This window comes from Bidens hawaiensis, unplaced genomic scaffold (assembly GCF_021521415.1).
Source record: "Bidens hawaiensis isolate Kalapana, Puna unplaced genomic scaffold, B.hawaiensis_p1.1 tig00030251_1, whole genome shotgun sequence".
Lineage (NCBI taxonomy): Eukaryota > Viridiplantae > Streptophyta > Magnoliopsida > Asterales > Asteraceae > Bidens > Bidens hawaiensis.
In genome coordinates this window covers 17,566-161,744 of record NW_027495042.1, presented here as the reverse complement: position 1 = coordinate 161,744, position 144,179 = coordinate 17,566, and the positions used below count along the sequence as shown (strand labels likewise).

General features: G+C 37.5%; 7 protein-coding genes and 3 pseudogenes across 9 annotated transcripts in view; 7 read left to right on the top strand and 3 right to left on the bottom strand.

Moving 5' to 3' along the window:
* Nucleotides 1-31,803: 31,803 nt before the first annotated feature.
* Nucleotides 31,804-32,832, top strand: LOC143580146 (uncharacterized). The gene has a single exon (XM_077063252.1). It carries the CDS (start codon nt 31,804-31,806, stop codon nt 32,830-32,832), a length of 1,029 nt encoding a protein of 342 aa, XP_076919367.1.
* Nucleotides 32,833-37,507: 4,675 nt separating this feature from the next.
* On the bottom strand, nt 37,508-38,515 carry LOC143580145 (uncharacterized). The gene has a single exon (XM_077063251.1). The coding sequence runs from the start codon at nt 38,513-38,515 to the stop codon at nt 37,508-37,510; it is 1,008 nt and encodes a 335-aa protein (XP_076919366.1).
* A 9,072-nt stretch (nt 38,516-47,587) lies between these two features.
* LOC143580144 (putative pectinesterase/pectinesterase inhibitor 6 pseudogene) lies at nt 47,588-48,736 on the top strand (annotated as a pseudogene).
* A 6,911-nt stretch (nt 48,737-55,647) lies between these two features.
* On the top strand, nt 55,648-75,203 carry LOC143580156 (uncharacterized). Its single transcript, XM_077063261.1, has 2 exons — nt 55,648-55,687; nt 73,849-75,203. Exon 2 carries the CDS (start codon nt 73,946-73,948, stop codon nt 74,966-74,968), a length of 1,023 nt encoding a protein of 340 aa, XP_076919376.1. The 5' UTR covers nt 55,648-55,687; nt 73,849-73,945; the 3' UTR covers nt 74,969-75,203.
* Nucleotides 55,816-56,843, top strand: LOC143580143 (uncharacterized). Its single transcript, XM_077063250.1, has 2 exons — nt 55,816-56,318; nt 56,405-56,843. Exons 1-2 carry the CDS (start codon nt 55,816-55,818, stop codon nt 56,841-56,843), a joined length of 942 nt encoding a protein of 313 aa, XP_076919365.1.
* A 4,714-nt stretch (nt 75,204-79,917) lies between the features above and the next one.
* Nucleotides 79,918-84,762, top strand: LOC143580155 (ras-related protein RABC1-like). The gene is made up of 6 exons (XM_077063260.1): nt 79,918-80,200; nt 83,071-83,139; nt 83,245-83,310; nt 83,397-83,518; nt 83,597-83,725; nt 84,616-84,762. Exons 1-6 carry the CDS (start codon nt 80,071-80,073, stop codon nt 84,718-84,720), a joined length of 621 nt encoding a protein of 206 aa, XP_076919375.1. The 5' UTR covers nt 79,918-80,070; the 3' UTR covers nt 84,721-84,762.
* Nucleotides 84,763-86,646: 1,884 nt separating this feature from the next.
* LOC143580142 (chaperone protein dnaJ 10-like) lies at nt 86,647-93,251 on the top strand (annotated as a pseudogene). The gene is made up of 10 exons (XR_013143596.1): nt 86,647-86,744; nt 87,269-87,328; nt 87,398-87,480; nt 88,554-88,707; nt 88,782-88,911; nt 89,409-89,567; nt 91,306-91,484; nt 91,574-91,654; nt 92,459-92,602; nt 93,159-93,251. The product of XR_013143596.1 is annotated as a chaperone protein dnaJ 10-like (transcript).
* A 2,409-nt stretch (nt 93,252-95,660) lies between these two features.
* LOC143580154 (2-oxoisovalerate dehydrogenase subunit alpha 1, mitochondrial-like) lies at nt 95,661-103,662 on the bottom strand. The gene is made up of 9 exons (XM_077063259.1): nt 103,354-103,662; nt 101,104-101,241; nt 100,130-100,312; nt 98,942-99,099; nt 98,375-98,474; nt 97,909-98,020; nt 97,684-97,823; nt 96,472-96,657; nt 95,661-95,902 (listed from the first exon to the last, which is right to left on the bottom strand). Exons 1-9 carry the CDS (start codon nt 103,660-103,662, stop codon nt 95,735-95,737), a joined length of 1,494 nt encoding a protein of 497 aa, XP_076919374.1. The 3' UTR covers nt 95,661-95,734.
* A 34,359-nt stretch (nt 103,663-138,021) lies between these two features.
* On the top strand, nt 138,022-140,708 carry LOC143580153 (protein SOMBRERO-like; annotated as a pseudogene). Its single transcript, XR_013143597.1, has 3 exons — nt 138,022-138,429; nt 139,302-139,595; nt 140,046-140,708. The product of XR_013143597.1 is annotated as a protein SOMBRERO-like (transcript).
* A 631-nt stretch (nt 140,709-141,339) lies between these two features.
* The window catches only part of LOC143580152 (DEAD-box ATP-dependent RNA helicase 36-like), a 5,273-nt gene continuing 2,433 nt past the window's right edge, over nt 141,340-144,179 (bottom strand). Inside the window, exons 3-7 of the mRNA XM_077063257.1 lie at nt 143,541-143,863; nt 142,530-142,733; nt 142,374-142,455; nt 141,662-141,760; nt 141,340-141,569 (exon numbers count right to left, since the gene is read on the bottom strand). Coding sequence (XP_076919372.1) covers nt 141,399-141,569; nt 141,662-141,760; nt 142,374-142,455; nt 142,530-142,733; nt 143,541-143,863 — 879 coding nt within the window. The 3' untranslated portion in view covers nt 141,340-141,398. The remainder of the gene's footprint in view (nt 141,570-141,661; nt 141,761-142,373; nt 142,456-142,529; nt 142,734-143,540; nt 143,864-144,179) is intronic.

Genomic DNA, 144,179 nt, shown 5'->3' with positions numbered 1-144,179 from the left:
TGTTTCGAACAAGATGTATAAAACTTGAAGTAGGAGGGTGTGCCTTAGAGACAACAATGAGTTTGTGGTCAAGATAAACTTTCCCATTTTATCATATGAACATTAAATGCAACAAGATTACAAAGACTCCTCCTATTTCAAGTAAATGTATTTATGAAAAATCACAAAGCATTGTTAATTGAATTCATAGATACCTCAAATTGGACAAGAGATGAAAACAACACGATCAAAGAAAAAGAAACTTTTTTTTTCGAAAGACCAACAAATACAACTATTATAAATAAAAGCAAAAGTCTAGTAAGAGACCAGACAAAAAGTACAGACATGACCAAACAGACAAACATCCAAAACCATAACATGTGCAGATCAGAAACTAAAACTCTTCCAATTTTCCCAACCCACATGACTTAATCTAGCTTTGCTCTTCACCCAGAGATAACCCAAAACTTGTATATCCTCCACCAATCTATCTAACTGGACTGGACTCCCTTCATGCACCAGCGCGTTACGGAAAGAAAAAGAAACTAAGTATAAATCCTTTTGTAGACCTTGTAAATTTAGAAACCACATATTCATTTTGAAATATATTTCAAAAAGTATTTAATCACACTACAATCTTTTATCCTTTAACACCTTTTTTAAAATGTACCATTACTTTATTTTATTATTAAAATATACATGGTTAACAAGTCAAACACAGAAAGTTTTACACAAATAAAAATAAAAGACATATGGTTAGTACAAACTTGAAAACCTATTTGCAAGGAAGGAAGCTTATTACCAAAAGTAGTAACACGTTTTGTGGTCCAAAAGCAAACAAAATCAAATATTCACCCAATATAGAAAAAGGAAATTAAAAGTTAAAACCATGCATATGACATGTTTTTAATAATGATATCACTACACAAATGCATTTAACCATATGATGGCAGTCCTTCACCCTCTAACCCAGTTTTATAGTGTATCATTATTATTTATTTAATTTGAAAAGGTTAACAAGGCAAACATACAAATTTTTACAATAGAAAAATATGAGTAAGTCGTCCAAGATTTAAAACTCTTGTAAGTTGTAATTATGTACATGCATATGTTAAGAGTTTTTTAGTGGATATAAATTGATACTAAAATGCAACGTTGAATTAATATTAACATATGAAAAAATTGTTGATGCCAACTAAAATTTATTAACAATATGTATTAATGGGATATTTATTACGATTATGTAAAGAAATTCATTTGTATTTCTTTCGTAACAAAGTTTGAATTTCAAAGTTGAAAAATAAATATTAGACAAAACAAGTTTAGATTTTACATGTTTAGAGTGCTAAAATGTTTGTGTGACATCTGCGTCATATTATGGGTTAAAATGTTTATCTGGCATTTCCTAATGAGCTATTTGTCGTGTACGTTAGATGCATGGCATACATTACTAAAAAATTTAAGTTAAATTTGTTTAAAAATACACCTTTAATTTTACTATTACTATTACTTGATGCATGCTTTTATATAAAGTCATTACTTTTACTATATAACGTTGTAGTTTTTAACAAGTTCATGATCAAAACATTTTGTTGTTTGTAATTTGCAACTAGGGCATCGCTTTATACCACTCATGTCACTTGACTAATTTAATATGATAAAGAAAAACGTTTAATGGTTACTACTTACTACTACTAAAGTTGCTTAATGTAAGTACAAGCCATGTTCACATGGAACCGATGGAAGAACAATACACATGACCAGTGACCATGGTTAGGTTAGGTTAGGTTAATGTAGTAAACCACTTTGATCATGTCTTTCCGGATATTGAACCTTTTATGTTTTATATTTTAATCATAGTAATTATCTTTAGATCATTTTGAAAGGAAAAAAATATACATAAGTTTTAACTTTTATATGGCATTGCATACATGGAATACGGTAATTATATATAATAAATTATACCAAAATAAATTATATATACCAAAATAAATTAGGTTGAATGTACACAAAGTTAGGCATGATCTTGGTTCGATTGGTTTACAACGCGAGCCATCTTGGATTGGTTCATATACAAGCCAATTCAAACACGAGCTAGCTCTAACTTTATCCAATATGGCTTGTAAATAGCCTTGCCAGTAATAACATAATAAGTACTATGAGTAGTTCTAGCGAACTCTTTACTTCCCCAAGTATGCATCATTAGTAGATCGAACGTTGAAATCGACTTCAATTCAGCCTATTTTTCTTTTTTTCACTATGTAGCCGATCATACATTTCATAAGGATGATGAAAGACTCGGTCCTAAAACTCTTGTACAAATTATCATTAGTAATAATACTTGTAAACATATCTATGTATTAGGATTGAAAATATTTTTCAAATAGTTGAGGATGATGAAGTACTATATACAGATTACTAAACGAATTTTTGCATACATTAATGCGTAACAAAAAACTATAAACAAACAAAATTACGGTAATATAAGTGTTAGAAATAAAACGTGTGACAAAAATGCACATTTCCAGAGAAAAACATGTAAAAACGTAGTTTGAGTTAAATGTTTAATTATATGCTTGGAGAAATTCCTTTAAAGCCATTTTTATGATCACATAACTCAGTTTCGTAACTCAAAAGTCAAGAAACTGGTATTTTGAAAGTTTATATGGTATGAGGTAATGGAATAGACGAATGAATTGAATGCATCATTATCATTTTATATTAATATGTTTGGTTATTATATGAGAATGAAATAAATAATTATTTTTTGTTGTTTGGGCAATAAGATAAAACTGGTAGTGAGTGGCGGTGATGGTAGTAGATGGAGGAAGTAGCTGCTGGTGGTGGGTAGCAGGAGGTAATGGTGGTGATCAGTATTGGCCAATATAGAAAAAGGAAATTAAAAGTTAAAACCGTGCATATGACATGTTTTAATAATGTGGTTGGATATGTTTTTCAAATAATATCACTACACAAATGCATTTAACCATATGATGACAGTCCTTCACCCTCTAACCAAGTTTTCTAGTGTATCATTATTATTTATTTTATTTGAAAAGGTTAACAAGGCAAACATACAAATTTTTACAATAGAAAAATATGAGTAAGTCGTCCAAGATTTAAAACTCTTGTAAGTTGTAATTATGTACATACATATGTTAAGAGTTTTTTAGTGGATATAAATTGATACTAAAATGCAACGTTGATAAATATTAACGTATGAAAAAGTTGTTGATGTAAACAATATGTATTAATGGGATATTTATTACGATTATGTAATTCATTGTTCACATTTATGTAAAGTGTGTTACATAGTTACATACGTATTGCAATTACCAAAAACGTTAATCCAAAAAAAGACTTCCGATAGCTAGTGGAATCCCACACAATACGTTTATTTAAAAGCATGATTAGAGTAAGTTCACATCAATAACTAGCTAGCCATTTGTTGTTTTATATATGTTCACATGGAAAAACATAATTTTACAACTACAAGACCAGTGACCATGGTTAAGTTAAGCTTAACTATATATTAAACCTAATTGATCATGTATTTCCCTCACACTCAAATATACTAACTCTTTTAAGTTTTAACTCATAATCATGTTCACAATGAAGCATATCAATATGATCTTCACATGGAAGAACATCATCACTCAAATCATCCTCACTCAGCTGTTGTCGGTTGCTATTGTGTTCATCGCACACACATCTTCACTCGAACATAGGTTTACTCGTCACACCGTTTATGAACTCATCATGTCCACAATCCCCTTCTGCTTTTTGAGCCTCCCCACATTATTAGACAACCCCAAAGCCACAATCCTGAAAATCGTTCGAAAGTTGTTTCAACGATTCATTGTCACTTTCTTTTGTGTGTATGTCCTAACCACATTTGCGGACAACCTATCGCTTGCCATTTTTGGACTCTCAAACACCATAGTGTTCACCATTTACGGTTCGTGGTGTATGGTTGTGTTCACGTACCTTTTGGTATCCTCCTACTTGATCTTTGCTTCGGTATACGCTTTGATTAAATCAAGGGATGATCCGGTGGAAAGAACAATGATTTTGAAGGTATCAAATGGGTTTTTAGGAAATACGTTGCTTATGTCCCCGTTGATCATGAAGGTTGGTGACGAATTGAGGCCCGTGTGGGGACTGATGACGAGAGGAACAATGTTGGTTGTGGTAATGCCCGTATTCGCCATAATTATGCTTGATAGGTTTCTTATGGTTAAAAGATCTAACATCTAAGTACGAGTCACTGCTTAATTAGGCTTAGAATTAAGTTGGTCAAGAGCAATATGTTTCTCAACTTAAATAGTATGAATTTGAGTATTTGACTCTAAAATTATTATGTAAAGTATTATTAATGTTATTATTACTTAGTTTTAGATGTTTTAATATAGTTTGAACTTTGAAGTGTTTTGCAGTAATGCAGTTTGTAAAAGCTATGACATTGTTCAAGCTAGTGGTCTTTTATATATAGTTATATACCAAACTCTTGATATAAAATTTCTTTGCTTTAGGTGATTTTGTCTTCTTTTTTTTCTTTTTTACATTGGTCTAGTAAATTTGATATTTAACTTATAGATAGTAATGTACTTGCTAATAGGTTTATAGTGTATAAATGATATTAAAAATGATAGCTAATATGTCAACTTTTTCAGAAAGAAGTTACTTCTAATCAAACAACTTGGATGATAAATCCAAATTAAAGAAATTGTTAACAACTTATATTCTTAATAAAAGTATATTAGTTCATTAGATATTTATTAGAGAAACGAATTTTGTATAATTGTGTGGTTTGTATATGTTGATGTATCAAAGTTAAATTTTAAAGATGAAAAAAATGAAAATGATAAAACCAAACAAACCATATTATGTTATACCACGGGTTTAGTGAGTTAACTCGCCCGTCCAACATTTGAGTCATGCATCATGATAACATAGACACACATGTTTTATTTCACATGAGAACACAAAGTATAAAGATATCTACTTAATTTGTATAAAATAGATAAATGCAATTGTACTTATGCAATAAATAATTACATGACATGTTCTAGCTAGTAAAACACATAAAGAAAACCAGGGGCGGATCTACATGTATGGGTCCGGGTTTACGGGAACCCACTGAGTTTCGTATTTTAGATAGAACGCCTTATATAAATATGAAAGTGAACCCATATATAAAATATGAGTGAACCAATTCACGGTCTAACCCTGGTCTTGTGGTAAACATCTTTTCCTTCTATTGTGAGAGCACAGGTTCGATCCCCTCTTACGGTAGTATTTTTCTTAAAATAAGAGATTGTCTAACATGGTTTATGTATGCATGTAAAACTCACTAAGCCACATTTTAGTACCTCAATGGCTCAATGTTCAAGAACGCCTAATTTGCTAGTAAAACTGTTAGAATTTTGAATTCGTTTTTTACTCACGGTAAAATATAACATATTATTAGCTAATACTTATTTTATCCTATATATGGTCAATAAATAAGGCATACAATCATACATGGTTTTAACTTAACGTAAACAATACCACTTTGTTTGTTAACATCGTCATATCATTTGATCCATTGATATAAATTTCAAAACAAAATAGAGAGAACTGATTAAGGAGAGTGCATTTTGATTATACGATTTTATTTTGGATTGAAACACTTTCGATTTTTATATACGACTGCTTATTTCGGATTGTGATCTAACAAATTTTTTCTCAAATAATTAACCACGTACACCGTGTTTGATAAAATGTTTAACTGAAAAACTACTTATTGGGCTTTTCGCTTATGTGTTATGTATCTCTTTGATATTGTCGTTGATTATTTTGATGTTTTCACTAGTATACACATGTAGTAGATGGTTATACTATTATGAGAATATGAGCCATCGAAACGGCCCGAACCATTGAAACGACCCGATCTGTACAATGAATCCATTGAAAAAAATTTCTGGATCCACCACTGAAGAAAACATTTGATTACCACCGAAGAAAACTTTTATTGCGTAATGTACAAACATACTACTTTCCACATGTACCACTTACTGAAAATAAAAACTTACTCATCCACCACATCAGAGGTTCTAGTGAAAATTGAATGAACTACTTAATTACACATGACCGTGGTTAGGGTAATTAGGTTAAGGTTAATATCTTAAAAGGCGTTTCAATCTTAAACATTAATCATGTCTCTCGTGGAATTGTATTATTTGGTGTTTGTTTCTCAACTTGCCATGGTGGATTGTGAACTTCGTCGAACTACAATGGATTTTTTTATAAGTTTATTGGTTTTTATGTACCCGGTTATCGTGTATGGTGGAAAATTAAAGAAAAATATGTCAACATTATAGTTTAAATGAATCAAACATGTTTTAATTATATATAAGCTTTGAATATTTCACGTAACGCCATTTTATGGTACTAGAACTCTATTTTGTAACTCAAAACCGAGCACTTTAAGCTTTAAAATTTTTATCTTTTTGTGATGATAGAATTCAATTGTATGGTTTGTGTCGAAGCACGAAATGAATCTTACCTGATCCATGACGATGTTTCCACGGATTTTCGAGATGAACGAACCACGTCTTGATCTTCTTCTGCGGCTGCGCCTATGACCTGCAATGTTGAGACCTGCAATGGTTTTCGGGGGTGTGGAGGTGACTGCTAAGATATCCTGAGGATTTCTTGTTTACAGACACAAAAAGTGGTGGTGGCTCTTATTGAGCATGACCCCTAATAAGGAGGTGGAGACCTCCTTATATAGAGAGTCTCATTGCCACCATCATGGTACCCTAATGGGCCTAGCCCAATTAAGGTTACCTCCACAAAACCCCCTCAGCCCAATAACATTGTATTAGTCCATGTAATAAAATGAGCCGAACATAATAGATTTAGGGTCGTAGAACCGGGTTTTAGTACCATACCCCTACAAGCCCCCCAAGTCCAGTGTTGCTCCTGGGCGCGCAAGCGTCTAGGTGGAACGCTGGACTTTATAAGGTGTGAGGCGGTTTTTGTAACACCCCGACCAAAGGCGGATTATACATCGGGGCGCCACATATTGTTTCATTACTCGTGACACTATTGGGTGTCAATATTTAATAAATACATTCATTCGCGCACGCGCAAAGCAAACACATAATATAAATCAACATAAATCAATATATTATAAATCAAAATATTCGAACAGCAATAACTTGTCTTGATACATTTTAATCTAGGTCAAAAATAAAGAAAACTTCCTACGTGTCCACAAGCTCCAAAACAGCTACTGCAAACCTGAACATGTGTTAAAATAAACGTCAAACACTTGCGTGTTGGTGAGAAATCAAGTTTAATACAATACATAGATAATCGTAAATCTGCGCGCAACATGTGTATGTCTGGTGTTTAACAAGGGTGCAATCAGATTGTGATCAAGCCTGAATAGATCATAGCTCATAGTTCATAGTTCAATCCGTGCTCCCAATTGAGCACAAAAACGAGAAAACATCTGTGCAAGTGTAAACAAAGAAAACCGTAAACGATAGGTCTCCCGTGTTCATCTAATGGATCCATGAAAACTGCGGAATAGGCCGAACAAAGCGGTTAATGATACACACATACAAATAAACAGCCAAGTAAACGTCCTCAACACATGGGATACTGCGCGACTAAAGCTCATAAACAAGTTTAAGACTCTAAGTTTGTATGAACACATGAACATCCCAAAACATTAAAAGCAAAAAGGGATTAGGTACGAGATTACTCACTTGATAAAGATGCGATGATAGATAACGCAAGAACCAACTTTAAACAAGCACAAGTTAACCTATAAACAAGATTATTGTTTTAATGATTTGTTTTAAGTCTTGATTATAAGTTAGCATAATTAATAAGTTATTATATATAATATATTACCGGAAAACAGGGCAGAGGAGAGGAGAAAACGGAGGCAAGAGAGGAGGGAGGCGGCTGAAGAACAACGGCAGAGAGCAAAAAGTAAGTGTAGTGTGTGAAGTGTTAAGAAAATAGTACTATATATAGGCAAACCCTAGGGGACACAAACCCTAGAAAAGATCTCCAAAAGTAAAAGAAAAGATATCAACAGTAAAAAGTTCTGAAAAGTAAAGATATCAAAAGATATGGTAGCAGGGAAAAAGAGAAAAAGGCTGACAGGATTCAGAAAAAGGCATGGGGGAGGACAGATAAAGTTACTGGTCAAGCATGGCAAAAGCAGATCTCAAAAGATTATGTCAGTCACTTTTTCTGCCAACCAATGGGGTTGGTGCGCATGCTGCGCCAAAAGTGGCTTTTCAGACATAAAGCAGATTAGGTCAACAGCACCAAAGATAAGACAACACAAAAGCAAACGGCTAGATTAAACAGAAGAAAACTCAAAGGGTTTAGCGCGAGAAGGCTAAGGCGCGAAGGCAGACACAGAAGGTCAAGAGAGCGCGAGCGCGAAGGCAGACGGAACCAACCTTAACGCGTCGCGGAAAGAACTACCATTTCTAAGCGCGCCGCGGGAAGAGTCACATTTCTTAGCGCGCCGCGGGAGGAACTAAAATTCCTAGCGCGCCGCGGGAAGAACTATAATTCTTCGCGCGTCGAGGGATGAACTACGATTCTTAGCGCGCTGCGAGAAGAACTACAAATCCTTAGCGCGTCGCGGGAAGAACTTCCGTTCTTAGCGCGCTGCGAGAAGAATTACAATTCTTACGCGCTGCGAGAAGAGTTCATCTCGCGTATCGCTGAAACAGGTGGTCTACACGCAGGATTCCTTGTAAGGGGTCTGGCGCGTGGAGCTGCGCAGACAACCTTAGGCGGGAAGGAACAAAGGACAAGCAAAGAGTTAGAAGAAAAAGAGGGAAACAAGGCGTAAGGGCGGGACGGCGACAAGAGGGAAAAGAAGGCGGAAAGAGAGGAGAGGGACGGGACGGCGGAAAGAAAAAGAGAGAGAAAGAGGCGGGAAGGAAATATATATTATTATTATTAAAAATAAAATATAAGTATAAATAAATATTAAATCATAAAAGAAAGAGATCGGGTCAGAGAAACGGGTACCTGGGTCGGGTCGGATCGGGCAGATGTCACAGTCTCCCCTACTTTAAGAAATTTCGTCCCGAAATTTATCTCGAAGTAGGTTGCGCAGAGAACAGGTGCGGGTACTTGATCTTCATTTGATCTTCCCTTTCCCATGTAAACTCGGCTCCGCGCTTGGACTCCCAGCGAACTTTAACAATAGGGATACGACTGCACTTGGTTTGCTTAACCTCGCGATCCATAATCTCAACAGGCTTCTCAACGAAATGCATAGATTCATCAACTTGAACTTCATCAAGTGGAATGTGAAGGTTCTCTTCAGCTAAACACTTCTTGAGATTGGATACATGGAACGTTGGATGCACATTACTGAGCGCGGGCGGCAGGTCAAGTCTGTAGGCAACTTTTCCCACACGCGCGAGAATCTTGAATGGTCCAACATAACGAGGAGCAAGCTTACCTTTCTTCCCAAAGCGGACAACACCTTTCCAAGGCGACACTTTGATGAGAACAAGATCACCAACTTGAAATTCGAGAGGCTTTCGCCTACGATCTGCGTAACTCTTCTGTCGGCTTCTGGCAGTCAGCAGATGATCACGGATCTTGGCGATTTTATCGGTTGTCTCTTGAACAAGTTCGGGTCCTGTGATTTGAGCTTCTCCCACCTCGCTCCAACAAATCGGGGAGCGGCACTTACGACCGTAAAGTGCTTCAAATGGGGCCATACCGATACTGGAATGATAGCTGTTGTTATAAGAGAACTCGATCAAAGGCAGGTGTGAATCCCAATTACCTCCAAAATCAAGAACACTAGATCGGAGCATATCCTCAAGAGTTTGAATAGTTCGCTCAGACTGACCGTCAGTCTGGGGATGATATGCCGTACTCATGTCCAAGCGAGTTCCTAGCGCAGATTGGAGAGATTTCCAAAAGCGAGATATAAAACGGCCATCGCGATCGGATATGATGCTCAAAGGAGTACCATGGCGGCAGAAAATTTCCTTGACATAAAGCTGCGCGAGATGCTCAACACGGTAGTTTTCACGAATGGGCAGAAAGTGAGCAGACTTAGTCAATCGATCCACTATTACCCAAATGCTATCATGTTTGCTTGCTGTCAAAGGTAACTTGGTAATAAAGTCCATCGCTACACATTCCCATTTCCACGTAGGAATTTCTGGTTGTTCGAGCAAACCAGATGGGCGTTGGTGTTCAGCTTTTACTTTAGAACAAGTCAGGCATTTAGCTACGAACACAGCAATATCCTTTTTCATACCGGGCCACCAATAAGTTATGCGCAAATCCTTGTACATCTTATCAGCGCCAGGATGAATAGAATACCGAGATTTATGCGCTTCACTCAGGATATCAGCGCGAAGATTCTCATCAAAGGGAATCCAGATGCGATTGAGATAACAGAGAATTCCACTCAGATTGGGCACAAAATGCGTTTCCGCGCCACACGCTAACTCGGCGCGAAGGTTACCATTACTGATGGATGCGCGCTGCGCGTCGCGAATGCGTGATTCAAGATTGCTCTGAATCGGCGCAAAGTGAAGCTGCGTGCGCGGCAAGATACAGTTAAGCTGGCAGGGTTTTCGGCTGAGCGCATCGGCTACCACATTAGCCTTACCAGGATGATACCGGATCTCACAATCGTAATCGCTGATGAGTTCGTTCCATCGGCGTTGCCTCATGTTAAGTTCCTTTTGATCAAAGATATGCTGAAGGCTTTTATGGTCAGTGTAAAGGATACACTTAGTACCATAGAGGTAGTGTCTCCAGATCTTCAAGGCAAAAACAACTGCGCCTAGTTCGAGGTCGTGAGTTGTATAATTCTTTTCATGAACCTTAAGTTGCCTTGATGCGTAATCGATAACCTTGCCTCGTTGCATAAGAACACAACCGAGACCTTGGTTGGATGCATCGCAATACACGACAAAATCATCATTACCCACAGGTAGCGCAAGAACAGGAGCTTTACACAACAAACGCTTGAGCGTTAGAAAGGCTTCTTCTTGCTTCGAGCCCCAAATATATGGTTTACCTTTGTGCGTTAGAGCTGTTAAAGGCAAAGCGATCTTCGAGAAGTTCGAAATGAAGCGCCGGTAATAACCAGCTAAGCCCAGAAAGGAACGGATCTCCGAAGGAGAGGATGGCGTAATCCAGTTCTTGATTGCTTCAATTTTGGATGGGTCGACATGAATACCCATCTTGTTCACAACATGGCCAAGAAACTGTACTTCATCAGACCAGAATTCACACTTGGAAAGCTTAGCATAGAGTTGCTCAGCTCTAAGCTTTTGCAACACCAACCGAAGATGTTGCTCGTGCTCGGCCTTGGTCTTAGAATACACCAGAACATCATCGATAAACACAATCACGAATTTATCCAAGAAAGGCCTACACACCCGGTTCATTAGATCCATGAAAACGGCGGGTGCGTTGGTTAGACCGAAGGACATGACCAAGAATTCAAAATGGCCATAACGAGTTCGAAAAGCAGTCTTCGGAACATCTTCATCGCGGATGCGCAACTGGTGATAGCCAGAGCGGAGATCAATCTTCGAGAAACAAGAGGCACCTTGGAGTTGATCAAAGAGGTCGTCAATACGCGGTAAGGGATACCGGTTCTTAATGGTGAGTTTGTTCAACTCGCGGTAATCAATACACATGCGAAACGATCCATCTTTCTTCTTAACGAACAACACCGGAGCACCCCAGGGCGAAGAGCTAGGGCGGATGAATCCTTTAGCAGTCAACTCTTGAAGTTGGCTTGCCAATTCTTGCATCTCAGCGGGCGCAAGACGGTAAGGAGATTTGGCTACGGGGGAAGCACCAGGGACAAGATCAATACGGAACTCGACTTCACGAGCGGGAGGGATACCAGGAAGATCATCAGGAAAAACTTCAGGAAAATCACGCACAACAGGGATATCGCGAAGCTTCTTCTCTTCAGCAGGTTTAACCACATGGGCTAAGAATGCAACACACTTCTTCCGCATGAGTCTTTGGGCTTCGGCGCAAGACATAAGTTTAAGACCGCGGGAGGGTTTCTCGCCGTAAATATGAAGATCACCATTTTCTCGAGGTATGCGAATAAATTTCTTGGCGCAAATAACTTCGGCGCGATTCTTCGAGAGCCAGTCCATACCAATGATAACATCAAAGCTTCCAAGAGGCATGGGGATGAGGTCGATCAGAAAATCGTTTTCGTTAAGGTTAAGCGTACAATCTTTAATCACTGAGTTTATTAAAACAGTTTCACCATTAGCCAATTCAACTGAAAAATTTTCTTTTAAATCGTTGCGCGGTCGCGCAAGCTTCTGCTCGAAGGCGCGAGAGATAAAACTTCGATCGGCGCCAGTATCAAAAAGTATAGAAGCATAAAATCCGTTAAGCAAAAATGTACCATTAACTACGTCATTATTCGCTTGCGCTTGGTGCGCGGTTATATTAAAAGCTCGTCCACGCGTCACTTGGTTTGAAATCTGGTTCACCGGATTCGCTTGTGTGATTTGCACTTGTAGTCTCGGGCACGCGTTCCGGAAATGACTGGGATCACCGCAGTTAAAGCACGATCTGGGTCGTGGGTTAGGGTATGTTGGTTGTGGGTTCTGCGGGTAAACTGGTGGTATTGGCGCAATTGGGTTGGCGGAAGGGACTCTACAGTATTCGGCAGAGTGACCAACGCGGCCACATCGGTTACATTGTCGACACGGGGTTTGGGTTGGGTGGTGAAGTCTACAGGTTGGGCAAAAGGGTTGATTTCCTGTGTAAGATTTCTTAGGTGGCGGGGCAGGGAGTGCTGGATTGGTTAGGGCATAGTTGTGAACTACAGGAGGTGTTGGGTAGGCTGTCAGTGGGTTAGGCGCGTAAACTGGAGGTTGGTAGATGGGTTGCTGGACAATGGGCGGGTTGGTAAGCGCATAGGCCTTGCGCCTGCGCTTGAGGTTGTTACGGTTTGAGGGTTCAGGTTTGGTTTCTGTTGGTTCAGGGACAGTCTTGGTGAGTTTGGTCTTCTCAGTTCCCCGCAGGAACAGGGTTCCTGCTCTGACATGGTTGTCGCTGAGCACAGCGGCCAACTCAATGGCGTCAGAGAGGGTAACTGGGTTTCTGGCCCATACAGAATCTTGAATTTCCATGGGGAGACCCCCAAGGAATTTCTCGATTGCTCGGCGTGAAGGGGTAACAAGGTGAGGGACCAGCAGGCTTAGTTCATGGAAGCGCGTCGCGTACTCGCGCGCTTCACCGCTGTACTGCTTAAGATTCCAAAATTCCTCCTCCAGGCGCTTAACTTCGTTGGGAGGGCAGAATTCTCGCGTAAGAATTTCCTTGAATTCCTCCCATGTCATGCTAGAAGCAGCCTCTGCGCCACGCGCATGAGCTACTCCATTCCACCATGTAAGCGCTCTGGATTCCAGGACACTGGAAGCATACAGGGTTCGTCTGTCTGAGGGGCATTGGGTGTGGAGGAAAGTGTTTTCGATTTTCTCAAGCCACTGGAGCATCACGGTGGCTCCTTCAAGACCTGTGAACTTTGGAGGGTTACCCGCGTTAAAGGACTTAATGTTATAACTGGAGGTATTATTTTGGCTCAAAGCTTGGGCTATTGCGGCGGCCATTTCCTGGGAACGTTGCTGTCTACGCATGCGCGAGGCTTCTCTTCTCTGAAATCGGCGAGATAGCGGAGGCATTCTATAAAAATTTTAATTTTAGTTAATATCTTGGTTTTAGCGCAAAGTTTTAATCTTATAAAGCTTGGTTTCACGGAGTCAGTTACAGTCAACAGTTAAAGTAAAATAAATGATCCTAAATGCAGACTTAATAAAGGTAACAAATTCGAATCAAGAATCGACAATTCATGTATCACCATGACTTTCCGAATTCCCAATTTAAAATATACGGGCAAACGAGTATTGGAGATTGACGATTCATGTATCACCATGACTTTTCAATCTTCAATATAAAATATACAAGAAAATGAGTATTGGAGGTTGACAATTCATGTATCACCATGACTTTTCAAGTCTCCAACCTCAGAACATAATCGCAAATGGAAATTGAAAATCAACTATTCATGTATCACCATGACTTTTCGGATTTTCAAGTCCGACAAACGAATATGTAAGTAAAATCAATAAAAATCGAAATTCAGCAAAAATCGAAATATCGCGAAATAAAACATAAAATCATATACTGCGCAAGCGCGAGCATATTCATAAATAACGAGTAATTAACAATAAGCGCGCAAACATGAGATTTCTCTCATGCGCGAGAAGGGACTCTTAGGTATTCTAGGCCGTTACGTCTAACCACCTATCCTAAAGTCAACGAGCTCTGATACCAATCTGTAACACCCCGACCAAAGGCGGATTATACATCGGGGCGCCACATATTGTTTCATTACTCGTGACACTATTGGGTGTCAATATTTAATAAATACATTCATTCGCGCACGCGCAAAGCAAACACATAATATAAATCAACATAAATCAATATATTATAAATCAAAATATTCGAACAGCAATAACTTGTCTTGATACATTTTAATCTAGGTCAAAAATAAAGAAAACTTCCTACGTGTCCACAAGCTCCAAAACAGCTACTGCAAACCTGAACATGTGTTAAAATAAACGTCAAACACTTGCGTGTTGGTGAGAAATCAAGTTTAATACAATACATAGATAATCGTAAATCTGCGCGCAACATGTGTATGTCTGGTGTTTAACAAGGGTGCAATCAGATTGTGATCAAGCCTGAATAGATCATAGCTCATAGTTCATAGTTCAATCCGTGCTCCCAATTGAGCACAAAAACGAGAAAACATCTGTGCAAGTGTAAACAAAGAAAACCGTAAACGATAGGTCTCCCGTGTTCATCTAATGGATCCATGAAAACTGCGGAATAGGCCGAACAAAGCGGTTAATGATACACACATACAAATAAACAGCCAAGTAAACGTCCTCAACACATGGGATACTGCGCGACTAAAGCTCATAAACAAGTTTAAGACTCTAAGTTTGTATGAACACATGAACATCCCAAAACATTAAAAGCAAAAAGGGATTAGGTACGAGATTACTCACTTGATAAAGATGCGATGATAGATAACGCAAGAACCAACTTTAAACAAGCACAAGTTAACCTATAAACAAGATTATTGTTTTAATGATTTGTTTTAAGTCTTGATTATAAGTTAGCATAATTAATAAGTTATTATATATAATATATTACCGGAAAACAGGGCAGAGGAGAGGAGAAAACGGAGGCAAGAGAGGAGGGAGGCGGCTGAAGAACAACGGCAGAGAGCAAAAAGTAAGTGTAGTGTGTGAAGTGTTAAGAAAATAGTACTATATATAGGCAAACCCTAGGGGACACAAACCCTAGAAAAGATCTCCAAAAGTAAAAGAAAAGATATCAACAGTAAAAAGTTCTGAAAAGTAAAGATATCAAAAGATATGGTAGCAGGGAAAAAGAGAAAAAGGCTGACAGGATTCAGAAAAAGGCATGGGGGAGGACAGATAAAGTTACTGGTCAAGCATGGCAAAAGCAGATCTCAAAAGATTATGTCAGTCACTTTTTCTGCCAACCAATGGGGTTGGTGCGCATGCTGCGCCAAAAGTGGCTTTTCAGACATAAAGCAGATTAGGTCAACAGCACCAAAGATAAGACAACACAAAAGCAAACGGCTAGATTAAACAGAAGAAAACTCAAAGGGTTTAGCGCGAGAAGGCTAAGGCGCGAAGGCAGACACAGAAGGTCAAGAGAGCGCGAGCGCGAAGGCAGACGGAACCAACCTTAACGCGTCGCGGAAAGAACTACCATTTCTAAGCGCGCCGCGGGAAGAGTCACATTTCTTAGCGCGCCGCGGGAGGAACTAAAATTCCTAGCGCGCCGCGGGAAGAACTATAATTCTTCGCGCGTCGAGGGATGAACTACGATTCTTAGCGCGCTGCGAGAAGAACTACAAATCCTTAGCGCGTCGCGGGAAGAACTTCCGTTCTTAGCGCGCTGCGAGAAGAATTACAATTCTTACGCGCTGCGAGAAGAGTTCATCTCGCGTATCGCTGAAACAGGTGGTCTACACGCAGGATTCCTTGTAAGGGGTCTGGCGCGTGGAGCTGCGCAGACAACCTTAGGCGGGAAGGAACAAAGGACAAGCAAAGAGTTAGAAGAAAAAGAGGGAAACAAGGCGTAAGGGCGGGACGGCGACAAGAGGGAAAAGAAGGCGGAAAGAGAGAAGGAGAGGGACGGGACGGCGGAAAGAAAAAGAGAGAGAAAGAGGCGGGAAGGAAATATATATTATTATTATTAAAAATAAAATATAAGTATAAATAAATATTAAATCATAAAAGAAAGAGATCGGGTCAGAGAAACGGGTACCTGGGTCGGGTCGGATCGGGCAGATGTCACAGTTTTTCCCTTTCCTTTGGCCTTGTCTTTATTGTTTGAGTTTTGGGAGGTTTTCCCCATGATGGTGACAAGCTGTAAAAATAATGAAGCCTGCGCGTGAGGCGGCTTACGAGCTATAATAATAGAGCCTGCGCGAGTTGCGGCTTACGAGCTGTAATAATAATGAAGCTTGCGCGTGAGGCGACTTGCGAGCTATGAGAATAATAATGCCTGCGCGCGAGAGGCGACTTATGAGCTAAGAATAATAAAGCCTGCGCGCGAGAGGCGTCTTACGAGCTGAGAATGATATAGCCTGCGCGTGAGGCGCCTTACGAGCTATGAGAATAGTAAAGCCTGCACGCGAGAGGCGTCTTATGAGCTTTGAGAATAATAATTGAGCTGGCGCGTGAGGCGGCTTACGAGCTGTGAGTAATAAAGCTTGCGCGTGAGAGGCGTCTTATGAGATTTGAGAACAATAATTGAGCTGGCGCGTGAGGCGGCTTACGAGCTGTGAGTAATAAAGCTTGCGCGCGAGAGGCGTCTTATGAGCTTTGAGAATAATAATTGAGCTGGCGCGTGAGGCGGCTTACGAGCTGTGAGTAATAAAGCTTGCGCGCGAGAGGCGTCTTATGAGCTTTGAGAATAATAATTAAGCTGGCGCGTGAGGCGGCTTACGAGCTGTAAGAATAATAACAGCTTGCGCGCGAGGCGTCTTATGAGCTTTGAGAATAATAATTGAGCTAGCGCGTGAGGCGGCTTACGAGCTGTAAGAATAATAACAGCTTGCGCGAGGCGTCTTATGAGCTGTAATAATAATGAAGCTTGCGCGTGAGGCGACTTGCGAGCTAAGAATAATAAAGCCTGCGCGCGAGAGGCGTCTTACGAGCTGAGAATGATATAGCCTGCGCGTGAGGCGCCTTACGAGCTATGAGAATAGTAACAGCTTGCGCGCGAGGCGTCTTATGAGCTGCATGAATAATAAAAAGCTTGCGCGCGAGGCGTCTTACGAGCTATAAGAATAATAACAGCTTGCGCGCGAAGCGTCTTATGAGCTGTGTGAATAATAAAGCCTGCGCGTGAGGCGACTTACGGGCTGTAAGAATAATAACAGCTTGCGCGCGGGGCGTCTTATGAGCTGTGAATAATAAAGCCTGCGCGTGAGGCGACTTACGGGCTGTAAGAATAATAACAGCTTGCGCGCGGGGCGTCTTATGAGCTGTGAATAATAAAGCTTGCGCGTGAGGCGTCTTACGAGCTATAAGAATAATAACAGCTTGCGCGCGAGGCGTCTTATGAGCTGTGTGAATAATAAAGCTTGCGCGTGAGGCGTCTTACGAGCTATAATAATAGAGCTTGCGCGCGAGGCGTCTTACGAGCTAAAAGGATAGTAACAGCTTGCGCGCGAGGCGTCTTATGAGCTGTAATAATAGAGCTTGCGCGCGAGGCGTCTTACGAGCTAAAAGGATAGTAACAGCTTGCGCGCGAGGCGTCTTATGAGCTGTAATAATAGAGCTTGCGCGCGAGGCGTCTTACGAGCTAAAAGGATAGTAACAGCTTGCGCGCGAGGCGTCTTATGAGCTGTAATAATAGAGCTTGCGCGCGAGGCGTCTTACGAGCTACTTTATGTCCCGCGCCACGTGCAGATGTTGCGTGCGCGTGCACGTAGACTTCGGTTTTGTGTTATGCGCCACGCACAGATGTTGCATGCGCGTGCGTGTAGACTGTGACATGCGTGAGCATGTGATGCGTAAGCATGTGTAATATGCGTGAGCATATGTGATGCGTGAGCATATGGTATGAGGATTTCCAACCCTTAAGTTTGGCGCGTAGCCATATGGGATATTATGAGGATTCCCAACCTTGAAGTTTGGCGCGTAGCCATATGGGATATTATGAGGATTCCCATCCTTGGCGCGTAGCCATATGGGATATTATGAGGATTCCCATCCTTGGCGCGTAGCCATATGGGATATTATGAGGATTCCCAACCTTGGCGCGTAGCCATATGGGATATTATGAGGATTCCCAACCTTGAAGTTTGGCGCGTAGCCATATGGGATATTATGAGGATTCCCAACCTTGGCGCGTAGCCATATGGGATATTATGAGGATTCCCAACCTTGGCGCGTAGCCATATGGGATATTATGAGGATTCCCAACCTTGGCGCGTAACCATATGGGATATTATGAGGATTCCCAACCTTGAAGTTTGGCGCGTAGCCATATGGGATATTATGAGGATTCCCATCCTTGAAGCTTGGCGCCTAGCCATATGGGATATTAGGAGGATTCCCAACCTTGAAGTTTGGCGCGTAGCCATATGGGATATTATGAGGATTCCCATCCTTGAAGCTTGGCGCGTAGCCATATGGGATATTAGGAGGATTCCCAACCTTGAAGTTTGGCGCGTAGCCATATGGGATATTAGGATTCCCAACCTTGAAGTTTGGCGCGAGGCCTGATGCGCACATGCACGGCGATGGAGTGGTGACTCGTGTGTGCGCGTGCATGGCGGAGGTCTCTTGCGCAAAGCCCAGATGGTGGTTTCCGCGGCGGCACATGCACGGCTGCGGAGTGAGAATCCGCGGGCGCGCGTACATGGCGACGGAAGTCTGGCACTTTCTGGATCTGTAATTTTAGGGTCAGATCTGCAACTTTAGACCTAAAATCCAGGTCTGTATTCAAGACCTAGATCTGTAAATCGGATCTGGACAGATCTGAAGCCCGGAGCAGATTTAAAACCATCACAGATCCGGAGACCTGATCATTCGAATCAGGCCGTTTCTTTTTGCACAGATCTGGAAGCCTCTTTTAGATCTATGGATCTTTTTGAGCTTTAATAGAACAAGCCTTGAAGCCCTTTTCTGTAAAACTTCCAGATCTGGGTTTTTCCTGGGAGAGATCTGACAGCCGAGATGAAGATCGAAGGGTAGTTCGTTGCCGTCCCACGGATGGCGCCAATGTCGAAGCACGAAATGAATCTTACCTGATCCATGACGATGTTTCCACGGATTTTCGAGATGAACGAACCACGTCTTGATCTTCTTCTGCGGCTGCGCCTGTGACCTGCAATGTTGAGACCTGCAATGGTTTTCGGGGGTGTGGAGGTGACTGCTAAGATACCCTGAGGATTTCTTGTTTACAGACACAAAAAGTGGTGGTGGCTCTTATTGAGCATGACCCCTAATAAGGAGGTGGAGACCTCCTTATATAGAGAGTCTCATGGCCACCATCATGGTACCCTAATGGGCCTAGCCCAATTAGGGTTACCTCCACAAAACCCCCTCAGCCCAATAACATTGTCTTAGTCCATGTAATAAAATGAGCCGAACATAATAGATTTAGGGTCGTAGAACCGGGTTTTAGTACCATACCCCTACAGTTTGTTAACAGAACCAAAAGATAAACTGTAATTCGGTGAATTAGCTTAAAAAACTCTAAGGGCGTGTTCGTTACACAGAGTGGAATGAAATTGGAATTGAAATTTGCATAGGATTTGGAATTGCTAGGAACTGGATTTGAAATCTGAACATTCCAGTAGGAATTGGAATTGAAAGGAACTGAAATTCAATTCCATTTTTAATGTGTTCGTTTGACAAATAAATTCGAATCGTTTTTTTTAACGAGGATAACGGCATAAACATTTTAGTTTTTTAGAATTTTTGTTTTTTATTTATACTTTGCTTCATGATTCTTTTAATTTAGAAACATGATATGTGTTAACAACATATCTAGTATTTTCTTAATAGCGACTATTTAGTTATAACAGTTTCAAATAATGCGCTCGTTCAAATATATCTGCCCTAGTTTATTGTTTTACATCTAATTATCTAACTTTTATTTTTGTTACACCCAATTATTCATGACTATTTTATAACATTCACCTTTTAAAAAACATAATTTGTTTTGTAAAAGTAGAACGAAGAGTAGGAGTAGTTAAGCTAGACCTGAATTTAAAAAAAAAATTAATCAATAATATTTATTCTCGTCGCTAAATTCAAAATATTACAATAAAGTGACATGTAAATGAAACTTTGAATAACAAATTTGATCATACTAAAAACGAAACTAATTTGGGATTTATGAAATGAAAAAACTTGATGATAATAAGACTGTAATAAATGTAATACTATTAGTTATTTATGAAATGAAAAACTAATAAAATAAGAAGAAAAAAAAAAGAAAAGAAAAGAAGAAGAAGAAGAAGAAGAAGAAGCTTGTTACTAAATGAGCAATATGCATAGACTTTGTTAATTTCGAAATTTCATTTGTTCATATTTATGTAAAGTGTGTTTACACGTATTGCAATTAACAAAAACGTTAATAAAGCACTTTCAGTAGTGGCATTCCACTCAATACGTCTATCTAAGGTCTAAACGATTACATAGTGAAAAGCATGGTTAGAACAAGTTTACATCAATAGCTATCTATTTGTTATTTAAAGTATTATTCAACTTATTTGTCATTTTCTATTTATGTAAAAAGTTAAATTGAAAATATAGTAACTTTTAGGGAGTTGAGTTGAGTTGAGATGGTGCGGAACAAAATGCTGAGCTGGGATGAGTTAGAAGGTAGTATGAGGTGGTGAATGTTAATCGGAGTGGTTTGTGTCAGATGAGAGAAGAAACGAAGAAGTAAAAATAGAAGCAAGAAAGCTGAGCTTGATGAAGGGGTGACGTGGAAATTCCGGATGAGCGGGAACAATGTCCACCCTATTTGGTTGCGGCCTCAACTTGTTGCTTGTTGTATCGTCACGTATCCACACACCACCTTAAGATATAAGATATGTTGAAGTTGATAAATATATTAATTTGTATGGAATATAAATAATAAAAAGTTTAGCCATTGGCGGAGTTTTGTATAACGATAAAAGTATCACTTTAAAATTTTTTAATAAAATCCGGTTATTAGTTTTTCAAGTCATGAATTTAATAATATAAGGTCCGATATAAGAGTGTAAAAATTTAGTCGATCAAAAAAATTTAATAATATAAGGTGTACTTTGACATGTTCAAAAACGAGAACGACGATTTCTTAAAATCTATATGGTTAATAAAGTTAATCAAATGTTTAGTTATTTGGTCATAATGTTTAGTAGAAAAATTTTTTAACTTGATAACGATACACTATAATTTATATTATTGCTCTTTTAATCTAGAAATATTTTGGTATTTGTAACTTATTTGATTGTTCTTTTTATCTAGTTATATTTAAATAACTAAAAGACTATGGTTAGTCTTAGCTAAACGTTAGATAGATAGATTCGCATAATTCTCTTTTGTAATCTTTTCGTGGTTGTTGTTTGTTTTTAGCGTCTCACTAGCTATTTTAATAAAATTTGTCGTTTCAAGAAAAAAAAAGGTAAAAACTAGAAAGTCCATTTAGGTAAGGAAGCTTATTGGCAAAAGTAGCAACACATTTTATGGTTTTCATTGTCACTGTAATTTTTAGAGGTCCTAAAGCCAAGTATATTAGCTCTATATAGAAAAAGGTGAAACCAAGTGTATTGGTGTTGAATAATGTGGTTGGATACTTGTTTTAACAACTAAAATAATGTCTTACTCTTTCTTTGCATATTGATTATTTTATGATCATGAATTTTGTCAGTAATAACAATTTATCTAGTAGTTTAAAGTTTAAACATATGTACATGTGACAATAAGATCCGTTGTTTACCGGTTACTGAAGAGAAAACAAACCGTTGATGACATTTGGTGAGAAAACCGGATTTGTGTAAACTAATCATCATGGCAAATCACTAAAGGACACTTTAGGGAACGCTTACAAACAAGACATCGTTGATATTACCGAAAAAATCACTGATGACGTTTCATAGACGAATAAATGTTAAATAATCAGTGAAATAACCAACATACATGTCATTAACAAATCCAAAGATGTACCATCAACAGACAATAGGGTGTTAATGAATTTTATTAATAAGTAAAAGTCGGGTTTTTAGACGTGAATGTGGTGATAAATATTTGTAACAAACAAAATAGTTGTAAGTTATAACATAACAATGTTTTTTTTTTCTTTTTTTTAATTATAATAACTAAATCATATGTCATTACTACACAATAATTAATTTTTTGTTTTTTTTTTACTTTTATATGTAAAAAAATAACTAATTACTTAATACATGAGACATCTTAACAATCTAAAGACAAGTCCACTTTTCCAAGAATTAGTTATATATAGCCACAATCCAACTCCATCATCTTATTCAGTCTTTCACATTTACTTGCTTTTCAACCATGGACCAAACTATGGAAGATATGAGGTTCATGGGATTTGAAGGCATTTTCTCTCAATCCTTCAAAACAATCTTCACCCGAAAGAAGATCTTTGCGCAAATCACTCTCGCTCTAATCCTCCCTCTTGCACTCGTCTTCATCGCTCATATGGAAATCTCCAATCGATTCTTCACCAAAATTGAAACAAGCCCCTACCAATTGTTTATCGGCGCCTTCAATAACAACAAATCAAATAACACCACTCAAGTCACTGACCACGAGTGGCGCAACTACTTCCTCTTCAAAATAATCATGATCGCTATAGTCACCATCTTATCTGTTCTTTCCACCACCACCATCATCTACACCATTGCATGCATTTACACTGGCCGTGATGTCACGTTCAGTAAATGCATGCAAGTTGTAATTAAAGAATGGAAACGAATCACCATCACTCTCCTATTTATATTCCTAATATCATTCACCTACACAATATTTGCCTCCGTTGCAATTTTGTTATGTAACGTTATTCTTGACATCTACAAATTCCGGTTTTTGAGCGTATTCGTAATTTTTTAGTCATTTTCGCAATTTACATGTTCGGGTTCATGTTTTATAGCATCATTTTTCACCTTGCAATCGCGGTATCTATTCTAGAAACTTCTTGCGGGATAAATGCCATTTTCAAAGCGATATATCTAATGAGGGGGGAAAAGAAAACAACATTAATGATATCATTTGTGTTATATGAGTGTTTGGCATTTGTAGTGTATGTCATGTATATGCACTTGAGCATGTACAATGATTTCGAATTGGCGTTGGCGTGGCGGGTTGTGATCGCAATTATGTGTGGCGTTCTAGTGGTTATGATCTTTTTGGTTATTATGGTGACTCAAACGGTGCTCTATCTGGTCTGCAAGTCGTATCATCATGAAGCCATTGAAGTTATTCAATTTGAAGGACCTCAAAATCAACCGGTGTTTCAAGTTTAATGGTGATTTATCGTTTTTATATGTGATTAACAGTTAAATTATATCGCCCTATAAGAATGTAGCAGTTATACGGTATAATTAAATAAAAGTATGTTTGATGTGTTTTGCTAATTAATGAATTAATATTATGTTGATGCTATAAAGACATGTTCCTATGAAGTTGTAGATATAATTGTAAAATGAGTTATAATGAACAACACTATAAAACACAACATAGTGTAGTTTAGAATCATCTAAAAAGGTAAGGCAATTTGTTGGACAAGTACATTTCAAACACATCACATAACAACGTTTACATATGATTTAAAACGGTCACACACACTAGGTACCGTTATCATATACATATATTTAACAAAAAACATATTAAATAAGGTTTTACACACGTACATACGGTACAAGAGTCAAATTTATGCATGTAGTGTTTGGATCGATTCTAGATCTAAGGAAATTTGGATCACTAGAAAACTTGCTCCGAATTGTAATATATATATATATATTTGTTGGCGCAATACGCACTCTGCCATCGTATCACTGCATCTGGCCCCGATAATCAAAACTGTTGATACTAGTCTTTGTTTATTATAACAATAATCCTTCATGGATTTGATTTATTTTATTGTTGTAAATGTTTTTATCAAGATTAACTAATAGTTAGCATGATGCATGCATTGAAGTCTTATAATCATGATTGTAAAAATCTCGCATAGGCGCCAATTAATCATTAATACCCACTGACTAGTCATCAGTTAATCGGTATTTGGTCAAAATTCGTCAAAATTGAAGGGGATTCAAGGGTTTAAGTATTTGTCTCACTATACTCTTAAATCTCACACTTGAAAATGTTTATGGGAGTGTGAAGGTTTTCGATATTGTTGCACCTCAACTTAAGAATCTAACTATATGAGGCATCTGTATGCTAGACATTCTTCAATGTCGAATTTATGCACTTGAACTCGTATCCTTACTCTACAAAGATTACTTTTCTTTGCAACTTTCAACGGACGGTTTACAATTCTTTTGATAAGGCAGATATTTGCATTGTCAATCCAGGAAATGCTCGTCAAGTTCTAGGTTTGCTTCGAAAGCTTCACGATGTGAAGTTTCTTACGTTTAACTTGGAAATTGTTAAGGTAATTGGTAGTGTTTATATTTAGCATCTTACAATAATTTTTACTCGAAGAAATACTCTTTTATATGTAGCATCTTACAACAATGCTTATTTGCCATGCATCATACTTGGTGGTCTATGTTATAGAGAATATTTTGACAAGCAATTGCATTAAGTTTAGATATCATTATCATCCTTGTGTTCTGATTTCAGAACAATCCTATATGATATCAATTTAGTTATGCATTAAGTTTCGTAAAATATTGGTGCTTTTGCTTTAATGTCCTAAGCTGACTTCCAGTTTCTAATTTGACATAAATGGTGAGTATTATTATGGTTTTTAAACATATTTTCATATCATGGAAACACTGCAGGATAGAGCTATGAACAACACCAAGTTGGCACAATACGCTAAAGAATAGTTGCGCTCGAGCAGGAACTTATACAATTAGTAAACGTTCTATCGACATGTTTTAGTTATTGTTTGTTCCCACACTTATGACTTGAACTCTTATGTATATTATCTTTTTCTAAATATATTTTGTTGAATCTATCAAGCACTGTCTGCGTGTATATTAAGCATTTCTCATAGGTTTTTTATTTAAAACTGGTTATGTATTGAACATATATTGTAACTTTAATATAGTTGTAGAAAGCATATTGTTCTAGCCTTCTAGGGTAGCTTATTAAATGAGCTTGATTTAAAGTATGAGCTTGAATCGAGCTCAATTTAGCTTGGCTCGACTCAAAGTTTTAGTACACTCATCTTAAGTTAGCCTCGAGTCTTGTTATGTTTACAACCCTAAGGAGGGATCGAGGTAACTTTTTAAGTAATATGAAGTTCACTAATTCTTAGATCTATGTGATTTTATTAAAATATAATAAAGATTATAAAAATTGGTGTACTCTTCAAATTATTGTTAGTATTCACGTCCCCTCTCTCCATCATCCTCCTTTCTATTTTCAATTTTTTTATAAAAACTTCTAAAATGCGAGTCAAATGGATTGGAGAATTTGAATGATTTAAAACATGAATTAAAGAAAGAGTTCTTAGTTGATATTAAAAATAACATTGTAATAGTTGTACTATAGTGACGATTTGGTTATAAAGAACATTATATAATTATAACTTGAATTTATGTAAAGGTTTCTTCCACAATTAATTATCATACTACACATTACTAGAAAATATTAATAACACACAACACATGTAAAAAAAGGCGTATATGACACATCAAAACGCGTTAAAGAATACCCTGTCATAAAGCCATTCTGATAGTGGAATCTCATACGTTAACTTTTGTCTAAATAAGTTTATATTTATAGCCATTTGTTACTTTAGTGTTGTTTGCCTTTTTTTCCACATTTATATAAATAGAGTAAATTAATAACTCCGTTACATATGATTTAACATAAATAGTCATTGATTACAAAATTTATAACACTCATGATCTCTAATATGAATATGTGTCTAAAGTTTTTATTAAATACTTCAAATAAAGAGATGTGAAGGTGGTTTATTTGAGCTAAAGTAAGGATTATATATTGAGTAGATGGGTTAACGGGGCTCACAATTTTACTCGTGTCGATATTGCACGATGAGGCGATGATGACATGAGATCATTTCATCATTTGCTTGTGACTTGCCCCTTGTAAGAGAAGCTTGTAACCGGGTCAATTTATGGTGCAAAATATTGTTGAGTGCAATCAAGGGCCAACACACGAAATTTTAGCACACGCACAAGAACAAATGTGGGAGTCGCGATAGCGAAGGTGGTATAAACTATATATACTTGACAACCAGATGGTATATTTGGAAGGAAAAAATGAGAAGACATTCAACAATATATGTGATTTTTGTTGTCTTTCGTAATTTTGGTTCTAGCTTCTTGTTAGCTTTATATTATTGCCTGTAGTTCAAAGAAATCTTATACACCAAACTTTCGATCCCTAACTAAACTAACCAGGATATACCGTGCATAATCAGTGGCATGCTATAAACAATTTGTTAAATTAATTCAAGAATCAATCACACCAAATCATATAAAAATCATATGCATATAATTTACATTTGTTTTCGGGATGTATATTTGCAACCGGAATTTGGGCGGCGATAACTTCTTGGTGTGGTATACCAAACATCTTCGCATTTTCTGTTCGAGATATTGTAACCATGCATCAATTGGTGGGGCTGAAAGGAGTTAAGAAGATAGCATTTCAGGGGATCGTATCTCGTTGTGGAGTATTTGAAAAGCTAGAAATGATCGCATATTTTTGGATAAAAAGTTGAAGGTTACGGAAGTGGTGGCGGAGATAAAAATTCTAAGCTTCCTTTGGTTTAAATGTAGATATAAAAAGGGTTGTATAGATTGGAATTCGTGGTGTAAATTCGACGTGATGTTATAGGCTTTTGTTTGCCGCGGCTCTCTTTCTCTTTCTTGGAGTCAGAGTTGACGGACTGGTTGTTAATAAAAGTTTTCTTTCAAAAAAAATATATAATTTACATTTGTACAGATAGGTAAACACAATTATCATTTAACTAAGTAGGTTTATGATTACTTAACTCTATGTTCGACATAAATAAGTGATTAGTTATATATAGACACAACTTACATTAATCAACAAACTTTGGACACGAATAATACCAACGGTAGGTAAAATTACATCTTTAGAAAATCATCAATAATTCATCCTACTGTTAAAACAACCAAACACATAATTTAGTTAACTTATAAAAGTTGGTACAAATTAGAAAGTCCATTTGCTTAAGGAGTGAAACTTATTGCCAAAAGTAGTAACTCATTTAGTGGTTTCCACCTTCTCCATCAATTTGTTATTTGGCATCGTTTATATATAGAAAAAGTGTGGAATAAATAATGTGGTTGGATGTTTGTTTCAAAAACCAAATATAAATAAATAAATAAACAACTAAAAAAATTCAATTTCTAAACAACAAAATATGTAACAACTTTTTTTTAAATTAAACTAAAAAAAATTAAAACATACATTAAACATTTATGTATTTTATAGATGAAATCCATAGAGTTTGTATGAGATATAAGCATATTTTATATGAAACCAATTTTTAATATAGAATCATAAACATCCAAAGGCACTTATAATGATGTATACATATAGAGATGGCCAAAAAAACCGGTTGGGGAACCGGTTTACCGGTTTAAACCGGAAACCGGTTTTTACGAAAACCGGTTTTTTAAAAACCGGTTTGACCGGTTTACAAACCGCCGGTTCGTCTTTCGGTTACAAGTTCTAGATCCAAAACCGGTTAACGAACCGGTTAATGGAAAAACCGGTTTTTTTTATTAACCGGTTATGGAAAAACCGGTTAACCGGTTTATAAAAAAACCGGTTTTTGACCGTTGTGGAAAAACCGGTTAACCGGTTTCTCCATAACCGGTTAACCGGTTAAAAACCGGTTTTTGAACGTTGTATAACGGCTATATGCCCGTTTTTTTTGTTTTTGGACCGTTTTTTTTTTTTTACCATTTTACCCCCACAAACATCTATATATAGTTTAGGTTGGGTATTGGTTAGATCACACTCGATTATACAACTCCAAACGCTCTAAACGTTTATTTCATACGCGATTATTTTGTTATCTCACGCTCAATTATACCACATTACCACTCCATACGCTCTTATTTCGTAGTCATTTATTTCATACTCGAGTATACCACTCTTATTTCGTAGTCGATTATCATGGCCTCCTAAAGTGCTGCTTCATCCGTCAACATGGGTGCCTCGAACACGGGAGAAACGGTCGTTCGGGTCATCCCCACGAAACGAAACCATGATGTTTGGCAACATTTCGACCTATGCGAAATGTCTAACGGTAGCCAAAAAGCTCGATGCAAACATTGTTTGAAGTTTTATGGCAAAGATGCAAACTCCACTTTAAAAGCGCATGTACAAAGGCCCTTTTGCAAGGCCTTGAAGGACGAATCGGGAAGTAATTCGCAGCCGCAGATGACGAATCAAGGAGCGGTGTTTACGTACGACGTTGAAGCGGTACGTCAACAGTTTTCAAACTTTGTGATTCAACAAACACTTCCTTTCAACCACTTCGACAACCCTCAATTCACGGAGATGATGCAAAACTATGTTCAACCACGCTACCAACACGTAAGTCGTTCGACCCTTAGAAGAGATTGTCTTAAAGCATGGAAAAACGCTAAATCCGAACTAATTTCATACTTTTCAAACTTACAAACTGGTGTAAACTTAACAACGGATGTGTGGTCGGTACCTCATGGTTCGCCCGACTCATACATTTGTGTGACGGCTCATTGGGTTGACCCCGAGTCGTGGCAAATGATGAAACGAACCGTTGCGTTTCAGTTGTTTGATTACCCGCACACGGGTAGAAATATTTTTCAAATCTTGGATAAAGTCATTCGACAATACAAGATTGAACATAAAATCTTTTCAATTTCGTTTGATAACGCGTCCAACAATACGGCCGCGGTTGGCCATTTAAAATTAAAGTATAAACCTATTTGTGATGGAGCGTTTTTTCATAGCCGATGCATTGCACATATTATCAACTTGGCCGTGCAAGATGGGTTAAACGTGATCGAAACGCAAAGAAACAATTTTAAAAGAATGTTACGAGATGTTTTTAGCAACAATAAAACATTTTCAAGATACAAAAAATTTTGTGCAGAAGCTAATTGTCAATGGTTGGGGCCAAATTGGGATTGTCCAACAAGATGGAACTCGACTTGTAATATGTTTGAGAAAGCCATCCAACAAAAAGAATCATTAATTGCGTTTCATCAAATTTTGTCAAGTAGGGGTAAATGTGCACCGTACGATCCTAGAAACTGGTTATTGATTGAGATCGTTACGGAGGTCCTTCAAATTTTTAAATCTTGCACAACTAGTTTATCCGGGGTTTACTATCCAACAAGCCCCATTGCTTTACAAAAAATTGCTGTCATGTGCACAAAGTTGAGTGAACTTCATTGTAGGGGTGCACCTTATTTTGATATGGGTGTAAAAATGAAAGAAAAATTTAGAAAATATTTTCAAGAACTACCCGCTGTTTTAACATGTGCTGCTGCGTTAAACCCTTGCATCAATGTTGGTGGTGTTGAAGCTTTAATAGAAAAAATTTGTGATGAGCTAGGGTTAAACGACGATCAAAACCCCTATTATAGCCAAACTTTAAAGAATGCTTTCAACACCACCTTGTCAAACATGTATGATGTCTACCTTACAAAATACGGGTCGTCTTCCCAAATTCATGACTCGTTAAGAGCTGTTGCCCAATCCCAATCCCAAACCGACCTTGAAATGGGGATGTACTACATGATTTGGGAAGACGCTGGTAAACGTCAAAAGGTAAACACCCCAAGCCGTGAACTTGGAAGGTATGGTGGTACCAACTTTGTGAAACACATGACTACGGATGAATTTAGAAGTCTTGATTTGCTGGCTTGGTGGAGAGGTAAGGAGGATGAGTTTCCGATCCTCGCCGCCATGGCCAAAGATTTACTAACGGTCCAAGCTTCCACGGTAGCTTCGGAGTCTGCTTTTTCTGTTTCTGGCAGGGTTATATCGATTAGGAGGACTCGACTCACTGCACCAGCTATAGAGATGTCGATTTGCTACAAGGATTACTTGGACTCTTTAGATAGGGCACAACATCAACGCTCACTCGAGGGGGAAATGGAGTATGAAGCGGGCTTGTATGAAGACGAGGTCAATGAAGGACACACTCAACCAATGACCGATGAAGAAGCCGCGTACGACGATTACCTAAGAAATAGCTCGGGATCGGGTAGCGAAGAAAATTAGTTAAAGAAACAGCAAACATGGAGGCAAATCATGAGTAAGAAACAGCAAGTTGTTCATGTAATCGTGTCTAAGCATTCTTTTTCCTAATATGTGCTCTTATTTACTTGTTGATTTGGATTTTTCTAATTTAGTTAAAGAAACAGCAAACACGGAGGCAAATCATGAACAAACTGCGATTGGGAACAACAGGAGCATCTGCTAGTTCACGATTTAATGTTTGTATTTTTGAGTTAAATCATGAACAACAGTTCTTGGCAGAGATTTCTTCAGTGTTAATGATTTAATGTTTGTATTTTTGAGTTACGAATATGCGATAACGATTTAATGTTTGTATTTTTAATGTAAAAACTATAAATGAAAGTTATGTGTTTTTAATCTTTGGTTTGTTGAAAACACATTCACCAACACACACTCATACTCATCTTCCAAGCAAAGAACCCTAACAACGAAAGCAAAGAATGGCTTCGGTCAGTCCGTTTTGCCTTGTAGTTACCATTTTGCCTTGTAGTTACCGGTTTGTTTATACTGTGAAAAAATAATGGTCTTCATTAAGTACAAAATATAAAAAACAAATATTCGTATTTGAAACCGCGAAATTTAAAAAAAAAAAAAAAAAAAAAAAATTGGTTAATAAAAAAAACCGGTTAATAAAAAAACCGGTTTATTAACCGGTTCTAACCGGTTTCTAAACCGGTCCTAACCGGTTAGACCGGTTAGGGTTTTGACAGCAAAAAACCGGTTAATAACCGGTCCGGTTATTAACCGAACCGGTTTTTTTTCCGGGCCAAAAAAAACCGGTCCGGTTAATAACCGAACCGGTTTTTTTAAAAAAACCGGTTTGTGCACCTCTATATACATAGTGTAATAGATAAAGATAAACAGTTAACAACTATTTTATTTATTACATTGAGAACAATATTATAAACTATTTATATCACATTTAAAATATCAAATATGGTTTTCACAATTTTATTTTATTATTGGTGACCCTATAAGATCATTTAATGATAAAAATTAATCATTCAACACGCACCAATTAAAGTTGTTTATTAAATGTAAAAATAAATAAATAATTGATACATTTAATACATCTTAACCACACTATCAGTCCAAAATATTTATTTTCTTAAAGAAATGGTTAGAAGTCCACATTTCCAAGAATTGGTTATATATAGCTACACTTGAATTCAATCATATTCTTCACACTCACCCCCTATCAATTTCTTCAACAAATTCAGCCATGGATCAAACAATGGATGACATCAAGTTCATCGGGTTCGCAGGCGTGTTCTCTCGATCGTTCAAAACGATTTTCAATTCGAAGAAAATCTTCGCACAAATCACCCTAACCCTAATCCTCCCTCTCACACTCATCTTCATCGCGCACATGGAGATCTCATACCGATTCTTTTACAATATCGAAAGCAATCCGTACAAATTGTTAACCGGCTCCTTTGACGGTTACCACTTCGATTACACCACCACGACCACTGCTAACGTGTGGCGTGGATTTTTCATGTTCAAAATAATCACGCTCGTTATACTCACAACCTTTATTGTTTTATCCACCGCTTCAATAGTCTACACGGTCATGTGTGTGTACACGGGCCGTGATGTCACGTTTTTAATATTATTCAAAGTTGTACCTAAGGTATGGAAAAGACTCATTGTCACCCTCCTACTTATGTTATTAATATTACTTGCCTATAGTTTAATCGCTTCCGTTGTAATATTCGCGTGTAACGTTGTTTTTGGACTTCCAACTAGAAGTGTTAACATATTTACGCTAATATACATCGTGGTTTACGCATATGGATACATATATTTGAGTATCATTTGGCAGATCGCCGTCGTCACCTCCATTCTAGAAAGTTCACATGGAACAAGAGCAATGATAAAATCGACAGATCTGATTAACGGTAAAAGGAAAACCGCGATAATGGTGTCGTATGTTTTATACCAGTTTTTGGCAATTGTGTTGTTTGTGTACATGACATTTGTCATGTCCAACCAAGCTGATTTGACGTTGGTGTGGCAAGTGGTGATCGGGATAATATGTGGAAGTTTTCTATTGGCGTTCTTTTTGGTTATTATTGTGGCTCAAACGGTGTTGTATGTGGCCTGCAAATCGCATCATCGGGAAACGATTGAGGTGTTGAGTTTATCGACATATTTGAGTTCTTATTTGAGTGATTCGGGGCCGGTTTTAAGGATGGGGGAAGATATTCAGTTGGGAAGAACTCAAAATCGACTTGCCTCTCAAGTTTAATGGTAAATTATGAATTATGATTAGATTTAATATGTTTTGTTGGATGAACATATCTTTTATATATAAGTTTATGGATGGTTTGATGATATTTTAATAGAAAACAATGATACTAATTGTTGTGGTTACATTTAATTATATCATGATAGTTTAACATAAATTATATTATGTAATTGTTTTAACAACCAACGAATAAATCCCGGATATCCAGTTAAACCTAACGAAAGTAACTATTTTGTGTATTTGGTTTATGTTTAAGTGTCATTAGAATTTTTTATATTTTTTCAAAGTAAAAAACTTACAAATATCATTAACTTTGTTTATTTGTAAATATTTGGTCAACATATTAACTTAAATTATATAAATCCACTTTAAGATATGTAGTTGAGAATAAATAAATACGTGAATTAGAGTATATATTACTAGAGGTATAAATGCATAATCTTGTATGATATTACAATAAGTTAATAACTATTCTAAAAATATTACTTTTCATTTTCTATGCTGGTTATTTAGATATGTAAAAATGCAAAATTATAGAATAAGTTATAAGTGTGGGTCTTTGTTTATGATACCTGAGTTTGATGAGGAGAACTTTGTTGGAAAGTAAGTGGGACCAAGCAAATTCCTTTTGTATAAACTTTTTCTTTTTTTTAACGACCAACTAAGTAATGCCGGGTACTTTGTACGCGGCCCCCATTGGCTAAAGGTAGCCCGAGCAGGCCACTAGTCCGGACGGACGGAGCCCATAATGGTCCACCTATTAAGGGATTCACCGGATAAAACCCGACCCCCACGCCCGTCAAATGGCACGACAGCGAGGAGCCGGTAAAACCAGGTGAGATCAGGACTTGGAACCCTGGCAAACCAGAGTCATCCCTCATATCTCCCATATAAATTGGTGATAGTGAGGTTTGAACCCACTACCTCTCACTTGTAAAGTGAGTGCTCTACTATTGAGCCACAATCAAGTTATTCCTTTTGTATAAACTAGTGATAATTAATAATTCTTCATTTTTTAAAAATCACTTTTTTAATGATCAACAAAAAGGTATGTATTAATCACAAGATTATGAATAAAAATACATATAAAAGTCGGTTAACACATTGTGAATTTATGATTAATATTTACTTTTAATATTTTGTAATTTGTACAACTTTAAAAGTAATTGAAAATTATTTTTACTATATTTATCATATGTTTTTAAAATAAAACAATTAAAAACAATATGTTTTTGACGACTTTAAAGCTATTCGATTCATTGAACTTATTAACACTTTTACCTTTTTATTAAAGAGAATATCACAAAAGGAAGAAAGAAAATCAAAGTGCAAGGGTGATTAAAAGACCTTTTTATGCAGCACCGTTAGCTTTTTTTTTTTAATGACTTAAGCATAAACGCGTTTAATTTACATATATGTTGTCTTTGATAAGAGACGTAAAACACATTAAAATCTACTTTAGGAAATGGTTAAAACTTGAGAACATGTGAAGTAATGGAATGGTTAACTTTTAACCCATCAACATGTTTATGTATCGAAGACACCTCTATACTTTATCCGAGAATTTAAAAGCCAATTTTTCAATTTTAACACATTATCATTTCCACAAATCAACACCTTTTATATCCAAAACATTTATTATAATAAATTCTTTAGGTTATACAAGTATATACAACCCTTTTACAAGTTTATATGAGTATAAAAAAGTTTCTTACAATATTTTTAAATAACCTTTTACAAGTGAAGCCGAAAATAAACAATATCCTTTGTTTAAAAGTTTAGCCTGCTACAAAAATTGTTTAAAGGTCCGGTTCACATTTGATAGTCCAGCCCAGTAATGAGTCCTCTGAATTTAGAGGCTCTCTAAGTGACTATGCTAGACATGGCATAAAACCCGGTTTCGGACCTGACCTAACCGAACCCATAGGAACCGATTCTACATCTACCCAGCCAAAACCCAGACCCGAACCGGCCAAAAGCTGATAAACCCAACCAAGCCGGAACTAGTTTCAACCAGAGTCCGGTTAAAAAAACCCAGTTTGTGCATCTCTGGAGTACGACATAATTTGTATTTGTTATTCATAAATGGTACAAAGGTTTTTTCTTCTTTTTTTATGATAAATCTACGCTACTCATACTCTTATATTGCTTCGAGCAAATATCCCTTCATGCTCGGATTCGAACCCGGGACCTTCCATCTTTGATAGCTCAATTTTTTTTATCATGAAAATTCGACAATAAGATATATATAATATTTTAAGTCGTGTATCTTTGGTTACTGTTTAAAATAACAAACACGAGCAAACACATTTATTAACAAACCACACAAACATGATAATTTGTTCGATTATGTACGTGTGCTCATATTAGTTAGTTAGTTAGTTAGTTAACACTTAAACTTAAAACAAACGAAATTTATAGTGAATCAAACGTACTAAATTTTTTTTTAATCAGGTTGAAATGTTTAGCGACAAAATAGCTCCATTCAAAATAAAATCACTAGAAAACGAGACACATAATGTTGTGTAACCAAGGGAGAAGCTTGTATTGTGGTCTGGGTTGGCTCCGGTCACCCCCGTTATTTTCTCAGCAGTGTAAACAAATGTGTGGGCCTTGAACTTTAACAACCATCAGCCAATTAAACCATTAAGCTTTCAGTCCATAATTAAGTCAGGTCCAAGCAACAAGCAAAGGTGTTACAAACGAGCATAATAACTGTAACACATGTTGCAGTTAGGAATAAAAATACGTAACAACGATATTGCGAATTTGTGTATGTAACAAGCCGTGACCCACCGATATATTTTGGAATCAACTTTCAATAATACTTGTCTTATTATGTAAATATGAGACAAAAATACATCATACTAGATACTAAGTACCGTATGAACAGTAATACTGTAACACGTGTCGCAAACATGAGCTATGTCATAGCTCGTAACACGACATGAACCTTACACAACTAACGAGTTAAGGTCATACATGGGTAGATACGACTAACTCATTTAACTTGTAGTCAGGTTTAAATTAATCTCATCAGCTCATTTAAAATATCTCGGTTTCACGTTTACAACACCAACGCAATCGAAGCACAACTAAGAAATTCAAAATTGAATGTCAATTTTCTAAATAAAAAAAAATAAAAATTCAATTATGTATTATGAGTTAAGAGTTAATAAACGAATTTGGAATTTCAACACATTATTATTTACTCACATAAACAATTGTTTTAGGGCTATAATACAATATAAAGTTAAGTTTGAACGTGCACACACTTTTATAAAAATGATTGTCTAAACAAACATCTTTGGATAAACAGTTTATATAAAATACTCTTTTATTAAAAAGTATTATATATTTAAAGAAAAAGTTTCGCCGCCCACTTCCTTTTGTCGTTGATGCAAGATAATCATCAAAATGTGACACCTTAAGTCGTGAGTGGGTAAACACAATGATTTTAACTTTGAGTCTATGACTATTACTATGCAGTTTTAATTTATTTTTAGCTCAACTGATATTGAATGAGGAAATAAAGATTTAGGTCGGAGACAACAATGTTTCAAATTCGAATTTGATTCCAATCAGGTTTGATTACAGTGGTCTTTGACTACAGTGGTCTTTTGGCAACTGGTTTTCTAGAACAGAAGACGATGGACTTGGGCTATCCAACGATGTCTGCAATCATGGGCATATGGGGTTGTGTTTTTACCATTGGGTTACCTAGGGTAAACGAGCTTTATTCATTGGTCATAAAAAAAGGGAAATATTTATATTGTTTTTGGAAATATTAAATAACTAGTTAGTAGTTACTTCGATGAGGAAGTTACTATATAGAGTTGATCATCCATGCCCGAAGAGCATCTTAAAATGGAATAATTGGGTTCCGATGAAGATGAACGCTATTGTTTGGTGGGTCGTTCAGGACCGCCTTCCAACAAGCGATTATCTGATGAAAAGAAAGATCTTTTTTGGTCTGTGTATGTGTAGTAATTATTTTGTGATAGAGGACTCGGTGGACTATTTTTACATCTTGCTATGTCGCGACTGTGGTGTGGCAAAGATTTGAAAAGTGGTGTAGTATTCAACCTTTTCAGGTTAAATGAGTCCAAGACTTAACTGAGGCTGTAAAACAAATTCTAAACGTGGGCCATAGAAGAAAAATGGTCTACTTCATCGTTATGGTGGTAATTTGGTGCTTATGGAATGTTAGAAACGAATACATATTTCGTAAACAAGCTAGTAAAGATTGTTAAAGTGCCTGAAGACATACAGATTTTGAGTTTATTGTGAATTAAAAATAGGGTAGATGCATCAATCTAGATTAGGATAACTTAACATCTTTGGTTATGTGACTCGATTCCGGTTTTGTTCTTGGTGCTAGCCATTGCTACCGACTCAGTAGGAATGGTTTGGGCTTAGTTTTAATAAAAGTTGTTAAAAAAAAGTTAGTAGTTACACACTAACATACAAGTACAAAACACCATATACACAGAAATTAAAAGTCATTCCACTCAATATCGTAATTACAAAAATACTACAACATAAGCAAAAGAGTACAATCCATTTGTATTTTTTTTCCTTAACCAATAATAATAATGATCAATTTTATTAAAATAAAAAAAAGTAGTGTTTACATTGAAATATAAGTTGAATCGGCGACAATCCACTAATTGTTTCAAACTTGTTGAGCCAGAGGTTGAGGGCATCCGAGTTGAATCTCATCGCCCAATCTCGGAACCACCATCGTATCCCCAATATAAGCATCTAAAAACGTCGATAAACTTAGCTTATCAATGACTTCCCGATGATACGACTTGCAAACCAGATACAACACTGTTTGAGTCACAATAAGCACCAACAACAACATCAAAAGCAAAATTCCGCATAATATCCCGATCAACACCCTCCAAATCAACGCCCATTTAAAAACATCATGCCCGTATTCCACGAAAAGTAAATTCACAATAATAATACCTACCAAAACTCCGTACAACACGAATGAAATTCCCATCCCCACACTCTTCTTACCGCTCGCCAGAGCCTTACCTTTCTTCAAAGCTTTAAATCCATGAATCTTTTCCAGAACAGTAATAACACTAGCCAGTTGGCAAACAACCGTCAAGTAGAAAAACCCATATGCGTATAATATCGAGACAATAATCAAAAGCACTAAGCCAAAAATTTCATAATCGAATATAATAGGTTTTATAATGCCCATAACAATATTACCAATAACATCATAGATGAATTGAACGATGTATATGAATATAAACGTGACACAAAGTCTTTTCCATACTTCCGAAATGACTTTAATAACGTCACGAAAGCATACTTCACGATTGGTGTAGATGGAGGCGATGGTGAAAACAACTGCAGCAGTCGAGAGTGTAGAGAAGATGGTTAGGAATATAAAGTACGCAAATGTGAATAGCGCGTAGTAGAACCATTCCATAGTGGTTGCTCTATGTGAAACATTCGTGTCGAGTGGTAATAAGTTGTTTTGGAATCTCCAAAAGTGGTGATGTGAAAATTCCATGTGGATTATGAAGGTTATTGCGAGTGGTAGGATGAAAACCAGAGTGATGTGTGAGAAGATCTTTTTACGTGTGAATATCGTTTTGAATGATTGTTTAAATATGCCGAAGAATCCGACATGTTTCATGTCTTCTTCGGTTCGATCCATGGCTATTGATGGTGGATTGAGAGATTGTTTGAAGATGAAGTTGTAAGGTGTGACAAATTTTGATTATGTATAATGGGATTTTTGTAACTTTATATTGTGCTACATTAAAGATAGTTGGTCCTCAAATGTCCACTTACAAAGTTACAATTTTTTATTTATATAAACAGTTCAAAGACTGACTTTGTAAAAATGACAAATAATGGTTTTTTTTTAATTTAAAAAGAAAACCTCGTATCAAGTAGGATTTGGTATGGTTTTTTTTATGATAAAGAAACTTATGTAACTCTTGGTATGCAGAATTTATAAAAGGAATGAAATGATTTATTGTATTAAGGTTACGAAAGTCGCTAGATGGAACTTAGACGACCGACTAGAGAGTTGGGTGTATTCGGTGTACTCGCCACTCGGACATGGTAAATATAATGAAAAATAATTTTTTGGATATTTATACATGTCAAATATAATAAGTTTACAAACATTAATAACAAAATAGGTGAATATCAATACAAATAAGAGAACTGTATTTCTAAATAATAAATCATTCTAAAAATTGTTAATCATTAATTATAAATATGATATTTGTTCTTTAATATTATAGAAATACGAATTATGTTTTATTAATTCAAGCCAAAATTGGCCCAAGTTCGTCGACCACATGGAAGGTCTTGAATTCGGGCACCTCCATGCAAGCAATGTTGGAGGTCAAGACCGGCCATAGGGTAGTGCAAGTCAGACAATAGATACTGATCTTAACTATCTTAAAAATATATGGCCCAAAACTCTTTTTTATTCATAATTTATTTAAGTTATTGAGCCCAATTAAAACTTGAAAATTATACAAATAAAAATCAAATTACTTGTTAACACTTATGGACCTTTTTATTTCGGTTCAATCAATATATTTAAATCCTAAGAGATGCTCTAATTACTGAATATAGTAATGAGATGATAGTTAAGGATTCAGATATCATGAATTTTTATTACAATAAATAAACTATAATATAACTATACATCTTTTATAAAGTAACCTTTTAAAAGTGTTTTGATTGAATGTGATTCTCATCAATGCGTCTGACTATTTATCACAACTATGCATTTTTTTTTCAAAACACCGAAGGGTCGCACAATGGATTTTGCATCAAACAAATCATTATTTCGTCCAAAGAACGTAATAAGGTGACCTCGCCCACCCATTCTCACCCAAGAAGAAGCATTGGCTCAATCAAGACGAAATGCTCTAGGTAAGACTCAAACCACAGCCTCTTGTAAGAAAAGACGTAATTACCCTCAATAAATTACCCTCAATAAATTCATATAGGTAGATGTTTTGCCTACCAACTAGATATTTGTATCTCATGCCTTTTATAAAAAATTAAAAATAAATTTTCATTAGTATAACAACCACTTTAATAAAAAATAATAATCAAATATAAACAATAGGTCAATATCCAATTCAAATTCATTCCACTAAATAAATCTAGATAAACTTGGTAATAAAACAAAGCCCCAATTGCCCAACTCATAACACCAACTGAGTACAAGAACATATGCAAGAGGTACTACTCAACAAGCATATCATGATATCAATCAAACCTGTTGATCCTGATTTTGAGTTCTTCCCAGTTGAATCTCCTCACCAGATCTAGGATACACCACCGTCTCGGTCGCATAAGCCACTAAAAACGTCGATAACCCCATCTTATCAATCGCTTCCCGATGATACGACTTGCAAACCAGATACAACACCGTCTGAACCACAATAACCACCAATAACAACCCCAAAAATAAAACTCCGCGTAATATCCCCGTCAATACCCTCCAAATCAACGCCCAATGAAAAACATCATCCCCAAATTCCACAAACAATACAAACACAATAATCAAACCCACAAAAAGCGCGTACAACGCGAACGCAATTCCCATCCCCACACTTTTCTTTCCGCTCACCAGAGCTTTACCTTTTTTCAACGCGTCAAATCCTCTAACATCTTCTAACACAGTAAGAACACTCGCCAGTTGACAAATAACCGTCAGGTACAAAAGTGGAAATATTAATAATATCAGAATAATAATCATGACCACTAGACTGACGCTAGTAAAACCTAGTACAGCTCTGGCAGTAGCCATGAGGCTGAGGGGTGTGGGGGGCTCTAACGGGGGCGCGAGTGGGGGCTCCAGCCAATAATATTGTGACGTGTGGCAGAGAGAGAAACTGGATAAGGGGGGTGTTGGAGCCCCCGCTGGAGCCCCTGGCCCTGGCGTGGAGGGGCTCCAGCAGGGGCTCCAGCGGATTTTTTTTTATTTTTTTATAAATATATTCAAAAAACGTATTATTAAAAAAACTCATAAATTTTTTAAAAAAACACACATTTTTTTTTAAAATTCAAATTACAAAAAAAAAACATACTAAAAATTAAACAAACAATAATACTTAATAATAACACTAATCTAATACAAGATCATCGGGTCGCCTCGCCCACAAATGTTCAACCAACTCATGTCGAAGATCCCCGTGTATCTCACGGCTCTTGATATTTGCTATGTTATGAAGTCTTTGTTGATCACTGATTGTGGACGGTTGTGGCGGAATGTAACCTTGGTAGTTTTGGCAGATAGCTTTGCCCTCGTCTTCTAACGTCATGTTGTGTAGGATCAGACACGTGTAGATGACGTCCGTTATCCTCTCCCGAGTCCAATAACGTATCGGGTTCGCCAGAACATAATATTGTTTTTTTATAGCTCCAAAAGCTCTTTCAATATCTTTTCTAGCAGACTCTTGCTTCTTCGTAAAATACTTCCGTTTGTTGGCGATTGGATCTGTAAAAGCTTGAACTAACAAAGCCCATTCGTTGTAAATACCATCGACCAGATAGTACCCGTACTTGAAGAGTTCTCCATTTGCAACAAAAGATTGAGATGGTTCAACCCCGTCGATAAGGTCGTTGATCAAATTTGACTGATCGATAACATTAAGGTCGTTATTTGACCCAGCAACACCAAAAAAAGCATGCCAAAACCAAAGATCCTGTGACACCGCCGCCTCAAGTATAAGGGTCGGCCCTTCATGATCACCACGGTGGAACTGACCTCGCCAGGCCGTTGGACACATAGCCCATCCAACATGCGTACAATCGATGCTACCTAGCATCCCAGGAAAACCATGTTTTTCTGCGTGCACCTCATATATGCGTTGGATGTCATACATTGTAGGTTTACGCAGATATCTCCGAGCGTAAGTCGATATGACTCCTACGTATAATATATATTACAAAATGTAATAAATATTTAATAAAAAGTAAAATTAATGTTTTTTACCTTGGCAGAAAAAATGAAGGGATTCACGTGCAACCCTTTTCGACATCTGTAAATACTCATCCAAAGCGTCCGACGAGATGCCGTACGCTAATTGACGGATAGCAGCCGTGCATTTTTGAAGAGGGGTAAAACCAGGGAGACCCCTAGCATCCTCCCTTTGTTGAAAAAAGGGATACCGTGCCTCTAAATCACTTGCTATACGCATGAACAATTGTCTGCTCATTCGGAAACGAGTTCGAAAATCCGACTCCTCATATACCGGTTGAGGGCTAAAATAATGCCTAAACAAAGTATCGTTAGCACCCGATCGATCACGATCACGAGGTGGTGCTCTAACCCTCGGGAGTCGAGGTTGATGGGCTTGATTTTGCAAGAGATCGACCACGGTTGCGGTCAAAACTCCCCCTACATGAAGAAGCAAATCATCCTCTTCGGAGGAGTCGGAATCAGACGAGTACGACGACATTATTTTTTAAAAAAAAATTGGGAAGATGGGTTGATTTTGGGTTTTATTTTGAAGTTGTGGTGATTGATATGGGTGAAATGGGGTATTTTATAGATGAAATGGGGTATTATTTAGGTAAAAAATATTTTTTTTTTTAATTTCTCACTTCCCAACGGCTATTTTCTCACTTCCCAACGGCTATTTCTCTCTCTTCTCCCGCGACCAGGCTCACGCCTGCCTGGATTTCCGCGCTCGCGCCCCGCTCGCGCCCCGGTGGTGTGGGGTTAGCGCCCCGAGGCGCGAGCGGAGGGGCTCTCGCGCCCAGGTTAGCGCCCCACACCCCTCAGCCTAATAATACTAACCATCACATCAAACACAACTTGTGCTATATAAATGCATATAAAAGTGATCAAAACTCTCTTCCATACCTTTGGAATACATTTAGTCACGTCACGAAACGCTATGTCACGATTAATGTAAATAGAAGCGACACTGAAAACCACAACAATAGTGGAAAGGACAGAGAATATGGTAACAAAGATAAAGGACGCTAGTGAGAATAATAAATAGTACAACCATTCTAAAGCATTCGCTTCACGCGAGTCGTTGGTATCGTAAGGTAATGAATTGTTATGGATCCTCCAAAAATGGTGATACGAAATTTCGTAATGAATTATTAAAATTGTTGCGAGTGGCACGATAAAGGCTAGAGTGATTAATGAGAAGATCCTTGTGTACGAGAATATTGCTTTGAATGACTGGTTGAATATACCCAAAAACCCGACATGTTTCATGTCATCCTCGCTTCGATTCATGGTGGTTTTTGGTGGATTGAGAGATTTTGTGAAGATGAAGTTGTGTTGTTTTAAGGTGAGGATGTAAAGATGTGAATTGTGGATAGATGTATTGATGATATTTTGTGAATATGTTTATATGGACAACTTGTGTGATATTAATTTATTTATGACAATGGTCCTACTTTGCTTTTTTAATAATTGGCAAGATATTTCGTTGCAAGTTTCCATCTTGAAATAAATATTATTTTTTTATAAAAATATGCCTTAAAAGATAAGTAATGGTTTTCTAAAATTATACCATTAGATATATATGGGTGAGAAAAACCTGACTTTAACCAAAAACTGACGAAATCGAACTGTAATTAATTGAAAAATCATTACGGTTTGTTTGGGGACCCTTGGTTATCCAAAAGAAAACCGAACCATTCATATTTTCGTATATTTATAGCTTTTATACCTTTATTTTTATGTCTTTTTTACGTTTCTACCTTCATTTGATTTATTTCATGTATTTATACTTTTATTTTTTGTATTTTAAGCAAAAAGTTGGTTAGCTTAACATATTAAGTTCTAAAATTTTAACCCAAGTTAAGTTTTGGTTATTAACCGTGCCGAACCGAAGTTCGACGCACTAACCAAAATAACTTAACCAATTTCGTTAATGGATTTTTCAGAAAACAAAACTTGGTTTATCGGTTTCGTTTATGGATAAAAGCTGAACCAGACCGAACCGATGTTTGCTCATCTCTGACATTAGATATTTTTTTATCTATTTTTTTAAATCTTTATACATATATTTTTCTCTCAAATATATGGATTATGACTACAAACATATGGGAAGTGAGTCAACCTTATTTATTTATAGCAAACGAGCAATGATGGGTACCGAATACAAGTGGATGGATGGTCAAACAAGCCATGATCGGAGTATATCCCTAACATTTCTCTCATTATTATCTTTCTTATTTTATAATACCAACTTACCAAGTTAGATTTCGTGTACTAAAACTTTTTTAGAGAGAAAAATATTATATACTAGGTTAGGTACCCGTGTTCTACACGGGTTGAACAACTTAATAAATAAAGTTGAGTATTACATTAAATAAGTACAAAGTAAAATTGCAACTATAAAAAACAAACCTAAAAATAAATCATAAATATTTAAATATTTCTTTCGATACAACATTAGATGATACAGTAAAAATATTGTAACAACTAAAGTAAAATAGTATTATGAGAACATAGCTGGTACAATCAGAAAAAAAAAACAAACATGTTATCAGTCAAAGAAAGTGCAGTAAAAAAAGAGAATCGAAATGGTTTTGATCAGCAATATATAGATAGAAAGAAAGAGATTACAGTAGAGAGAAAAAGAAGTTGGGCCGGTTCAGTTAAAGATCCACGGGTTATCACAATGAACTCGAGTAAGTTTTTAGGGCAAAAATGATTTATATATCTGTAATTGTTTTTATATATAAAACAACGGTATAATTCATATAAGACAAGTTAAATAACGAAAAATGTTCAATTTATAAAAATGTTTAATAAACAAACCTAACTTTTTTTTTAATAAAAGTAGGTTTTATAATAGCAATTATAGAAATGAAAATAAATTAAAAAACATGTATGTTTAATGTATAATTAATATGAGAGATAGGGGGGAAGAAAAAGTAAGAACACACCAGAGAATGACAAGTGACAAGAGAAAACATTTACTTATTATATAGTATATAGGTTAACAAATAAAAAAATGAAATATAAGCAAAAATTAATATTAATGGGTTGGTAAGATGATAAAAATACATAATAAGAGGTTCGAGAGTTCAATCTTTATAAAGTGTAACATTTAACCGTTAATAACTATATATGATTGTATTAACTTGTTCAAGTCTAGCTATATGGTAGGAATTAGTATCCATTCACAGATTTAAATCCATTACTAACTATAAATGTAATATTTATAGAATCGAATACTATTTTATTTCAAGTTGTTTGACAAAAGAAAAACACGGTTTCAATCATTTATTGCTTTTTCACCTTAGACAATCTATGGTTTCATTGGCTATAGGGTAATCCAAGTGAAGCAATGACTTTAAGCCTCTATAATTTTTAAGGCCTCCAATTATATATAAATTAAATATACTTTTCTCTTGACATACACTTTAAATTTTCATTTTTAGTTTCTATTCTTGCTTACGATGAAATTCTAAGTGTACATGGAGATCGAAAAACATATTACTTGAGTAACATATTAATTTGTAATAAAATAATATTAAAATATTGATAAACAATGAGCTAGGTGAAATTGTATGGTTAAAATTCATAACCTACTTCATATTATTGTTGAAAACTAAATAATACGGAGTATGTCTAATAAAAGAACTAGAAAATAAAATATTTATTTGTTGATGGTTTATTAAAATATAATTTGTTTAGATGAACATTTAACCTTATTTTTTATTACACTTCAAAAATAACTTTAAATTTTTTTTTATAGAAAAGGCCTCATAAGTTTTTCTTTGTTTAGCCCCCGAAAAGGGTTGAGACGACCCTGGTTTCAACTTTCAATTTATTTATTTTCCTTTTTGATATTTTCAGTTCAACTGTATAACGTCGTAACTCGGTTTATGAGTAGTTTTTACAAGCTCGACTCTCTTAAAACTCTCTTTCCTAAGCTTGAACTAGGCATTGACTCGTTTATTATTTATATCATTAATTATAACATTAATATTTACCATAATACATATTGTATACTTATTTTATTATATTTTATACCTAATAATTATTATAAGAAAATTATATATTTAATATATTAAATAAAAATAATATAAATAATAAGCTAGTTTAGGCTTATGAACGGGCCCAGACTCAACAAAATCTGTTTCGGTTAATAATAAAAGCCGAACTAAACCGATTTTGCTCACCTCTAACATTAGATATTTTAAATCTTTATATTTATATTTTTCTTAAACCTATGGATATGTCTTCAAAGATATGGAAAGTGAGTCAACCTTGTTTATTTATAGCAAATTGGCAATGATGGGTAGCGAATACAAGTGGATGGATAGTCAAACAAGCCACGATCGGAGTATATGCCTAACATTTCTCTCGTTATTATCTTTCTTATTTTAAGTTAGATTTCGTGTACTAAAACTTTTATAGATAGAAAATATATTATATATTTTAATGATTAGAAATAATATGTTAAATTAATACACGGTGATATGATATTATGATGATCGTATTAACATGTTCAAGTCTAGCTATATGGTAGGAATTAGTATCCAATCACACATTTAAATCCATTACTAACCATAAATGTAACATTTATAGAGTTGAATATTGTTTTATTTTATGTTGTTTGAGAAAAGAAAAACACGGTTTCAATGTTTTTCTTTTTCACCATAGACAATCTATGGTTTCATTGACTCTAGGGTCATCCAAGTGAAGCAATGGCTTTACGCCTCCACATTTTGAAGATAATATTGTAAAAATCGTTAGTCGGTAGTCGGGCGGTGAGGTGGAAACTATCGATTTAATCGTGATTAATCGAGATTAATCGGGATTAATTGGATAAGACTTTAATGTATATATTTCAGTTTTATATATACATGCACACATTCTTATATGTAATTTTTAGTTTTATACATATACAAACATATTTTTGGCGAAAAGTAGCTGAAATCTCACCGGAAGCCATTGATTATGGCTGGATTTGACCGTTGACCGATTAATTAACCGACTAGCCAAAAAATAATCAATGAAGTGGAGATTAGCGATTAATCAGAGATTAATCCATGACTAGTCGGGATTTTATGCAACAATGTTTGAAGGCCTCCAATTGTTTCTAACACCTAAATTAAAAAGAAAAATAATTCATAGGGCAATAAATAAGCCTTCACCAAATAAGCAATTTACGTGTATTCCTTTTTCAAGTTCTCATATAAACTGAATAAACTGAATAGACTGATTCAATAAATATATTTACTTACTTCCAATAACATTTGATTGACTAATCAACATAATAAAAGCTACATTTACACGAGTCCATATAAATAGACACCAACCTCATAAGTTATAGTCAAACTACATGCTTTCAAAATGTCAAAAACATACCTTATACAATTTTATTGCATAACAATTCTCATATTTTCAACTTCCATTATTTGTTTTGAGGTCTCGCTTTGCGACCAAACCCCTTTCGCGGAGTTATGCAATCTTATAATTGGTCCTGAGTTTGAGTCTCCCGACTCTAGCATCAAGTTGTCAGCGAGTAAAACTCGAGAAGCCCTCAAACACTTGTTGGCTACATCATATAACGCATTTGATGTCCAAGGCAAGACAAGTTTAATGGATTGCCTAGAGCTTTATGATGATGTCATAAACCATCTAAATCTCGAAACAAGTTATATGAGTGCGCATGGTTTAAAACAATGGTTAAGTACAACTATAATTAACCATTACACATGCCTCAAAGGCTTCACATACTTCAACTTCTCAAAGTTATTTGAAGATATGCAAGTTGAACACAAACTTGTGGCTAGTAAGTTGGCTAGCCAGTTATTCACAATAAACCATGATGGATCGGTTCAAGTAACCGAAGAAGGTGATACAATACAACCAAATTTGGTGGTGGCTCAAGATGGCTCCGGTCATTTTAGTACAATCACCGAAGCCATCGAAGAAGCAGACAATCAAAGAAGTGTAACAGAAATACAATTAGGTGCAAATAGATTTATTATATACGTGAAAGCTGGTGTTTATAATGAAAACATCATAATCAACAAATCCCTTACCAACTTAATGCTCATTGGAGATGGCATTGATGCTACCGTTATAACAAGTGATAAAAATGTTCGTGACAACGTATTAACCAACGACACTGCAACCGTTCGTAAGTTTCCAATTGTTTAATTTTTCCATTGTCATTAATCATATTATTATTCGTTTATTTTGTGTTTTGTTACCTTATATGTAGAGGTTTGGGGGCAGGGCTTTGTTGGTGTCCGAATAACGTTCGAGAACACCGCGGGTCCCGATAAGCAACAAACCATCGCAGTTCTATCGGCCTCGGATCTCTCGAGTTTCTACCAATGTAGCTTCAAAGGGTACCAAGACACCTTATGTCTCTCCGAAAACATACAGTTTTTGCGTGAATGTGACATATACGAAACAGTTGATTTTATATTTGGTGACGCGACTGCAGTCCTCCAAGATTGCAACATTTATGTCCGAACACCAGTGCTCGGGCAAGAAAACACGATAACCGCTCAAGGAAGAGATAGTTCAACTTCCACAACCGGATTTGTTATACAAAATTCTAAAATCATCCGTGCACCGGACTTCAATCCAACTGGCGGGTTGGTGAAGACGTATCTAGGGCGCCCTTGGAGGGATTACTCGAAGGTGGTGTACCTAAAGTGTGATTTTGGTGACGTGATCGATCCCGAAGGGTGGTTGCCATTTATGGATAACACTGCATTTGATAAGTTGTATTATGCGGAATACATGAACGCGGGAGAGAGTGCTGATACAAATCGTAGGATAAAATGGCCCGGATATCATGTTTTGAGGACCGAAGAGGAAGCTACGCTGTTTTCGGTTGATACTTTCTTGTCAGGAGAGTCATGGCTTCCTGAAACTGGAGTGCCATTTATGCGTTAATGTTTTAAGTTTCAAAGATTAACAGATGTAGGGAAATAGTTAGGTTTTTAGTATTTGTTCTTAATGTGAAAGATTTGGAAAGTTGTTTTCAGTTTTTATGACGGCTAGCTGTTGAATCTTTATCATATGGAAAGACAAAACTTCATATTTTATGCCAAAAACCCTTTGGTTGAAAAGTGACATATTTATGCTTTTAGTTCATTTTTGATAGAAGATTATGCATCAAATGTTCAAAATAGTTTGATAAGAAAAAAAAAACATATATAGCACATGAAATGTGTGAAAAACTAAGATAAAGAAAATACAAAAAAAAGAACCTTGGGACATGGCAATGTATGTGATATTATGACACATGTTCGTGTAATATATAAAGTTAAGAAAGTTTAATACGTACATTGTTAAGAGATTTCTTTATGTGTTTGATTAGATATCTTTAACGGCGTAAATTATTAGTAAAATACTTAAATGAAAAGCATTAGGAAATACCATAACTGTAATAGAATTAAGAATAAGATTTAATTTTTATTATTTTTGTTATATTCACTTTATCAAGAGTTTTCACATGATTAGATTTAACAGAAAAAAAAAAATGGATGAGGCAAGCATTAAAGATAGGAAGAGTTACAAAACTTAAAAAACATATCATGATATGTCAAAAGATTCCGTAATTTACTCAAATCATAACATCTAGTTATATATAGTAAAATAAAAAGGGTTAAAACGGATTTTGTTTTAAGTTTACACCAAATGTGATGATTTTTTTATTATTATTATTATTTATTTTGGGGGGTGGGGGGACAAAATTCTTTTAAGGGAGGCATGAATGTTGGGGGAGTTAAACAGGTTGTGCTTGCGGGTTCAATTGACCCGAACTCGAATCTGAACTCGAATCTGAAAGAGATAGACATGTGAACCCGAACACGATACAAAATTTCATGTGTTGATCTAACCATGACCCGATTAGCCCAAAAGTTTCTTATTTTATAATTATAAAATCTTATGCAAATTTTGGCATAAAATACTCATCCAATTTATTTTGTTACATAAAAAAACTTAAAAAAAAACTAAAATTAAAAACAAATGGGTGAACCCACCCGTTTGGCTAAATGGGTTTGTGGGTTCGACCTAAAACTAGCTCGAGCATGTTTATGTCAAATCCAAGCCCACAAGTTTCATGTTAGGTTTGGGTCATGTTTTGTTAAACCCAAACCCGTGAATTTCGTGTTAGGTTTATTAGTTGTTTTTTTAGGGGCGGAAAAAGTTGACACACTCGAAACACAATCCAAATCCGGCATGAAACATACATGCTTTGGGTCGGTTCTGGTCGACCCGTTTTGAAAACAAGTTGGGTTCAGGTTGACATATTTATTTTTTTGTTTTATCCGTTTTCCCAATTTTTCATTAAATGCACTTGCAATGTACAATTGATTTTCAAAAATTTTAATATATATATATATTTAAAAAAAAATACGTATTACTCATTTATTTTACCAACTCTAATAATATCCTTTGTTTTAATGATAAATGAGATTAATGGAATTGTATTATCTAACGAGACCCACTTTTACCGAAGGATATTTTACCTCCCACTTAAAAATCCCATAATTGTTACTCCCCATGGGATTCCCAAATTCTGTATTCATTTTTAATGGAAATAGGAAACTAACCTGCTCCTTAGCTCCTTATGTTATATCATGTACTGGGACCATTATAAAGTTGAAGGAGTCGAATGCAGTGATAGAAAATCCTTAAAAGTCCCCAACCTTTTCCATAACTGTTCTTAACAAAACATTTATGCTCTTTACGATTTTCGCTTCTTGTATCACACCCAACTATCAACATTGCGTGATCAGGTTCAGGCTTGCCTTTTTTCACTTCTTTAGGTGGCGGCTTTCTAACATTCGCGGGTAGATGAAAAGGGCAGGGCCGGCTACGAGAAAGCAAAAAAAAAAATTTTGGGCCGAAGGCGATAATTTTTTTGGGTCTTTAAATAAAAAGAGTTTTTTTGTTGGATTTAAACAATTTGATTTTTATATGAGTTTACTTGGTTATAATTGGGTTGTGTAAAAATATATAAATATATGATTAAACATGTCTCAAATGAGAGTAAAACCCATAACCTTTGGGTTGGGAGTAATACCCTCTTGCCACTAGACCAGCTATTGGTTATGTAATTGAGTTTAAACACTAAATATACATATTGTTTTAATAAAAATACATATAATTTATAAAAAAAATTCAGGCTAGTGGGTGCCGGGCCTGTGGCTGTTGACTACCTGGCCACACCTTATGGCCGACCCTGGAAAAGGCATCCCACTTATAGCTATATTCTTTGCAATATCTTTATCTAAAAAAGTCTCTCATGTACCTGGTACATAGTATTAGGTATTTGGGTCCTTCAGGACCAAAATTCTCAAGTATAGCATCTCGAATTTCATCAATCTTCTCAAAATACTCCAAGTCTATAATATAGTGTTTGTCACGCTCTAGGTTTTCATGGCGGTTTTTATCCCACCCTCCCCTCTTTACTCTTGGAATGCGAAAGGAGTATTAATTTCGGCATCGATAAGCGGTTGTGGTGAGATTACGACATGAGGACCATCTGTGTTGTCGACCCTCATGGTGATCATGTCGGCTGTTGCAATAGCCATGCAACTCCCTTCACTCTTTAGGTTAGAAACTTTGTTGATGAAGTCTTCCTCGATTCGAAATTTTGTCATGATTTTTATCCTGTAACATAAGAAAACAATATAGTTTAGCAATTTTCACTTATATTAAAGAAAACGAAACATAAAGTTCCATTAGAGGAGAAATAATAGCTAAACGAATAGTTAGGAGATGCACATGTAAAAACTTATTATTTTAGGAGGTTTTCAATATATACAATACATTTGAAGGTTGAACAGCAAGCAAGCATCGATCAGTCTATGTGTGGTGGAGGGGCTACAAAATGAGCGATTTGCGCCCCTATCGCTCATTTATCGCCTCATGTTTACGCCCACTACGGCTAGTCTCATCAGTTGAAACAACAAAAGTAAGAAATCCATATTGATCGACAATGTGTTTAAGTTGTGCAGCAACAGTAAGTTCATAACGACTAGTGAAATGGAATCAGTTTAGCATCTGCAAAAATGTGTCGAAACACCAATCAGTCTCGTCTGATCCCGATTATCTTAGTTAGGCACACACTAATCAGTCTCGTAACAAACACAAATGTGTTGACAAGAAAGTTACGAAATACTGTTTTTGTAAAAAACCAAAGAATACTAAAGGCGGAATCAATAGTACTCAACTTATTGCTTAATGGACAGAAATGTAACACACACAAAAAGTAACTCAAAAGATTTCCACTAATATTATGAGAGATACAATGAAAATCAGTTAGGGTTTATAGGTGGAATGTATGAATTTGTAACAACTTTTCTGTACAAAGATATTCTTTTTAGGAAAGAGACAGCTGTCAAATCACAATATTCTCTCTATGTCCGTTGTCATAGGCGTGCCCTAAAGTTTTCTTAAATAGTACTCAACTTATTGCTTAACGGATAGAAATGTAACACACACAAAAAGTAACTCAAGATTTCCATTAATATTATGAGGGATACAATGAATATCAGTTAGAGTTTCTAGGTGGAATGTATGAATTTGTAACAACTTTTCCGTACAAAGATATTCTTTTTAGGAAAGAGACAGCTGTCAAATCACAATATTCTCTCTATGTCCGTTGTCATAGGCGTGCTCTAAAGTTTCCTTAAATATGCACACCTGACATCTTCTAGGAACCCTAATGATTATTACTTAACATATTCAAATGTATTACAAAATATTACAAGTGTAAACAGGTTTTCGAGTAAGCTTGAAAGCTTTTGTCCTTGTCAAGCAAACCTGGTAATCATTAAGTGTGCTTGAAACAATTCTCCGAGTAAGCTTTACTTACTTAGGATATTTTCCTTAGAAAATATCTTTCAAGCATACTTCAATCTTCATGATAATCTTCATGATTTTTATTCTCTTGAGATAAATTACTAGTTACACACCTCCCTAGCTATGGATGTATCAATCCAAACATGTTGCTAGTGCCGGCTTCGAGAAAGCAAAAAAATTTGGGCTAAAGGCGAATACTTTTTTGGACCTTAAGTGAAAGGAGTTTTTTTGTTAGGTTTAAATAATTTAATTTTTATATGGGTTTACTTGTTTATAATTGGATTGTGTAAAAACTTTTGTATAAAAATAGGATTAAACATGTTTCAAATGGGAGTATAACCCATAACCTTTGGGTTGGGAGTAGTACCATTTTGCCACTAAATGAAGCTAATGGTTATGCAATTGAGTTCAAACACTAAATATATATATTATTTTAATAAAAATACATATACTTTAAAAAAAATCGGGCTTAGCGAGGTGTCGGGCCTGTGGTCGTCGATTACCCGGTCACATCTTATGGCCGGCCCTGCATGTTGCATTTGCAAATCAATGAGTTTTAATTTCAATTAACGATTTCAGCTATATTTTAAAATAGTTTTGAATAGTTAATTACCTTTTCATAATCATTAGTTTAGTCGGTTGGAATGACAAGCTATCATTGTTTTAGAGAGATGGTCCGACCCAAACTGAAAAGTGAAACATCAAGTTAAGAAACGAAATTAAAATGAAACCATAGTTACGACCAATCAATAAATAAATACTTGTAAATGGTTATAAAATAATTACTAAAAATAATGTTATATGTCAATGAGCTAATGAGCTGGTGGTGAAGTGATAAGAGAGAAATTCGGTATTTCATATGACCCACGTTCGATTCTTGTCCTCATTATTTAGTTTCGGTTGCAACTGGTGATGATGGAAGACTAGGCGAGTAGGCGACGCTCACTAGTTGGATCATTGAACTGAACGAGCTTTATCTCACCATGTTATCGGTTAAATATATTAATTATTAGAAATAATATGTTAAATTAATATACGATGATATGATATTATGGTGAATCGTATTAACATGTTCAATTCTAGCTATATGGTAGGAATTAGTATCCAATCACACATTTAAATCCATTTCTAACCATAAATGTAACATTTATAGAGTTGAATACTGTTTTATTTTATGTTTGACAAAAGAAAAACACGGTTTCAATATTTTTTTTTCTTTTTCACCATAGACAATCTATGGTTTCATTGGCTCTAGGGTCATCCAAGTGAAGCAATGGCTTTAGGCCTCCACATTTTGAAAACAGTATTGTAAAAATCGTTAGTCGGTAGTCGGGCGGTGAGGTGGAAACTAGCGATTTATTCGGGATTAATCGAGATTAATCGGGATTAATTGGATAAGACTTTAATGTATATATTTTAGTTTTATACATACACAAACATATTTTCGGTGAAAAGTAGCTGAAATCTCGTCGGAAGCCATTGATTTTGGCCGGAATATCGCCGGAAACAACTGATTTTGGTCGGAATCTCGCCTGAAACCACCAATTATGGCTGGATTTGACCGTTGACCGATTAATTAACCGACTAGTCAAAAAATAATCAGTGAAGTGAGGATTATCAATTAATCAGAGATTAATCCATGACTAGTCGGGATTTTATGCAACAATGTTTGAAGGCCTCTAATTGTATCTATATTACATATACTTTTATCTTGATATACACTTTTATTTTTCATTTTTATTTTCTATTCTTGCTTAAGATGAAATTCTAATTGTACATGAAGATTGAAATATACATTGGTTGAGTAACATATTAATTTGTAACAAAGAAATATCAAAATATTGATAAACAATGAGCTAGATGAAATAGTATGGTTAAAAGTTATAACTTGCTTCATATTATTGTTAAAAACTAAATAGTATGTCTAATAAAAGAACTAGAAAATAAAATATTTATTTGTTGATGGTTTATTAAAATATAATTTATTTAGATGAACATTTAACCGTATTTTTATTACACTTTAAAAATAACTTAACTTTTCTTTATTAGAAAATGCCCCATAGGTTTCTCTTTGCTTTAGCTCCCCGAAAGGGTTGAGCCGGCCCAGGGTTTCAACTTTTAACTTGTTTATTTTCCTTTATGATATTTTCAGTCCAACTGTGTAACGTCGTCACTCGGTTCATGAGTAGTTTTCAAGCTCGACTCTCTTAAAACTCTCTTTCCTAAGCTCGAACTAGGTATTGACTCGCTTATTATCTACTGATATAAGTTAATTATAACATTTATATTTAGCATAATACATATCGTTTACTTATTTTATTATAATTTTGTAAATAATAACAATTATATAGAAACAGGATCAAATACATTTTATTCTTAACATGAAAATAGTGAGAACCAATTTGTTGTTATGACTAGGTTTATTTTTATAGGTGTTTGCTGTTATTTTTTGTTCGTATTTGCTAATTTTCGATTATGAGACGTTATAAGTATTTACTAGTTTATATTTTGTTGTTATTATTAGATTTTTTCTTTTGCTATTATAAATATTTGTTGGTATATGTTGTTATTATTTTGTTCTTGATTTTGATTCTTTTGTTGTAATTTTTAGGTTTTTTCTTACGTTCTCATTTTTTTATAAATTTGTATTATTTCCTACATTCTCATGTTAAGAATAAAATGTACATGAACCTTCCCCATAACAATATATATATATATATATATATATATATATATATATATATATATTTAATATGTTAGATTAAAATTAGATAAATAATAAGCTAGTTTAGGCTCGCGAATGGGCTCGGGCTCAACGAATGAAGCCTAGGCTCGGGCTCGACAATGAAGCTTAGACTCGGGCTTGTTTATTAAACAAACTGATTTTAAGCTCGAACAGGTTTAAGCCTGACTCAATTCAAGTTTTTTGCAAGTCAACTCGAGTAGCTAACGAACATTTGTCGGTTGGTTAATGATACTCTCAATATATATAAATTGAGAAAACAAAAGGAGACCACAAGATGTGTGGTGCTCTAATGCGTTGCACAAAATAAACCCCACTCTATTCAATTATTCAAACTATTCAATTATTCAAACATATACAATCCACACACCAAAAATTTCATCTTGATCAAACGAACATGTACCAAACCACCATGGATCTAACCGAACAAGACATGAAGCTTGTCGGATTTTTCGGGATCTTCAAACACTCATTCAAAACAATCTTTAAATCCACCAAAATCTTTGCTCAAATCGCTCTTACACTAATCCTCCCTCTCGCAATCATCTTCTTAGCTCACATTGAGATCACTAATCGATATTCGATCTTCTCAAGAATCGAAAATGACGAACAATCTTATTCAAGCTACTTGAACATAACCATCACCAATTGGCTCTACTACATTTTGTTCAAAATCGTCTATCTCACTCTCCTTGCTATCTTCTTTGTCCCCTCTACCGCAGCCACAGTCTTCACAATGGCCTCGGTTTACACTGACCGAGACGTTGTTTTCAAGAAAGTCATGACACTTGTCATCCCGAATATATGGAAAAAACTTTTCATCACTTTTGTAACCATATACTTCACTCTATTTATCTACAACGCAATACATGGCATCGTTTTGGCTATTTCTCAAAGTATATTGCCAAATATTCAGTATTCGGTAGTGTGGTTGTGTTCATCATCATGATTTTATTGATAATTCTGTTTTTATACTTGACGGTTGTTTGGCAATTGACTAGTGTTGTTACTGTTCTAGAAAAGATTCATGGATTTAAAGCTTTTAAGAAAGGTAAACTTCTAGCGAGCGGGAAGAAGATTGTAGGAATGGGAATTGTGTTCGTGTTGTACGGATGTTTGTATGGAATATTGACTGTGTACATAATTTGTGTTGAATATGGGGATGAATTATACGGGGATGATTCAGGATTACCGATGATATGGAGGGTGATGAACGGGATATTATGTGGAATTTTGGTTATGATGGTGTTCTTATTATTTATTGTGACCCAAACAGTGTTGAATCTGGTGTGCAAGTCATATCATCAGGAAACTATTGATAAGCTGAGTTTGTCGACGTTTTTGAGTGCTTATATAGGGGAGACGGTGGTGAATCCAAAGACCGACAATGAGATTCAGCTCGGAAGACCTCAACCGCAGCCTCTAGCTCAACAAGTGTAAAACTTTCTTTAAATTGATTTCTGCGTATGATAAGGGTTCTTTGGCCTCGTAATAGCTAGGGAACCGTTAAAAAGAAAATTATTCAGCATACGTTTGTGTACTTAAATAATTGGAAGTAGCCGATTGTAAGGCCCCATTACCGGTAGCCCTACTTTCGTGTTGGATTTACTCATAAACACAGTTCTAAATATCAGAGTTAATTAAAACATTTACGCGGAAAATAAAACTTTCATAAAACTTTACATAATTCATAACTTGTCTCAAAACATCCTTTGTCTTTCAACATTAAAGCATTAAATTAAAACATCATAAGTCTTCAGATGCCATATTCTTGTTCAGTGCCATGTGTCTCCTCAAGCGAGCTGCCTCATCCTACTCACCTGCGTGCATACTAAAAGTCAGCTACGCTGAGTGAGTTCTAGATAATCACATAATCATACCATTCACATAACATTATATTCTTTCATTCATACTTTTATACTTTCATACTTTCATACTTTCTTACATTCATACTTTCTTACTTTCTTACTTTCTTACTTTCTTACTTTCTTTTGTATTAACTTACTTTCATATCTTATGTTATAAAGAGCATTACGCCCTACATTCCTCGAGTATTATTAGGGCTCGGTACCCTCTTTCCTCGAGTATTATTAGGGCTCGGTACCCTCTTTCCTCGAGTATTATTAGGGCTCGGTACCCTTCTCCCTCGAGTATTATTAGGGCTCGGTACCCTCTTTCCTCGAGTATTATTAGGGCTCGGTACCCTTCTCCCTCGAGTATTATTAGGGCTCGGTACCCTCTTTCCTCGAGTATTATTAGGGCTCGGTACCCTTCTTCCTCGAATATTAGTAGGGTTCGGTTCCCTAGTTCTCGAATATTAGTAGGGTTCGATTCCCTCTTCGTTACCATACAACCATACATCATACCTCGAGTATTATTAGGGCTCGGTACCCTTTTCGTAACCATACAACCATACATTATCATTTCTTTCTTCTATTATCTCTATCATGTTCATACACATAAACATACATAACATACTTACCTTATACATAGCGTTACAACCTGACAGTACGTGCAATTTCCGAAGATCGTTCACGTACCATCAAGCAATCATTCATACATTTCACATTATCCACATAAGGCATACACTTATCTCTTAGGATAAGTGTATTAACAAACATATTGAGTATGCACACAGCCCCGAAAACGTAACACATAAATGGGGCTAGAAACTCACATGAATTCTGCTTCTTTCTTCTGATAGCTTGTAAATCCCTTCTTTAACTGAGCTCGGCTGACTGTACAAGTTACACGTATCAATACTCGCCTGATCTAATCTGGTGGCCTAGTATTAGCTTACTTTAACTTATCGCTTTATAATTTATTTTCTAATCAAACTTGGCTTTAGGCGAAGTTAAATCTCAGGCGAACTTAGCTTCAGGCGAAGTTAAACCTTAGGCGAACTTGGCTTCAGGCGAAGTTATCCTTAGGCGAACTTGGCTTCAGGCGAAGTTATCCTTAGGCGAACTTGGCTTCAGGCGAAGTTATCCTTAGGCGAACTTGGCTTCAGGCGAAGTTATCCTTAGGCGAACTTGGCCGTAGGCGAAGTTATCCTTAGGCGAAGTTACGCTTGAAGGCGAAGTTATGCTTGAAGGCGAAGTTCATCAGGCGAACTTAATCTTGCAGGCGAAGTTATCGCGCTGCAGATCTGTTTGCCCATAAATCCTTCGTTTCTTAGCCAAATAACTCGATTTTGGTACCCACGGAATCGTATGATCGGCGCCTACAAATCCCAACCATCAAATCGGCCTAAAATCGACGTTTTAGGGGTCCGATTTGGGCAGTTTGGGTTTCGGGTCCGGTTAACCCATCCAATCCTAACCATTTTCAGTAATATTAGCTTTGTTGGATTTGTTCTTACCTTACCAACTCAGATCTATCAACAAAATCTCGGGTCTCGGCTTCGAATCTTGATCGGTTAGAATGTGTGTGTGGAGTGTGCTTGGATAAAGATAGAATGAAGATATTTTGGGGTTTTGGGGGTATTTATATCCCTGAAATCCCATTCTCATTTAACCCGTCTCCATTAATCCAACACTAGCCCGACTCATACCAACTCCTACTCTATTATTTGTTTCCTGACAACCCGAGAAAACTTTCCCTCTATTAGTAAGTAATATAATTAATATCACTTTTAAATTTCGGGATGTTACAAGTCTTCCCTCCTTAAAGAGGTTTTCGTCCCCGAAACCTAACTTATTCCCTATAAAAGGAAAACTTCTTATATTTACACGCTTTATTGAATCGCCTTCGCTTTCTGAGTTATCCTTCTTACTTCCGACTTTGCAGTCATCGAATGGTGGTCATGTGTTTTAGCTATTTAAGGTAGCTTGTCCATGAGACCCTCGATGTACCACAACTCATCTCATACCTCCAAGGGCTTCGATTAGTACTTTCAACACTATTGTCTAAAACAACATTTCATCACAACATAATAATCATTCATAACCAAACTCAATATATTACACGTCACTGATAAACATAAGTTTTAGACCTTAACACAAAACAAGTCCTTAAGCAAAAGTAACTTAATAAAACCATTGCATGAGCAATTATTCCTTCATCAAGCGTTCCTCTCTGCAGTTTCCCCAAGTCTTCATCCTTTCGCACCTTCCGCCCCTGATTCCTTGCAATCCCTAGCCATGTGGTCAGCTTTTCCGCATTTGAAGCACTTTGGACGATCAGGGCATTCTCGAGAATAATGCCCACTCTTTCCACACCGATAGCACCTGTCTGTCCCAGTCTTACATTCTCCCTGGTGCACTCGCCCACATGTCTTACACGCATCCTTGTTCCCAGCCTTGGCCTTCCTCTCATCAGTTGTTGTCACCATCTCGCCAGACCGCTTAGCAGAGGTAGCCCATTTCTTCTCCTTCTTTTCTCCTTCATGTCCTCCCTTTGGCTTCTTGCAATCCCTTGCTAGGTGCCCACGTCCTCCACAGTTGTGACACCTATGGTAATCATCACATTCCCAAGAGGAATGTCCTGCTCTTCCACACCTGTAGCAAACACCTAATCCCTTTCTGCACTCTCCGGGGTGTCTCTTCCCACATTTTTCACAAGCAGTGAACCCCTCTTGCCTTGCCTTCTTTTTTCATGGATCCACCTCATTGGCTTCCTCTGGTTCTGGGGTTGGGTTCTTTTTCTTTGGTTCCATCTTCTCCCCTTCAACGGTTCGTTCACGGCTTCCAGCAGATCCTTCGGGATTCAGGTTCTTCACAGCAGCAACTACAGCTTGAACAATGGCTGCTTGAACTGCAGGGCTAAGTTGAACTTCTTCGTTGTTGTTCTGGTCTCCTCCAGCGGCGCTCCCTTCATCTTCGGTGTGGGAAACTTCTTCTACCGAGGGTTGCCGGACAAGACGAGGCCTGCCACGACGTCCAGTGCGACACCCAGTTCCCACAACTTCTCCAGCTCCAGCCATCAGTATTCTTAAAGAGACAACACAAACATCATCACTCAAGGAACTATTTAGTACAAGGATAGCAAGGCTTGTGACAACTGCCCAAATCCGACCCGACCCAGGTACCCGTTTTCGAATCCAATTCTTTTTATGATTTAAATTTTGATTATTAATCTTTGTAAATTTAACATTTAATAAATTATATATATATATTTTATATTACCTACTAATAATAATAATTTCCTTTCCGCCGTTCCGCCTCTTCTTCTCTTTTGTCGCCGTCCCGCCTCTTCTTCTCTCTTGTCGCCGTCCCGCCTCTTCTTCTCTCTTGTCGCCGTCCCGCCCCTCTGCTCAACCCTTAAGCCTTGAACCCATTTTTCTCTTAACTCTTTGCTTGTCCTTTGGTTCTTCCCGCCTAAGGATGTCTGCGCAGCTCCACGCGCCAGACTCCTTACAAGGAAGCCTGAGTTATGACCGGCTGTTCCTGCGTTACGCGAGACGAATTCTTCTCGCAGCGCGCTAAGAATTGTAGTTCTTCTCGCAGCGCGCTAAGAATTGTAGTTCTTCTCGCAGCGCGCTAAGAACGGTGGTTCTTCCCGCGACGCGCTAAGGATTTGTAGTTCTTCCCGCGACGCGCTAAGGATTTAAGTTCTTCCCGCGGCGCGCTAAGGTTTGTTCTGTCTGCCTTCGCCCTCGCACGTGCGCTCGAATCTTCTCGCGCTAGACCTTAAGTCTTTTCTTCTGTTTAGGTCAGCCTGTATGCTTTTGAAATATCTTATCTTTTGTATGAGCACTTTAGGTCAGTTCTGACATCTGTCCGAAAAGCCACTTTCGGCGCAGCATGCGCACCAATCCTATTGGTTGACAGAAAAAGTGACTGACATTATCTTTTGAAATCTTCTTTTGCATGCCTTGACCAGTGTTTTATCTGACCCCTCCCATGCTTTACCTGTAACCTGTCAGCTTTTCCCCATCCCCTGCAGCTGCCGGCATATCTTTCCATATCTTTTGCTTTTGGCTTCTTGTGCTTTTTAATATCTTTCGCTTGATTTGTTAAGATCTTTTCCTCTTTTTAAGGGTTTGTGTTCCCTAGGGTTTCCCTATATATAATACTATTTTCTTGTTATTTAACACTACACACACAAACACTCAAACTCTCCTCTGCTCTCTTCTCCTTGCCCTCTGCCGTTGTTCCTCAGCCGCCTCCTCTCTCTGCCTTCGTCTTTTCCCTTGTCCTGCCCAGATTTCTGGTAATATATAATATATAATAATTTGTTAAAGATACATATTACTATGCTAACATATATTCAAGGCATAAAACAAATCATTAAACCAATAACCTCTTATTTATAGGTTAACTTGTGCTTGTTTAAAAGTTGATTCTTGCATTATCTTTCCACACACCTTTTTCAGGTGAGTAATCTCGTACCTAATCCCTTTTTATTTTTAATGTTTTGGGATGTTCATGTGTTCGTACAAACTTGAGTCTTAAACTTGTTTATAAACTTTTGTCGCGCAAAACCCCATGTGTTATGGACGTAGACTTGGCTGTTTATTTGTATGTGTGGATCATTAACCGTCTTGTCGGCCTATTCCGCAGTTTTCATGGATCAATTAGATGAACACGGGAGAACTATCGTTTATGATTTCTCTTTTGTTTACACTTGCACAGTTTTCTTGTTTTTGTGCTCAATTGGGAGCACGGGTTGAACTATGAGCTATGATCTATTAGGCTTGATCACAATCTGATTACACCCTTGTTGAACACCAGTTATACACATGATGCGCGCAGATATTGTTATCTATTTATATGTATTAAACTTGATTTCTCACCGACACGCAAGTGTTGACGTTTTATTTTAACACATGTTCAGGTTTGCTGTAGCTGTTTCTGGAAGCTTGAGGACACATAGGATGTTTTCTTTTCTTTTGGACCTAGTTTAAAATGTAACAAGACAAGTTTATGTTATTTGAATATTTTGAGTTATGATATGATTAATTTTATGTTACTTCGTGAAATTGTGTTGCGCGTGCGCGGTAAATGTATTTAATAAATATTGACACCCAAATAGTGTCACGAGTAATGAAACAATACGTGGCGCCCCGATGTATAATCCGCCATCGGTCGGGGTGTTACAGATTGGTATCAGAGCTCCGTGACTTTAGGATAGGTGGTTAGACGTAACGACCTAGAATACCTAAGAGTCCCTTCTCGCGCAGGAGAAATATCTCATGTTTGCGCGCTAATTGTTATTTACTCGATATTTATAAAATATGCTGGCGCATACGCAGCACTTGATTTCATGTTTTATACGCGATCTTTCGATTTTTATTAAATTTCAATTTATTTCTTTACTTACATATTCGTTTGTTGTGGGGATTGAAAATCCGAGAAGTCATGGTGGTACATGAATAGTTGATTTTCAATTACCATTAACTTTATGTTTTAAATTGAAGATTTGAAAAGTCATGGTGATACATGAATGTTCAATCTCCAATATTCATTTACTCGATATTTTAAATTGAAGATTTGAAAAGTCATGGTGATACATGAATGGTCAACCTTCAATGCTCATTTACTCGATATTTTAAATTGAAGATTTGAAAAGTCATGGTGATACATGAATTGTCGATTTTCAATTCGAATTCATTACCTGTATTAAGTTTGCATTTAAATTCATATTTTATTTCAAAATTTGATAGCATTTAACTCCGCGAAACAAGCTTTACAATGTTATACTTTGCGCTAAAACGATTTCCCATACCAAGATATTAACAAAAACTAAAACTTTTATAGAATGCCTCCGCTATCTCGCCGTCATCAGAGGAGAGAAGCCTCGCGCAGACGTAGGCAGCAACGTTCCCAGGAAATGGCCGCCGCAATAGCCCAAGCCTTAAACCGAAATAATCCCAACCCCTCCGGATACAATATTAAATCCTTCAATGCGGGTAACCCTCCGAAATTCACAGGACTTGAAGAAGCCACCGTAATGCTCCAATGGCTCGAGAAAATTGAGAACACCTTTCTCCATACCCAATGCCCTCCAGACCGACGAACCTTATACGCCTCAAGTGTCCTAGAATCAAGGGCGCTTACTTGGTGGAACGGAGTAGCTCATGCGCGTGGCGCAGAGGCTGCTTCTAGCATGCTCTGGGAGGAATTCAAGGAACTTTTGACTAGAGAATTCTGCCCTCCCAACGAAGTAAAGCGCCTTGAGGAGGAATTTTGGAACTTGAAGCAGTACAGTGGCGAAGCGCGCGAGTACGCGACGCGCTTCCACGAACTTAGTTTGCTTGTCCCACACCTAGTTACCCCTTCCCGCCGAGCCATCGAGAAGTTTCTTGGGGGTCTCCCCATGGAAATTCAAGATTCTGTATGGGCCAGGAACCCAGTAACCCTCTCTGACGCCATCGAGTTGGCCGCTGTGCTCAGCGACAACCATGTCAGGGCAGGAACCCTGTTCCTGCGGGGAGCTGAGAAGACCAAACCCACCAAGACTGTCCCAGAACCAATAGAAACCAAGCCAGAACCCTCAAACCGTAACAACCTCAAGCGCAGGCGCAAAGCCTATGCGCTTATCAACCCGCCCATTGTCCAGCAACCCACCTACCAACCTCCAGTTTACGCGCCTAACCCACTGTCGACCTACCCAACACCTCCTGTAGTCCACAACTATGCCTTAACCAATCCAGCACTCCCTGCCCCGCCAACTAAGAAACCCTACACAGGAAACCAACCCTTTTGCCCAACCTGTAGACTTCACCACCCACCTCAAGTCCCGTGCCGACAATGTAACCGATGTGGCCGTACTGGTCACACAGCTGAGAACTGTAGAGTCCTTCCAGCCAACCCAATCGCGCAAACACCACCAACTTACCCGCTAAACCCACAACCAACATACGCTAATCCACGACCCAGGTTGTGCTATAACTGCGGTGACCCCAGTCATTTCCGGAACGCGTGCCCGAGACTGCAAGTACAAATTACGCAAGCTAATCCGGTTAACCAAATCTCAAACCAAGTGACGCGCGGCCGAGCTTTTAATATAACAGCGCACCAAGCGCAAGCGAATAATGACGTGGTTAATGGTACATTTTTACTTAACGGACAATATGCATCTATACTTTTTGATACTGGCGCCGATAGAAGTTTTATTTCTCGCGCATTTGAACAAAAACTTGCGCGACCGCGAGTAAACTTAAACGAAAACTTTTCAGTGGAATTGGCTAATGGTGAAACTATTTTAATAAACTCCGTGATCAAAGATTGCACGCTTAACCTTAACGAAAACGATTTTCTAATCGACCTCATTCCTATGCCGCTTGGAAGTTTTGATGTTATTATCGGTATGGACTGGCTCTCGCAAAATCGCGCCGAAGTTATTTGCGCCAAAAAGATGATTCGCATTCCTCGAGAAAATGGTGATCTGCATATCTACGGCGAGAAACCATCTAACGATCTTAAACTTATGTCATGCACTGAAGCCCGAAGACTTTTGCGGAAGAAATGTGTTGCATTCTTAGCCCATGTGGTCAAACCCGACGAAGGAAAGAAGAAACTTCGCGAAATCCCTATCGTGCGTGACTTCCCTGAAGTCTTTCCCGATGATCTTTCTGGTTTACCTCCTGCTCGGGAAGTCGAGTTTCGTATTGATCTGGTCCCTGGTGCTTCCCCCGTAGCCAAATCTCCTTATCGACTTGCACCCGCTGAAATGCAAGAATTAGCAAGTCAACTCCAAGAGTTGACCGCTAAAGGATTCATTCGCCCTAGCTCTTCGCCCTGGGGTGCTCCGGTGTTGTTCGTTAAAAAGAAAGATGGTACGTTTCGCATGTGTATTGATTACCGCGAGCTGAACAAGCTCACCATTAAGAACCGATATCCCTTACCGCATATTGACGACCTCTTTGATCAACTCCAAGGTGCCTTTTGTTTCTCCAAAATCGATCTCCGTTCTGGCTATCACCAGTTGCGTATCCGTGATGAGGATATTCCCAAGACTGCTTTTCGAACCCGCTACGGTCATTTTGAATTCTTGGTCATGTCCTTCGGTTTAACCAACGCACCCGCCGTCTTCATGGATCTAATGAACCGGGTGTGTAGGCCTTTCTTAGACCAATTTGTGATTGTGTTTATCGATGACGTTCTGGTTTATTCCAAAACCAAGGCCGAGCATGAGCAACATCTTCGGTTGGTGTTGCAAAAGCTTCGAACCGAGCAACTCTTTGCCAAACTCTCCAAGTGTGAATTCTGGTCGGATGAAGTACAGTTTCTTGGTCATGTTGTAAACAAGATGGGTATTCATGTCGACCCATCCAAGATTGAAGCAATCAAGAACTGGATTACGCCATCCACTCCTACCGAAATCCGTTCCTTTTTGGGCTTAGCTGGTTACTACCGGGGATTTATTTCGAACTTCTCAAAGATCGCCTTGCCCTTAACAGCATTAACGTGCAAAGGCAAACCGTATATTTGGGGCTCGAAGCAAGAAGAAGCCTTTCAAGCGCTCAAGCGATTGTTGTGCGAAGCTCTTGTTCTAACTTTACCAGAGGGTAATGATGATTTTGTCGTGTATTGTGATGCCTCCAACCAAGGTCTCGGTTGTGTACTTATGCAACGAGGCAAGGTTATCGCTTACGCGTCAAGGCAACTCAAAATTCATGAAAAGAATTATACGACTCACGACCTCGAACTTGGTGCAGTTGTATTTGCATTAAAAATCTGGAGACACTACCTCTATGGGACTAAGTGCATCATTTACACAGACCATAAAAGCCTCCAGCACATTTTTGATCAAAAGGAACTTAACATGAGACAACGCCGATGGAACGAACTCATCAGCGATTACGATTGTGAGATCCGATATCACCCTGGAAAGGCTAATGTGGTAGCCGATGCGCTCAGCCAGAAACCCAGCCAACTTAACTGTATCTTGCCGCGCCTGCAGCTTCGCTTCGCGCCGATCCGAAACGATCTTGAATCGCGCATTCACGACGCGCAGCGCGCATCGATCAGCGAAGGAAACCTACGCGCCGAGTTAGCGTGTGGTGCAGAAGCCCATCTAGTCCCTAACCTGAATGGAATTCTCTGTTATCTCAATCGCATCTGGATCCCCAATGATGAGAATCTTCGCTCTGTCATACTGAGTGAAGCGCACAAAACTCGTTATTCTGTTCATCCTGGCGCTGACAAAATGTACAAAGATTTGCGCCTTTCTTTTTGGTGGCCTGGTATGAAAAAGGATATTGTTGTGTTCGTATCTAAATGCCTAACTTGTTCTAAGGTAAAAGCTGAACATCAACGCCCATCTGGTTTGCTCGAACAACCTGAAATTCCTACGTGGAAATGGGAAAGTATAGCAATGGACTTTATCACCAAGTTACCCTTGACCGCAAGCAAACATGATAGCATTTGGGTAATAGTGGATCGATTGACCAAGTCTGCCCACTTTCTGCCCATTCGTGAAACCTACCGTGTCGAACAACTTGCGCATCTTTACGTCAAGGAAATTGTCTGCCGTCATGGTACTCCTTTGAGCATCATATCCGATCGCGATGGCCGTTTTATATCTCGCTTTTGGAAATCTCTCCAATCCGCGTTAGGAACTCGTTTGGACATGAGTACTGCATATCATCCTCAGACTGACGGACAGTCTGAGCGAACCATTCAAACCCTTGAGGATATGCTTCGATCTTGTGTTCTTGATTTTGGAGGTAATTGGGATTCACACCTACCTCTGATCGAGTTCTCTTATAATAACAGCTATCATTCCAGCATCGGTATGGCCCCATTTGAAGCACTTTACGGTCGAAAGTGCCGTTCACCGATTTGTTGGAACGAAGTGGGTGAAGTTCAAATCACAGGACCCGAACTAGTTCAAGAGACAACCGATAAAATCGCCAAGATCCGTGATCATCTGCTGACTGCCAGAAGCCGACAGAAGAGTTACGCAGATCGCAGGCGGAAGCCTCTCGAATTTCTAGTTGGTGATCTTGTTCTCCTCAAAGTGTCGCCCTGGAAGGGTGTTGTCCGCTTTGGGAAGAAAGGTAAGCTTGCGCCTCGTTATGTTGGTCCATTCAAGATTCTTGCGAGGGTGGGAAAAGTTGCCTACAAGCTTGATCTGCCGCCCGCGCTCAGCAATGTGCATCCAACTTTCCATGTATCCAATCTCAAGAAATGTTTAGCTGACGAGAACCTTCACATACCACTTGATGAAGTTCAAGTTGATGAGTCTATGCATTTCGTTGAGAAGCCTGTTGAGATCATGGATCGCGAGGTGAAGAAAACCAAGCGCAGTCGCATCCCTATTGTTAAAGTTCGTTGGCAGTCCAAGCGCGGAGCCGAGTTCACTTGGGAAAGGGAAGATCAAATAAAGATCAAGTACCCGCACCTTTTCTCTGCGCAACCTACTTCCAGATAAATTTCGGGACGAAATTTCTTAAAGTATGGGAGACTGTGACAACTGCCCAAATCCGACCCGACCCAGGTACCCGTTTTCGAATCCAATTTTTTTATGATTTAAATTTTGATTATTAATCTTTGTAAATTTAACATTTAATAAATTATATATATATATTTTATATTACCTACTAATAATAATAATTTCCTTTCCGCCGTTCCGCCTCTTCTTCTCCCTTGTCGCCGTCCCGCCTCTTCTTCTCTCTTGTCGCCGTCCCGCCTCTTCTTCTCTCTTGTCGCCGTCCCGCCCCTCTGCTCAACCCTTAAGCCTTGAACCCATTTTTCTCTTAACTCTTTGCTTGTCCTTTGGTTCTTCCCGCCTAAGGATGTCTGCGCAGCTCCACGCGCCAGACTCCTTACAAGGAAGCCTGAGTTATGACCGGCTGTTCCTGCGTTACGCGAGACGAATTCTTCTCGCAGCGCGCTAAGAATTGTAGTTCTTCTCGCAGCGCGCTAAGAATTGTAGTTCTTCTCGCAGCGCGCTAAGAACGGTGGTTCTTCCCGCGACGCGCTAAGGATTTGTAGTTCTTCCCGCGACGCGCTAAGGATTTAAGTTCTTCCCGCGGCGCGCTAAGGTTTGTTCTGTCTGCCTTCGCCCTCGCACGTGCGCTCGAATCTTCTCGCGCTAGACCTTAAGTCTTTTCTTCTGTTTAGGTCAGCCTGTATGCTTTTGAAATATCTTATCTTTTGTATGAGCACTTTAGGTCAGTTCTGACATCTGTCCGAAAAGCCACTTTCGGCGCAGCATGCGCACCAATCCTATTGGTTGACAGAAAAAGTGACTGACATTATCTTTTGAAATCTTCTTTTGCATGCCTTGACCAGTGTTTTATCTGACCCCTCCCATGCTTTACCTGTAACCTGTCAGCTTTTCCCCATCCCCTGCAGCTGCCGGCATATCTTTCCATATCTTTTGCTTTTGGCTTCTTGTGCTTTTTAATATCTTTCGCTTGATTTGTTAAGATCTTTTCCTCTTTTTAAGGGATTGTGTTCCCTAGGGTTTCCCTATATATAATACTATTTTCTTGTTATTTAACACTACACACACAAACACTCAAACTCTCCTCTGCTCTCTTCTCCTTGCCCTCTGCCGTTGTTCCTCAGCCGCCTCCTCTCTCTGCCTTCGTCTTTTCCCTTGTCCTGCCCAGATTTCCGGTAATATATAATATATAATAATTTGTTAAAGATACATATTACTATGCTAACATATATTCAAGGCATAAAACAAATCATTAAACCAATAACCTCTTATTTATAGGTTAACTTGTGCTTGTTTAAAAGTTGATTCTTGCATTATCTTTCCACACACCTTTTTCAGGTGAGTAATCTCGTACCTAATCCCTTTTTATTTTTAATGTTTTGGGATGTTCATGTGTTCGTACAAACTTGAGTCTTAAACTTGTTTATAAACTTTTGTCGCGCAAAACCCCATGTGTTATGGACGTAGACTTGGCTGTTTATTTGTATGTGTGGATCATTAACCGTCTTGTCGGCCTATTCCGCAGTTTTCATGGATCAATTAGATGAACACGGGAGAACTATCGTTTATGATTTCTCTTTTGTTTACACTTGCACAGTTTTCTTGTTTTTGTGCTCAATTGGGAGCACGGGTTGAACTATGAGCTATGATCTATTAGGCTTGATCACAATCTGATTACACCCTTGTTGAACACCAGTTATACACATGATGCGCGCAGATATTGTTATCTATTTATATGTATTAAACTTGATTTCTCACCGACACGCAAGTGTTGACGTTTTATTTTAACACATGTTCAGGTTTGCTGTAGCTGTTTCTGGAAGCTTGAGGACACATAGGATGTTTTCTTTTCTTTTGGACCTAGTTTAAAATGTAACAAGACAAGTTTATGTTATTTGAATATTTTGAGTTATGATATGATTAATTTTATGTTACTTCGTGAAATTGTGTTGCGCTGTGCGCGGTAAATGTATTTAATAAATATTGACACCCAAATAGTGTCACGAGTAATGAAACAATACGTGGCGCCCCGATGTATAATCCGCCATCGGTCGGGGTGTTACAAGGCTAACAGGTAATAACAGTGGCCAGCTGTGACTAGCTGATCACGTTGCTTTCCGTGTCCTATACACTTCCCTTTATGAGTCTATTTGTGCTGGTTCTACTTAAGCAGTTAGTCAAATCAAACAATCAATTATTCCTGTCCCTGTCGTTCACATATCTTTTCTTTCTCATTAACATATATCATCTAATCATACAATTTACCTTTACTGATCTTGCTTGAGCGACACATGGCATTCTTGGACTGGCATCTTCTTTCCTTTCTTATTTAAATCCCATACTCTGTTCGAGTCTAAGCATGTAGGATGCTTAAATCTCTCGAACTTATGCTCTGATACCAACTTGTAAGGCCCCATTACCGGTAGCCCTACTTTCGTGTTGGATTTACTCATAAACACAGTTCTAAATATCAGAGTTAATTAAAACATTTACGCGGAAAATAAAACTTTCATAAAACTTTACATAATTCATAACTTGTCTCAAAACATCCTTTGTCTTTCAACATTAAAGCATTAAATTAAAAAATCATAAGTCTTCAGATGCCAGATTCTTGTTCAGTGCCATGTGTCTCCTCAAGCGAGCTGCCTCATCCTACTCACCTGCGTGCATACTAAAAGTCAGCTACGCTGAGTGAGTTCTAGATAATCACATAATCATACCATTCACATAACATTATATTCTTTCATTCATACTTTTATACTTTCATACTTTCATACTTTCTTACATTCATACTTTCTTACTTTCTTACTTTCTTACTTTCTTTTGTATTAACTTACTTTCATATCTTATGTTATAAAGAGCATTACGCCCTACATTCCTCGAGTATTATTAGGGCTCGGTACCCTCTTTCCTCGAGTATTATTAGGGCTCGGTACCCTCTTTCCTCGAGTATTATTAGGGCTCGGTACCCTTCTCCCTCGAGTATTATTAGGGCTCGGTACCCTCTTTCCTCGAGTATTATTAGGGCTCGGCACCCTTCTTCCTCGAATATTAGTAGGGTTCGGTTCCCTAGTTCTCGAATATTAGTAGGGTTCGATTCCCTCTTCGTTACCATACAACCATACATCATACCTCGAGTATTATTAGGGCTCGGTACCCTTTTCGTAACCATACAACCATACATTATCATTTCTTTCTTCTATTATCTCTATCATGTTCATACACATAAACATACATAACATACTTACCTTATACATAGCGTTACAACCTGACAGTACGTGCAATATCCGAAGATCGTTCACGTACCATCAAGCAATCATTCATACATTTCACATTATCCACATAAGGCATACACTTATCTCTTAGGATAAGTGTATTAACAAACATATTGAGTATGCACACAGCCCCGAAAACGTAACACATAAATGGGGCTAGAAACTCACCTGAATTCTGCTTCTTTCTTCTGATAGCTTGTAAATCCCTTCTTTAACTGAGCTCGGCTGACTGTACAAGTTACACGTATCAATACTCGCCTGATCTAATCTGGTGGCCTAGTATTAGCTTACTTTAACTTATCACTTTATAATTTATTTTCTAATCAAACTTGGCTTTAGGCGAAGTTAAACCTCAGGCGAACTTAGCTTTAGGCGAAGTTAAATCTCAGGCGAACTTAGCTTCAGGCGAAGTTAAACCTTAGGCGAACTTGGCTTCAGGCGAAGTTATCCTTAGGCGAACTTGGCTTCAGGCGAAGTTATCCTTAGGCGAACTTGGCTTCAGGCGAAGTTATCCTTAGGCGAACTTGGCTTCAGGCGAAGTTATCCTTAGGCGAAGTTACGCTTGAAGGCGAAGTTACGCTTGAAGGCGAAGTTCATCAGGCGAACTTAATCTTGCAGGCGAAGTTATCGCGCTGCAGATCTGTTTGCCCATAAATCCTTCGTTTCTTAGTCAAATAACTCGATTTTGGTACCCACGGAATCGTATGATCGGCGCCTACAAATCCCAACCATCAAATCGGCCTAAAATCGACGTTTTAGGGGTCCGATTTGGGCAGTTTGGGTTTCGGGTCCGGTTAACCCATCCAATCCTAACCATTTTCAGTAATATTAGCTTTGTTGGATTTGTTCTTACCTTACCAACTCAGATCTATCAACAAAATCTCGGGTCTCGGCTTCGAATCTTGATCGGTTAGAATGTGTGTGTGGAGTGTGCTTGGATAAAGATAGAATGAAGATATTTTGGGGTTTTGGGGGTATTTATATCCCTGAAATCCCATTCTCATTTAACCCGTCTCCATTAATCCAACACTAGCCCGACTCATACCAACTCCTACTCTATTATTTGTTTCCTGACAACCCGAGAAAACTTTCCCTCTATTAGTAAGTAATATAATTAATATCACTTTTAAATTTCGGGATGTTACACCGATCGGGCTATGTTAAAGTCTACTTATTGTGTACTTCGTTTTTTCTGGTTACTTTGTTTTGTTGTGATGAATTTAAAGGGATATTGGTTTTTAATACTCCCAACTTTCCCTCATTGGTAGATAACACTCCCAACTTTCATCATATTTCTTATACCACTCCCCGTCTAAAGGAACACTAACCTTGTTAATGTTTTGGACTAAAAGTGTCATTCAAATTAATTGAGGGGGTAAACAAAAATCTTATTTTTAACACACATTTTCTGCAATATATATATATATATATATATATATATATATATATATATATATATATATATATATATAAACACACACTCTCTCTCCTCTCTCTCTCTCTCTCTTCTACACTCTGGCCATCGGAACCCACTAGGCCCGTCGGAACCCACCACGTCCACCTTCACTTTTGCCGGAAATCAAACCGCTGCCACCAGGTCTTATCGGAACCCACCACCTCCACCTTCACTTTTGCAGGAAATCAAGCCGCTGCCACCAGGCCCCATCGGAACTCTAAACCCAAACAAATCTGAGACGGGTTCTTGGATTGAGTTTACAGATCTGACAACACCGGTGATAGTTTCTAAAGGTGGATGCAGTGATAGTGGTGGAGGGTGATGCTGACAGTGGGGAACCATCGTCCGGCTACATCAATTTGGTCCGATTAAGATGTGGTTTGGTCCATCGCCTTTGATTTGATTATATTAAGGTGTGATTCATGTTCAACTGATGTGTTAATTTGAGGTGTATTTCGTTATAGATGATGAGGGTGATGGTTACAGTGATGGTGTTGATAATGGTGGAGAGTGTTAGCGGTGGTGGTTATGGTGGTCGTTGACGGTAAATTAAAAGTGGAGGTGGTGGGTTGTTGATGGTTGTGGTGAGATTGCAGAGTGTAGGAGAGAGAGAGAGTTTATATATATATATTGCAGAATGTGTGTTAAAAAACAAAATTTATGTTTTACCCCCTCAACTAATGTGAATGACATTTTTAGTCCAAAACATTAACGAGGTTAGTGTTCCTTTAGACGGGGAGTGGTATAAGAAAATATGGTGAAAGTTGGGAGTGTTAGGCGACAAATCAAAAGTTGGGAGTGTTATCTACCAATGAGGAAAAGTTAGGAGTATTAAAAACCAATATTCCGAATTTAAATGGTTTGTAATGTGTGTATGTATACCTTGTGTATTTAATATTGTACTTTATTTTGTTTTCCAAAACTAACCTTAATGAATTAACTTTTCTTAATAAAATTCATTTCGTGTTGATTAAGTTTTTTCTTTTTTATCTGAATCTATCATTGCAAAACATTTGATGAACAATCACTTATCTCGTTGTATAGTCGAATTTCATGGGGCAATTATGATGTACGAGTTAAAATATCTTTAGGACCAAGGTTTCACATGTTCAAAATATGATTGGTGACCAAAAACATCTATGTATTTAAAATTATTTTCTTTCCATGGCGTAATAATTTCTTTCAATGATTTTCTCATAAATAAAACTTTTAGAGTTGAATACGGTTTTCTTCCACGTGTTTTGACTAAAAAATCGGTTTCAGACATTTTTTTTCGTTGAAGATCGTCTTTTATCCACTTGTACTGAAATACGACCCGTGGAAGATATTATGAATATATATAATTGAGAAAACAAAAGGAGACCACAAAATAAAGATAGTCACCATGTGTGGTACTCTATACATAATGAAACCCCACTCTTTTGAAACATCTACAATCCACACATCAAAACCTTCATCTTCACCAAACAAACATGTACCAAACTACCATGGATCGAGCCGAACAAGATATGAAACTCGTAGGATTCTTCGGAATATTCAAACAATCATTCATAACAATATTCACATCTAGCAAAATCTTCACCAAAATCACCCTCACAACAATCCTCCCTCTCACAATCATCTTCTTAGCTCATATGATGATCTCCGATCGATTCTTCTTTAGAATCGAAAACAACTATGAGCAATATTCAAGCTACAAGAATATGACCATAACATATTTGCTTTACTACATACTATTCAAAGTTGTCTATCTCACTCTCCTTGCTGTCTTTTCTGTCCTCTCTACTACAGCCATAGTCTTCACAATGGCCTCTGTCTACACTGATCGGGACGTTGTTTTCCAGAAAGTCATGACACTCGTCGTCCCAAATGTATGGAAAAAACTTTTCATCACTTTTGTTATCATATACTTCACTCTATTCATCTACAACATAATACTCTTCGTCGTTGTCTTAGTTATTTCTGAAATTATATTTGCCATAAATTCGATATTCGGGGTGGTGGTTGCATTTATCATCATGATTTTATCAATAGTTTTGTTTTTATACTTGACGGTTGTTTGGCAACTGGCTAGTGTTGTTACTGTTCTAGAAAAGATTCATGGATTTAAAGCTTTAAAGAAGGGTAAACTTTTGGCTAGCGGGAAAAAGGTGGTTGGGATGGGAATTGCGTTCGTGTTGTACGGAATTTTGTATGGAATACTGACTGTGTACAAAGTTTACGTTGAATGGGATGATTCGGGATTAGCGATGATTTGGAGGGTGATGATCGGGATATTGTGTGGAATTTTGGTTATGATGGTGTTCTTGTTGTTTATTGTGACCCAAACGGTATTGTATTTGGTCTGCAAGTCATATCATCGGGAAGTTATTGACAAGTTAAGTTTGTCGACATTTTTGAGTGTTTATATGGGGGAGACGGTGGTGCATCCACAACCCTGTGAGGAGATTCAGCTCGGAAGACCTCAACCTCAGCCTCTAGCTCAACATGTGTAAAACTTTTTGTTAATTAAGACATTTGCATATAAAATGGTCTTTGTCCTCGTGATATCAAGGTGTTAGAAAAAACTGATAGAAAACAAAAAGAAACCTTTGCATACGTTATTGTACTATAATACTTAGAAGTAGGCAATCAGACAGCGTTAAAGTCTACTCATTATGTACTTTGTTTTTTTCAGTTACCTCGTTTTATAGTAATGTACTTAAGTGGCATGTAATGTGTATATAATTTGTACATTTAATGTTTTACTTTATTAGTCTATAACTAGTCTTATTTGTGGTTAAAAGATGTCACTTGTCTTGTTGTATAGTCGAATTTCGTGGAGCAAGTGAATTTATCACAAACATTTATTTTTGATTTGATTAACTTGTAAATGACTTACTCCGCAAATTTGATCTATTTATGTGATTGACATGCTTTAATAGAAATTTAAGTCTTTTTAAAATACATAGTTCCGGTGGTTAGGGTGGAGGGAATGCTCACGAAAGTGAGTAACTAGCAAGTCAAGGTAGTAATCGAACTTTCTTGGAAACACTGACCCATGGCCGCGGAATGTAGCAATCAGGAGCCGAAGTAGAAAGTGTGTCCCTAATCTGGAGTGAAATTAGCGAAGAACACGGGAGAGGAATCTAGGAAGAGATGGCTTGGGAGGGCGAGGATATCGTCTCTCTACTTCACTACCGGAGACATGACGAGTGTCTTGGTCGAGTGTGAGAGATGCATACTATTCAAACTTAATAGAATCAATTTGGCTGGGCAGACACAAACCGAAAATGCTTGGGCTGACTCTTAACTACATTACCACCATCCATAATTCATAATAAATCGTCTTTCAATTAAAAAAAAGCCAAACATTTAGGGTTGTATGCAAATCAAACGTCCGGCAAACTATTTGTGAACTGTTTGACAGAATATTCTTTATGTTCATCCGTTTAATAAATGAACAAACATGAACAAGGAAATTCGCTCTATTAACTAAATAATGAACATGAAAAGAGACAATGTTCATTCAATTGTGTTCATGAACGTTCGATAATGTGTTCATTTACATCTCCTCAGGTTCGTTAATGTTGTTGTTATCCGTTAAATATTTTTTTATCGAATTTTCCCTGCTAGTCTAGTCTTTTGGATTGTTTCTATATAAGTCGTCCGTTAAAAAACTATCAGACTAACACAAACTTGATAGCCGAACCGAACCGTTGACATTGACCATTGTTGGTATTGGTAAGCCAAATCAAATAAAACATTTTCCGTTTATATTTGTGTTAATTCGTAAACCGTTCACAAACAAGTTCATTTCCTTAATAAACTTACACGAAAAATAAATTTCGTTCGGTTAGGTGTTCATGAATCGTTCGCTTGTCTGATTAAAGTTTAACGAACAAACATGAACAAGACCTTGTATGGTTCGATTCGTTTACAACGCTACCACAATATCACAACAATAAATTGTATATAACGCTACCGCAGTATATACTAGTGTGATAAAGTTTCTTATTGAAGAAGAATACACGATTATTATTATTGTATGACCTATCAATATATCATATATCATAGTGAATCATATCATATTAAAAAAAATAATAATAAGTGTGAACACACACTACACATAAGTTTGATTCGACTATCATAAAACTTAAAAATCGTATATATTCAGCCATGAAAGAGAACCAAGTAATTGCCTCAACTTTTCCACTAGCTTTCACCTTCATTACTTTGGAAAACACATGTTCTCCTTTCTTTGACCAGTGACATGCACACATGCACTTTACTTTCCTTGTCTCAAGAAGTAAACTTCCCCCCCCCCCCCCACAAACCCACACACACACACACAACTCCCCCCACCCCCCCCCCCCCCAACCCAAAAAAATAATAATAATCATCTTCAACTACTTAGGTTATTTGTAGTAAAGGGGCTACAAAATGAGACGATTTGTGTCATGTAGCGCCTAGTCAGTAAATTGTAGGTTTGTGGTTTTAGAGTGTAATGGTGTTGTACCTCCCTCTCTCTCTCTCTCTCTCTATATATATATATATATATATATATATCACTCACAAACATATATAATACAAACACAAGCATGCGAGAACTAGCCCCCCTCTTATCGCCCCCCAAATTGCCGCCCCGGGGGGGGGGGGGGGGGGTGTTTGCGCCTCAACTTGCCGGAAATCGCCCCAAATGTTCGCCCACTACATTTAGTCTTATAACTCTAGAACAAACCTAAGTAACTAGAGAGTAGTTATGTCAATGAAACCTAAGTAAATATAGAGTAGTTATGCCAATGAGTTTGTGACGAAGTGGTAAGGAAGAGACTTTGTGTTTCATGTGACTCAGGTTTAATTCCTATCCTCATCATTAAGTTTCAGCGGCACCGGGTGATGATGGGAGACTAAGCGAATAACTGTCGTTCATTAGTTGGATCATTGAACTGAACGGGTTTTACCTCAACTGACGTGCTTTTAGAAGAGTGTTCACGGGCGTTGGCCTTAGATGAAGGTTTTCCCCAAATCGAAAGGTGAGCATACCCCGATGTGAGGAATTTAACCAGTAGCCGATTTAGAGGATTCGTTGGTCGTTTCAAAAAAGCAAACAAACTATAAAGTAGTTACAGAAACAGCCCCTGAAGCTTATTTGTTGACATTAATACGACTAAAGTACCAACATTAACTTTTTGTTAGTTTATTTTAAACAAACTTACCTTAGGCCATCCGTTATGGTGAACGTGAGAAAAAAAATGTATCACGTAGGCAGTGGTGACTGGTGAGTTTCACATTTCACATCTAAGAACATGTGTTATGGTGATGTCAAGCTAAATTATTGATCTTTATACTAATTAACAACTTAAAATAATAAATTAAAACAAATACACAATCTACCCTCACAGCAAGCTCCTCAACGGGGCTCCGTGCCCCTCTTCATAACTCCACACGAATAGCCTTTAGGTTGCACTTAGTTTTCTCGTAACATCTGTGACCAACAATCATATACTAACTTTTCGATTATATTACTTATATCATACTTAATAACATTTTAGCGCCGGTGGTAGAGAACCATAACTAAGGTAGCAACTGTCTAACTGACTGTAACTTATCACTTTGCTTGTAGTTATTCAAATGGCTCATATGCATGATTAATTTACTCATAAGTTACTTTGATTTATATTTTATTATCAAGTTTTATTTTATTTGTAATTCAAGAAAACATAAACAATTAAGTTAAACAAAAGAATATTATATTATATTCTATTATAACATCTAACTATCTATATAATTGCCTACCATGAAATCCTACGTGTCACTCTCAGGTTGCTCCCCCCACTCTCTAAAGCCACCAGATTGCTTGATATCAAAATGAAGGTTTCTCATGCATTTGACCCGAATTCGCGGGTATGGGTCTTACCAAACCCGGATAGTCTTTAAATGGGTTATAAAATCTCAATTATTTGTGAAACTATTTCATAATCAAACAATAATTTTTATGGGTCATGGGTCTCACCAAACCCGGATAACCCTTAAACGGGTTATAACATCTCATTTATTTGTGAAATAACTCATTAATTATCAAAGATTAATTTCCACGGGTTATAGGTATTACCAAACCCTAATAGCCCTTAAATGGGTTATAAGATCTCATTTATTGGTAAACACTTTCATCGTTAAACCCTAATTTAATTTATCTCTTTTACATGTTCTCCTTTGTTGGTCTATCATCTCCTTCACCGGTTAACTTCCGATACTACCCACCATCGTCAACTACATCAGCGTCCCATTTTTCATTAGACAAATATATGTGTTCATGTTTGTTCATTTTAAAAAATCAACATGCCTGTGTTCGTTTATGTTTGTTCGTTAAAAAACTAAAAAACATACACATTTCAATTGTAAAAACCCAAACGCTAAAACATATAATAAAAAAACTAATATATGTGTATTAAATTAAAAAAAACTACGTTAAAAAAAATAAATCATCATAAAATAGCAAAACGATTAAAAATAAAAACTTGAATAAACTTTCGTAACACGGGAGGATCAAACTAATTATATATATTCGTGACCGTGTTGAGATCGCGTATTACACGTATACCATAAAACAACATTAAGCAATACGCGTCAATATTTATTGGAAAAAAAATCCAATGATACAAACATAAATACTTTTATTTGTTAAATTGAACAAAGATTTATAAAAAAAATTGGAAAAAATCATAAACCAAAGATTTATTTGTTAAACGAGTTTAGTTGATTGTGAGCTTTTCTTATCCGAGCCTCAAACAAAGCTCGTTTAGCTACCGAGCCTAAGCTCGAGCTTTGTATGCAAAACTTGTTTAGGTTTTGTTGAGGCTTGTGTATTTTCAAGTTTTACCTCTTCTAGACTTCTATGTATTAATTTCACACTACACATACGAGATCGAGCCGAGCTTAAGCTTGTCTAAGATATTACATGTAGGGTTGTTCAAAAATCTCGTGGCTCGTTCGATAAAAGCTCGAATAAAACTAGCTAGAAAAAACTTGATATGAAACAACCTGAGCTGAGTTGGCTCATTTTTGTAACCAAACTAAACTCGTCAAGGGCTTGACTTGTTGGCTCGATCTTAAGCTCGTTTAACCTTAAAATCAAAATCAAACTCAAATTGAACTCGAGCTCTAAACCACCCTGGCTCGACTCATGAATAGCCGAGCTTATGCTCATTTAGATTATTCTCAATATATATAAATTAATTAATAATAACAAATAAATCGAACCCAATTTTAAGAAAACAACTCACAAACCACTCTCAAGTTTTAGAAAAAATACTTGAAACAAACTAAACTCTCGTAAGTCAAAACGAGCTCAATTTGTCTAAAGTGGCTTTATTGCTTTAAACACAATTAACAATAAAAAAAGAAAAAGTAATAATTTCTTTTCGTTGTTTATTATTTTTTTGCTTACTATTATCTTTCTGTTACCGATCCAGATCGGAAAATATTGGTTTCAAATGCATTAATTTTATTTTCCGTTCAATCTGTTTCACCAATAATAATAATAATAATAATATTAATATTGATGGTTTGTTTGTGTAACATTACGTGATTGATAATAATAATAATAATAATAGCAATGGATCAATCTTCTGATTTTGATTATTTATTCAAGCTGTTGTTGATTGGTGATTCAGGAGTGGGTAAAAGCTCACTGTTATTAAGTTTTACTTCTAATAACGCCATTGAAGAACTTTCACCTACTATTGGTAACTTATTTTATTATGTTTTGGTTTTAATTTCAATTTCAATTTCATTTCCATTCTATTTAATATAATTTCGAGAGCCTCAAATAAAAGCTTGTTTAGTTAACGAGCCTCGAGATCGGCCTGATAAAAAGCTCTAAACAAGTTAGAGCTTTTTTGAGCTCGAGCCTCAAGTAAAGGTTGTTTAGTTAAGGTCTTAAGGAGCCTATGCTCGAGCTCGATGCTTGTGTATTATTCCCTACGTCCCATTAAAAGTGTTTCAAAATTTATTAGCCAATTTCCAAGTTTACCCTTACGCAGACAACTAGCATTCATAAAAAACAATATTGATGGACCCAATTTCCAAAGGCATTATTGTCATTTGGTAAGCAAAAAATATAATCATTCAATCTATGTTGAACTTTGTGCATGACACTTAAAAGGGACTGAGGGAGTACTAAATTTTATATTTTTGGACTTTTATGTATTAATTTCACATCAGCTCATTTGCATCGCTACTTGACATTAGCATACTTTTCATTAGGGGTACAAACAAGCCGAGCCATCCGAATACTCGATATCGGCTTGATAAAATGCTCGAAACTAGCAAAGCTTTCTTGAGCTTGTTTTGAGTCCTAGCTTCAAATAAGGCTTGTTTAGTTATCTCGAGTCTTGTGTAATTTAAATTTTACCTATTACGGACTTCTATATGTTAGTTTCACACTGCATATAAGGTACTACATGAGCTCGAGCCAAGCTTAGGCCTGTTTATGTTTTTTTCTAAAAATATATAAAGTTAATTAAAAACGGTTATAAAGAAATTAATAAATAATAAACGAGCCGAGTCCGAGCTTGAAAAACCGACTCATGAGCTGAGTTCGAGCTTTAGAAAATGAGCTCGAAACGAATCGTGCTTGAGCTCTTGTAAGGCAAAATGATTCGAGCTCAGGCTCGGCTTGTCTCAGCTCGTTTACACCGCTACTTAACATTAGGGGTGCAAACGAGCCGAGCCATCTGAATGCTCAAAATCGGCTTGATAAAAAGCTTTAACGAGCCGAGCTTTTTCGAGCCTGACCTCAACCCTTGTATGGGAAGCTCGTTTAGGCTCGTTAAGCCTTAACAGACTTGTGTATTTTTTAGTTTTACATCTTTTTCGAGCCTTGTATGGGAAACTCATTTGGGTTTATCGAGCCTTACATATTTTTAAATTTTAGCTCTTTTAGACTTCTATGTAGTAGTAATTTTAATTTCATACTGCACAGCCAAGCTATGGCTCGTTTAAAGTACTACACGAGCTTGAGCCGAGCTTAGGCTCGTTTATGGGTTTTTTCAAATTATGTACAATTAATTAAACAATTTTTAATTTCAATTGCATTTTATTTAATAGTATATAATTTTAAGCCGAAATGCTAATGTGACATTAGGGATAAAAATGAGCCTAGCAACTCGAATGCTCTAGATCGGCTTGATAAAATGCTCAAAACAAGGTGAGCTTTTTCGAGCTCAAGTCAAGCTTTTTTGAGCTGGAACCAAGCCCGGGTCTTAAATAAAGCTTGTTTAGTTATCAAGCTTGAGACTTGTATGGGAAGCTCATTTAGGCTTGTCAAGTGTATATTTGAATTTGATCTCTTTTGGATTTCAATGTATCAATTTCACACTGCACAGCCAAGCTTAGGCTCGTTTAATGTTTTTTTTTATATTAATTTATAAAAATTTTAGCTTAAAAAGTTTACATATTAGTTAATACATAATTAAAGATCCAAACCTGAGCATTAGAAATGAGCTTGCAACGAACCGAGCTCGCAACGAACCGAGCTCGAGCTCTTGTAAGTCAATACGAGCTGATCTTGAGCTTAGTCGAGCTCGAGCTCGAGCTCGGCTGGCTCAGCTCGTTGACATGCCTACTTAACATTAAAATACTTAACATTAGGGGTGCAAACGAGTCAAGCCGTCCGAATGCTCGAGATCGGCTTGATAAAAAGCTAAGCTTTTTCGATCTCGAGCCGAGCCAGAGCCAAAATTATAGCTTGTTTAGTTGTTGAGCCCGAGCTCGAGCCTAGAGCCTAGTGTATTTTTAAAGTTTACCTCTTATGGACTTCTATATGTTAATTTCACACTGCATAGCCGAGCTTTGGCTCGTTTAAGGTACTACACGAGCTTGAGCCGAGCTTAGGCCCGTTTAAGGTTTTTTTTTTTAAATATATAAATTTAATTAAAAATGTTTATAAAGTAATTAATAAATAATAAACGAACCAATCCAAAGCCAAGTCCGAGCTTGAAAATGCGACTCACGAATCGAGCTTGAGTTTTAGGAAATGAGCTCGAAACAAACCAAGCACGAGCTCTTTTACGTCAAAATGAGCCTAGTCGAGCTTGGGCTCGGCTTGGGTCAGTTCATTTACACCCCCTGCTTAACATTGAAATACTTAACATTAGGGGTATAAACGAGCTGAGCCGTTCAAATGCCCAAAACTAGCCTGGCTTTTTTGAGCTCCAGCTTCAAATATATAGCTTGTTTAGTTATTGAGCCCGAACTCAAGCCTTATGTATTTTTAAATTTTACCTCTTTTGGACTTCTATGTATTAATTAACACTGTACAGCCGAGCTGAGCTGTTTAAGGTACTACATGAGCTCAAGCTGAGCTTAGGCTCGTTTAAAGTTTTTCTCAAAATATATAGAATTAATTAAAAACGAATGTAAATTAATTAATAAATAATAAACAAGCCGAGTCCGAGCTTGAAAAATCAACTCATGACACGAGTTCGAGTTTTCGAAAATGAGTTCAAAACGAACCGAGCTCGAGCTCTTGTATGTCAAAACGAGTCGAGCTCGGGCTCGACAACACCCTTACAAGTTAACATTTAAATTTGATCACTATTCATCATTATTACAGGTGTGGATTTTAAAGTGAAATATGTCACAATTAATGGAAAAAAGTTGAAGCTTGCTATTTGGGACACTGGTAACTATTTTCATTTTCTAATTTATATTTTTTTATTTAATTAAAAGCCATTTAAATATATTATATTATCTAGTAAAACTTATGTGACAAATATTATTTTTGCAGCTGGACAAGAAAGATTTAGAACATTAACTAGTTCATATTACAGAGGAGCTCAAGGAGTTATAATGGGTATGTGAATCCATTTAAGTTATAAAAATTGTATCTTTTAGTTAAAACAATATTCACTAATTGCATTATGTGCTAAATTTAAACAGTTTATGACGTTACACGAAGAGAGACGTTCACTGATTTATCAGACGTGTGGGCGAAAGAAATTGATATGCACTCGACAAATCAAGATTGTATCAAGATGCTTGTTGGCAATAAAGTCGATAAGGTAAATGTAATAAAAACAAGGATTGGTTATATATTTTGTATATATTTGTTATTTTAACGCGTAATATTTATTATGCAGGAAAACGAAAGGGTTGTCACGAAGAAGGAAGGAATCGAGTTTGCAAGGGAATACGGATGTCTTTTTATCGAATGTAGTGCGAAAACTCGGGTTAATGTGGAGCAGTGTTTTGAAGAACTTGTTTTGAAGGTATATGTTATATGGATTATAATTTTTTGGTATATTAGTTTTTAATAATTCCAGTTATCAACTTTTGGTCGTTGCCCGGTCCCACCTTTTATCATTTTTAAAGCATATGAACCATGACTAACGAAATCCTAACGTCGTTAGTTTTTGATGATGTGGCATGCTTGCGTGTCAAAACTTGCTCATGTGGAATATCTGAATATATGTGGCGTGCTTATGTGGCAGATTGCACCACCATGGCAGCAACCACCACCACCACCACACGACCGCCATTGCCATGATGGCAACCACCACCATCGCGGCATCTCACCACCACCTGCTACCACAACGACCAAAAGAGGCGGATCTAACTCGCCGGAAACCAACAAATTGTTTTTCCGACGAGCAGATCTGGAATCCGGCAAGTATAGATTTGTCTGTCTCTTTTGGTCGCTTTGGTAGTGCAATGCCGCGATGGTCAGTGGCGAAGCTTGGACTAAGATACAGGGGGGGGGGGATTCAAAATGTATACAAAGTTTCACAAACGAGGGGTTGAGCTAAAAAATTTGACCGAAAACGGGTAAATTTACACTACTGCGCAAAAAAACAACCCCCCCCCCCTCACCCTAAGTAAGCTTCGTCAATGGCGATGGTGTAGTGATTGTCGTATAAGCACGCATGTATATGCCACATAAGCAAGTTTTTGACACACGGGCATGCCACGTCATAAAAAACCAACGACATTAGGATTTCGTTGGTAGAAAAAAGATAAAAGATATGACCGTCACTAGCCATTTCGTTAGTTGGGACTGGCAGCGACCAAAAGGTGATAGTTGGGATTATTTAAAACCAGTATACCTAATATTTTAGTAGCAGGTTTGTTAAAATAATATTTTGTAAATGTTAATATGCAGATTTTGGATACACCTAGTCTTACTGATGAGGGATCAACTGCGGTTAAAAGAAACATATTTAGACAGAAGCCAGTTGCAGATGCATCAACCAGTGCCTGTTGTTAAAGGTGATATGTTTCTATATAATATTTATTGTTTAATCTTATTTTTAGTTTTCAAAATTGTCTAAACATTGTTCATAAAGAAAGCTGTAAATTTCATCTTAAATGCATTGCTTCTTTTGTTATTAATAATTTGTTAATCTTATATTGAGCTCTTATATAGTTTAGGGGTGTTCGTTGATTAAACCGAAGCTACATTTTTGTAGGTTAACCGGGTATATCAGTGTTAACGTTTTCTTTAGCCTGAAAGTTAACTATAAACCGGTCTTTTGTTTCGGTTTTAGTTATTTGGTTGACAACCAGTACACTATTTTATAATACTTTAGGCAAATCTTACTATCGGTTGTAGATAAAATAGATGTTCAGTTCATGTGGAATGCATGACCTCAAATACCATTAACGCGTTTTGGATGAAGCAAAGCGGATAGTATTGATTGGTTTGGTTTCTCAAGATTGTTTTTGTTATACTAAATCCTGCTTATTAAATTAATAATATATTTGTATAAAAACAAGCTAGGACATTGTATGCATTGAAATTATACTACATATGATTTAGAGTATACAAGCCGTTTAATTTGTTTCCGTTTGCCTATAATCTTTCTAGTTGTCTCGTTTGAGATAAACAACGAACGGAACCAAACAGACCCGCTCATATTTCATTCATGACAAATACGGGTCATTTTTTAGTTTAAAAACATAATACAAAAGTTATAATGTGTTTTAATAATACTTTGGTGATATGAGTGAGGCCAACCCATGAAACAAAGTGTCACTTCTTGAACGGTCCAGTTTGCGGCATGTTTAATAACCGGACTAGGTATTCAACTAACAGACTTACCGGTGTACTAGTCAGACTGAACTCAAGAACTGAATAACGTATTAGTAAATTTAAAAATATTTATATAATGTTATTAAATAAACAAGTTTACTATAGTTATGTCGTCATTTTAGTTATATTTAAAAGATACAAGAACTACATTGGTTTCTTGAAGAAAACAAAACATGAAAATATTAAAAATTAAAAAAATAATAAGAAAGAAAAGCTATTTAATTTATATACACTCATCTTCTATATCTAATAAATTTGAAAAAAAAAACATATGCCAGCTTTGTAGGCCACCTAAAAGTTAGTTTCTCGCATCTCTTTTACCTAAATATTGGATGTCACGTGTCGACTTCATCAAAAGTCTAGATTTTGATTTCTCATCTTTCTCCTATTAAATAATAATGATTGTCTTTAACTTGATAAATAATATTCTTGCACCATAACTCATTCTCTAAACTTTAATAAAAATACGATTGAGAAATATAAGATATGTTATTTAAAATATATAATTTATAAACATTTACAAGAAATATGATGACACAATTTTTTTCAAACCTAGCATTGAAACGGAATACCAAACTTTTTATTAGTGTTTGCGACTCGTAACTTTCAAAGAATTTAAAGTTTGTCCATACCCGACCCATACAGTTAGACCCTTCGAATGCCCGGGTCCCAGTCTGGCCGATCGGGTGCGGTCTAACCCTGAAAACAATGGTATTGTGGTCCATATTTTCAAACACAACCCACCTTTTGCAAAAGCAAGTAATGGGCATATTTTCAAAAAGTAGTTGCAAACTCACAAGACATCATTAGCACCACACATCAACCGTTAAAATACTGTTTTTTTCCCGCGAAAAAGCTTTCATAAATTATTAAAAAAAATAAAACAGTAATACACTCTTTAACTTTCCATCTTTCTTTATTCATTCCTCATGAATCATGATCTCTCACTCTCTCTTTCTTAACTTTTCACACATTCTATTCTGTGCATTCTGATCCTGGAATTCGGGATCGGATTTTTCGGGTGATCCGAGAAGAGTGTTAGTTTATGTAGTGTGCGGATATTATTATTATTATTATTATTATTATTATTATTATTTATCAAGATTATTGTGATGGTGAAAGAAACTGAGTATTATGATATTCTTGGTGTTAGTCCACTTGTATCCGATGACGAAATTCGGAAAGCTTATTATCTGAAGGTTAGTTCATTATTGTTATCAAAATCCGATTATTTAAAAGGGCTAGCGGCACAAATTGTTGCCAGTTTGTCTTTTGTTTTGATGTACACACTACTCTTTAATGAATGAAAAAATTATTAGATTTAAAAAAAATTACCACGGGCTTTCTGGCTTAGTGGTAGCTCGGTTGCTTCTTTCTATGAGAGGTTGCCAGTTTAAGCCTCGATGCCAACGTTTTTTTTTTTTTTTGGGGTGGGGGGGGGGGGGGGTACCTGGTTGTTGGGGTTTCCGTGTATTGAGGGTTTCGAGTTGAACCTGAAGTGTCAATAACTGGGGATGGTTGAAATCCTGTCAGGGGTAGACTCAGAAAAAATGAAGTAAAAAAAAAAATAATTTCAATTTTTCATTGTTTTTGGTGTCATTGTTGCTAAATAAGTTTAAAGTTAGTTTGATTATGAAATTTGAAAACACTTTGTGCCACTTTTGACCCTGACCCATTTGACGCGTTTTCTTTTTTAGTTAGTTTGATTCGTTTTGTGAAACAGGCGCGACAAGTTCATCCCGATAAAAATCCAAATGATCCTCAAGCGGCCGAGAGGTTTCAGGCAAGTGTTTCGAGTGATGTTTATTTTTTTTAATGGATTTAACGACCGCGATTTGTTTAATATAATTAGGTTCTTGGTGAAGCTTATCAAGTTTTAAGTGATCCATTGAACAGAGATGCATATGATAGGAATGGAAAAGGATCCATATCAAAGTAAGAATGGGCTTTACATTAAATAATAATAATAATAATAATAATAATAATAATAATAATAATAATAATAATAATAATAATAATAATAAAAATAAAAGTAGCCCGTTTAATAAAACGGCTCGGGTTTGGGTCGACCCGTTTAGTTAAACGGGTAGTTTACAACTTGGTTAACATGTTTCATGGGTTCGTTTTAACATGTCGACCCAATAACCCGTTTGTGACCCGTTTAAGCATCTTTTTACAACCCACCAACCTGATTAACAAGTTTACAGCTTGATTATTATTTTCCCAATAAACCAACCCGTTTGGTATGTTTTAGATAAATGGGGTACACGGGTTGCGTTCGGGTTGGGTTCGTGGGTTGCCTGTTTAATTAAACGAGTTTTTGTGCGTTTAAATGGGTCGACCCACTAACCCGTTTAACCCATTTTATACAACCCGCTTAATATTTTAACAATTTGATTGTTATTCGTCAACCCACCAACTCGTTTGACGCATGTAGATAAATAAGTTAAATGGGCTGTGTTCGGTTACAGGGGTGTGCAAGAAACCGAAAAAACCGAACCGAAACAAAAACTGGCGGTTTGGTTTTATGTTTTGTAAAAATCGAACTAACGGTTCCGTTCTGGTTTTGCATGTAATAAAAACCGAACCGAATTCCTAATATTTTGTGTTTTTATATTTTATATTAAGTACTTTATAAGAATTTAATAAATATTTAACTCAAATATTTTTGGTCAAATCTATAATAGTCTATTATTTTACAATTAACAAAATTGTTTATACCTAAATTCATTATTTTTGTTGCCGAACTTTATTTCCAGCCTAAAAATTTCAAGCTAAAATGGCAAAAACCGAAACCGAACCGAAACCAAAATGAAAACCGAAAAACCGAACGGTTTCAAAAAATCCAAAAACCGAAGTTTTGGTTTTCGGTTTGGTTTTAGCTGAAAATATGGGTCTTGTTCTGATTGAACAATAACCCGACACGATTAACACCTCTAGTTATATGTCACAAACATCATATGCATAAAACATATATTAATATTCTTACATTATCCATCATTTAACAGGGAAACAATGTTGGATTCGACTGCGGTTTTTGCTTTTCTTTTTGGAAGTGAGTTATTTGAAGACTACATAGGTCACTTAGCAGTTGCATCAATGGCTTCTGCAGAGTTAGTTGGTGAAAATGATACTCCTGAAATATTACATGAAAAACTCAAGGCAAGTAATAATAATATGTTATGAATTTGAATGATTATTTTTTTATTTAACTAAATTTTTTTAAATATTTGTAGACTATACAAAGAGAAAGAGAAGAAAATTTGGCTAGAATATTAAAAACCTTTGTTCAACAATATGTTCGAGGCGATAAAGAAGGGTTTTTGCACCGAGCTGAATCAGAGGCAGAACGACTTTCGCAAGCAGGTTGTTGATGCCTCCATTTAAGCCTGTAAACGCACCGAACGTTCAGTGAACTGTTCGTGAACAAGTTCGTTTATTTAATAAACGAACCAACGTGAAAAAAAAATTGTGCTCGTTTAATTAAACGAACGGACATGAACACATGTTTCGTCCATCCGTTTATGTTCATGAACGTTCGTTTATTTATTTAGTTCGTGTACATGTTAATAGAAAATAATTAAATATTATCTAGATGACTCATTAACTTAATGGTTTTATATATGTTCATTTTATATTCATTTAAGTGTTTTCATTTATGTTTGTTTGTGTTCATTTACATTTGTTCATATATGTTCGTGAACTGTTCGTTTAGAGTTTTAACAAACGAACATAAACGAACAAGAACATGTTCATTTTTTAAATAAACGAACATGAACCCAAATTGTGTATTCGATTAAGTGTTTGTATTCATTCGGTTCGTTTGTTGTTCTTATGACCCTTTTAAACTACTATTGTAACAGCTTTTGGAGCAAATATCTTGCATACTATCGGATACATGTACGAAAGACAAGCTGCACAAGAGCTCGGAAAGAAAGCAGTTTACCTTGGAGTACCATTTATGGCCGAGTGGGTTCGGAATAAAGGGCATTTTTGGAAATCACAAATTACTGCAGCAAAGGGTAACTAGAATAAATATATAATAACTCAAAAAAAAAAAAAAACTTAACCAACTTTGGAGTATGAAGATTTTTGTTTGTAACATCCCAAATTTTTAGTTTCTAAATTTTTTAAAAAATTGTTATTATTATTATTTGGGAAATATATATAAGAGTGAACTGCGGTTTTCGTCCCTATGGTTTGTCTAAATTTACGTTTTTAGTCCAATAGTTTCAATTTTGCGATTTTTGTTCATATGGTTTCATTTCACTTGCAATTAAACCCGAATTCATTAACCCCGTTAAGTCTGGTCGTTAAACTTATCAGCGTGCCCCTCACGTGAGGAACATTTTTGTCTTTTTTCTCCCCAAATAAACCTCATTTGTAAATCGTAAGCCCCCTCACGTGAGGGGTTGGGGTGTATTGGGGGAAAAAAGGACAAAATTGCCCATCACTTGAAGGGTACGCTGATGGGTTTGATGACCAGACTTAACATGGTTAATGAATTCGGGTTTAATTGCATGTGAAATGAAACCACATGGAAGAAAATCGCAAATGTGTAACTATCGGACTAAAACCGCAGATTTGGACAAACCACAAGAACGAAAACCGCAGTTTACTCCCTCTAATATTTACAGGTAGATGCATGTTTTTGTAACATATATATGTAGTGATTAATGTCAGTTCAAAAGACATCTGAAATAAAAAAAGTTGGGACCGTATTTTCCGCATTAAAATATTGTTTAAAATCCTTTTTGTAACTTAGGGTGTTATATTGTTATAGAAAGTTTGAAAAAAGTTGGTTATATATTTAAACATATTAACAAAAAAAAATGGTTAGTAAGTACATATGTTGATCAGGGCCGGCCCAACTCTATACCAAACCCAAGCTAGGGCTTTGGACCCCCAAAAATTTAAGGCCCAAATTTTAAATAGAGTTATATATATACAACATATATAATTTTTTGTTTGGCCATCATATGTTAAATATTGTTCTACCGTGGTGGTAGTTTGTCACCCTTTTTTTTTGTGATGATACCCATGGTTCGAGCCCCTCACTTCTCAACATGATTAATATTTTTTATAGCCCCTTGACCTCTCAACATAATTAATATTTTTAAAGTCCCAATAAATAGAACAATTAAAGTCCAAAATGCATATAAAAATCCTCTCTCTAGTATTTTAAATACCTCTTTTCTATTTCTTTTAGTATGTTCGGTAGCCTTTTTTATTAAGTATATGTTATTAAAATTAATAAATAATAATTTAAGCATATGTAGTAGTTCCTAATTAGCGATCAAAACTTGTTTCGAGTTCATAAGGTTAATATTCGACGTTATCATATCCAACTTATTTTTTCTCAAAACTAAAATGATATATTTGTATCATAATTGTAAACGTCAATGTTGAAAAAGACCAATTTGTGTGTTGTCCACATGATGTTTTTCAGTATTCTACAATCAAGTTGTGTCATGACGTGTTTGAACATATTTAATTTATAGTTGGTTTTTTTTATGTATGAGGTTATATTATAAAATAGAATATTTAAAGAGAACTGAAACTATTTTAGTTAAAAATTAACGTATTCATTTAATTAAATGTGAAGCGGGATGAATTTTTTTTTTTAGAAAGTACAACTCTAAATTTCTTATAAAAGGCCCCGATTATTTACTCGCTTTAGGCCACTAAAATCGTTGGGCCGACCCTGATGTTGATCATCATGTTACTATACTAACTTATTTTGGTGAGAAATGATTCCAGGGGCTTTTCAGTTGCTGCAACTTCAAGAAGAAGCAAGCCGCCAGTTTAAGAAAGACGGAAGCCGGCCCATAAACGACGTTGAATCACATCTAAAATTGAGCAAGGATACGCTCATGAGCTCGCTCTGGAAACTTAATGTTGTTGATATTGAAGTTACACTTTTGCATGTTTGTCAAATGGTAAGTGAAAGTATATAATGTTTTTTTGTTGTTAAGGTAAGATCATTGAGGATTTGTTTTTTTGTTTTTTTTTTGGGTTTTTTTTATAGGTGCTTCATGATAATAATGTCAAGAAGGAAGAACTTAAAGCTCGTGCGGTTGCTCTAAAACTTTTAGGAAAAATATTTTAGGTAGGATCAAGTTTTGATGTTGTAATAAGTAGGGATGTAGCCGAACCGAACGAGCACAAACAAGGGCATGTCCGTGTTCGTTTATTTAAAAAATGAACATGTTTGTGTTCGTTTATGCTCGTCTGCTTGATATCAATGAACAATCCATGAGCATAAATGAACATAACTGAACAAAGATAAACAAACATAAATGAACATATATGTACAAATGTAAATGAACACAAACATACATTAATGAACATATATGAATACGCTTAAATGAACACAAATGAACAAATATAATAACATTAAGTAGATAGCTCTTCCAGATAATGTTTAATTATTTGCTATTAATATGTAAACTAACAGACATAAACACTAGCGAAGTTTCATTGAGGCCCGGGGTGGCCCCGGCCCCCGCTGTTTTTTTGCGCAGTAGTGTAAATTTACCCGTTTTCGGCCGAAAATTTTATACGTAGTGTGAGTTTAGCCTTTTTCGGCCGAAACTTTGAGCCCGGCCCCACCTCGTTTGTGAAATTTTGTATACATTTTGAGCCCCCCCCCCGGGTGCCTCAGTCCAAGCTTCGCCACTGGACATAAATGAACATAAATAAATGAACGTTCACGAACATAAATGAATTAGCGAAACATGTGTTCATGCTCGTTCATTTAATTACGAGCACAAACTTTTTGTTCGTGTTCGTTCGTTTATTAAATAAGCGAACTTCTCGCCGAACAGTTCACCGAATGTTCGATTTGTTTACATGCCTAGTAATCAATATGTTTTTGTAACTTTGATTTGATGGTGATGTTTATTGGCTTTAGAGAGAAAAACAATCACAAAATGTTGGAACATCAAAGAAGAAAGTTGCTTCCGATATTCATGACGATACAAGCAGCGACGATAGTAGTGACGATGATGAAGATTCACCAACAACACTCAGTTATCGAGCCCCTTTTATCACACAGGTTTGCTCTTTTCATAATCTTGAAAAGTTTAACATAATAAAATATAATGGCTTGCAGCGCAACTTGTTGCCTGTTTGCCTTCTGTCTGTCTTGTTGTAAACATTATATTTTATGAAGTATATGGTTTAAAGAGACAGTTCATGTACATTTTAATCTTAACATGAGAACGTAGAAAATAATACTAATTTATAAAAAAATGAGACCGTAAGAAAGAATACCAACTACAATACCAATCTACATAAACAATGATTTATAATAACAAAGAAAAAATCTAAAAATTACAATAAAAGAATCAAAATCAAGAACAAAATAATAACAGCAAACACCAGCAAATACTTATAACAGCAAAAAAAAATATCTGCAAATACTTATAACGTCTCATAATCGAAAATTAACAAATACGAAAAAAAATAACAGCGAACACCTATAAAAATAAATCTAATGATAACAACAAATTGGTTCTCACTATTTTCATGTTAAGAATAAAATGTATTTGATTTTGTTTCTATGGTCTAATGTAATCAATTATTTACTTATGATTGCATGTATATAACAGGGAATTGGTAGGTTATTTAGATGCTTGTGTAACCCGGCGTATGATGTGGATGATGACGATGACGACGAGATTGTTTACAAGAGCAGCAAGTGAATGAAATTAAGGTGTTGCAAATATCTGGGATGTAGAGGCGAATTCGGTTGATGTGAATGAATATTGTGTGTTAATTTTTGTGGAATGTTACTTATATAAAACAGTTATATATAAATGAACATATGAAGTTGTTGATTTATACTTTTTTGTTTAACATAGTGATCTTGTTTCTCAACGGAAGGCGTTGATTTCGTTTAATGCGGTTTAAAGATACGCATAAATACAGATATATTGTTTTATTTGTGATACATACAATGGTTATTTAACCACATTATATCTGACCAGCACTCCGTACAAGTGTTTATACGATTCTCACATTGTTATTTAATTACTAGACTAGTTAAAATCTAGTATCACACTTACATATTAGTTTAGTAGTGCTAGTTTGTCCATGTATTGTTTTAAATTTTAAAAAACAATTAGATATTATGTAACATAAGAGTAGAATTTTAAAAAATAGTTGGTAAAAAACATAATTTTAAGGAATATTGGATTTTATTATTCCCAACTATCGTATTTTGGTTATTGTCGGTCCCAACTAATGAATTAGCTGTTGACGGTCCCAACTTTTAACGTATTTGTACCTAACGGTCCGCGACTAACAGAATCCTAACGCCGTTAGTTGCAAGTCGCTGGAAAAACGTTTTTTTCCGGAAAAACGTGATTTTTGTCCATGTGTTTTCCAGCAAAAAAATGTGACTTTTCCGGTCAAAAACGTTTTTCCGGCGACCTGTAACTAATGGCTTTAGGATTCTATTAGTCGCGGACCATTATGAACAAATACGTTAAAAGTTAGGACTGTCAGCAGCCAATTCGTTAGTTGGGACCGGCATGACCAAAAATCAATAGTTAAGATTAATAAAAATCAATATACCAATTTAATAATATTATGTTAACAAGTTGTTAAAAGAATAAATTTTTTAATAAACATTCGCTAACTATTTATTGTTAATTGTTAAAATATAAAATAGTGCAAGAAACTAGAAGATAACAGTACAAAACACTAAAAACTAGAACTTCAACACATGTACAATAGACCATATAACTTAAAACAACAAGAACCCAAACCCAAACAAGCCGAACCACTTTGACCGCCGCTACTCAATAAGCATGATGAGCAAGTATGTTAACCGCACGATAATCTTGAAAAGCACATGCGCAATGAACCGAAGTTAGATTCAAACAATCGCTTATAATAAGTGAATGCCTACCCGGGCATGTATGTAGCGCGGGAAACAAGTCACATAGCCTTAAGGAATCCTAGTCCACATCCGTTTCTAAAATAAAAAAAATAATAATTAATAAAAAAAGAAACTGAAAAGATCAAACTAAAATAAGTATCAATGTTTTAAAAGCATGGTTAAACTGGATTTCACACAGTAGGCCAGTATTCATGTATTTTTATCTGGTTCTTTAGAACTTTGAACCGACGGTTATTTTTCTGAATTACCAGTTTGTACCACTAAACCGGTTTTTTCTAGCGATTAACTTTGAAACTAGTAGGCGTTGATTTCCATTCATGATCAGCGATTGAAAGACAGAAGACGAACTTCGATTGAGAGTAAATAACTTAACTGAAATTAAAAAAAAATATGACGGTTTTAATTTATTATTTTTAAATTCTGAATTTTTGGTTAGATATTGGTTTGTATGGATTATGGAATAAAAACCGAAAGAAATTGAATAGAATTTATGGATTTTCAACTTTTTAATTTATTTTTATGTAATTTATAAAAATTTATAAATAGTGTAACTTAAATATTTAAAGTCAAACGTGTGATACTCAGTTAGCTATTAATTAATTAAAAAAAAGCCAAAATTCATCATTTTGGGCTAACCTTTTTTTATCAAAATAATCAAACTTAAATGGCAATATCAAAATATTTGAAATAAGTTTAAACATAATAGTCTATAAAAACCAAAATTTTAATTTTTGATTAGATACGGGCCAAATATTAGCGTATGAGTATTTTATAAGGATTGGTCCATTCCTATCATATCTGACCGAGCATCATATGACGTAAAACACCTTGGGTTACAAAGTTGTGGCTACTGACCATGCATGGTCATAGTGTGAAAATCTAGACATCTATAGCTAACTTGATATATGTCATCTATAGTTTCATGATTGTGTTGTGCAATATGACTTGTAAGGCCTTGGTGGAAAATGTTAACAAGCACAATGTCGATGGTGGTGTCGTTTAACATGACCGGTATTGTGTCGATTTAAAGAACATAACACAATATATCATAGAGAAAAAAATACCTTCGAAAAAGGAGAGATCACGATAGGATTAAGATATTTATACATACAGTAAGATAACATCATCTCAGTTAAGATGATTTTTCGCATGAACTTAAACATAAATGAATTCACTTATTTCACATCTAAATGCTTCCACATAAAGATAAGAAAGGTAGCATCAAATCTGGCTTGTACTTCTTTAAATTAAAAACAACAAATTTATAAACATTATAAGATCTCACATTGATATGTCCTTAGGGAAGTCTTGTGGATGTCTTTGTATTGTTTCTCTAAGCATTGTTTCTTGCTCCACTAAATTTGAAGGTAATTCATCATATACATCTGTGAACATGTCTCTTAGTGGTGGCATATTCTTCTTTTCGGCTTCATCGATTGCAAGTTTAACCTGCAAACGCTAGTACTCGGTCAACTGTCTCAGAATACTAACTTTTGGTTATATGAATATGGACACATTGAATCGAGTCAATGTTTCTAAAAGAGTGAGCTGTGGTTTTCATCCATGTGGTTTGTCTAAATCTGCAGTTTTAGTCCAATAGTTTCAAATTTGCAATTTTTGTCCCTGTGGTTTCATTTCACCGACAATTAAACCCGAATTTATTAACCCCGTTAAGTCTAGTCGTAAAACCCATCAACGTGCCCCTCACGTGAAGACCATTTTTGTCCTTTTTCTCCCCAAATAACCCCCGGTCGTAATTCGCAAGCACCCTTAGGTGAGGGTGTTGGGGTGTATTTGAGGGAAAACTGACAAAACTGCCCCTCACAAGATGGGTACGCTGATGGTTTTAACGACTAGACTTGATAGGGTTAATGAATTCAGGTTTAATTGTAGGTGAAATGAAACCACATGGACGAAAATCGCAAATTTGAAACTATTGAACTAAACCGCATATTAGAACAAACCACAGAGACGAAAATCGCAGTTTACTCTTCTAAAAAAGATTATAATCAATTTACTTGTTTCTTCGTTTCAGCATGAAGCTCGAGTTCTTCTATGTCGCTCCACCAACCTTTTCTTTCGGCCCATTTTCTTAATCTTGTTATAGGAGAATGCATTGTTTTCCAATGTTCGATTTCATCCACCGATCGATACTTGGTGGAATCATCTGATGTAGAGTGGTGACTTACTCTATATGTCATGGCCTTGTGTTTCACCATCACAATGTGTTAAAGATAAACCAAATTAGAACTAACTACTAAGACTTCACTTAACAAAGTAAAATTAATAAATTGGATCAAATATGATTATAAGAATATTAGTTAATATAACTTTATATAATACCTATAATTCATTTAAATTAAAAGTATATGTTTATAACAACTGACTTAATTTTTTTATTAATATTTATTTTTTACAAATAATCATTTGATTTGGTTTAAAATTTAGGAAAATTGGTTTTTATTGGTCAAAACTACCGTCTTTTGGTCAATGTCGGTCCCAACTAATGAATCGGCTACAGATGGTCTCAACTTTTAAAGTATTTGTTCCTAACGGACCGCGACTAACAGATTCTAACGTCGTTAGTTTCTGGTCGCCGGAAAAACGTTTTCGGCCGGAAAACACACATTTTTTTGCCGAAAACTCAACAATTTTGTCCCAAACATCATGGTAACTTTGTATAGTACCTTTAGGAACCTTTTTCTAGTAAAAGCCCTAACTATTGAGGTCTCCGGAACCCTAGAACCATCGTCGGAATCAGTTGATGGTGCTTAAGTGATGGTGGTTAGTTGGCAGTGAGTTAATTGGTGGTGGTGGCGGTGTTCAGATGGTGTTTTCCGGCAAAAAAATTGACTTTTCCGGCCAAACACGTTTTTTCTGGCGACCTGAAACTAACGGTGTTAGGATTCTGTTAGCCGCGGACCGTTAAGAACAAAGACATTAAAAGTTGGGACCATCAATGACCAATTCGTTAGTTGGGATCGGCATTGACCAAAAGATAATAGTTGGGACCAATAAAAACCAATTTTCCTAAAAATTATTTGATTGGGTATAAAAAATTTGGTTGCAAAAAAATAAATGTAAAAATAGTTGTTTGGAGTTATACTAGTAGGGTTGGAGAGAATGATCATTTTAAAAGTACGAATGAAAATCTGATTTGTTAGCTGACTCTGAGCACGTTTACGGGTCTTTTCAAGAATTTGAAAAGAGATGATCTAATATATACCAACCTCGATAAGTATTGGTCGTTGTTCGCTAATTGCTATTTCACGAGCACTACGAACAACATTATAAACTGCGAGAGCATCATTGCCATCTACCCTAATACTTGGAATTCCATAGCCTTGGCCTTTCACGACAATCCCATCGCCTGCGCATATACAAGCCATTTCAATGAGAACCGGTTAGTGACATTGTGACAACTTCACTAAAAGTAATATTGTCGAAACAATTACTTCGAAATTGTTCGGTTACAGGAGTACTAATAGCCCATCCGTTGTTGCGACATATGAACACAACCGGAGCATCCATAACCGCGGCAAAATTCAAAGCAGCATGAAAATCACCCTTCATAAGATAATAATACCGACAGTTATTAAAAGACATCGTCACATGGTTACTATTTTATGAGATATTCCATATAATAAAATCATAGTTTTGAAATATGTGCAAAAGTAGTTATATATTTTACCCCACAAGTTTCAGTTAGTTACATAATTAACATCATATATTTAACTTTTTGGTTTGATAACCCTTAAGTTTCATTAAGTTACACAAAAAACCCTACAAGTTTTTAACAATGTACAAATCGATATGGTACCAAACTGTTATCGACTAAGTTCTCATTGCAACGTGGGGGTTTAAAGCAACTACCTAAGTTCTAATTAACGAACGAATATGAAAAACAAATGTTTGTACTACCTCACTCGCACTACCGTCTCCGAAAAATGCAACTACGCACGAATCCTTCTTATCCATTTTCAACGAATACGCCATACCAACTGCCTGTGGGAGTTGTGTGCTAAACGATATAAAGATTAAAAAAAGAGTGTTTTATGAGAATGTTAAAAAGTTGAAATAAAAGCATCAGTAATTAAGATTACGGATGCAAACGAGTCGAGTCACTCGAGCAGGTTGTCCTTGAAAATCATTAAAAAATGTTAGTTATCGAGCCTTGTATGGGAAACTCGTTTGGGCTTGCCAAGCCTTAACGAGACTTCTGTATTTTTGGGTTTTACCACTTTTGGAATTCTATATATTAATTTCACACTGACAACCAAGCTAGAGTCGAGTTTTGACTCCTTGAAGGTTTTTCTCAAAATATATAAAAAAATTAAAAAGCGTATATAAATTAATTAATAATATAATAAATGACCCAAACCCGAGATTTAAAACACGACTCACACACCGAGCTTGAGCCTAGTCAAGCTTAGGCTCAGCTCAGCTCGGCTCGTTTACACCCTTAATATTTTTTTTAGAGTAACATACGCTAAGGGTGATGAGAGGGTAATAAAATTGAGTTTCTTTGACCCATAATGAATTGGCATTTGTCTGCCTTTGCCATGGCCTTCATTGTTTCCAAAGCATTGGTTTGCAAAGTCTTGCACTGTGAATCCACGCCATAACAATATTCCTGGCTCTCTATACTGCAATTTATAATATATAAAAGTATAGAACAAATGTGCATGATTGAAATAAATGATATAATTTTACTTTCTAAAGTAAATGTTTGTATGCTAGCTCATTCTTATTTGTGTGACACGTGAGTAATAGATGAAATTTAATAATAATAATAAAGAATATTTGTCTTTTTTTTATTATAAAAAAAACCATAAAAATGGCTTGGTTGATGGGTTGTTTACAAAAATGGTATTTAACTTATATCTTTGTTAAATTGGGCATTAACTAAATAAACTTGATGGAGTTTTAATAGTGTTCAGTTTTTAATTGTTAAAAAATGAATTTTGATAGTTTTAAGTTTTTAAATATGTTAAAAAAGCAATTTTCTAAATATTTTAAAATTTTATGTTTTAGAAATAATTTAAAAAAATAAAATAAAATTGTTTTAAATATTTTAAAGATTAAGTTTTAATAGTTTTAAGTTTTTAAATAATTTGATAAAATAAGTTGAAATAACTTATAGCTTTTAATTTTTTTTAAATAAAACTAAGATTTATAACAATTTTGAAAAGTTTTGGTCTTTAGAAGTTTCATTGAAGATCAAAAAAATAAGTTTTTACCAATTATTGGTTTTTCATAGTTTAATTAATCTTTTAACTTATTTAATTTAATTTTTATTTTCCGGTGCAAGAGTTCTAAAACCATCTGTAATGGTGGTGGGAGAAACGCCCACCACCTTCTTCCTTATTGGCTGGAAAAATGTGTTGGCCCCACCTCCTTGCATCTTCAACGTTTTCTCCATAACTTTGGTTGACATTTTGGGACTCGAAACACTCCCAAAACGCTAGGGAGGTCAGTGTTCCCGTCTTCTTGGGTGCGTTTTATCCTCCAAAACGCCCCTCTACGGGGAGCTAAAGATCATGCCGGTATTTTAGTAGAACGTTTTTATTTTGAAAAAATTAGATTTTTTTCTGACGACAAATTAGCCTACTCCTAAATACGTACCCATTTAAAACATCTATATCTTCAACATGAAAATTAGAAGTTTAGTCAAACCTGAGCCAATACTGTGTCCTCAGAGCTAAGTGCTGCAGCTGATGCAATATTGATAGCTTCCTCACCAAAAGAGGTTAAATAGAATGACAATCTTCCTTGCCTTTGTGCCTCATAAAAGAATTTATCCATAGTATCAAGAGTAACCATGCCACTATACACTTTTAGTGCAACTTCTTTACTCACCTAGTCATTGGTACAACAAAGGAATCAACAATATATAAGGAAAATATTATATATAGGATGAATGTATTTTTGAGTTAAGAAAACCCGTAAATATTTGGAATTCGATTAGTCGTTGGTGAGAACTGGAGTTCCCTTTGTACAAAGGTCCGAAAAATATTTTAGATTGGTTGGATGTTACAAGGCGAAAGAAAAAAGAAATGGTTTAGGCGATCGTGCTTACTACTTAGTGGATAATCTGGAGAGCTCGAAACGAGAATATTATTGGTTTACTAATAGAGTTTCAATACACTCTTTTCGATTCAATAGTTTTGATGTTTTTTTTATCGTTTTCTTCACGTAATTGGAAATTTAAGTTAAGTTGGGTAGAGTGGCTTAGATATATGCTTCTTAGTATGTAATTTATTTATTTTTTCCTCTCGGTTAGAATTTTCTAACCGGGAGATGTATGGTTTTCATAAAGTAGTTTTCTTTTTTTAAGTAAAAGAAAAGAAAAAAAAAACCACGTGTGACAATAATAATTTTTTCTCATATACAAAAAAAATGAAAATTAAAAGAAAATTAAAACCAATGTTACTAGTGACATTTTGTTAATTAAAAAAATAGTAACATTTTGTTACGGATTGTGTAAAAAATAGTTTAGGTTTTTTTAAAAAAAAATCTTTTGAGAAGATAATAATATATTTTACATAAGAAAAAAGCTTTTTTCATTCTTAAATAAGATTTTTACGGATTTTCACAGTAACTCAAGTGATCAAAACAAGTCCTTGGTTAATAGAAATATCGATCATTACTAGTTCCGACATGTTAGAAGAGATCAAGTAACCATCCTCATCAAGTACTCGATAACATTGCACCCTTTTCTCAGACGAACCGAGCAGAAACTTCATCTGAGTTGTGTACGCGATCTCGCCGCCTGGAAAGTCCATAGCCTGGTCCAACAAAAATTAATATTATTAGTTACTATCCTACATTTTCCCCTAATTACAATGTTTAGGTATGTACGAATATGGGGGGTGTGGAAGGTACACAATATTTATATGGTGGTTCAATGTCATTATTAGCATTTACTATTTAGTGAAAACTAAAACTCAAGTCACTTTCAATTATCACATGGTCACTGACTCACTGTCCCATAGCTACAATACAAACAAGATATGACCATATGAAACATGTATTTGTCTTGGTTTTGTTTTGTTCCTAACAATTTCAACAATATAACATGTTAAATGATGAAATGCAATGCCTGGATTTTTTTATAGCTTTGCTTTTAATATCCGAACCTGTACTCGACTCTACCTGTAAGGTATGGACAAAGTATGTATTTCAGTACCAAAACTTGTACCTAGAATCGGATCCGATTTGTGCCTGTAATACCCAAAAACCGGAACCGGTTTTTTCCAATACTCGAAACCGGGTTTTTCAAATACACGATCTATACCCGAAATTATCCGAAAATACTGGAAAATACCCTAAAAGTACCCGAAAGAGTGCAAACCCTTACACTCGATCTGTACCCGAAAAAACCCCCAAAATAAAGCTTTTTAATATTCGAAAATAGAGTATTCAAATATCCGAATCTATGCCCGACCCAAACCCGGTACATAGGGTGTGATTTTTAGAGACAATACTTGGACTTGCACCCGACCAGAGTATGGCCAATACCTGGTCATGCCCGAACTCAATTCAATACCCGGAACTGAGTATTAGAAAAATGTGATTTATGCACCTCTAGTTTTATGAAGAGAACAATGCCAAATACTAATAAAAGGTTTCTTTTCTTACAAAATTTGTAACATGTCGTATAGGTACGTAGCCATGCGTTTCTATACTCTATACCTACTAAATAAGTAACTAGTGTTCTGACCACATGTAACAATTATGTGAGTCCAAAATTATTTTTCCTGTTTCTTTTTATTTTACCCTTTTGTATTATTAATAATAACAAAACATAACATATTAAATATGAAACACGTGTTGTCTTGTTTTGTTCCTAACAATTTCAACAATATAACGTGTTAAATGATGAAATGCCTTTTAAAAGTTTAATGGAAGAGAACAAGGCCAAATCCTAATCAAAGGTTTATGTTCTCACAACAATTATGATAACATGTCGTATAGGTAGCCACATATTTATCTAGAGCTGTAAACGAACCAAACGTTCAGCAAACATTACGTGAACCGTTTGATGGGAAGTTTGTTTACATTCGTTTGTTTAATAAATGAACGAACATGAACAAGAAATTTCGTTCGACTAATTAATTAATAAACGATAAACGAACATGAACAGAGCCCTCGTTTGTTCACTTGTGTTCGTGAACGTTCGATAATTGTTTATCAACGTTCTTTCATGTTCGTTTGTACATGTTGTTAATGAATGATTTTTGTACATTTAATGTATCTAAACATTTTAAATTCTTTAATTTATTACCTCTAACATAAAATAGGAAATCATATTCTCACATTGTTTTTCATTGTTGTCATTTCCTTTCTCATTATTCACATTGATCTTAATCTCTAGGCTCCGACGATTTTATTTGTGTTCGTGATTGTTCGTGCACACATTCATTTCCTTAACAAACGAACACGAACATAAAATCTCGTTCAATAGGTGCTCATTAACCGTTCGTGAACACATTATTTTCTTAACATACGAACATGAACAAGGCTTCTTTCGTGTTCGTTCGGTTCGTTTACAGCCCTACATATATATCTATACCTACTAAATAAGTAATTGATTACTCCAACCATGTGTAACAATTCTGTGAGTACAAAATTATTTTTCTTGTTTATTTTATTTTACCCATTCTGTGAGTCCAAAATTTTTTTTCTCGTTTCTTTTATTTTATCAATAATGATGATGATGATGACATAACATATTAAATATAGTAACTCATTTGAGATACTTGACATATTAGTTAGTAATTTACGCGTAATTTTAATCATATCTTATCTCAAACTAATTAATTTCAAAATATTTTTAACGTATAGTGCGAGTGCATGATCATAACAATATGATTAATATTAAACATTGATATATTTACCCGGTTTTCTTCTAATGCAGCACCACCAGCGTCGTCATTGTCTTCAACAGATAAGACTTGTTTCTCAGCTTTCGTGGAGGTGTAACGACGAGCCTCGAAAAAGGTAGCAGATGTTGAGCTGCATGAATACGAATAACGGAATGCGAAAGTTGCCCCTTTATCATTACTTGATATATTACTAGGAAGAGATGAAAATGAAGAAGCAGTAGTTGCTTGATAAGAGCTTAATGCTAGGCTAGTGCATGTTATTTTCTTGATAAAGTTACTACCACTTGTTCTTGATCTTGTTAACCATAGTAGCATGCCCATTTTCTAAAGAGAGAGAGAGAGAGAGAGAGAGTGACTTGAGTTGTGGTGTAATGTGAATATGTTCTACTTTTTATTAATGTAATGTAATATACACTTTTACAAATATTAAAAGAAATGATGATTTTAATATATCAAAATATATATATATATATATATATATATGGTTTTCACATGTGTAGAAATGTAGTTAGGAAGTAAATGCTAAGTATTCGTAACAGATCCTTCATATTATTGTGAGTAGGTTCTCCGTATAATATAGAGTAGTTGAAGTGGTTGTGACTTGTGAGTTGAGTAAATATAAACTTTTGTTAAAGAATAAATTTGGAGAAACAATGTTCACCATTTATAATTTTTTAATGTTTTTTTTAAGTAGATATGAGTGAAAGATAGAGAAAATGCAATGATAAAAATATATTATTTAACTGAAAATGATAGCGAAAATGTTATGTTTTTTAATGTAATTATAGAGATGAAGATAGAAATTTTGTCGTAAATGCTTTATAACAAAAATATATTTATTTATTTGAACAAAAATAGAATTTTACATTTACTTTACACTTGTAAGGATTTAATCACACAACCAACCTCACGTTTGTGAAAGAGGACGCCATGTATTAGACCAATATGAGTCAACAAATTTAGAAGGAAACAAAGATTTTCAACAAAAATTGTAACTGAAATTTGAAAAGTAAACATAATAAAAATATTAACTAAATAGAAAAGAAAAAAAGAGCAAAAAGTAAAGTGGATATTTTAGAAAAATAAGTAAATGTAATAAAACGTATGATAAAAAGGTAAAAAGTAATTAAATTGATTTTTCAGAATTTGATGTAAATTGAATTAGAAAGGTTTCCATGATCAACCGTTAAGAGACAACATAAAACCAAACGGGGGCATGTGTGAATGGTAAGGTTCTATAAAAATTAGGGTTGGTAATTGAATATCTATTTAAGACACAATAAAATCTATTAATTAAAAAAGTGCATATGTGATTATTTTTATTTTTAAAATAATTAAAATTAGTAAGCTAGACTCTGTTGTAACACCCCGACCAAAGGCGGATTATACATCGGGGCGCCACATATTGCTTCATTACTCGCGACACTATTGGTGTCAATATTTATTAATACACATTTTATCGCGCACGCGCAGCGGGGAAAATAAAGAACATAAATCAAACATAAATCAATATATTATAAATTATAACATTCAAACAACATGAACTTGTCTTGATACATTTTAATTCTAGGTCCAAAAGTAAAAACGTCCTACGTGTCCACAAGCTCCAAAACAGCTACTGCAAACCTGAACATGTGTTAAAATAAACGTCAAACACTTGCGTGTTGGTGAGAAATCAAGTTTAATAGATAATCATAGATAATCACAGTAAATCTGCGCGCAACACGTGTATGTCTAGAGTTTAACAAGGGTGTAATCAGATTGTGATCAAGCCTAAGATAGTTCATAGATCATAGTTCAATCCATGCTCCCAATTGAGCATAAAAACGAGAAAACATCTGTGCAAGTGTAAACAAAGAAAACCGTAAACGATAGGTCTCCCGTGTTCAACTAATGGTACCAACGGAACTGCGGAATAGGCCGAACAAAGCGGTTAATGATACACACATACAAATAAACAGCCAAGTAAACGTCCTCAACACATGGGATACTGCGCGACTAAAGTTCATAAACAAGTTTAAGACTCAAGTTTTGTATGAACACATGAACATCCCAAAGCATTTAAAATAAAAAGGGATTAGATACGAGATAACTCACTTGATAAACGATGCGGTGTAAGATATGCAAGAATCAACTCTTAAACAAGCAAGGTTAACCTATAATTAAAGATTATTGTTTTAATGATTTGTTTCAAGTCTTGATTATAATTTAGCATAATTAATAAGTAAATTATAATATATATTACCGGAAAAGCAGGAAGAACAAAGAGGAAGACGGAGGCAGAGAGGAAGACGGCAGAGAGAGCAAGGGGCAAGAGAACAGGAGAGATTAAGTGTTTTGTGTGTGATGTGTTATGAAATATTATTATTATTTATAGAAAAACCCTAGGAGACAAAATCCCTAGAAAAGGGGAAAAGATCTCAAAAAGCAAAAGATATCAAAAGATATGGCAGCTGCAGGGGGCAAGATAAAGCTGACAGGGAACAGTAACAGGCATGGGCGGTTCAGATAAAGGTACTGGTCAAGCATGGCAAAAGCAGATCTCAAAAGATAATGTCAGTCACTTTTTCTACCAACCAATGGGGGTTGGTACGCATGCTGCGCCGAAAGTAACTATTCAGACATTAGATAGGTCAACAGCTCAAAAGATAAGACAACACAAAAGCAAACGGCTAGATTTAAACAGAAGATACAAGGGTTAAGCGCGGGAAGGCTGAGTGCGCGAGCGCGAAGGCTGGCACAACAATCCTTAGCGCACTGCGGGAAGAATCACAAATCCTTAGCGTGCTGCGTGAAGAACAAGAATTCTAAGCGCATCGCGGGAAGAACATACATTCTTAGCGCATTGCGGGAAGAACATGCATTCTTAGCGCGCTGCGAGAAGAGTTCTCTTCACGCATCGCAGGAACAAGATGTCTTCACGCAGGCTTCCATGTAAGGAGTCTGGCGCGTGGAGCTGCAGACATCCTTAGGCGGGAAGAACCAAAGGACAAGCAAAGAGGAGGGAAACAAGGCGTAAGGGCGGGACGGCGACAAGAGGGAAAAGAAGGCGGAAAGAGAGAAGGAAGAGGGACGGGACGGCGGAAAGAAAGAGAGAGAGAGGCGGGAAGGAAAATATATATTATTATTAAAAGTAAAATATAAGTATAAATATTAAATAATAAAAGAGAGATCGGGTCAGAGAAACGGGTACCTGGGTCGGGTCGGATCGGGCAGATGTCACAGTCTCCCCTACTTTAAGAAATTTCGTCCCGAAATTTATCTCGAAGTAGGTTGCGCAGAGAACAGGTGCGGGTACTTGATCTTCATTTGATCTTCCCTTTCCCATGTAAACTCGGCTCCGCGCTTGGACTCCCAGCGAACTTTCACGATAGGGATACGACTGCGCTTGGTTTGCTTAACCTCGCGATCCATAATCTCAACAGGCTTCTCAATGAAATGCATGGATTCATCAACTTGAACTTCATCAAGTGGAATGTGAAGGTTCTCGTCAGCTAAACACTTCTTGAGATTGGAAACATGGAACGTTGGATGCACATTACTGAGCGCGAGCGGCAGGTCAAGTCTGTAGGCAACTTTTCCCACACGCGCGAGAATCTTGAATGGACCAACATAACGAGGAGCAAGCTTACCCTTCTTCCCAAAGCGGACAACACCTTTCCAAGGCGACACTTTGAGGAGAACAAGATCACCAACTTGAAATTCGAGAGGCTTCCGTCTACGATCTGCGTAACTCTTCTGTCGGCTTCTGGCAGTCAGCAAATGATCACGGATCTTGGCGATTTTATCGGTTGTCTCTTGAACAAGTTCGGGTCCTGTGATTTGAGTTTCACCCACTTCGCTCCAACAAATCGGGGAGCGGCATTTACGACCGTAAAGTGCTTCAAATGGGGCCATACCGATACTGGAATGATAGCTGTTATTATAAGAGAACTCGATCAAAGGTAGGTGTGAATCCCAATTACCTCCAAAATCAAGAACACAAGATCGGAGCATATCCTCAAGAGTTTGAATAGTTCGCTCAGACTGACCGTCAGTCTGAGGATGATATGCCGTACTCATGTCCAAGCGAGTTCCTAGCGCAGATTGGAGAGATTTCCAAAAGCGAGATATAAAACGGCCATCGCGATCGGATATGATGCTCAAAGGAGTACCATGGCGGCAGACAATTTCCTTGACATAAAGCTGCGCGAGATGCTCAACACGGTAGTTTTCACGAATGGGCAGAAAGTGAGCAGATTTAGTCAATCGATCCACTATTACCCAAATGCTATCATGTTTGCTTGCTGTCAAAGGTAACTTGGTAATAAAGTCCATCGCTACACATTCCCATTTCCACGTAGGAATTTCTGGTTGTTCGAGCAAACCAGATGGGCGTTGGTGTTCAGCTTTCACTTTAGAACAAGTCAGGCACTTAGCTACGAACACAGCAATATCCTTTTTCATACCGGGCCACCAATAAGTTATGCGCAAATCCTTGTACATCTTATCAGCGCCAGGATGAATAGAATATCGAGATTTGTGCGCTTCACTCAGGATATCAGCGCGAAGATTCTCATCACAAGGGATCCAGATGCGATTGAGATAGCAGAGAATTCCACTCAGATTAGGGACAAAGAGTGCTTCCGCGCCACACGCTAACTCGGCGCGAAGGTTACCATTACTGATGGATGCGCGCTGCGCGTCACGAATACGCGATTCAAGGTTGCTTTGAATCGGCGCGAAGTGAAGTTGGGTGCGCGGCAAGATACAGTTAAGTTGGCAGGGTTTTCGACTGAGCGCATCGGCTACCACATTAGCCTTACCAGGATGATACCGGATCTCACAATCGTAATCGCTGATGAGTTCGTTCCATCGGCGTTGCCTCATGTTAAGTTCCTTTTGATCAAAGATATGCTGAAGGCTTTTATGGTCAGTGTAGAGGATACACTTAGTACCATAAAGGTAGTGTCTCCAGATCTTCAAGGCAAAAACAACTGCACCAAGCTCGAGGTCGTGAGTTGTATAATTCTTTTCATGAATTTTGAGTTGCCTTGATGCGTAAGCGATAACCTTGCCTCGTTGCATAAGAACACAACCGAGACCTTGGTTGGATGCATCGCAATACACGACAAAATCATCATTACCCTCAGGTAGCGCAAGAACAGGAGCTTCACACAACAAACGCTTGAGCGTCAGAAAGGCTTCTTCTTGCTTCGAGCCCCAAATATACGGTTTACCTTTGTGCGTCAGAGCTGTTAAAGGCAAAGCGATCTTTGAGAAGTTCGAAATGAAACGCCGGTAATAACCAGCTAAGCCCAGAAAGGAACGGATCTCAGAAGGAGAGGATGGCGTAAATCCAGTTCTTGATTGCTTCAATCTTGGATGGGTCGACATGAATACCCATCTTGTTTACAACATGACCAAGAAACTGTACTTCATCAGACCAAAATTCACACTTGGAAAGCTTAGCATAGAGTTGCTCGGCTCTAAGCTTTTGCAATACCAATCGGAGATGTTGCTCATGCTCGGCCTTGGTCTTAGAATACACCAGAACATCATCGATAAACACGATCACGAATTTATCCAAGAAAGGCCTACACACCCGATTCATAAGATCCATGAAAACGGCGGGTGCGTTGGTTAAACCGAAGGACATGACCAAGAATTCAAAATGGCCATAACGAGTACGAAAAGCAGTCTTCGGAACATCTTCATCGCGGATACGCAACTGATGATAACCAGAACGGAGATCGATCTTCGAGAAACAGGAGGCACCTTGGAGTTGATCAAAGAGGTCGTCAATACGCGGTAAGGGATACCGGTTTTTAATGGTGAGTTTGTTCAACTCGCGGTAATCAATACACATGCGAAACGATCCATCTTTCTTTTTAACGAACAACACCGGAGCACCCCAGGGCGAAGAGCTAGGGCGAATGAATCCTTTAGCAGTCAACTCTTGAAGTTGGCTGGCCAATTCTTGCATCTCAGCGGGTGCAAGATGGTAAGGAGATTTAGCAACGGGGGAAGCACCAGGGACAAGATCAACACGAAACTCGACTTCACGAGCGGGAGGGATACCAGGAAGATCATCAGGAAAAACTTCAGGAAAATCACGCACAACAGGGATATCGCGAAGCTTCTTTCCTTCATCGGGTTTAACCACATGGGCTAGAAATGCAATACACTTCTTCCGCATGAGTCTTTGGGCTTCGGCGCAAGACATAAGTTTAAGACCACTGGAGGGTTTTTCGCCGTAGATATGAAGATCACCATTTTCTCGAGGTATGCGAATCAATTTCTTGGCGCAAATAACTTCGGCGCGATTCTTCGAGAGCCAGTCCATACCAATGATAACATCAAAGCTTCCAAGAGGCATAGGGATGAGGTCGATCAGAAAATCGTTTTCGTTAAGGTTAAGCGTACAATCTTTAATCACCGAGTTTATTAAAACAGTTTCGCCATTAGCCAATTCAACTGAAAAATCTTCTTTTAAGTCATCGCGCGGTCGCGCAAGCTTCTGCTCGAAGGCGCGAGAGATAAAACTTCTATCGGCGCCAGTATCAAAAAGCATAGATGCATAAAATCCGTTAAGCAAAAAATGTACCATTAACTACGTCGTTAATCGCTTGCGCTTGGTGCGCGGTTATGTTAAAAGCTCGGCCACGCGTCACTTGGTTCGAAATTTGGTTCACCGGATTCGCTTGAGTAATCTGAACTTGTAGCCTTGGGCACGCGTTCCGGAAATGACTTGGATCACCGCAGTTAAAGCACGATCTGGGTCGTGGGTTTTGGTAAGTTGGCTGTGGGTTCTGCGGGTAGGCTGGTGGTGTTGGCGCAATCGGATTGGAGGGAGGGGTTCTACAGTACTCAACGGAGTGACCTACGCGGCCACATCGGTTACATTGTCGACACGGGACTTGAGGTGGGTGATGAAGTCTACAGGTTGGGCAAAAGGGTTGGTTTCCTGTGTAAGGTTTCTTAGTTGGCGGGGCAGGGAGTGCGGGGTTGGTTAAGGCATAGTTGTGGACTACAGGAGGTGCTGGGTAGGTTGACAGTGGGTTAGGCGCGTAAACTGGAGGTTGATAAATGGGTTGTTGGGTAATGGGCGGGTTGGTAAGCGCATAGGCTTGTCTGCGCCTACGTTTCTGGTTATGGTTAGAGGGTTCTGGTTTGGTTTCTGTTGGTTCAGGGACAGTCTTGGTGGGTTTGGTCTTCTCAGTTCCCCGCAGGAACATGGTTCCTGCTCTGACATGGTTGTCGCTGAGCACAGCGGCCAATTCGATGGCGTCAGAGAGGGTAACTGGGTTTCTGGCCCATACAGAATCTTGAATTTCCATGGGGAGACCCCCAAGGAATTTCTCGATGGCTCGGCGGGAAGGGGTAACAAGGTGAGGGACCAGTAAGCTTAGCTCGTGGAAGCGCGTCGCGTACTCGCGCGCTTCACCGCTGTATTGCTTCAAGTTCCAGAATTCTTCCTCCAGGCGCTTAACTTCGTTGGGAGGGCAGAATTCTCGCGTAAGAATTTCCTTGAATTCCTCCCATGTCATGCTAGAAGCAGCCTCTGCGCCACGCGCATGAGCTACTCCATTCCACCATGTAAGCGCTCTGGATTCCAGGACACTGGAGGCATATAGGGTTCGTCTGTCATGAGGGCATTGGGTATGGAGGAAAGTGTTTTCAATCTTTTCGAGCCATTGGAGCATCACGGTGGCTCCTTCAAGACCTGTGAACTTCGGAGGGTTACCCGCATTAAAGGACTTAATGTTATAACTGGAGGTATTAGCATTGTTTTGGCTCAAAGCTTGGGCTATTGCGGCGGCCATTTCCTGGGAACGTTGCTGTCTACGCATGCGCGAGGCTTCTCTTCTCTGAAATCGGCGAGATAGCGGAGGCATTCTATAAAAATTTTAATTTTAGTTAATATCTTGGTTTTAGCGCAAAGTTTTAATCTTATAAAGCTTGGTTTCACGGAGTTAGATACTATCAAAAGTTAAAGTAAAATAAATGACTTTAAATGCAGACTTAATAAGGGTAACAAATTCGAATCAAGAACCGACAATTCACGTATCACCGTGACTTTCCGAGTTCTCAATTTAAAATAGCTAGTAAACGAGTATTGGAGATTGACGATTCATGTATCACCATGACTTTCCAATCTTCAATATAAAATATACAAGAAAATGAGTATTGGAGGTTGACAATTCATGTATCACCATGACTTTTCAAGTCTCCAACCTCAGAACATAATCGTAAATGGAAATTGAAAATCAACTATTCATGTATCACCATGACTTTTCGGATTTTCAAATTCAACAAACGAATATGTAAGTAAAATCAATAAAAATCGAAATTCAACAAAAATCGAAATATCGCGAAATAAAACATAAAATCATATACTGCGCAAGCGCGAGCATATTCATAAATAACGAGTAATTAACAATAAGCGCGCAAACATGAGATTTCTCTCATGCGCGAGAAGGGACTCTTAGGTATTCTAGGCCGTTACGTCTAACCACCTATCCTAAAGTCAACGAGCTCTGATACCAATCTGTAACACCCCGACCAAAGGCGGATTATACATCGGGGCGCCACATATTGCTTCATTACTCGCGACACTATTGGTGTCAATATTTATTAATACACATTTTATCGCGCACGCGCAGCGGGGAAAATAAAGAACATAAATCAAACATAAATCAATATATTATAAATTATAACATTCAAACAACATGAACTTGTCTTGATACATTTTAATTCTAGGTCCAAAAGTAAAAACGTCCTACGTGTCCACAAGCTCCAAAACAGCTACTGCAAACCTGAACATGTGTTAAAATAAACGTCAAACACTTGCGTGTTGGTGAGAAATCAAGTTTAATAGATAATCATAGATAATCACAGTAAATCTGCGCGCAACACGTGTATGTCTAGAGTTTAACAAGGGTGTAATCAGATTGTGATCAAGCCTAAGATAGTTCATAGATCATAGTTCAATCCATGCTCCCAATTGAGCATAAAAACGAGAAAACATCTGTGCAAGTGTAAACAAAGAAAACCGTAAACGATAGGTCTCCCGTGTTCAACTAATGGTACCAACGGAACTGCGGAATAGGCCGAACAAAGCGGTTAATGATACACACATACAAATAAACAGCCAAGTAAACGTCCTCAACACATGGGATACTGCGCGACTAAAGTTCATAAACAAGTTTAAGACTCAAGTTTTGTATGAACACATGAACATCCCAAAGCATTTAAAATAAAAAGGGATTAGATACGAGATAACTCACTTGATAAACGATGCGGTGTAAGATATGCAAGAATCAACTCTTAAACAAGCAAGGTTAACCTATAATTAAAGATTATTGTTTTAATGATTTGTTTCAAGTCTTGATTATAATTTAGCATAATTAATAAGTAAATTATAATATATATTACCGGAAAAGCAGGAAGAACAAAGAGGAAGACGGAGGCAGAGAGGAAGACGGCAGAGAGAGCAAGGGGCAAGAGAACAGGAGAGATTAAGTGTTTTGTGTGTGATGTGTTATGAAATATTATTATTATTTATAGAAAAACCCTAGGAGACAAAATCCCTAGAAAAGGGGAAAAGATCTCAAAAAGCAAAAGATATCAAAAGATATGGCAGCTGCAGGGGGCAAGATAAAGCTGACAGGGAACAGTAACAGGCATGGGCGGTTCAGATAAAGGTACTGGTCAAGCATGGCAAAAGCAGATCTCAAAAGATAATGTCAGTCACTTTTTCTACCAACCAATGGGGGTTGGTACGCATGCTGCGCCGAAAGTAACTATTCAGACATTAGATAGGTCAACAGCTCAAAAGATAAGACAACACAAAAGCAAACGGCTAGATTTAAACAGAAGATACAAGGGTTAAGCGCGGGAAGGCTGAGTGCGCGAGCGCGAAGGCTGGCACAACAATCCTTAGCGCATTGCGGGAAGAATCACAAATCCTTAGCGTGCTGCGTGAAGAACAAGAATTCTAAGCGCATCGCGGGAAGAACATACATTCTTAGCGCATTGCGGGAAGAACATGCATTCTTAGCGCGCTGCGAGAAGAGTTCTCTTCACGCATCGCAGGAACAAGATGTCTTCACGCAGGCTTCCATGTAAGGAGTCTGGCGCGTGGAGCTGCAGACATCCTTAGGCGGGAAGAACCAAAGGACAAGCAAAGAGGAGGGAAACAAGGCGTAAGGGCGGGACGGCGACAAGAGGGAAAAGAAGGCGGAAAGAGAGAAGGAAGAGGGACGGGACGGCGGAAAGAAAGAGAGAGAGAGGCGGGAAGGAAAATATATATTATTATTAAAAGTAAAATATAAGTATAAATATTAAATAATAAAAGAGAGATCGGGTCAGAGAAACGGGTACCTGGGTCGGGTCGGATCGGGCAGATGTCACATCTGTCATTTTACTTATTGATACATGAAACTTAAAACTGTCTTATAGTCATGACATATATTAGACAGTTTAGATATATATATATATACTTGTATATTAGAGGGATCAATGTGTAATTGTATCTATTATATATTCTCATGTAATATGCTATTATTAATTACAAATACAATACGTGGGTTTACCAAGATTAACTTGGTATCAAAGCTAGGTTCTGTAACCCTAATTCTCAATTCAGCAGCCGCCACCAATCTCTCTACCTTTTCCGATCAGATCCCCTTCCACCGTCATCACAGACGCAATCCTACCACTCCCTTACACCACAACAATCACTGATGGCTTTACTTGCTGCTTTTTCTACTGTTGAGAAAACAAACCACAACTCACACAAGTTTGGTTTCACCTTGTCGTCCACCAATTATGGTTATTGGAAGACTATGATGCAACCCTTCCTTGTAACCAACAAACTTTTCAGTTATGTTGATGGATCTATTCCATGTCCTGCTCCCACAATCACCATTCCAGCCGCTGACAAAAACACTGAACCCACAACTCAGGTTAATCCCAATCATGAAATCTGGGTTTCTAATGATGCGCATGTACGTATGCTTCTTCTGTCTACAATATCTGAAGGTGCTTTCAAACATGTTCAAGGTACAACTTCGAGGGAATTATGGGCAGCATTGGAACGTGCTTTTGCCCCTCATACTTCCTCCCGTGAATACACTCTGAAACAGCAGCTGCAAAGGATTCAAATGGCAGAGAATGAAACTGTTATTGCCTATCTCACTCGTGCTCAGGAGTACGCTGATGCTTTGGCAAATATAAAACCGGTCAAAGAAAAGGATCTGGTTATGCATGTGTTGACAGGACTTCGTGACGAGTACAATACTTTGAAGTCTACCATATTGGGTCGTCAGTTTCCGACCGCTTTTTCTGACTTGAATGGCCTTATCTCAGACCATGATTACATGGTTAAGAAACCTGAACCAGTCACTACTCAGGCTTTTACTGCCACCACCACCACACCGACACCACCTGCTGTCATCCTAGCAGACACGTTAACTGCCCTTCAACAACTTATGTCTCAACTTGGTCTTACGGTCCAGCAATCATCCACCCAGCCACAAGCCATGTATGCTTCTCGTGGCCGTGGGCGTGGATATTCAAACAAAAACCGTGGTGGACGTGGTAATTATCGTTACTCCAATAATAACAACAATCGTGGTGGCAACAGGGGTCAATTCAGTTGGTCCACAACTCAAAATACAATTCATGACACTTGCAATAGATGTGGCATCGGGCATATACCATCTCACTGCCCCTACCGTGATCCTAACACTCTGAGGTCACAACAACCAACAGCCAACTATGCTGACTTCCGCTCACAGGCATCAACTGCATGGCTTCCCGACACTGGTTCCAACAGTCATGTTGCATCTGATCTTCAAAGTTTTGATAACTTCGCCCCCTATTACGGTGCAGATTTTCTTCATGTTGGCAACGGTGAGGGTTTACCTATCTTACATATTGGTTCAACTAAATTTCATTCACCCACAAAAACATTTTCGATATCTGATATTCTTCACGTTCCACAAATTAAATGCAATCTTCTTTCTGTTCAAAAATTTTGTCTTGATAACAACGTTTTCTTTGAATTTCATGCAACTTTTTTTGCTGTGAAGGATATGTTAACACGGAACACCCTCCTCATGGGTCCAAGTGACAACGGGCTCTACTCCATTCAAGTTCCGGTGCTTCATTCTCTTCCTAAAGTTGCTTTCTCTGTTGTTCGTGCTTCTGCTGATACATGGCATAAAAGACTTGGGCATCCACATCCAGATCTTTTGAAGTCCATGATTTTTAATTTTTCACTTCCTGTCAGTAATAAAAGTTTGAGTCAATCTTGTAATTCGTGTCACATGGGAAAATCCTCAAAACTGCATTTGTTATCTTCCACTTTTCAGAGTAATAATGTTTTGGATTTAATTTTTTGTGATGTTTGGGGGCCAGCACCAGTTGAATCCCCCAATGGTGATAGTTATTTTTTACTCTGTGTTGATCATTTTACTCGTTATATGTGGTTCTACCCGTTAAAACAAAAATCCGATGTTTGCACGGTTTTTAAGCAGTTTCATGCTATGATTGAAAGACAATTTAACACTAAATTAAAATCGGTCCAAACTAACTGGGGTGGCGAGTTTCGATATCTTTCTCCCTATTTTATCTCACTTGGCATCGTTCACCGTTTATCTTGTCCTCACACCAGTGAGCAAAATGGGTTTGTTGAGCGCAGACATAGACGTGTGGTTGAAACCGGACTCACCCTTCTCGCTTAGTCGGGTGTCCCTCAACGTTTCTGGCATTTTGCCTTTGACACGGCAGTGTTCCTCATCAATCGTATGCCATCACGTACTGCTCCCAAAATTTCTCCATTTAAACACATCTTCAAACGAACACCGGATCTCTCCTTTCTACGTGTTTTTGGTTGCCAATGTTATCCTCATTTACAACCTTACAACAAACATAAAATGGATTTTCGCTCATTGCCATGTGTCTTCTTTGGTTATAGCTCCTCCCATCATGGTTATCGTTGTCTCGATACCACAACTAATCGCCTTTACATTGCTCGATATGTGCGTTTCAATGAATCTCTTTTTCCATTTTCACAACCAAATCCTCTCCCACAATCTTCTCCACAACCTGATCCCTGTATCTCCTCCTATCCTATACCTCCAAATGTCCCTATTTCTATTTCGCCTGACACATCACCTGATCCACCGCCTACATCCACCCCTACAGCACCACAATCACCCCCACCGATACCCACTAACACCATTCCCACCAAAACCGTAGCCTCTTCACCACCAGTCTTGGCTCCACAAAATTCCACTCAGGCCCATTCCTCCCCTGTCCAAACTTACCAGAGACGTACCAAACAACCCGTTCAACCGTCCACCACTACCACCGCCCCTTTAAACCGTTCAAGACCTGCAAATCTCAGACAAAATCCTCCTAAAACTAACCATTATCAACCATCTGCCAATACCGCCACCATTGATCACATTCAACGAGAACCCTCCACCTTCACCGTTGCATATAAATATCCTCAATGGCGGGATGCCATGACTGCCGAATACAATGCACTAATGAAAAATGGTACTTGGACTTTAGTTCCACCAGTTAAGAATGCTAATGTTGTTGATTGCAAATGGGTTTATAGAATCAAACGGGATCAACATGGGGTCATTACAAGATTCAAGGCTCGTCTCGTTGCTAAAGGTTTCAACCAACAGGCTGGTATTGATTATCATGAAACCTTTAGTCCCGTTGTCAAAGCCACAGCTATACGGGTGGTTCTTACTTTGGCGGTTACTCGAGGATGGTCTCTTCGACAGTTGGATGTTCAGAACGCATTTTTAAATGGCGATTTGCGTGAGACTGTTTACTTACGACAACCGCCTGGCTTTACTGATCCTAAACGTCCGCATCATCTGTGCTTGTTGCACAAATCACTATATGGTCTGAAGCAGGCCCCTCGCGCATGGTTTCAACGATTATCTGGGGCTCTTCAAAAACTGGGCTTTAAGGGATCAAACACTGATCCGTCACTTTTTATTTACTCTCATGCGGGTACTCTGTTATACATGCTTGTGTATGTGGATGATATTATTTTGACCGGCAATAGTCCAATTGCCATTGATAGAGTTGTTCAACATTTGAGTACTACTTTTGTCTTACAAGATATGGGTGCTCTCGGTTATTTCTTGGGGATTGAAGTTAACTCCAAAGGGCCAAATATATTGCTTTCTCAGAAAAAATACATCTTGGAAGTCTTAAACAAAGCAGGCCTTTCCACATCTAAGCCTGTTTCATCTCCGTGCTCAACTTCGGCTAACTTGGCTCTTGGTGACAGCTAGCCATTTGACAACCCGGTTAGATATCGTCAGATTGTTGGCGCCTTACAATATCTCACCCTTACACGACCTGATATAGCTTTTGCAGTCAACAAAGTTTGTCAGTTTATGCATTCCCCTACACAAAATCATTGGTCTGCTGTCAAACGTATTCTCAGATATCTTCAGGGCAGTTTAGATCATGGTTTATTTATCCAACGCTCCTCTGGTTCTACATTACATGCTTACACAGATGCTCGTCATCAACATGATCGACCTTTAACAGCCTATTCAGATGCAGACTGGGCTGGTTGTCCCGACCGTCGATCCACCGGGGGTTTTGCCATTTATCTTGGTTCCAATCTTGTCTCTTGGTCAGCTCGGAAGCAACGAACCGTTTCTCTATCCTCAACTGAATCTGAATACAAGGCCTTAGCTGACACAATGGCTGAGCTAACTTGGCTTGAAGCACTCCTCTGTGAACTTAGTGTACCAGTGATGTCTGCTCCAGTCTTATGGTGTGATAATCTCGGGGCCACATATTTGTCAGCAAATCCAGTCTTTCGTGCTCGCACAAAGCATGTCGAGGTCGATTTCCATTTTGTACGAGAAAGAGTTGCTCAAGGGAAATTGTCAGTTCAATTTATCTCTACACATTAATCCCTCGGAACGATTCATGCTCTTACGGGACAAGCTACAGCTCGTTTCCCGGGCTTAGCTTGAGGGGGACTATTAGACAGTTTAGATATATATATATATATATATATATATACACACACACACTTGTATATTAGAGGGATTAATGTGTAATTGTATCTATTATATATTCTCATGTAATCTGCTATTATTAATTACAAATACAATACGTGGGTTTACCAACTACATATAAAGTAGTTAAATAAGTTGTGTTCATGTTTGATACTTGTACGTGTTAAGTGTGTCGTTTCTAACCTATTAAACCTGTTTAGACACGAATTGACAACCCTAATAAAAATGTAATTTAAAGGTGGAATTATAAGATGTATGAATCATTCTAGAATAAAAAAATAAATAAAAATTAAAGTCAACTACCAAACTCCATAAAAAAGATTGTCTCAAAAACATCTCTTCTTCGTAAAATAAGGGAATTTACACAAAATTATCGAATGCGGAGAATGGACAACATGATACAAAATATCCAACCATCTACCAGCGCAACTCCATATCCTATATGCAAGAGTACATTCACCAAAAATATGATCCGAAGATATATCATATTTTCAAGAGTACATCTAAGTTGCAACGTCTGAAGAATACGGGCTAAGTTCAATAAAGTGTGTTTCTTGATATCTTTTCATTGCTAACCGGCTCTCATCGATGTTTTTGATTTTTTATGTCAAGAATTGTATACGGGGGGAGCTTTTTTACGGTTATAAAAATTTATATAGGGACTAGAAATGTAATTGTTGAAAGAACAAGGGTTTTGTAATTGTTGGTAGTCAATTAACTGGTGTGCTTAATGTAATCTATGAGAAGGAGATATCGATGATTTGAGTAAATTTCCTCTTTGTCTAATTCTTCTGTTCTCTCTTAATCGATCAGTATCTAACATTCGTGTTCTGTTAAAGTTAAACAAACAAACACAAACATATCCCTTTCTTGCATCGTTTACAAGCCTAAACAATTTTATTACTTACATAATAGCATATGGGTTATAAAACATCGTAACCTAGTTTTTAACTATGGTATATGGCTGTAGTCCTGACATGGTGACTTATCGGTTAGAATGATGTTACTAAATGTAGTGATATTATGGACTTTTATCAAACCGGTATTTTTATCTACAGTTTATACTATTTACATCGTTTATTGCATATGGTTATTCTTTTTTTAATGGCTAACTAAAATTCACTAAATTTACTTTTAAATCTACATCATTTGTTCATTATGAGACTCGAATTCTCAATGTAATAAAGAGAAACCCATTTCCATCGCACCTTAATATCATTCGGCTAGAAACCCTTTGGTTGTTCGTTATTAGTTAAGGTTATTTGAGTGTGTTGCCCTACTTTTTATTCACTTTTTTGAAAAGTTGGTCACTAAATTATCCAGGCTGCTTTTTAGGTGTAAGTCAGAATATTGTCACACTAATTTAATAATTTAGCTTAAAGGGGCGAAAATATTAAATGAAGAGGAAGGTTTTAAACTCATAGTAATTTCATTTATTTAAGATATACTCGGATTGATAACAGTTTATGTACCTTGTGTGAGGCAGGATGGGAGACGGTGGATCGTATATGTACAGGTTGTGTGAACGTGGCGGTGGTTTGGGAGTATATAAGCCGGCGGTGTAAGGTTTCTCCAATTTTTGGTTTTACAGGATAATTATTATAGCATGCTGAAGACTATAGAAAGCGAGAAATGACAAAATGTACGGTGGTAAGGAAGTGAAGATTGAAGAGATCAAAAGGGAATATTAAGTTGTTAGGTTTCCTTTAGTTTAAAAACCGATCTAAATGTAAAAGCGTAGAGTGGGCAAATTGGTGTAATATTAAGGTAATATAGTTTGTTGTTTAGCGGATTGCTTCCTCCAGGTTGTGGAGGGAGCGGTGCGGCTATTTTCGCTTTGTTTATAAAAGCTTACATTTCAAAATAAATAAATATGACCTTAAGGCACGAGTTAGACAAGGAATTATAACATATTCTTTTAACCATGGCCTAACATTTTGGTAACAATAATTTCTCAGAAAATCAATAACAATAATTGTAACATATGCTATGAAAGCTTGAACACACACACTTTTATCACAAGTTTCACGCATATGATAAAAATCAGTTGTTAAATCGGATCATATTATGTTTTTCTTTTAATTTATGGGTTCTTCATGTATATGACAAAAAATTCTATTGACACAAGTTTCGCCTTGTAATTTATTTCAACCTGAACACGTGACCACCGCCCGATGGAACAATTCCAGGCAACAATTGAACGACTGCTAGCTAATGATGTGGCAACCCATATAATACATGAGTTTCTAACGTAGTCTTTATATATTTAACACTAGAGTTATTTATAATTTGTCATGAATCAACAAACTAGTGGCAATAGAATCCTATCTTTGCGTTTAATGCAATTGAATTTACCATTTTAAGTAACAATTTAATAAAACTGATTTTTTATTTATTTATTTATTTATTTGGTTTATTAGAAGCTAGAAAGTGATCAGAAGCCCAGGCCCAGTTGACTTTTCTAATTGGGCTTACAACCCGTAACAATAACCCAACTTCTTTAGACATCAAGTATTTTTGTGTTTTGTTTGCATTGTATATTTGTATGAATCCATTTATAGATATGCTGAAATTTTATAAGCAGAGATGAGGAAAAACTGAATCATAACAGAAAACCAAGTAACGAAAATAATCATGATAAAAAAGTTGATCTGCTATGGTTAAGTGAATCTGATTAACCGACCGTTAGGTTATGGTTACAGTTACTTGTTTTTGTTAATTGACTTTAACCAAACTAAACCGAACCTTGTAAGTTTGTGATTATCCAACTTTTATATCTCATATTTCAAACATTGTTTTATATCATGCTACAACTATCCGTTACCAAGCTTGGAACTCCACAGTCCATAACTGAACCATTTTCAACTAGAACACCAAAAAATACATTGGAAAATTAACTAAAACCAACACATAACTGACGACCAAACTATGCTTAACCAACCATCGGTAAGATGGTTACGAAATCTATCATAATCGAAGCTCACTTATGCTATGGTTAAATACAAACCAAACGGGCTTTCCACACCCCTAGGCCCTAAGTGACACTTGATCATTTACATCGAAAACTTTTATGCATCAATATAAGGTTGAGGTATAAGATAGAGACTCCAATGTAAATGCTCGACAAATTTATGTTTATTTGAATATTCGAGGGCATTTTACGTCATCACTCGTGTTATTAATTTTGTTTTTCTAATATAAATGGGACCAAATTAATACTTAAGTGTAAAAGTGTAAACAAGCTAATGAAATACTTAAAACATGTTTGCTAAAAGCTTGAATCAAGTCAGACTTAAACATGTTTTTTTTCAAATGCGCCCGATTAGACTCTTAAAAATTAGAATAACATAAATCACAGAGCAACTTACAACCTTATATCAAAATCCTAAATGAGCACATTTTAAACTTTAATTGTACTGGCTAAATCAAATTTCCCTAATAATTTATATATATATATATATATATATATATATATATATATATATATATATATTAATTCTTGCTATACCTAGAGTAAGGCCTGTAAACGAACCGTACGTTTGGTGAACTGTTCGTGAACCATTCAACGGGAAGTTCGTTTATATTCGTTTATTTAATAAATGAACGAACATGAACACATGTTTCGTTCTTTCATTTATGTTCATGAACGTTCTTTATGTTCGTTTATTTGTTTGTTTATGTCTGTTTATCTATATCCGTTTATGTATTAATAAAAAATAATTAAATATTATATGGATATGTCATCTACTTAGGTTTTTATTTTTGTTCATTTAAGTGTTTTCATTTAAGTTGTTTATGTTTGTTTGTGTTCATTTACATTTGTTCATATATGTTCATTTATGTTCGATTGTCTTTGTTCAGTTATATTCGTTTATATTTTAAACAAACGAACACAAATGTCCATTTTTAAATAAAAGAACATGAACATAAATATTTGCTCGATTAAGTGTTTGTGTTCTTTTAAAGTTAAATAAATGAACACGAACATGCCTTGTACGTGTTCATTCAATTCGTTTACAGGTTTTCATTATTCACATTGACGAATACATCAGTCTTAATCTCTAGGCTATGCCGATTTTTATTTGTGTTCGTGAACCGTTCGTGAACATATTAATTTCCTTAATGCACGAACACGAACATAAAATCTCGTTTGGTAAGTGCTCGTGAACACATTATTTTCTTAACAAACGAGCATGAACAAGACTTTATTCGTGTTCGTTCGATTCGTTTACAGTCGTATCCAGAGTTTAGATATTCTCCCATGCAATGATATCTTGCAAGGTGCTATTAATAACATTATATTAACTACTCATCTAACACGGAGTTCAAGTTACATATTTTGAGATTGCAGTAATGTCATAGTTGTCATGACCGAGGTACACGAGATCCATGAAACGGAATGAAATGAAATTTGGTAACCAATATTATATTATTATATAGTAGGTAGATAACTAGATATAGTATAATGGGTGGGGTAGAAAATGAACCCGAACCCAATGGGTAAATCCGAAAAATTCAGGGTAATGAAACGTGATGTGATTGGCTTAAAAAAAGTTTACAGGTATGAGACAAGTATGTTATATCGGTATTAGATGACACGCGAGGTAATTACTTAAAACGTGCATGCATGTTTACTGAACCATGCCCATATTGTTGGGATGATTATATGTATTTGAAATACATTGTGGGATGACAATTGGTCGTGTGTGGGATAAGTTTTGGTAATCTTTTTGTGTCTCATAATTACCAGCAACATACCTATCAGGTACACGTTGCCCATTACATGTTTGTACATGAGTTTACATGTGTGTGTATCAGGTATACCGATACCCGTTATAATTCTCATTGTTTGAAACTCAACATAAAGTTTTCCCTAAAAATCAACTATATATATCAAGTACACTCATAACAATTATATACTTTTAAAAATTTTCAATTTACTTTTTATTCTTATAAAAATATATTCATATCGGTATCATCTAATTAATATCATATTTTTTTCAAACCAAGTGAAAATAATATACAGCTAATCTTATACTCGGTCTCATATACATATTCGTAATACTATTTAATTAATCATTCTAATTAAATAGATATATGAAAGAATGGGTGATGTGTATATAATTAATTAATTAATAAAATTTTATAATATTTTTTAAATGTGTAACGCCGTGCTGAAGAGGTAGGTCCCAGCAGAGCCCAGTTGGACCCGCAAGACTCACCTTGAACAGGAACGTCTGCGCAATGACCAACTGCTCCAGCAGGACCCACCATGCTCAAAGAACCTTACGCGCAGTACGCCAGCTATACCCGCAGGGAAAGCCTCCCAATGGTGAAGTACCCCGCCTGTTCCCGCAGCTGCGGATACAAGCCATCAGGAAAGGCTACCCGCACTAACAGCAAGGCTACACGCACAAGGCATTCGTTACTTCAGTAGTCACATGAAGGAATGAGCAAGGCGGGAATACTCCCGCCTAAATGAGCCAGTCCGTATGCTTCTGGAAGGTCTTTCGTACTATACCTACTAAGGTATGGGCGGAACAGACAATTTGACCAGAGCAGCCCATGAACTAATCACAGGGTGACAGCTCACCGACAACAATACGAGGAGGAGCACCCTCTAGTACTGTTTGTCACTATTAGCCGCTGCCTACTCACCAACCCTTACGATGGGACGTGCGCAGCCTACAGTTGGTGGAACAGTGCGTAGCCGGCATGAAAGGAACAGTATACAGCCGACCTTATTACTGTTGGCCGTAACCTATCCACCAACCAGCATGGCCTGTGCGTAGTCCACTGTTGGTAGAACAGGAATACTATTCAGCCGGCTGTACCTGCTTGGAAACCTACCTTTGGCTATAAATACTCCAACACCTTGGAATGGTAAGGACATCATCTGATATCTCAATCTTATCTAGCAATCTCTTAATATACACTTATATTCAGAGCAATCTAGTCTGATTCTCACGCCGGAGGGTGGTCCCAAGGAGGAACCCCCACCCCCCCTTCTCAGTGACGAGCTTACGGTGTCTGTTTTGCAGGTCCCCTGAAGAACAACCTTCTCTGCTGGACCTCATCCGTGGGAAACATTACTTAACCCCCAGATTATCTATAATCTGCCCGTGGGTTCACTTAGTGTTTCTTCATTGGCGCCATCCGTGCATAAAAGCTAGAACTAATTTAGTTTTTTGAAAATTTCTGAAGAAATGATTAACGTTACTCCGGTCCCAAGGCCAGTAACCGACCAAGAAACCCCGGTAACCACAACCCCAACAACTGGGGGGAACACCGGCGGTTATACAAATCTTACGAACACTACCCCGACTACCCAAGCCGGGGCAAGTGCAGTAAATATTCCACTGGGGTTCACTGACGCCCAGTTGGAAAAACGAACGAGGGCCCCTCGCCAAACACTAGATCAAGTGAAGGCGTGGGCCGAAGCACGTCAGAGAGAGTTCCAAGCTGAATTGGATGAACGCTTGCGTTCAGTTCAACAGGCTGACGAATTCGGCAGTACTCGCCAACAGCTCAATATGAACAGCGAGTACTCAGACGAGGAGAGAGAAGAATCCGATACCGACGCAAACCCTCGCCATAAGGCGAAAGGGAAGCGTAAGGAAACGGACTTCCAGCCGAAAAGGAATTTTGGGGAAGCTTTTAAACCAACGAATGCGGAGAGAAACCCGCGTGACTTCTCCAAAACCTTTAGGCCAACTGCTACAAATGCAGGAAAGTCAAAGTTCGCGAGGGACATTGCGGAAGCAATCGCCCCGAGAAGTGCCAAACAAATGTCCAACATTGGCACTTATGATGGTCTATCCGACCCGGACGACCACTTGAACAGATTCATTGCGGGGGCAACCGTCAGTAACTGGACGGAGCCCACGTGGTGTTATATGTTTCAGATGACCCTGGTTGGAGCGGCCACGGCATGGTTCGATCGTTTACCGGTCCACCACATATATGACTGGGCGGACTTTCAGAACAAGTTCAGCCAGCACTTCAGCCAACAGAGGAAATATACTGAAGAACAGTGGACGATCCTCAACTGCGTTAGAGAGGAGGATGAATCTTTGTTAGACTTCATCACCCGCTTCAACTCCAAAAAACTAAGTCTCGGCAACATAAGTGAAGATCTTGTTCGCGCCGCTTTCATCCAAGGCGCCGAATACCCGAAGCTTATCCGCACATTGACGGGTAAGGATGGCATGCCATCAACATGGGATGCCATCATGACGGCGGCCAAGCGCTTTGCCGAGACGGAGAAGCAACTGGGAAGGGATCTTCCCCAGAGTACACACCTCTACACGCAGAGGACAAGAGAGAACAATGTCCGGATCGCCCGGCAGAACAAAAAGAGGAAGCTAGGTATCTGGCAGTCAAGGGTAAACTTTGACACCTCATCCAGCTCTCACCCTCTTGTTAGCGGAAGAAATCACGCACACCCTTCAAGCCAAAAGCACCGGTGGACGCCACTAACCAAAAGCGTCACGGAGATATTTGCCACTGAAAAGCTACCGTGGCCAAAAGCTCCAATGATCCGGCAGCGACCTAATGCGGATCAGAGCAAATCCTGTGACTTCCACGGGACAAAAGGTCATAGTACGGAAGAGTGTACATCCTTGAAGGATATTGTTGAAGCATTCGTCAAGGATGGAAGACTGGCACACCTGGTGGCATCAATCAAGAAGGGAGGACGGAACGACAACCGGTACCGAGGCAACGGACGGAAGCCCGTTGACATCAGCATCAACATGGTTCATGGTAATATCAGAGGAAGAAAAAGGCGAACGATAGAACCATGTGCGTGGAAGGAAGCTGAGGTGCGCTTCCCGCGAGTGCCAGGAGGACCCAGCAAAGAAGGCCCTATCGTCATCAAAAGCCAGCTGGGGCACCACATCACCTCCCGCACTCTTGCTGACAACGGCGCCTCGTCAATTGTGTTGTACAGGCAGTTCTTCGACAAGCTAGATGACGAAGACAGGGAACGCCTGGAAACGATCTGCGCCTCGATGGAAGGGTTTGATGGCAGCACAAACACCCCCCTGGGTATCCTATCTTCCCCGTCACTCTTACGGATGGGAAACACTCCCGCACAGAATATGTGGACTTTGTCGTGATGAGGAAGCCACACCATACATACGACATCCTCTTCGGGAGAGACGGGATGGCAAGGTTCAACGCCGTGGTATCCTCAGTCCACGGCATGATGGGATGGCCAACAGCTGAGGGTGTAGCGATGATCACCGGCATTCCCCAGGTATGCATCGCATCTGTCTCATCTAAACCCAAACCAAAGATGGCTAAACCAACCATCACCGAACCAGAAAGATGGGCCTTTAACGGCAAGTACCCTGACCAGGCCGTCACCATTGGCCCAACAATTGTTGATCCCACACGCACCTTACTTAAGCGCTTATTACAAAAGAACGCTGACATCTTCGCGTGGACACCAGCTGACATGACTGGTGTACCCCGAAGTAAGGCAGAGCATAAGCTCAAATGCGATCCGGCTGTTACGCCGATCGTACAAAAGCGCAGAGTAATGGGGCCAGAACAAACTAACGCGTGTAGAACCCAAGTCAAGGAACTCCTTGACGCAGGCATCTTACGCGTTAGTAGATATCAAACTTGGGTTGCAAATCCCGTTATGGTACCGAAGAATGACAAACAATGGCGCATGTGCATAGATTTCAAGGATTTGAACAAAGCATGCCCCAAAGATTGTTATCCGTTACCTGAAATTGATCTTAAGGTGGATTCGTTGGCACCATTCCGCCTTAAATGCTTCCTGGACGCGTATAAGGGGTACCATCAAATCCACATGGCCGTTGATGATCAGGACAAAACCGCTTTTCGGACGCCCGATGGCACATTTTGTTATCAAATGATGCCATTCGGACTTAAGAATGCCGGGTCCACATACCAACGCCTGATGGACAAAGAGTTTCATTCCCAAATTGGGAGGAACTTGGAAGTCTACATGGATGACTTGGTCATCAAAAGCCCTGACCCAGAAGCGATGTTGAAAGACATCGAAGAAACTTTCAACACGCTCAGGAAGATAAACATGAAGCTCAACCCGAGCAAGTGTGCCTTTGGAATGGAAGAAGGGAAGTTCTTGGGGGTCATCGTCACTAAAGATGGCTTCAGAGCGAACCCTGAAAAGGTCGAAGCCATTATCAAAATGGAATCACCTACTACCATCAAACAGGCTCAGACACTGAATGGACGACTAGTGGCACTTAATCGCTTTTTGGCAAACCACGCGGATAAGTCGTTTCCATTCGTGTCAACATTGAGAAATTGTTTAAAGAAAACGCACTTCCGCTGGACACCAGAAGCGGAAGCAGCTTTTCAGGAGATTCGGTCACGCTTGATCGAACTCCCAACGCTGACAGCACCAAAAGCGGGAGAGGAGTTAATCCTATACCTTTCCGCAACTGATAGAGCAACCGGGGCAGTCCTGCTAGTAGAACGAAAAGGCATCCAGATGCCAATCTATTACGTCAGCCGTATCCTAACAGACGTAGAAACCCGGTACTCTACCCTCGAAAAATTAGTCTTAGCACTTATACACGCTTCACGCAGGTTAAGACGATATTTCCAGGGTCACCCAATCACCATTCTCTCCAACTTCAAACTTGCAAACGTTCTAGGCAAACCCGAGTTATCGGGACGCCTAGCCAAATGGGCAATTGAGTTGGGGGAATACGCGATAAAGTATAAGCCAAGACCAGCCATAAAAGGCCAGGTTCTGGCCGACTTTATTGCAGAAGTGCCTGCATCGCGGGAAAAAGAGTACCAGGAAGAGGCTCAACCCTCTCCAGCACAAGACATCAATGATGTCTGGCGACTCCACACTGATGGGGCAGCCAATAACGAGGGTTCAGGCGCAGGGCTAAAGCTAACCAACCCAGCGGGCCAAGAATACACTTACGCTATTCGATTGGATTTTCCAAGTACGAATAACGAAGCCGAGTATGAGGCATTCCTGGCTGGGCTGAGAATTGCGCGTAAGATGAGAGTGAAAAACTTGGAAGCCCACGTGGATTCCATGTTAGTAGCCAATCAAATCAACGGGACGTACACGGCCGTGAACGACACAATGGCCCTGTACCTCGCACAAGCAAAATCCCTTATGCGCGATTTCAATGACTGCAAAGTCATACACGTCAAGTGAAGTGAAAACAAATCTGCGGATGCGTTAAGCAAGCTTGCATCATTATCCTTCACCCACTTAGGAAAGGATATCCGCATTGAACTCCTCGAGACACCATCGGTCCCGCACAAGGAAATTTGTGTCATCCAAACCGGCACGGAAACATGGATGACACCAATAATAAAATACCTTGCGGCAGGTACACTACCGGAGTCCAAAACACAGGCAAGAAAACTACGCTGTAAAGCACTGAATTATCAACTCATCGATGACATCCTTTACAGACGTAACTTTCTTAGCCCATTCTTAAGATGCGTGGACAACCAAGATGCTGACTACCTCCTAAGGGAAGTACACGAAGGCATCTGTGGAGTACACGCAGGTCCCCGCGCTGTTGTAGCCAAGCTAAACAACGCGGGATACTTTTGGCCGGGGATGCATACGGATGCACTGGCATACATCAGAAAATGCAGGTCTTGCCAGCTTTACGCACCCAACACGCACCGCCCGAAGAATGAACTTGTTCCAGTCACTTCTTCATGGCCATTTCAGAAGTGGGCCATCGATGTGACAGGCCCATTTCCTACAGCAGCAGGAAATGTTCAGTTCCTAGTGGTAGCCATCGACTACTTCACCAAGTGGACAGAAGCAAAACCTTTAGCCCAAACAACCGCGAAACATATCAAAAAATTTATTTGGGAATTTATTATTTGTCGTTTTGGACTTCCACAGAATTTGGTGAGCGATAACGGCACCAACTTTGCTGACAAGAAGCTACAGCAGTGGCTGAAAGAACTTCAAATCACCCACACCTTTACCTCTGTGGCACACCCGCAAGGTAATGGTGAGGTGAAAAGAGCAAATAAGAGCATCGTCGAATGCATAAAGAAAAGACTCTTGGAACACAGATCCGGCTGGGTGGACGAGCTTCCGCACGTCCTTTGGGCAAACAGAACGCTGAAGAAGGCCAGTACGGGAGAAACCCCGTTCAGTCTCACTTATGGCACTGAAGCCATGGTCCCGGTCGAAATTGGTTTACCCTCACCAAGGGTCTTGATTCAGCCAGAAGACAATGATGCGGAAAGACGGTTGGACCTTATGCTAACCGAGGAACGCAGAGACTTAGCCGCAGTGCGTGAAGAGAACTACAAGCGACAAATGCAAAAGTACTACAACACGCGGGTAAAACTCTGCAACTTCAATGAAGGAGACTACATACTGCGTAACAACGAGGCTTCGAACCAAGAACGCCCAGGAAAGCTGGCCCCGGTCTGGGAAGGGCCATACATTATCAAAGAAGTCCTGGGAAAAGGCGCATACCGGCTCGAAAGGCTCGATGGCACTCCCATCCCAAGAACATGGAATGGAGCTCAATTACGCAAATGTTATATGTAGATCAATTCCAAATTTGTAAAGAAAAGGCCTAGAGCCACTTCTAATGGAAATGATTCTCCTTTCACAGTGTGTTGATAGCCTTACATTTATACTTATGAACTTCCCACACTGGTGCCGGTATTCACCGCATAAATGGGGGAAGAAGTAAGTCATTACGTGTGGAAGGCGGCAAAACCCGCATAAACACAACGCTAAAAATAAGGAAAACCTACACGCAGGTCAGATGTAAGTTAAGTTTAGCCATCCTTGTAAGTGCAAGTGACGGTCTTACCCGCACAATCACGAACAAGGAAGCAAAACTTCAACCTATCATCTACCACGTTCAAAGGTTAACTTATTCTGAACACTTAGAAAATTTCAAAGGAAAAGATGAGGAAAACTTCCACGCAGGTCAGATATAAGTAAAGTTAAGCCATCCTACAAAGTGTAAGTGACGGTCATACCCGCACAATCATGAAAGAGGAAGCGAAACAAACTTATAATTTACCACGTTAAAAAGTTAACTTATCCAAGTACTAAAGAAATTACTAAGTTAGATCAAAACATGCGTAAAATAAACAAGGCAAAGAACAAACACAATCTTTATTTCATCAAATTCAAACATTACAAAGATAGCTATACAAAAGCAAAAATCTACGCTAATGGTGGAAAGGGATCTCAGAATCAGGCTTCAGGACCACTTCCACTTGGACCCGCTCCATCAGTAGAGCGTGGTGGTTCAAGGAAGGCTTTAAGAATAGCTAGCCCATCATCAGCAGCAGCGACTTCGTTCACCTTCTCCACCACAGGATGCGGGAAGGCGGCATACTGGTTCACTGCTTGGTCGTAAATAGCTTCAGTATCCACGTCGTATAAAGGGAAGTTGGAAGGCGGGATGCCTTTCTCAACGAACCCTAGACCAAGCAGGAAGCCGGCCTTTTCCCCATCCTCATGAGAAGCGTTGAGGGCTGCGCTCATAGCATCGTCATAAGACGTCTCTAAGAAGACCCGATGCACAACCTACAAAGAAAAAATACAAGTATCAGAACCTTTTCTATTTATAAAGAAAAGAGTGAAGACATGAAGTTAGACTTACCTGAGACAACGCTTCTCGAAGAAGCCATTCCTTGGCAACCAGGGCTTCTTGGAGGGCAGCTTGAGCTTCGTTACGGGCGCGATCGGCTTCACTCTTGTTGAGGTTGGCAAGCAACACTTCTTTAGCCGCAGCCTCTTCGACGCCCTTCAGCTTACGCTCAGCATGGTCAAGCACCCCCCTCTGGTCCAGGATTTCTTGGAGCTTTTTGGCGTCTTCCATCTCCAAGGCATCATGAGCCTGCTGGAGAGCCTTTAATTTGGCTTTAAGTTCTTCATTCTCCACGCGTAGAGGCTCAGCAATAGCTTCAGCCTTGGTGGCCCTCTCGGTTGCGTTCCTCGCAGTTTCCTTAGCCAGCCGAAGCTGTTCATTAACAGCTTGGGCAGCCTTGGAACGGGCCTCGAGTCGTGCCTGAACTTCAACCTCGAGGGCCTTGAAGGCCTTCTCCTTTTCCGCAGCTACGGCGGAAAGCCTTTGGTTCTCCTCCCGGACAGCCCGCGCCTGAGCCACTTCTTTAAGGCGAGCTGCTTTTAACTTGTCGTTTTCACGACAAAGCAGCTCGACACGCGGCTGCATCCGGGCCAGGAGAACCCGAAGCTCATTGGTTAGCCTACCCTCCTGGTAGCTAGCCATGGCTTCCCCCAACGCACCACTGGGAGCAGCGTGGCGAGCCCATTCCACGCACTCCACAGGGGTACGAAGGGTTGTTCCTCGGCGAATGTTCCATCGTGGAACATACACTTCATTGGAATCCGACACTGCAAAAAACATAAAGCAGTTAGGAAAAGATGATAAAGAAAATATATATAAAAAATGGGCCAAAAGAACCCTACGCACCTGTAGGGTCAATTACAGGCCGATAGCCGCCGAACCCATCACCTGAACCCAACGGAAATCCATCCAAGAGGTCAGGCAGATGGGAAGGTGGCAGAGATTGGCGAGAAGCCCCATGCGTACCTGATGGATCGGCCGTCGTTGCCGATGGAGGGGGCATGGTAGCAGCCGCCGCGGTCGCCGCCGCAGAATCCGCAGCAAAAGTTACCGCCGGCTCGGTGAAAGATGCTGTAAAAATAGCACTCACAGCCGGCGGTGACGTCATCACAACTGGAACAGTCGGCTCAACGGAGTGAGCAACTGAACCAGTGGAAGCAGGCGCAGGCGCAGCCGCCTGGGTCGTCGCCTCAGGTAGGCTGACCGGGCCTACCGTCATTGGCGGGGAGGTACTCCTCTGCGCTCCACCCTGGAATGCGTCAACATCCACGCCTGCACAAAGAAAAGTGTTAAAAGATATTAAGCTATGAAGATAAAAGCTAAAGGAAATTTGTACTTACGGGTTTTCTTGAGCCTGAAAGTACGGACGGGCGGGGATGAACCCGATGGAGCCGGCCTCTTCACGCCGGTCACCGTTGTCATCCTGGGCTCTTCGGTGACAGTTGTCACAGCCTCCGGAATGGTGATCTTGTCACCACCGGGATTCCCCGCCACCTCTTCGCTCTCGGTCTCCGAGTTAGACCGAGGCGCTGGATCGGCTGTGGAGGCCACCTTCTCCTTCCCCTTCCCGCCGGCAGCCTTCTTCTTCCGCACCAACGGAGGACCATCTGCGGATTCCTCATCAGAACATACGATTAGAGGAATTCCAGCAGAGGTTTCAACATTGAGGGGTCGAGGGTCGAAGAGCGCCTTACCTGGCCGACGGGCGCTAAGGATCTCATGGCCTAGCGGATAGACCTCCACGAACCGATCCGCCGTTTGTTCTAGGATGGGCAACTCATTCTCATCTAGAGCGCGAGTACCCATCCGTGCGGGACCGTCAGCCTCCCGCGGGTTCAGGAGCAAATGCAAGTCGTTCCCCTCTGAAATAAACAGGAAAGAAGTTAGAAGAAATTCAAAATCAACAAAATGAAAAAAGGCATACCGTAAGGAACAGAGTTCGAACCGTATTCGAGGACGATCAGAATCTTGCGCGCATCAGCATCCTTCCACACCCGGCTCATCCCCAGCATCACCATCCCGGACTCCGCAAACCGGTAAACCGGAGATTGGACCCGAGATATCTTCGCAAACCATTCCGCCTCCTGGTAGCTGGAGGCGTGAAGGCTGGGAAGTGCTTGCCCGTTCTTGAATTTCATGGCAATGGGGATGGCGCGAGCGGATATGAAAAAGAACTCCCGCTTCCACGAGCGAAGACTGCGCTCGGTCGCGCAGATCTTTAAACCCTTAATCCGGGTAGTCAACGTGTACCACCCCTGGATGCACCTCCAAGTGTAGAAGGTCATCAGGCGGTCAACATAGGGCTCAATGCCCAGTATCCGGCACACCCACTCAAAGTGGCGAATCTTAGTGATCGCCATGGGGTGCAACTCGGTCAAATGAACACCGTGCCTCTCAAGGACACGGTAAACAAACTTTGTCAATGGGAACCTAAGATTCCCATAGACAAAGAATGCAGCATATACCCCGATCTTGCCTCTGGGGGCATCGTACACCGTCTGGTGGGGTTCAGGAAACTCAGGCTCGAGAGACTCGAGCATGAACTTCCTGACGACGTACCGATACAGGTCGCCAGGCAGAGCACACTGGCACTCGCCAGCAGTACTCTTATCATCAGCCGTAGATTCGAGATCACGAGACATTTTGTAAAAAAAGGAAGAAAACGATTTCGGGAGAATGCTTGCCTGAAAAGGTTAGTATTCGCCGGAAATCGCAAAGAAGATGAAGAGAAGAGTGAAAGTGTGGATTACAAAGAACCCTCTCCCCCTTTATATACTAATCGCAATTAATGCGATGAAATTAATGCGAAAGAGAGAGAAAACGAAGGTGCAATGAAACAATGACACGTGGCAAAAAGCAAGCTGGCAACAGCTGTTGACATGACGCATACCATTAATTTCGCGGCCACGCGCCCGAAAAATCGCACCCACGCGCCTGAAAAAGCGTCTGGAATGACCATGTACTGTCACGTCACCATAACTTCCTGCACGTCCTGACACAGTCAGAAGAAACCGTCGCACGACGTTTCAGAGGTTTGGACTGTTCTTATCCTTTCACCAACTCTTCGAATTTCAAAATTCAAAATTCAAAAAGATTCAAAAGTAAGCGGGAAAATACCCCTTACCTTGGCAACCAAGTAACCGTAAGACGGATGCGGGTACAGTGTTAAGGCAAAACCCTTCACATACTTAGCACCCGCAGGGAATTGACGCCAGGAATACCTTGGAAGTAAAGTAACCGTAAGACGAGTGAGGGTACAGTGTCAAGGCAAAACCCTTCACGTACTTAGCACTCTGCAGGGAATTCAAACCAAGAAGGATCTTCTGGGCCATGCTTGCGGAAACGGGAATAACATCCCCGCACGACGGGGAACGTCGAGAACTATATTGTTTGAAACTCCAAGATGGAATTGGTGGTTTTAGCATAATTGATCACTATGTTGAAAACTACCAAGACACCATGGAGAATCCACACAAGTGGGACTCAACGCTCCTGACGTGCGAGGTTACAAACCTACCCGCTTCACACCCAAAGATCAAGCAGAAAAGTCGGGAATTTCTGCGTGACATCAGGAAAACCGCGGGATGAATCACCACGGAAAACCGAAAAACTAAACCCTTTTCAAAACCCCTTGCTAAGTCCAAAAGTTCACCTCACTTATTAATAATTCATGAGAAGAACATTGGACTGGGGGGACTTGAAGAGGTAGGTCCCAGCAGAGCCCAGTTGGACCCGCAAGACTCACCTTGAACATGGACGTCTGCGCAATGACCAACTGCTCCAGCAGGACCCACCATGCTCAAAGAACCTTACGCGCAGTACGCCAGCTGTACCCGCAGGGAAAGCCTCCCAATGGTGAAGTACCCCGCCTGTTCCCGCAGATGCGGATACAAGCCATCAGGAAAGGCTACCCGCACTAACAGCAAGGCTACACGCACAAGGCATTCGTTACTTCAGTAGTCACATGAAGGAATGAGCAAGGCGGGAATACTCCCGCCTAAATGAGCCAGTCCGTATGCTTCTGGAAGGTCTTTCGTACTATACCTACTAAGGTATGGGCGGAACAGACAATTTGACCAGAGCAGCCCATGAACTAATCACAGGGTGACAGCTCACCGACAACAATACGAGGAGGAGCACCCTCTAGTACTGTTTGTCACTATTAGCCGCTGCCTACTCACCAACCCTTACGATGGGACGTGATCAGCCTACAGTTGGTGGAACAGTGCGTAGCCGGCATGAAAGGAACAGTATACAGCGACCTTATTACTGTTGGCCGTAACCTATCCACCAACCAGCATGGCCTGTGCGTAGTCCACTGTTGGTAGAACAGGAATACTATTCAGCCGGCTGTACCTGCTTGGAAACCTACCTTCGGCTATAAATACTCCAACACCTTGGAATGGTAAGGACATCATCTGATATCTCAATCTTATCTAGCAATCTCTTAATATACACTTATATTCAGAGCAATCTAGTCTGATTCTCACGCCGGAGGGTGGTCACAAGAAGGAACCCCCCCCCCCCTTCTCAGTGACGAGCTTACGGTGCCTGTTTTGCAGGTCCCCTGAAGAACAACCTTCTCTGCTGGACCTCATCCGTGGGAAACATTACTTAACCCCCAGATTATCTATAATCTGCCCGTGAATTCACTTAGTGTTTCTTCACGTGCCTTGCAAAATAGTTAACTCTAGCTGCAGCCTACATGTAAATGCAATGATAAATAATATAAGTATTATTAATAATATTAATATTATTATGATACCTAGTAACGTAGATCCGACGGACTTTCTGGATATTGCTTTCTTCAGTCGTCCATATTCACGTGCCAATGCTACATTATTTTCTTCTTTAAACATGCTACCGCTTATTAAGGAATAATAAGACACTTTATATATATATATATATGTATATCTTTTATACATACAATATTTTATTTTTATTTGACCAAACTTTATCAAGTTGAAATTAATCCATTTTGGTTACTACTTAGTTAATTAACTAGATGGACAAACATATTTATTTTACAAAAGATGAAGTAGCTTGTTATTATCTTGAACTAGTGTTTTTCCAGGTGTATTGCGTCGGGCTAGGTTGGTAAAACACAAATATTGATAAACTCAAACGTTGTCGGTCCTGGATGTTGAGGCAGTAAATTGACGTGAATTCGAACATAGACACCGTTGGTAAAACCTGAGCGCTAAAACCTAAAAAATAAATTCATCAAAGTAATAAATAAAAAGATTACCATATAAACGAATAAAACATTCAATCCAGGTAAACCCGAGCAGTGGTAAGACCCAAGCGCTGTCGGTCCCGTGCATGAAGCGGTAACTCGACACGAGTTCGGTTACTTTAGTTTTGGTACCGGAGCTAAAAACGGTAAAATGTAAAAAATTGAGGTGGACCGATATGAGGTGGTGTCGGTTGGTAAACTCAGACGTTAATTCCCGAGAATTGTCAGTCCCAGACATTGAGGCTGTAAGTATACGCGATTCGATCGATTTCCGTTATTTTTCTTACGGTACAGGAATTAAAACAGAAAAAATGAAAAAGAAAAAACAAAATGGCAAGAATTAATACGGTGCCACTAAATGATCCAGTCAAAACTTAGCGACACCAAAATTGTTAATTGTTATATATAATAATAATAATAATAATAATAATAATAATAATAATAATAATAATTTGTCACGTTACAGCTGTTAAGCATTACTAGTTTCCATGTACACAATTAAACAACTTATGTACTTAGCATATAATTTTATATAATTTATTTTTGCATTGGATCTCACTTTATACCTAGAATAAGTATATGCGGCCATGCGGGTCCTAAGTCTAATGTTGACTATATTTGGTAAATCTTAATTTAACCTTAACTTAATTGTATAATTATGAAATTGAATCAAATAAAAGGTTCACATGTTTTCACATAGAAATAAGTTAAAACTCGTAAAATTTAAAAACGAAACGGTTAAGTTAGAAATCAGTGCTTAAGATATGGAATTCGCCTTTGACAATAAGCCAGGTCGCCCATTACATGCTCATATAATGGCTCCTAACTCGATATGTATCTCAAGTTATGTATTTTTTAAGTTGTGTGTAAGGTTTTCTACTTTCGGGTGAGTTATCGGGTTAATTAGCTCCATATCTTTATATTTTTTTTAAAGAGAGACAAGATTTATGATCATGAACAATGGGTCATGCTATAGCTACACCTCCCTCATGTGATTATACATCTTCAAATGGTCGGCTACAAAACACTCAAAAGGTCGTTTCATATAGTAGGCAGTCAAAGGGGTCATCCGACATATTCCCTGACGACCATTCTAAAAGCAGGGGTAAACTTTGAAACTTGTTGATTAAAACAACCGTTTGACCAATATCTCGATGATCGTTTGAGATAGTGAGAGATTAGACGTCAAATGATGTGTGTATAACATGTAACCCCTATACAATTTTTATATTTACAAATTTTAAAACAGTAAAAGTTACAAAATATAACAAATTAAAATACTATCAACTATATATAGTTTTGAAGTGTAAAATGATAGATTAATAGTGTAAACATATTCACAAAAGTTTACAATGTTCCTCTCTCTCTCTCATATATATATATATATATATGATAGAATACAATAATCCTTAACGTATAAAAGTACCTATATTTACGAAATTGATCCATTAAATCACATCCCAACATCTCGGAATCATCAATACATACCTAATTAATCATCGATTCACCGAAAAAACAGATTTTGATCGTTAATCGGTTAATCTTTTACATTTTTTACTTTTCTTCACGAAACCCGTTTTGAGCGTATTTTGATTTTTTTGAGCGTTTTTGTATTTTTGGCTGAGCGTTTTTGTAATCTGGCTTGAGCTTTTTGGTATTTTGGCTTTGAGCGTTTTGTTTTGCCTTGAGCATGATTCGTGTACGTTTTTGTAATTTAAGGATTATTGTACGATAACCTGACTCTCTCTCTCTCTATATATAATTTGGAGGATGTCGGTGAGTCAAAGAAGAAAAACTTAACAACAAAAGTTGACAGAAAGAAAGCAAGTTGGCAAAGTTTATAAAGACAAGAAAGAGAAAACAAGTAGTGAAATCTGCTTATTATTATCCAACCTAAAGAGGATCAAAACTGAGTCAACTCATGCATGCATGCATACATAAATAAAGTTTGAATAATAATCTCAAGGCTATTTGCAAGGTTATAAGTTATAACTAAACAAGATGATGACCACAGGCAACGGTGGCGAACTGTCGGTCCCACCAGGGTTCCGGTTCCATCCGACGGATGAGGAGTTGCTTTATTATTACTTGAGGAAGAAGGTTTCATATGAGCCCATTGATCTTGATGTTATTAGAGAAGTTGATCTCAACAAGCTTGAGCCATGGGATCTCAAAGGTTACACCAAACCCTAACTTTAGTTTGTACAAAACAGTTATTCACAAAATAATTAGACAGCTGTTTTGAACAAAAGAAAGTTAAGTTTTGAAAATTATTGGTTAGAATCGCCGTTTGAATAATATTTAGTAGGGGTGTGTGTGGTGCGGTTCGGTTTGGTTTTTGGCTAAAACTAAACCGAAAACCAAAACTTCGGTTTTTGGAGTTTTTGAAACCGTTGGGTTTCGTTTTTTTTGGTTTCGGCTTTTCAGATTTCGTTTTGGTTTCGGTTTTTTCGGTTCTAGCCATTTGAGCTTGAAAAGTTTAGGTCGAAAAAAAATTGACAAAAAATAATGAATTTAGGTATAAATAATTTTGTTAATAGTAAAATAATAGACTACTATACATTTGATAAAAAAAAAGTTACATATTTATTAAATTTATATAGATTACTTAATATAAAATATATTAAAACAAAAATTTTGGAATTCGGTACGGTTCGTTTTTTTGGGTTTTTTTTACATGCAAAACCAAAACCGAACCGTTAGTGCGGTTTTTACAAAAATATAAAACCAAACCGTCGGTTTTTGTTTCGGTTCGGTTTTTTTCGGTTTCGGATTGGTTTTTTTGGTTTCTTGCACACCCCGAATATTTAGTCTGTCGATATGACCATTGGGGGAAGGGGGGGGGTTCGAAATTATTGGTCAGAACAGCGGTGTGTCCAATATCTAGACCAGCCATTCTGACCATGGAGGCACGAAAGGTCAAACTTTAATTATTATTTTTGTCAAAACAGTAGTCTGACCTTTATCTGGAAGGTTGTTTGAAACGGTGTGTGCATAGCTGGTCCCAAACTGTTATTCATATTTGACATACTACATGTTTGAATGTAGATAGGTGTAGAATCAGGTCGGGTCCGCAAAACGAATGGTACTTCTTTAGTCACAAGGATAAGAAGTATCCAACCGGAACAAGAACAAACCGAGCCACGGCTGCTGGATTCTGGAAGGCGACCGGGAGAGACAAAGCCATCCATCTAAATAGCAATTCAAAGAGAATTGGGTTGCGGAAGACCCTCGTTTTCTACACGGGTCGGGCCCCACACGGGCAAAAAAACCGATTGGATCATGCACGAATATCGCCTAGATGATCAGTACTCTAATGCTACCACACCATCAGAAGTCCAGGTATATAGTTTAACATGTCATGTTATATGATGTTGCACATAATAAGTTAAATGTTTGTTTTGGAATATAATTTCTAATGGTGTGAATAATAAGTTTTTTTAAGTTTTAGCCTAATTACTTTTGATATTTTAAGATGTTACATACATTACATTATTAACTCTAGATAATTAGAAAAATAGTAAAAAAAATCACTTTTTAAACACAAAGAAAAATATTAATTAATTTTATATATTTTTCTTTAGATTTTATCCTTCAGCGTGGAAAATCCGTCAGTTTTCACTGACGGATCACGAGTGAAATTTTTAATTTTATTTTTATTTTACATTTTTTGGAATTTGATATAACGCTGATCCGCCAATCATGAATTTTTCACATCTATTAGTCAATTTTCTAGTAGTGAACGAATAATTGACTAATTTTTAACATTGAACTACTTAATATCGAAAACAGGAAGATGGTTGGGTCGTATGTCGAGTATTCAAGAAACGAAACTATAATCGAAGCCCATATCAAGGAGAAGATCACCACAACCATACTCTTCATACCGAAGACGATCACCATCAATTAGACGATCAAGATAATTTCAACAAGCACGACGAAGGTATGCAAGCTCTACACGGCTACAATTGCAACATTACTAGTAACACATCATTATTCGACGGTTCAATGCATCTTCCTCAACTCCTGACGTCTCCTCACGAACACCCTCCGTATATTCTACCACAACATCAAAGCCATCAACTCGTCAATAACAACAATAACGACGTGCATTGTTCCAAGAACTTGTTGAGCTTGATGTCAATGAGTCAGGGTGGTTGTGACAAGACACTTTTAGCGAGTGCTAGTAACGTAACTGCAGACTGGTCATTCTTGGACAAACTTCTAGCTATGAACCAACATCACTCGGGGTTTACTTTTAGTCATCATAATCAACAAGGAACATGCGATGATCCTTCATCGTCACAACACTTTGATCATCCGGATGTGAACCCGCAATCTAGTATGTTTCCTTTTCATAACATTGGTTATGAAACAGATGTTTTGAAGTTCCCTAAGTAGAGGAGGCTGCTACATATGTTTTTTTTAAGAAAAGTTATTAAATTTAATGTATTATGAATATTATTATTTATTAGTGTAGTGAACAATGCCTTACATTGCTTGAGTTCTTCTACCTTGGTATGAATCTGTCAAAATCTTTCAATCATATATAGATCATGTGATACATATGCACTCGTCGATCCAGTCAAACCGACCGATGCAATATAATGTTTAGATCTCACTCAGGATACTATTGAACACTTTTTAGATATGATAATATCGAACCGAATCTTCATAAGTTTCGTTTTTTAAAGATTTTTATCAAAACTCATGACCCCAAAAAAATAGTATCATTTTTAAACGACTCGTTCTAAGTCTTCTGACCCATCACCCTATCCGAACCAACCCGGCAACCCGCCAGTTTCGACGTGTTTAGTTGAAATGTAGAAATCCAAACGCAAGTCAATTACTCATTCCAACACGACCTAGGTAACATTTTACCTAAACTAGTCAAAACAGAATGACATTATGTAAGCGATTGACGATAGTAATAAAGTTGTAAATGGCTACCATTTTTAACAAGTTTTGATGTTTTCATTGTAATCTTAGACGGATCGCCAGACCAACCCCCAACCCAAACGCGAGGTTAATGCTTACGAATTGAATCGACGATCATGCATAATCAGAGTTGATAATTCATATATATATAAAGAAGGAAATAATCTATCATAATCAAAAACACCACAACCGGCACAACATTTGAACCTACTCAGCTTCTATCTTGTTCACAATGGTTTTTCTTTTTCGTTTCTTATTCTTCTTCAATAATCCTTTTTCGGCTAAACTTTTCATCTTCTGTGCTTTTCTTGTTTTCTCCATCTCGTCAAAACCGCCATCGCTAAATTTCATCTTGGCCACACGTCTCGCATTAAAAATCTGCATTTCAAATTTAAGCAAATTGCATAACTTCATTAAGAAAAAATTAAAAAAAAACTGCTTAAAATTTATTAAAATAAAATATTTCTTACCTGTGTAATATTTTCGAGCACTTCATTCTCTTTGCATTTAAACTCTTCCAACTTTTTCCCAGTTTCATTTTCAATGTCATGAATAAGCTCCACATCATTCTGCCAAAAATTTAATAAATATAAGCCAAATAATATATATATATATATATATATATATATATATATAAGATTAGGATAATGTGAGAATCATTTTGAAATTGAGAACTTTGACTCGTTGAGAACCATTTTAGACTACAAAAAAAACTCTTTTAAAAAAATTATAAAACAAAAAAAATGCGAAAATAAAAAAAGTAAAATAACCAAAAAAAATTATTTTTCATTCCGGTATCAGAAAAAAAATAAAAAAAATATCGGTTTAGCAAAATTATACACATATGTATAATACTTATTTTATTAATTTTATACGTGTTATTCTTTATAACATATGTACAATTAAGATAAATGATAATGTACATATGTGTACATTATGTAAATCGAGATTAAATACAAATATACATATGTGTATAATTAGGTTTTTTTAATGAAATCGAAATGAAAAATAAATTTTTTTGGTTTTTTTACTTTTTAAAAATTTTCGTTTTTTTTTGTTTTATAATTTTTTTAGATATTTTTTAAGAGGTTTTTTTTGTGGCTCAAAATGGTTCTCAAAGTTTTCAATTTCAATAGAATCCTTACCATATATATATATATATATATATATTCCAATTTCTACCTGTGTGATTAAACTTATTGCTAATCCACCTCTACCAGCTCTAGCTGTACGTCCAACACGATGAACATAATCTCTTGGATATCTGAAAAATAGAATATAGTGTATTATCAACTATTGAATATTAATAATAATTAAAAAAATCTTTGTGAAGTTTACCTTGGTATATCATAATTAATCACGAGATCGACTGTAGGAATATCCAGACCGCGACTAGCAACATCGGTTGCAAGCAAAACCGGCACTTTTCCAGATTTAAATTTATGAAGAGCAGATAGCCTTAAAGATTGTGATTTATGTGAATGCAGTTCTGCGACATCATGATCGAGCTCTTCCATTAATAATCCCAAAAGATGGCAAGTTCTGCACATTAATAAATTAATAAGATAAAGTAAAATATATCATATATATGATGTAAAAAAGTTCAATCTTGCACACATCTAAGTTGATAAAAAAAACTCGTTAAGGACACATAACTATTAGAATAAAGTAAAAAAATTTGTGATAAAAGATTGAAAATTAAGGGCGCTTTTGTCATTTTACTATATTCTGGGATTTCTGGCAGGCTATTTAGCCAAAATTTAGTGTGGCTTTGTAACCTTTTAGTTTTATTTGGATTTATCTGTAAACAGTTATGTTTGTCTGTTTACGTTCGTGAATCGTTCATTAATATTGTTAACAAACCGACATAGACGAACACAAACACATTCATTTTCTTAACGAACGAGCACAAACAAACAAAATTACCATTCATTTAATTGTTCGTGTTAAATCATTTGTTTGGATGAAGCTAAACAGACGAACAAAAACATGCTTAGTTTGTGTTCGTTTGGTTCATTTACAAGCCTACTGATAAAAGATTTGTAAAATGACAAAAATGCCCCTAAACTTGAAACGCTCTTGTTTAAAAAGTATATAAATGCCCCTCATTCAGCTCAAACAAATCTAAGTAGCTTCAAGAGTATTTTTATAAACTTACAACTCTAGACGTGTTGAGCATTTTGTTCATTTTGGTCATTTTACTATAATTCCGGCAGGTTTTTTTTAGCCAAAATTGGCATAAACGAAACCAGATCGATACTTAAGTGGCTTCCAAAATTGGGCATTTTTGTCATTTTACTACTATCTAGTTTAATCCCTATTTACAATTTAAACGGTTGATAAGTTTACCTGCACTTGGAAACAAAAATGATGGCAGACCGAACGCCCATATCTTCCATTCGTGATAAAATATGAACTAGATAAACATCTTTAACGCATTTTGGAATAAACACATACTGCTGTTTGAGAGTGTCAACTGTTTGAAAGCCTTCATAAGCTTCATAAAAGTACGCTTTATTTGCTGAAACCTCGAGTAATGATTGGAGATTGTCCGTCATTGTTGCAGAAAATAATAGTGTTTGTCTGTTTTTGGGTAAACAGTTGAATACCACTCGTAATTCATCCTCAAAACCGACATCTAGAACTCTATCTGCTTCATCCAACACTAGAAACTGAAAATTCAAATCTCAGTTAATTAAAAGAATAATGTATATAAAATGACAAAAATACCCCAAAAGTTGATTCAAGGATATCTTTCTCATTCTACGGTTTTCATTAACATAAGCGAAACCATATTGTTACTTTAAATATATTTGGAATCCTTGGGTAACAAAAGCTTGCACCGAAACTGTAAAATGACATAAATGCCCCTAGTATGATTCATTAACATTTTTTCATTGGCAAACTTTAAATAATTTGCAAACTGTGACCAAATTTTGCAGCAAAAGTGTAAAATGACAAAAATACCCCTAGTGTTGATTCATGGAC

Coding starts and splice junctions, on each gene's coding strand:
- LOC143580145 (XM_077063251.1), bottom strand. CDS start 38,515: ATGGATCGAACCGAAGAAGACATGAAACATGTCGGATTCTTCGGCATA.
- LOC143580146 (XM_077063252.1), top strand. CDS start 31,804: ATGGATCAAACAATGGATGACATCAAGTTCATCGGGTTCGCAGGCGTG.
- LOC143580155 (XM_077063260.1), top strand. CDS start 80,071: ATGGATCAATCTTCTGATTTTGATTATTTATTCAAGCTGTTGTTGATT. Junction 80,201..83,070: donor AGAACTTTCACCTACTATTG/GTAACTTATTTT, acceptor TCATTATTACAG/GTGTGGATTTTAAAGTGAAA. Junction 83,519..83,596: donor TTGGCAATAAAGTCGATAAG/GTAAATGTAATA, acceptor TTTATTATGCAG/GAAAACGAAAGGGTTGTCAC.
- LOC143580154 (XM_077063259.1), bottom strand. CDS start 103,662: ATGGGCATGCTACTATGGTTAACAAGATCAAGAACAAGTGGTAGTAAC. Junction 101,242..103,353: donor CTGCATTAGAAGAAAACCGG/GTAAATATATCA, acceptor TTGTTGGACCAG/GCTATGGACTTTCCAGGCGG. Junction 98,475..98,941: donor ACCCTCTCATCACCCTTAGC/GTATGTTACTCT, acceptor TATATCGTTTAG/CACACAACTCCCACAGGCAG.
- LOC143580143 (XM_077063250.1), top strand. CDS start 55,816: ATGGATCTAACCGAACAAGACATGAAGCTTGTCGGATTTTTCGGGATC. Junction 56,319..56,404: donor AGTATATTGCCAAATATTCA/GTATTCGGTAGT, acceptor GCAATTGACTAG/TGTTGTTACTGTTCTAGAAA.
- LOC143580156 (XM_077063261.1), top strand. CDS start 73,946: ATGTACCAAACTACCATGGATCGAGCCGAACAAGATATGAAACTCGTA.